Source organism: Panthera tigris, chromosome D2 (genome assembly GCF_018350195.1).
Source record: "Panthera tigris isolate Pti1 chromosome D2, P.tigris_Pti1_mat1.1, whole genome shotgun sequence".
NCBI classification, from domain to species: Eukaryota; Metazoa; Chordata; class Mammalia; order Carnivora; family Felidae; genus Panthera; species Panthera tigris.
Window position 1 is genome coordinate 21,065,735 of NC_056670.1, and position 144,179 is coordinate 21,209,913.

Sequence of the window (144,179 nt, forward strand, 5' to 3'; positions counted from 1 at the left end):
CAACAGGCTCACAAGAGCCGACTGTCACATTTCCAGGAATTCTGTCAGCTGGCTGTTAAACACAGACACTATTAAAAATTAAAGTATACAAATTTATAATTTAAAAGACTGTATTGAAGCAGTTAATAAATACTGAAAATACCTTTTATCCTAATTGTTTTGCTACATTTCACTATTAGTATGCTTTTAAGGTTATTTACAACTATCATGTCTCTGTGGTGAAAATACCACATAAATGGTGTGCTACTGCACGCTTCTCTCCAGTGATCTTCCCCTTGGTGGCATGAAAGCACATGGTGGGGAGTATTTACACCACAAAAATTGGCAAGCAATACAAAGAAGGGCTTAATTTTGAGACAGCAGAATGTTAAACACTTATAAATACAGGCCTGTCTGACTCATTGCTAGAATTCTAGACCCCTGGGCACACCCTCTTCTCAGCCTGCTAAGACCATGCTGTGTACTGAATTTAGAGAGAGCAAGGGACAATTCAGATAGTATCACAGCTAAGAGAATCCAGGAACACTTTAATCCTAGCTCCAATCTTGGCCAGCCTTCCCGATGGGCCTCACAAGAAGGATTGATTCACAGCCCATTGGGTGTCCTTAGACCACTTTATCATTATCCGTTGGACTTGTGCCAGGAACTTCCGGTGTGGGCCTCCTTCCAAACTGGGCTTCCGTGTCCACCTCCCACTCACCCACTCCTTGCCCTTCTTTCTTCTGCACAGACATAGCCTTTAGCCACATCAAACTTCAATTCTTCAAATACCTTATGCCAGGGGTGTACAAACTCAGAAGACTGTGGGGACCCCACAGTAATAACTTGTATGATGGGCAGAGGGACCCCCGAGGCTCTGAAGAGGGACTGGCATTCCCTGCTTTCTGGTACAGCTAATGCTCAGCCCAATCTGATTGTGCAATGGAGAGATGAGGCCCTGCTGTGATCTTATTTTTTCAAGAGAAATTAGGAATCTGGACTTTTAAATAAAACTTTTTAAACAAAAAGTTCCCTCATTTTAAGTTAAAAAGTATTTCCAGTTTTCATAAATTGTAACTATGTGAGGTGATGGATAGGCTAACTAGCCTTATTGAGGTAATCATTTTATAACATATACACATATCAAATCATTGCACTGTACTTCTTAAACTTACACAATGTTATATGTTGATTATTTCTCAATAAAGCTGGAGGGGAAAAAGTGGGAAATAAAACACATTGCATTTTCAACTCCTGGGGGGAAAATTTTTTTTTTCATCAATACTCCAGGCTAAATCAAATGCTTGTGTGAGGTATTGAGCTCTGAGGCCACCAATGCAAGACCTCATATCCTCTCAGCCCACCTGATTTCACCAAGAACACTTACTCACCTTGTCTTTCTTGCTTTGCTGCCTCAGGCTTTTGAGAAAGTCTCATGCACAACCTAGAAAGTTCAAATGTGGGCGTCATTCTCTCCAGGATGCCTTTAGTCAACAGGCAAAAGGAGTTGGTAACTTCAAGTCCCGACATTCCTGCTCTCTGGTGGGATAACTCTGAGGCACATTCTAAATTATGTCTCAGACCCCTGGGGTTGAACTCGTTTCCTATAAGGCCAACAGGCTCATCAACACACCCTTCGCTGGTCTTAACTTTCTCTGAACTCTCATTCCATGCCCTGGAATCATCCCCAAGCAAGCTTCCTACACCCAAGTCCTTGACTTAGTTTGTTTTCAAGGAACCCAAACCAACACCACGTGGATGGATGCTCTTACTCCAGGTTTTCCCACATGCTCTTTCCTCTATTCCAAACACTCCATTTCATTCCCACCTGTTCTTCAAGAATGTGCCTGAAGACCAGTTCCTCTGGAAGTCTTCTCTGACCCTCATCTCTTCAAATGCTGTGGGAGTCTGCTGCGCTGTTCCCCAAGAGCACAACACTCCCAGACTTGTAAACTGTCATGAAGTTGCGATACAAAGAACCTTGTACTCTCTAAAGTTTTAACATCTTCATTGGATCCTACTGACCCCATTCCCATTCCTCTTTTATAGGTGAGGAATCCAAAGCTGAGAAAACCAGAGTTGGGCCAGACTTGAACTCACAGGACACCTGCTAGTGTACTGGCTCCCTTAAACCTGAGGCTTGCTGCCCAGCACTGCAGTGACTAATAGGAACAGTCAGTTCCCAAAGTTGAAGATCCCCCAAGAGCGACTCACCACCACCCCAGCAACACACACACCAGGGAAGTGGGGAGGAAAAAGGTCAATTAGGCTGAACTTGAATTTTAGGAGTGGCCTTTTATTTTATTTTTTTGTTTATTTATTTTGAGAGAGAGAGACAGAGACTGAGAAAGAATCCCAAGCACTCTCCATGCTCAGCATGAAGCCCAACGCAGGGCTGGAACCCGTGAAGCATGAGATCACGGCCTGACCCGAAGTCAAGAGTTGGACGCTCAACCGACTGAGCCACCCAGGCACCCCTAGGAGTGGCCTTTTAAAGGAATAAAGAGCACAAACAGAAATCCACAAAAGATGTAAGTAGCAAGTTTGTCGTTGTTTTAAATTCCAGATATTGTATTTTTTTGTCTCTAGAAATTCAATTTGGTTATATATTTTTCATTTTTCTCATCATGCTCATGCTTTCTTCTGCCTTCCTAAACACATGGAGAAGGTTCTCATATTCCTGTCTACTAATTCTATTGTCCATTTCACTTCTGAGTCTGGCTTTTCCTTTTTAAGATGAAAAAAAAATTAAGTAATTACTAAGATCTCTTTGGGGGATAATTAGTTATCTTGAAAGTTGCACTAAACCATTTATAGAGTACCAGAAAATATGATCTTCAGAAAAAGGTCTAAATATATTTAGTTCAATAGCATTCAATGTACTATGGAATTAGGGATGATACCAGAAAACTTCAAAGGGCAAGAATTCAATCTCTCATGTCAACATAAACATTACACACAAAATACAATCTATCACACACTGACTTCTTCCTCTATTTCCAAAGAGAATATTAAAAACGTTTGGGCCTGGATTAGACATTAGTGACTGAATGCAATTGCATTTCCACAAAATTTTTAATACTCAAATGTTAAAAACAAAACCCCAGATTTATGTAGTTTTATTTACCTAAACACAAAGTTTCTATCAAAACTGTTTCAATTTCAGATGCACCAGGTGGGCATACCGCCTCTAAAAGATATCAGAAGAAAAAAAGCACACATGTAGCTTAAACTTTACTTACTTGTTGTTAAAGCACTTTGTTTAAATCCTGTTTTCATCAAACTCTACCTAAAATAAGAATGGCTATCCCCATTATACAGATTCAAAAAATGAAGCTTGCAAATGAAGCCAGGACTTGAATTCCAAGGTCCTGGGTAACTCCTCGGGTAACATTTTCTGCTAAGACCTAGCTGCCAGGAGTACAGAGGTCTTCATCAAAGGGCTAACCAAATTAAAAACTCTTTCATTAACTAATAGTTAACATGGAATCTGCCTTAAGCCAGAGTGAGTCAGAAATTACTCAATTCATTTAGCACTTTTATACAGAAAAAGGCCTAGATTCAAAGTCTGCCCTCAGAAGACTGTACAGCACCTGGGTTCTTGAAAACTAGACTCCTAATTAGGACTATGCTCCTAAGGCAGGATTCTGCTCAGTACTGCGCTTTCCCCCATTGGATGCTAGGGGCTCACAAAAATGCAACTGACAAATGATACTGCCCCCAAATGTGTGAAAAGTCAACCCCAAACACCCATTCTAAATTTCTTCCCAAATGAATGGCTGTGGGGCTAATCTGTATCTTATTGTGTGAAGGACAACACTAGAGGCTCCCATCTTCATCTTCTCATGTTAGTAAGGCAGATAATGGTATTTCACAGGTGAGGGACTGGAGTTCCAGAGTGGTTAAGTAACTGGTCCAGTTAAAGAGCTGGTACTCAAACCTGGAAGTGATTCTGGAGCCGTGCTTCCTAAAAAAGTAAAAGAGTAGAAGAGTAAATCACAAGAGACTTTAAGAATAAGCTCACAAATATACCAGATGTAATATCCAAAGCCTCAATGTGTGTGCATGTGGGTGTCTATATATGTATGAATCTACACACAATATAAACACACATATATATATTTGTGTAACATTTTGGGAATGAGTGTCACTTTTCATAATTTCCTAGGTTTATGGTTTTAAATTGAAATATAACAGTTATGGAGCAGTGCACACAAATCATAAGTATACAGCTCAGCGAATTTTCAGAAAAACTCAATACATCTAGGTAACCAGCACCCCATTTAAGAGACAAGAACAGTCCTAGCTCCTTTTGTGTCCTGTCCTTAAGTTTACTTTCTAGGGGTGCCTGGGTGGCTCAGTCAGTGTTGGACTCTTGGCTTTGGCTCAGGTCATGATCTCACGGTTCATGAGTGCATGCCTCCTGTTGGGCTCTGCGCTGACAGTGTGGAGCCTGCTTGGGATTCTCACTATCTTCTCCTCTCTCTGTCACTCCGCTGGTGGTGCACTCTCTCTCTCAAAATAAATAAACTTTAAAAAGAGTTTAAAAAAAAGTCTACTTTCCAAGGCAGCCTTTAGTATCTAGAATCAAAGTTAGATGTCCATCAGAATCAACACGGAAACAATGTTCATTTTCTGACTCAAAGACCAGAAACAAAGAGACAGGTTTTAAGGCTCAATAGTTACATTTTAAAAAATTATCTTTATTTAGGTTTCTGATTCAGCACATGTATCAAAGACTAATCAACATAAAGAAGTAAATAAGACATTAATTGGAAGTCTTACAGCTCTCTAAACTCTGACCAAGTATGTCAAGATTGCCACTATCACCAGAACTCCAACCTAGTCAAGTTGTAAACAAGCTATCATGAACAACATACAGTGTGCACGGAGATGCAGAGGCAAAAGACAATGCTAGCACTTGGCTCTCCTCTCTTCCTTGTTGATGTCTTTCTATTTGACAGTCCACTTTTGTTTTCCATGCTAAGTTCCAAATGAAGTCCAAAGGCTCAGGGTCAACCTGATCAAACACTCTTCTGGAGGAATGCACTCTCAAACTGTTGTGCCTGCAACTTTGTTTTTGCCAGGATGAAGTTCAGATCGAGATGTACAGTACAATCTCGATGACGGTGCAGACCAAGTCAAGAACTAAAGTTGAGCAGTAACTCGAGTTAAGGCATGAATGCACACACACACACACATGTGCACACACACAGCACCCACGCGATCATGAACGCAGGATTCCTTCCACTGCCTAATGAGAGACAACCAGAGCTTGGCAGTTAACCGTAACTGCTGAGCATTCTGGAAGATGCTCCTCATTTTATGCTAACAGGTGTGTGTGTATGTTTTTAAAAAAATAGAAAAAAGAAAACAAGAAAAAAACAAAAACAAACTAAAAACCCCTTAATCTCTTACAATGGCTCTTGAGCATGGAACTCATGTAGCAGCGTCAATGGCTGGTTCTTTAATAAAGTTGGAAATAAAAGGTTGTTTCACTATGTATTTCTTTGGTAGTTATCACTACAAAGTTTTCAGTGTTGGTTACCTATAAGACAAGTACTAGACAGAAGATCAAGTTACACAGAAATGACTCTTCTGTACTGGTAAGATAAAAATATTGCGCTCTCAAAGCACAGTTACTATGCTTTTTCTTGCCTTATTGAGCATCCTCTATAAGCAAGGCTTCGTGCAGGAAAAGTTCATGTCTACCTAACAAAGGGCGATACATACTCTATTTTCCTACAATTGAACAGTTAACAAAAATTCACATTATCAATTATCTCTGGTCAAATCAGTTAGAAGCCAATTACAAAGGGACAGCAGCACTTGGTGTCAAAGCCACATTCTGGTCACACATTCATTCCATGGTTGTGGTATCTCAGGAGCTCAGAATTTAAAACTCCTTTCAATTAACAAAGGAGCAAGTTAAATTAAACCTTAAATACTTCCACCCTCTGCCAAATTTCTAGAATTCTGCCCAGAATGCCAGCACGCTTGATGAGAGAAAGCAGTTCAGAGCCCAGAGAGGTGTCAGGTATTACAGAAGTTAATTTGGTTTTGTATAGAAGGCATGGTAGTCTGGCAACAGAGTACTTATCCTATTAGCAGCACAGTGGTAGCCAAGGGTCTCTGTCAGCAAGACAGGAAAAGGAAGTTACTGAAGCTACTGCTGTTCCCGCCTGCCTTCATGATGGCTACGGATTTTACAAAGGCCTTCGGGGCATCAGTCCAGGGTTACCCTGGGTGAGTGAGCAACAGGAATGGCAGGAACCATATTTAGCCCCAAAGAGAAGAGCCTGAGGTAAGGCAGCTTCCCATGGGTGAGGGGACTCCTGCCTCTACGGGCTTGGGGTCTGAATTTTATGGGTCCCTCATGGCTAAACAATCACTAAGAAATGGCCCTAGCATGTGTACTGCCCATGCGGGACAGGCTCTACGTGGGGTCAAAAACCCTTTAGAAGGACACAAAACAGCATAAATTCAAAATAGTAGTGTTTGTTCTCTCAATTCTGAATGTCTGCAGGGAGAGGCAACAAGATTTACGTTGAAAAGTGCTGTTTGAAGGAGCTGTGGTCTATATTGAAAGGAACTGACTAGTCCAGGGGCACCAGCACTACAGTTCTGCAAAGTCTGAATATCAAGAACCTGTTTCTAAAAGGCATTTGTCAGGAACGGTCTGCTCACGCCAAGTGCTTTCCGTTCACCACACGGCAATGTCTGGACTAGTATGCTTTCAGGAGGTAACTCAATGGACAGGAAGCAGAGGAAACTCGTTGCTTTATGGACGTTCCGATGAGAGTGCAAGCTGCTATTCAACAGCATTGAATTCTATCATCTCACGCAAGACTCTTGTAAACACAGACCACGCTTTTCCTAGGAGAAAAACCAAGAACTGTACCATGAAGGCAAACCTTGTTTGCCCCTTCTCAGAATTCCTCGGAATGGCAATGTACCGGGAGGGACAGCGGGCTGTTGGTGAGATCCCCGGGTTTGATATGACCTCGTCTGATCGAATTAAAAACCTAAAGCCTCAATAATTAAATGCCGAACTTCTTCCCCATATTTGAGAACTGCACTATGATTATGCATATTACGTACACATTATAAATAACATTTATATAGACCAACTGGGGAGAGAAGTTCTCAGTTCAGGGGTGGAAGCAGGAAGAGGTGAAAAATCCTACTGTTGCTTTTACTCTCAAGTTCTTAAAATGCTAGTCAAACACTATTATCCAACAAGACTTGTTTCATTCTGTAATTCTTAAATATGCATTCGAAGGCAAAAATGGAAGTTTCTATACTGTACACTATTAAATATCTACAATGTCATGGTTCCTTATTTTTAGGAGTGTGTTCAATAAAGAGCTAGCTATTAGAGATGGTTGTCACAAAACAGGGACTCTTAAAAATTACTGATAAATTAATTTTCAGTTCTCTGATTATATCCAACAGATACACATTCTCATCATAAAATATACATTCTCTAGTAAGTTATTTTCATCCACAGCATATATAAATATGCAAACACAAGTGGTAAAAATCACTTTACTACCAAAGTACAAAACAGTAACTGCTGAAAAGCAAAAAATAAAGATGTTGCAAGTATTAAGAAAAGAGTGACTCACAGTGTTCCACTTCAAAGTGAAACCAAACAATTTATTTGTGCTGAATGAATGGAAATAATGTATTCAGAGTATACTTCTTTGTACACTGCACTTGCTTATACTGGGCGACGTAAGCGGTCATCAATGCTAATGTGCTACTTTCTTCTACAACTCTTCTCTTTCCTGCCAAGCAATAAAGTATTCTGTGGCCATTATGCCAAGATATTCCTATAATGTTCATTTCAAATAGTATTTTCTAATATTTTGCACCTTTAAAATATTTGTTCAAACTCTATTTTAGGGGAACACAAAGAATGGAAAGGTAAATAGCTGTTTTTGTTACAACCACATTGCCCTTTGCAGCAGAAATCAAATAGCATGTTCTAACCAGCCATCAAAACCATTGGTTGGTAGGACAACATTTATCGACTCATGTTAGAGGGGCCCAGTCTGGGTAGATTAACACTAAAGATAAGGAAAGAATCACACCTTAATCTACAATAATTATCCATCCCACATGTGGAAAAGGTACAGCCACGTGATCCATCACTTCGGCCTGTTTTACAAGAGAACGGATGTTGACATATACTGAAAATAACCTATAAAAAGTGTATCTGTAAAAAGCTCTATTAAAGAGTTTATGGTCTTGGGCACTGATCCATCTAACTTTCCATTCTACACCAAAAGCTAGATTTTCAAAGGTCTGAATTGTAGTGCTGAATTACTGGGATGTTTGGTAAACACCATTATAATGGGGGTTGGGGGTGGGATTAACAGCTCAGTAATTTTCTGCAAATTTATGAAAACAAACATAAAAAAGATATCCCTTTTTATTTTACAAACCTAAAAGCCAGGAAAATGAAGCTCTGGGGCCAAGCAAAAATTGCACGCTGCTTCTGAATTACCAAATATTGACTAGCAGATGCTCCAGCCAGGGAATGGACGTACATGTAGATTCAAGTAAAACACTGATGGAAAAAGTCGTCTGTTTAGTGTTGTAGACCCACAACACTGGCTGCGTTTCCGACAAACACTTACAACACAATTAATAGTGAAGCCTAGATAACCTCAGTGCAAATAAGTCAGATCCAAATATGCCAGGGAAGGAAGCCTTTGGCGTCGAGGAGACGGCTCCACTGTACGAGTCCCAACGTGAGATGCAGACCAAGCACATGCATTAAGGCTGGGAGGAGGGGTGCCCCGGATGTTGCGAAGGGGCGGGTTGCGAGGTGGCTGCCGAGGGGGCCGCAGGCTGCATGGGCGGCGGAGGTGGAGGTGGAGGGGGCTGCACTGGGGTCTGTGTGTTGGGAGACGGAGGAGGCGTAGGCCGTTTGAATTTGTCAGGACTGTTGCTTCTCCGTGGTGAAGGCCTCTGTAGACAGGACAGAACAACAGGAGGTCAATCTGGGTCCAGACAGCTCATTTCTAACACAGCCTGACAAGCAGGAGCTAGTGAAAAAGGGGAGCAACAAAGACCAGAAACTAGGGATTTCCTAGTCTATCCCTACTGGTTTCTGAACTACTGATGAAAACAAGGTGGAGTTTGCACCTACACTCACGAAAAAGCTATACATAATTACTATGAAACTTGCATTGACCAAACAATTGGACTTGGGCCCTTCCAGGAGACAGCCCTAGAATTAAAAAACAGCTGTCTCATTCTCCACTTAAATCTTTTCTGTCCATTGTATGTCCCCAAGTTCCTTCCATCACTCAAAGTAAGTTTCCAACCTCCTATGAGCTACAGCTCAACCAAATGTTTCTGCTTTTACATAAAGCCATCAAACCAATAAAAACAACTTCAGAAATACCTTACTGCTTTTCCAGAATAAAAGTCTTCTTTTAAAGATTCCCTTACTGGACATACCCTCATGTCTCTCCTATTCTCAAACCCATTAGCTACATTTCCAACTGCTCTATTAGTCAACTAAATAACCAGGTCTAAAGAAAAAACTCCCGAGTGAAGTCCTAACCAAATGCACTTAAGTTTCCTTCTAATCCCAGGAGAGAAAATTCTGAGTGAAACAAGAAACAAGGCTAATTTCAGAAAGAATACTGGGGATCAGTGAACTGTGAAGATGCAGATATTGTGGCAACCAGCAATGATTCGTTATGGCAAAGAGCCGGCCAGAATCTAATCGAGGCATTGGCCAGAGTTCAAATAACATTTCACAAAGGGCAATTTTTCACAGAAAGTGAAGCTGAAATTTTTGTCTCCCAGGAAGGATGTTAGTTTCAACACCAGAACTTAGTAATAAACTGCTGGAAGTCTCTACAGTTTGAAGGTGAACTGATGGTGGGAGGGAGAAGAAAGGTAAATGTCTAAGGGCAGCGGGCCTGGTCTCCTGAGGAGGTCCTGTTGCTATCAGCAGCAGGAGTAAAGTGTGGCTTCCTGCCCTATGGCTACTTACTGTGATGCCATGGGATGCTCCCATGTGCTGCACATGAAGACCCGGGGAATTGTAGTAAGACATTCCGGCTCTAGTCAGTGAAGTTGGTGGCGTGAAGCCAACTGTGTGACTTGCATATGATAGACCTGAAATATGACAATAACAAGTATTATTTCAAACTCAATTATCTGCTGTCTTCAACCATCTAGAAGACCTTAAAATGCAAAAGTTCTCCATCACCAATAAAAATGAACACATATGAGAAGAGTGCTGGGTTCACTGAATGGCCTGCTGGGTCAAAGGGGAAATGATAGTCAAGTCCTGGAACAGAACACAGTGCCCAGAGATAGGTCCATGCATAAACGGTCAAATAATCTTCAACAAAGGGGCCAAGAATTCATAATGGGGAAAGCCTAGCTTCTTCACCAAATGGTACGGAGAAAATTGGATATCCACATGCAAAAGAACGAAACTAGACCTCTATCAAATACCATACACAAAAATCAACTCAAAATGGACCAAAGACTCAAACATAAAACCTGAAACTATAAAACCCTGAGAAGAAAACACAGAGGAAAAGCTTCATGACATTGGTCTTAGCAATGATTTCTCAGATGTGACACCAAAAGCACAGCCACAAAAGCAGAAAATAGACAAGTGGGACTATATCAAACTCAAAAGCTTCCAGAACGAAAGAAATAGTCAACAGAAAGGGAACCTATGGAATATGAGAAAATATTTACAAGCCATGTATCAGATAAGGGATTAGTATTCAAAATATATAAAGAACTCCTACAGTTCAATATCAAATAAATAATCCAATTAAAAAATGGGCAAAGGATTGGAGTAGACATTTTTCCAAAGACATACAAATAGTCAAAGGCATATGAAAAGATGCTCAACATCATGCAACATAATGTTGCAAGAGCAAAGATGTATAAACAACCTAAATGTCTATCAACAGATAAGTGAATAAAGAAAACATAGTATATACATACAATGGAATATTACTCAGCCTTTAAAATGAATGAAATTCTTTTTAAGGAGAACACGGATGAACTTGGAGGACATTATGCTAATATAAGCTAGTCACAGAAGGGCAAATACTGCATGATACCAATTATATGAGGCATTTAAGTCAACTCATAGAGGGAGAATACAGAGGTAGTTGTGAAGGGCTAAGAGTAGAAAGAGAATTATTGCTCAACAGGCATAAAGTTTCAATTATATAAGAAGAGTAAGTTCTGAAGATCTACTGTACAACACTGTGCCTATAGTTATAGTTAAATTTTTGTTAAAAGTAGATCTCATGGTAAGTGTTCTTATCCCAATTAAAAAAAAACAAAACAAAACCAGACCTTGTTAGGAGTCCAACTAAGATGTAGGGAAGTAGTGAAAAGACAGGAGAAGAAATAAAAATCAAGGAGAAACACAGAGCAAAGGGGTAAAAATCAGATGCAAGAAAACAGGAAGTGTCAAAAGAGACACCAACAATGAGACAAAACCACTGTGTGTGTGTGTGTGTGTGTGTGTGTGTGTGTGTGTGTAGCTGTTATAAAGGCAAACAAAAAAAACCAAAAAATCACCACGGAGAACTTCGCAACTTGAAGATACTCAACAAAGAAAACAGAAGCCCTATATATGTCACTGCTCCCCCAAAGCAGCTGATATTTAGGAAATAAACAACCCCCAGCCCACTATCATGTTCTACATAGTCTCCATCTAGGACCCCAGAATCATCTCCAAAGTGTTTTTAAAATACTCAAGCCCAGCCTTTTCCTTAGATAGGTTTGGGTTGGGGAGCAAACAGCTGTGTTTTTCAAATAATCCAAATGTTCAACCTAAGCAGCTCAGGAACTACTGGTCTAGTGGTCTGGGGCATTGCTTATTTATCAGTGAATAAATACAGCTATCTTTACATCTTTGAGTTCCCAGCATCTACCAGGGTTATCCAGCACAGAGTACATCCCATATGAATCAATGGAATGAAAATGGAAACAAAGGGGCAATTCGGGGAGTTTGGGCAGAACAACCTATTTTCAATCACTTTGGTTTTGTTGTTAACTCCCATATCGTTAACATACACTGGTATATTAGTTTCAGGTGTACACTATAGTGATTCAACAACTCCACACATCACCCTGTTCTCATCACAACAACTACACTCCTTAATCCCCCCATCACCTATTTCACCAATCTCCAACCAACTTCTCTTCTGATAGCCATCAGTTTGTTCTCTATAGTCTGTTTCTTGGTTTTTGTCTCTCTTTTTTCCTTTGCTCATTTGTTTTGTTTCTTAAATTCCACATATAAGTGAAATCATATGGTATTTGTCTTTCTCTGACTTATTTCACTTAGCATTATACTCTCTTAGAGCCATCCATATCATTGCAAATGGCAAGATTTCATTCCTTTTTATGGCTGAATAATATTACATTGTATGTATATATACCGATCTTCTTTATCCATTCATCAATCGATGGACACTTGGGATGTTTCCGTATCTTGGCCATGGTAAATAAGGCTGCTATCAACATAGAGGTGCATGTACACCTCCGAATTAGTGTTTTTGTATTTTTGGGGTACTCAGTAGTACAATTACTGGATCATAGGGTAGTTTTACTTTTAACTTTTTGAGGAACTTCCATACTGTTTTCCACAGAAGCTGCACCAGCTGCATTCCCACCAACAGTGAAAGAGGATTCCTTTTTCTCCACATCCTCTCACCTTTTATTTCTGGTGTTGTTGATTTTAGCCATTCTGATAGATTTGATATGATCTCTTATTGTAGTTTTTGATTTGCAATTATTGTGCATCTCTAATAATGAGTAATGTTGAGCATCTGTTCACATGTCTGTTGGCCATCTGTATGTCTTCTCTGGAGAAATGTCTGTTCATATCTTCTACCCATTTTAAATTGGATTATTTGTTTTTTGAGTGTTGAGGTTTTTTAATTAAAAAAATTTTTAATGTTTGTATTAATTTTTGAGAGAGAGACGGAGCAAGTGGGGGAGGGGCAGAGAGAGAGAGAGAGAGAGAGAGAGAGAGAGAGAGAGAGAGAGAGAGAGAGAATATGAAACAGGCTCCAGGCTCTGAGCTGTCAGCACAGAGCCTGACTCAGGGCTCAAACTCCCAAGCCATGAGATCATGACTTGAGCAGAAGTCAGATCCTCAACTGACTGAGCCACCCAGGTGCCCCTGGGTGTTCTTTTATAAGTTCTTTATATATTTTGGATATTGACCCTTTATCGGAAAGGTCATTTGCAAATATCTTCTCCCTTCCATAGGCTGCGTTTTAGTTTTGTTGTTTCCCTTGTGGTACAGAAGATTTTATTTTGAGGTAGTCCCCATAGTTTATTTTTGCTTTCATTTCACTTGCCTCAGGGGATATAGGATATATCTAGAAAGAAGTTGCTCTTGCCAATATCTGAGACATTGTTGCCTACTTTCTCTTCTAGGATTTCTATGGTCTCAGGTCTTACTATTAGGTTTTTAATCCATCTTGAATTTATTTTTGTGTATGGTGTAAGCAAATGGTCCAGTTTCATTCTTTGGCATGCAGCTGTCCAATTTTCCCAACACTGATTTGTTGAAGAGACTTTTTCCCATTGGATATTCTTTCCTGCTTTGTTGAAGATTAACTCACCATATCATCGTGGGTTTACTTCTTCTGGGTTTTCTAATCTGTTTCGTTGATCCATGTGTCTATTTTGGGGCCAGTTTTTGATTTTTTGATTACTATACTTTTTTGATTACTATGGCTTTATAATATAACTTGGAAGTCTGGAACTGTGATGCCTCCAGCTTTGCTTTTTCTTTCTCAGATTTGCTTTGGCTAAAAAATACGGGCACTCCATAAATTTGCATGTCATCCTTGTGCAGGGGGCATGCTAATCTCTGTATCATTCCAGTTTTAGTATATGTGCTGCTGAAATGAGTGCCATTTTCAATCACTTTGAATCTAAGATCAGCCAACGGATGTCAAGCAACATGAACTCCACTTAGCCTCTTTTCTGAATTACATAAAAACAAGAAGCTGTTAAGTATGTTTTGTTTTTTTTTTTTTTTTTTGGCTTCCATGGCTGAGACATGCAGCCACCAAGCCTACCTTTAGTTGTCTTTATTTATATAAAATAAAGGTTATTTCTTGGTTTGACCATCAACTAGTGCTATTTCACATGTTTCTATTCCATTTGTGGATCTTGAGTTGACATTTAAAAAATGGAGGGCTGGGGGTGCCTGGGTGGCTTAGTGGGTTGAGTGTCCGACTTCAGCTCAGGTCAAGATCTCACGGCTTGTGAGTTCGAGCCCCGCATCAGGCTCTGTGCTGACAGCTCAGAGCCTGGTGCCTGCTTTGGATTCTGTGTCTCCCTCTCTCTCTGCCCCTAACCCACTCACATTCTGTCTCTGTCTCTCTCAAAAATAAACACAAATAAATAAATAAACAAACAAACAATCTTAAAAAAAATGGAGGGCTAGAGTAAAGTATAAGTCTTTGGAAACTAAGTGATCATGTTTATTTTTAACCATAAGGGCTTTGTTCAGCTGGAGGAGGAAAGAAGAGGTTCTGTTTCTTATGCAAGTGATGAAATTTAAGAGATAAACTATGGATCCTTATCCCAAGACAGAGAAACTCATAATAATAATAATAGTAATAATAATAATAATAATAATAATAAATATCTAGCCTATTTTGTAGCATTACAAGGTTATTGGTATGTTAAACGCTAATCAAGAATCTTCAAAGACTCCCTGTTGCCTACCTAAATTGAAGAAAAAGAATGTCTTCTCTGGCTATTATAAAGGCCTCTGCACTTGGCTCCAAACTATCTCTTGAGTATCAAAGCCCTTGCCCAGCCCCATATCCAATGAAATCAGAATCCATGGGAGCAGGACCCAGAACAGCCTGTGGTAAGAACCACAGTGACCTTATCACTCTTGATTCTCACCTCTACTGCTCAGTTCACACCAGCCCTTTGCCTGGGATGTCTTCTCTGTACCTTCTCTCATGTCAGTCAGGACCTCGATCAGCCTCTGAAGAGGCAAACGGCCCAGACACTCTAGAGCCGACTGTCATATTAGCTCAGACTCTAGTTCTGCCTCTTGGCACCAAGTGACAGTGGACTTCAGATCCATCAACTGTAAAATGAGATTACTGTAGTGGCCTCATAAGGTTGCTGTGGGGATGAAATGAGTAAATATCACAAAGTGCTCAGAGTGCCTGGCCAACTATGGCCTCATTAAGCTTCAGCTCATTAAGCTCCTTTAAGGCCCATCTCTAAAGTGCTCTAAGCTGGTAGCTCTCTTTGTTTAATCTCTTCTTAAACTATATTTTTTTCAATTATAACTTTTTATTTTGAAACCATTTACCATCCACATGAAGTTGCACACACACTACATGGGTCCTGTGGACCCTGCAGCCAGCCTCCCCAGGAACATCTTCCATAAGCACAGCACAGTGTCAACCCAGAACACGAACACAGGTCCACCACTAGTGACCAAGGCAGAGACTTGAGTTGGATTTCATCAGGTTTTATTGTGCTCTTCCTGTGTGCATGTGTGTACACAACTCAAAGTAATTTTATCACATGTGTAGATCCAAGTAACTCACCACAACCAGATGCAAAACTGCTCCAACATCACAAAGAAAGCCGGTCATGCCCATCCTTTCCCTGGTCACACCCTCCCCCTCATCCTACACCCTGGTAATGACTGGTCTGTTCCCCTATCACAGTAATGGTGTCATTTTGAGAATGTTCTAGAAATGAAATCGTACAGCATATAACCCTTTGAGAATGGCTTTTTTCATCCATCATAACACTCCCCATGCTCCATCCAAGTTCTCACACGTTATCAGGTTGGTTCCTTTTTACTGCTGAGTAGTAAGTATTCCACAGAGTAGATGCACCACTGTTCAACTACTCAATTTTTACATAAATTCATTATGCTTGGCCTTATAAAGTTTCTTGCAAAGAATTTGTTTATTGTATTTCACCCCCTTCCCCAGGCCCTATTGTTTGTTGATGATAAGCTCTTAGAGGCCAGAGACCAGGTCTTAGTACTTTTTGTTTTCCCTTAAGTTCTAATCATCTTGCATCTGACCTGTGTGTGAACACAGCACAGGAGGAGATGGCGTGCCTGGGTGGCTCAGTCGGTTGGGTATCTGACTCTTCATTTTGCCTTAGGTCTGAGCCCCCTGTCAGGCTCCGTGCTAAGCATGGAGTTTGCTTGGGATTTTCTCTTTCTCTCTGTCCTTCTCCCATGCTTGCACAAAAAAACAAAAAATAAAAAACAAAAGAAAAAATACAGGATGAGAACACAAATACCTAGGTTGAAAATGCCAACCCCCAAATACCAGTCTACTAAATCGAATACTATGGCTTTTCAAAGTTATTGCTACGATAAATTTCTCTGGCTCTCATAGAAATGCATTAACTAAAAAGTAAAAATGTTAAGACTTATTTCACTGTCCACAAGCTCAAGGCTGCAAAATTAAAAGATGATTAATTAAAAGCAGTTCATGAGAAAAACTACTAAGCAAAATGAGGCAAACACAAAATATATATAATCTGTATGAAACCACCTCTCCAAAGGAACACTGTAAGAGGAGGGGGGTAGGGAAAGGACACACCCGGAAACACTAAAATATTAACTCCACCTTTGGATAGAGGGATTCTGGACTCTGGAAAGAGGGACTTTATTTCTGCTTATATCCTTCCGATTGTCCCCAAATTTTCTTTAGTATCTTTTTGCTAATGAAAAAAGAAATGTAAAACTGGACTAAAGGCAGATATACCTTTTCTTCCTTTTAAGATTATTTTAAATTACAATTTTAAGAGATTGTAGTTCTACAAATCACACGTAAAAACATTGTCTTTGCAAAAACACAGACAATATAGACAGGATTTCCTCTTTAAATCTCCCTAATGTGGCTCTGTCTCCATCCCTCCATCAAGACTGCTCCTGCAATGTCAGCAGTGTTTCTGCTCTGCCAGCTGCAAAAACCATTCTCCACTCCTCATTTTACCTGACCTTGGAGAACATCTGATGAAGCTGACCACTCTCTTCTTGTTGAAAGACTCTGTGAGATCGTATTCCTATTTTTCCCTTCCACTCCCCTGGTAGCCACTTCCCAATCTCCTTTGCCAGTTTTTCCTCCTGAACTTGACCTCTAAATATTGCAGTTGCTTCAGGATCAGACCGGAGGGTGTTTCTCTGCTCCTTTTATCTATTATGACTAGGTGAGATCTCATCTATTTCTGCAGTTGTTTGTTTTGTTTTCTAATTAACTTTTAGGGGCATATGGGTGGCTTAGGTCAGTTAAGTGCCTAACTTTTGATTTCAGTTCAGGTCATGATCTCACAGTTGCTGAGATTGAGCCCCATGTTGGGCTCTGCACTGACAGGGTAGAGCCTGCATAAGATTGTCTCTCTCACTCCCTCTACCCCTCTCCCACTCACACACTCTTTCTCCCTCTCAAAATAAACAAACATTTAAAATAAGTAAGTAAATGCGGCACCTGGGTTGGTCAGTCGGTTGGGCATCCAACTTCGGCTTAGGGCGTGATCTCACGGCTTGTGAGTTCGAGCCCCGCATCAGGCTCTGTGCTGACAGCTCAGAGCCTGGAGCCTGCTTTGGATTCTATGTCTCCCTCTCTCTGCCCCTCCCCCACTCGTGCTCTGTCTCTCAAAAATAACATAAACATTAAAAAAACTTTAAGTAAGCTTCTAATTTTAGAATAGTTTTAGGTTTACAGAAAAGTGGCAAAAACAGTACAGAGAATTCCTGTATAGACCACATTCTGATTTCCGTATTAACATCTTATGCCAATATGACACATTTTTCACAACTAGTAAACTATTACTGATACATTAGTAATTATTAATATTATTATTATTATTATTATTATTATTATTATTATTATTAGCTCAGGTCCATACTTTTCTGGACTTCCTGAGGTTTTACCTAATGTCCTTTTTTTTGTTCCAGGACCCCATTTAGGATGACACTTTATATTTAATTGCCACATCTCCTTAGGCGCCTCTTGGCTGAGACTGTTCCTCAATTTTCCCTGTTTTTGAGGAGCTTGTTAGATTTGGGGTATACTGATGAGGTATTTTATAGACAAACTATCCTTCAATCAGGATGTGTCTGATGTTTTCCACATGGCTCAGCTGGGGTTACGGGTGTTTACAGAGTAAGACCACAGAGGTGAAATGCCATTTTCACATCAAGGATACACACTCCCGACAAGGCTCCCCATTGTCGATGTGGACCCCGATGGCCTGGCTGAGGTCACATATATCAGGTTCCTCCATGGTAATGTTACTCTTTTTTTCCCCTTTCCATACTTATTCTTTGGAAGGAAGACCTTATGTGCAGCCCACGCTTAAAAGAGTGAAGAGTTATTTCCACTGCCTTGACAATAGAGTATCCAAAAATTATTTGGAATTCTTCTGTATGGGAGATTTGTCTCTTCTCCCTTATTTACTTATTCAGTCACTTATTTATATTAGTATGAACTCATGGATGTTTGTTTTATGTTTGGGTTACAACCCAGCATGACATTATTTCTTGTGTTGCTCCAACGGTTCCAGCTTTGGCCTCAGGGAGCTCTTTTGGTTGGCTCCTGGGTCTCTTTCACATACTTTCATCTTGTTTCTTGAGCACCTCCTTACTTGGCAGCATTATCAGATTTTTCAGGTTCATCCTGTATATCCCCTTCTCTAAGCCCTAGAAACATCCAGTTCTTTTCATTGGAGAATGGAATTAAAAACCAAGATCTGAGCAGTGAGTATGCTTGTTGCTACTGGGGTGTAGACCCTTTTTCAAACTTCCTTAGTCCCCATCTCTGATTTAGGCACATCAAAATATGCTAATTGGGAGTGTCTTTTGTCAGGCTGCATCAAATAATGGACAACCTGAAAGATAACTGTTGACAAGTAATACTTTGCTCATATATAATCCACATATGTAACACCACATATTATTAAAAGGATCTTTCATAAATTCTAGGAAATACACTTTTCAGTCAAACTGAAAGAGAACTTAAAACATTTCAACAGCTTGATGAAACCCGAGATTGCCAATGTTAATCAGAAATGGTAAAGGAAGAAACGAGCCAAAATGCTTAGCATGGAAATGGAAACTATTTTTATGAATAATATAATTCTACTAAGAAAGTGATTACAGATTCTTAATACAAAGAACCGCAACTTCTTCCAATAAAAACTAAATTGAAAAGCAAACTTGAAAATTCACGTTCTGCTGATGAACTATGTATGGGACAGCAAGGGACTAGATTAGGAGTAATTCTGCTGCCAAGTACGAGATAAAATCAACTTCGATGATATTATCGAGCTTAAAATAAGACACACATGTTCTTCTCACTTAGGCTGGCTGAAAGAAAAAAAAAATCTAGGTGTTACTTATTACTTAGTTTAAGGAAAGAGCAAATGGCTTATCTATACAGGCACGTCCCACACTACAAGGACAGGTGCAGTGACAGTCAAAATTATGTACACAGAGTAAGATCTTCCTATAGAAGATCTGTTACAATAAAAGTTAATATTCCCAGCCAAGGTCTGACTTTTGCTTTTTTTTTTTATTCAATGACCACATTAGGTTTAATGAATTGGAAAATACATGTCTCTAAGGATTTCTTCAGGTTTAAATAAATCAAACAGAAGGCTAAATTATACTTCATATGAATCAACATCACCATCAACTATAAAAGCTACCCCCATCTTGCTTCTTCCTAATGCATGCCTTCCTTTTATATCAATAAATCAGAAGGCAAAGACTTTTATCATGGTAATGAAACCCAAGCATTATTTGGGGAAAACTGAGAGGCAGCAAGGCAGAGGAGCTTTTGGAGAGATTTAAAGGCCACGAGAGAACAGGAGAAACAGATTCCAGAACATCCTTTTGGGCAAGAACAAGGGGGAGATGATCATGCATTGATCTATGATACGAAGTCCTTTTGGTTTGCAAACAGCTCCTCTTTACCCTGCCTGAACCAGACAAAAGTTGCCATGCTTTGTGCTGGACATGCTTTTGATTTCTCCTCTTAAAAAACAGACAAAAAAAGGTCACAGCAGTATAGCACAGGGCTGAGATCCTAACCTCACAGCATGTCCGTGGCAACGTGCATTACTGTAGCATTTCCCCTCATCCACCTGAAGGGCATTCCTCTTTGTCAGTGTTGCAACAGACAAGGTGAGGCTGTACCTAACATGTAGCTGTTTTACTTTCCAAAACCACAAAGCCTTTCCTGTGCCACTCTTCCAAGCAGACACCTCGCGTTATTCCGCTGTGAAACTCCTCCCCCCCCACACTCTTTTTCCCCAACTCTGTTTAAAATCTGTTTACCAGCAAGGACAAGAAACTCAGACTCGTCCCCTCAGTCACAAGACACAATCCTTTGGCTTGCTACCTTTTCTTTCCTCCCTCCGCTCCACTCACCCACCCCCGCCCCCGGCTTCCTCTTTCTTCCTTGCTGGATCATTTACTTGCCCTCCTGGCCCGAGAGCCCCACGCTGTGCTGGTTCTGAGCCAGAGACCCTGCGGGGAGAGAGTTTTCGGGGTCAGATGAAGACAAGCACGCCTTTGAGGGAAAGGCTTCTGAGGAGCAAAGCCAGATGCAGAAGCAAAGCCAAAAGCAAGGCCAGTTCCTTCTTGCATGGCCTGCCTACTAGGGCCCGGTCCCACTCACCCATCAGTGGGACTATCAGGAGGCAGCTTGTGCTCAAAAGAATACAACCTTTGGAAATAAGAGCCACCCTGCCTTGCCATTTCCTTGGATCTAAGACCAATAGCCAATGAATTTCTGAATCACTGCTTCCTCAATTTTAACATGAGAAAAATGATGCCTACATGAACTATTCTGAGGATAAAAATGAGATAACATACGTACAACAATAGAACCCACAGGAGATATGCTATGATCCATCTTAGAAAACATCTATCCAATGCTTTGTCAATCCACAGGCACTTAAAATCAGTCTAAGACTGTCTTTTTAAAAAGAATTTTTGGAGTTAAATTCTTTTTAAACAATAACAAACAATCTAAAAACACCAGCTGGCACAATAAAATTTATGCTTAAAAATTTCAGATTAAAACTCAGTCTTGATAGTGATTTGTTTTAGCTGTTTCTGAAAAACACAGGACCATTCTCCCTCTGTTTACAAGATTTTTATACGCTGGAGGGGAACATATTTGGAGATGCCTATTAGATGTCCCAGATATCAGTCACAGAAGTAGCTGAGGACGTGTACTTACCGGGTGATATAGGCCTGCTGGAACTTGGAGAAGGTGTGTAAGGGATCGGGCTTGACACAGTGCGAGGTCTTAATCCTTGTGCAGACATCTCATTGAAATACCTAAGAGGAGAGGGGGGAGATTATCAGAACAGTCTGCACTTCAGTAGTTCCTAAGAGAGCTCCTATGAGAAAATGTTGGGGGTTCATATTTTGAGGTCAAACTCTGGGTATTTAGAGAGTGATGTATAAAGCTAGGAGACATGTATAAAGTGGACTTGGGGGTCACACAGCTCCACCGCTTGGCAAAGTCCTCTCTCTAGGGGTATGGGCTAGGGAATTTGGAATGTTCTAGCTCCAGGTGGAGGCTTGCCAACAGAGCTGCTCCAGTCAACAGAGAGGACTGGGCTTTCCTTCCTCACACAACAGCTATGTAGAAGTCTACCTCTGCTATCCCAAGAATTACAGACACATCCATGCTTTAATGGCTACATTTAAATTATTATTTGAAACTCAAAACCAAACAAGCCCTCTAAGATTTATGTCATCAAATTAGAGCTTAAAGATAATGGTATTCCCATGAACTGGAAGTCAATCATTTACAAGACAAGCTTTGCTTAACAAACAGTCACACGCTAGAATGTAGTAACAGACACTAGCACAGCACATGTACCGCAGCCACACTTGGCCACGCCATTCCTCCTGGATGTGGAAGTCACATCAGACCTGAGAATACTCAGGCGTGATTGTTAGGGAAGTCAGCCTTTATGCTGTGAACAAGCACAGAATGCTGACAAGGAGACATTTCTGCTTGGGAGACCTCCCAGTAAGCTAACCTTCAGAGGCCATACAGCCAAAGGAAGAAATGGCCGTGTGTGCAGACATCTTTATGCCAGGGAAGATCTCAGCCCTGATTGTCAATCCGTTTATGAGAACATGAACACAGCCACTTCCATGCTGGTTTATTTGGCTTAAAGAAAACCAGGCTCCGAAATTTCACATGCATCTCTCAGCTACCCACTGTTGACTCTTCCTGTCCCTCCAGGGCAGCCCACCGTGGTGGCACCTACATCCTGCTCGGCAATGAAAAACACCTCTTCATCTCTAAGGAATAAACAACTTGGAGACATCTCAAGTTTCCAACTATTTTCTTTCTCTCAAATGTGACATTGTCATTCCTAGTTCAGTATAGAGTATAGCTGCTCAACTAAGACTACTACTACCAAGTAGTAACTTTGAAAAGACCTTTTTTTTTTTTTTTTCGGTCTGTGATTAAGGAAAATGGCCAATGCTCTTCACTTCCCCATCCTCAGCATCTGCTTGGATGCGGCGGTCACCGCGGCGAGCGCGAGCCATCTCCTTCCACATCCAGCGGGATGCGAAGGGAGACCTCTCGGGGCCTGGTTTCCTTTATTTTTCCACAAGGCTCAGAGGACGTGCACACCTTTCATCATCCATTTCCAGGCTGGACTCGCTCTCAGAGAGCTGCCGACAGAGGGCTTCCCTTCTCTCCATTTCCCTCTGCAGCTTCCTCTGCAGCCGTAAGTTCTCTTCCCGCATGTGGCGCTCCTCCTCCAGATACTGCGCCATCTTCTCGGAATCTGAAAGGCCAGAGCTCTCCCATTAGACCACGGCCAGAGCAGGCGCCGTCACACCCCGTGTACTGTGAAGGCCGCCCAGCAGCAATGCTGAGGCAGCGGCTCTCCCCCACCCCTACCCTCTTGCCCGGGGAGATCTGGATCTAAGGCTTCCCCTTCGTGTTGAAGTTTACCCACGGTTTGCATTTAGAAAAACACATGCATACAAAGCGGCACTCGGAGTAGTTAGGTACCTTCACTCCCACTTACTTGCCTTCTAAAGTGATGTTTGTGGAAGAGGAAATGGTGGAGCTGGAGCCAAGTAAGGGCGCCGCTGGAGCCGAGGGGGGAGGGGGCCAGCCAGGGAAACTGCGTCAGCCCTGGGCTCCCCTCGTGGAGGCACCAATTCTGCTGCCCCTCAGCTCCAGACACAGAGGGAGCCCATCAGCCTGTTAGCACACCAGTGAGAACCAGGCTACTAGAACACGCGGTAGGTTAGAATTCTCTTTATAAAAATAGAAATTGACGTAGTGAATAGCTTTAGATGAATAGGTCACGTCTAACTTTCCGGGTGTGTGTGACTCTACTTCCCTGACTCATGCACAGCCTGAGTCAGACTGTAGGTACAGACCCGTGTGCAGGTAGGCTCCAGGAACGGAGTCCTGCTTATGACAAATTCCCGTTCCTCAGGAGCTGCCCCACAGAGCGAGGCCTCTGCTACAGTACCCGTCTCCTGGACCAGGGTCAATTAGCCTCAGGGCTAGATGGACCCAAGCCAAGCCCATCAGATTCTCCATACAGAAATCTGAAATGTGGAACTGACATCTTCATGGGGCTCTACAATGTCCTTGTGCTGAATTCTCTGGAGCTTTCACAACCCCCGCCCTTCTGAGATCACTCTGTGCAGGACTGTGGGGTACTTTCTGGCACCATTCCAATTAACAGTAAAACGTGACCACCCCCAGCCCTTTGCTGGTTTACATCTGACAGAATGTGTTGTTACTAAGTCACCAAAATAATGTTAATACAAAATGTAGGGTCAACCCATCTTCTTGCTTCCATCCTTTTTCCCTCCCTCAGCCAATGAACATCCTGGGAAAAATAAAATCTCCACCTATTTCTCATTTCTAAAAAATAGCTACAAACTCAGAGCGGTCATGGTCATGCTGAGGAAACAGTCCTATAAACTATTGCTCCATATTACTAGCCCACTCCAAATTTAAGAAGGAAGGAAGGTGTGGAATGCCACACTGACCACCTCTTCCCCACAAAGTGACCCTACTTCAACTCTCCAGTCCAAATTACTTTCAGTTTTAAGCACTTCTATGAAGTTCTGATGTTTTAGCAAATAATGACTTTTGATGCTAAGTATTCAATGATTTCTAAGACCACATCATTACAGAACATATAAAAGTTCTTGAATACCCTTATTTTAGAAATACAAATAAAAATACCAAAATTATTAAACAGTTATGTGCACTAAACACTAAATCCCTCAGTTGTTTTCAATATAACCAGAAACCCTGCTGTCTAATCCAGATGCAAAAATCTCTTTAATTGAAGGCATGCTGGGAAAATATTTACAAAGTACACTTTTAATATAAATGATTTAAATTATTTCATCCCAAATATGCAAGCATGCAGAATTTTTCACTAGCTCTACAGGAAGCACTAGATTGGCCCCTTGGAGTATTATTGTTTCTAGAACAAGAGGGATGGCTGTTGGAGCAAGTTGCCTTTCTTTTCCATAAATAGGAAAGCTTCAGAGAACTGAGGATTTATGAGGCTTCAAGAACAATCATTTAAAGAAACACTGTCTTTCAGATGCAATCCTTTAGCATCCGAGGAAATCAGTAGGGGAATACTTAATAATCTATACACAAGAACATCAGTCAGCAGGAGTGATGGCTGGAGGACTTTCATGGCAGTTGGGCAATTAACCCAGAAGCTAGAGGACAGAGAAAGCACCAGGCCCAACACCTCTGAGTGTTACAGCGCTAGCAGCAGATGGCTGACACCACGGTATTCCTTGGGTGCCCTCTGCTGGCACACCACCACACTGGATTTCAAGAGACTGGATTTACTCCCATGAGTGAGTCACCACCCTCTCACGCTCTCTCACAGAGTTCCCAGGACTCAGGGGGCACAGTCGATGCTTCCCCCATTTTCAGCCATCTTGGAACACTTAGTCACAAAGTTAGCATCAATAGAGGATGACTTCCAGACAGACTCCAAAGAGGCAGTTCCCATATGATCCAAAGGTGGCCTGTACATTTTGCATCCCCTTTCAAGTTTACACTTTTAGAAAATGCTGATGCCCGGATCCTACCCCAAACAAATCTGAATCCTGAGGATAAAGCCTCTCCACTGGGATATTGAAAAGCCCCCAGGGGATTTTCATGTTTATCCAGAGCTGAAGAACTATTGGGAGAGAGGTTCAAGTTTTGATACCGCTGGCCTTGGAGCGTAAGGAGCCAACTGTCCCAGCAGCATGGCAGAGAGGTGGGGTATCTGACCTCTGGAGGATGAAGGAAAGTCACTAACTCATCTTCTCAACCAATCCAGACCAAATGTGAGCAGCAGGGAGCCACATGCCCCTTCTTCCATTCAGCTTTCTCTGCCCTCATGAAATTGAAATAGCACCTATGGATGCTCCTGTAGTCATTGCAGTCTCTTCAAAGACCAAATAGTGCCCTACGAAGAAAGTTATGGGAATGAAAAATTCTTCCCCAATTTCTTCTAAAAGTTTTGTCTGGGGCATAAGTATACATGAGAAAGAACTGTAAACTGACAGCACTGGAGGAAGTTCAGAAAGGGGCTAAAAGACATCTGTCTGACACACCAAAAACTCAAAAAATATCCTAACATAACTAGTATTTGAAAACTGATTTGTTTTCATGTAATATATGTAGTGGTTTTCAACCCGAGGTACACATCAGAATTCTTTGTATTAAAACAAATGGAGGACCAGGTTCTACTCCTAGAGTAAGCCCAGAATCCTGTATGAGGTTAGACAGAATAATGGACCCTCAAAAGATGTCCACATCCTAATCCCTGAAGCCTGGGATTATGTCACTTTACATGGCAAAAGGGACTTGGTAGCTGTGACGAAGTTAAGGACCTTGGGGTGGGAATTTATCGTGGATTATCTGGCTGGGCCCAAGGTAATCAAAGGGTCCTTGTAAGGAGGCAGGGGAGCAGGAGTGAAAAGATGCAATCCTAGATGCAGGTAGAAGTGATGCCAATGCAAGAAGGAACTATGACCCAAAAGTACAGGCAGCTTCTAGAAGCTGGAAAAAAACAAGGAAACAGAGTCTCTCTAGAGCCTTTTACCAGAAACCAGCCCTGCTGACAGCCTGAGTTTAGCCCAGTGAGAGATATCTTGGACTATAGACCTCCAGAACTGGAAGGTAATATATTTGTGTTGTTTTTAGCTACTAAATTTGCAGTCATTTGTTACAGCAACAAGAGGAAATGAACATTGTTTTTTAAAGGTTCCAAGGATGATCCTGAGTCACCATCCCAGATGCACTACTGGACTAGAATCTGCAGTGAACTTTAGAGAAGACAATGTTAAGGTATGAATCACCAAAATTTTAAATGCACATTCACGTGACTCAACAAATCCACTTCTGGAGTTTCTCCTGAAGATGCTCTTGCTCAGGTATCAAATGTGTGGACACAGATGTCCACTGTGGTTGCAGCATCACAACTGGTGTTAACTAAATTATGGTATAAGGTATCCAAGGGTGATGTACTCTAAGATCCCACAGTGGATGCCTGAAACCAAGGAGGGCACCAAACCCTACATATACTAGGTGTTTTCCTCAATATACACACCTATGATAAAGTTTAATTTCTAAATTAGGCACAGTAAGAGGTCAACAAAGTAAAAACAAAACAGAACAATTATAACAACAATTATAGCTACATGAAGTTGTCTCCATCTCTCTTGTAGGGAGGGCAGGCCACCCAAGATGGGCCACTTTGGCACGAACATTATTTTGAAGTAAAAGCAATCCAAACCCAGCAGATTTAGGAAAAGCTCTTTACCTTCCCCTCCAATGCCTGCTTGTACCACAAAGAGAGCTATAAACAGAGATTCCTCTTTACCTAAGAAACTTCTCTACATAATAGGGCTTTGTTTTCCAAACATCTCCTCTCACCTTCCTCCTGATGGTCTGTCTCTCCTTTGTATCTTCAGAACCCTCCTCCCTTTGTCCAAATAAGCTTCATGTTGCCTGTAGATTTCCCGTACGTATGCTATTAAATTTGATTTTCTCCTGTTAATCTGTCTCATGTCAATTTGATTCTTAGTCCGACTAGAAGGACCTTGAAGGGCAAGGGAAGGTCTTCGTCTCTCACACTCTCAAAATATCTTACTGTGCGTACTCACCCTTCTTGTGATGATGTGACATGATAAAATGCCTACATGAGGAGATGGAAGTGAGGTGAATGACACAGGCATGTGACATATCATCAGGCTACTACTGACCTTCTGACGCTAAGTCAGGAGGAGAACCATCTGCCTCTGGACTGCAGTTGACCACAGGTAATGGACACCACGGAAAGTGAAACTGGAGGTACGGGGACACTAGTATATCCACTTAACCAAATACCAAGCATCCTTTTAGAAAAGGAGTAAGACATCTCTATGTATTAGCAAGGAAAAAATTACAAGATACAGTAAGTAAAAAAAAGAAAAATACAAGAGTGTGTTCATTGTGCTACTTTTTGTATAAAATAAGTTTATCTGGAAGAAGAAATAAATAAAAACTGTGTAATTGTGAGACCTGGGTGGTTGGGGTCAGGGGTGAGAAGGACAGCTACTTTTCCCTGCATACCTTTCACTACAAGGTCTATTCAGACCCATATGAGCAACCCAACTGCATAAACAGGAGAAGCCCAAGCAAATACATAGTGCCCTAGGCAAGTGTTCAGAAATCTAGTTCCTTTGATTTCTAACTCAACATCTTGACCTTTTCCAAAATAATCAGTATAAATTTTTAAAGCATTTATTCCTCAAGTATGATGAACAGATGTTATCTGATGCTAAAGTTTAGTAGTAAGGAAAATAAATACTATATTCTCTGCCTTAATTCCCCAAAAGTACATTTGTTACTGCAATCTTAGAGATGAACATGGGGCAGAAGATTAATAATAGTGCCTGATTCTGGACTCTCCTCAAATTATTTGATTTTCTAGAAGTATTCTAAACTATTTGCCTTGTCCCACTATAATACTTTCAAAAATAATCTATTCCAGGATGATAGAAAGATTTCTAGACACATGTACTGGTAATGAAATACAGTATGGATTTGATTTATGCAAATTCAATGGTAAATACTGGTAAAATCCTGTAACTGGGAAATGGATTAATTCTGTACTCAGAAGACCAGTGAAATCAGAGGCTACATACGCTGTAACTGAGCGGCTCTCAGCTGCTTCTTCAGCCTCTCCACTTCATTCTTTAAAAACCTGATGTGGCGCATCATGTTTTCTGGAGAGTCTATCTCCATGGAGATGTCTCTAGGCGACGGGGGCGCAGAGACCGGCTGGTCTAATTTCTCCTGCAGGATTCTTCAGTGAAAAGAAAAATTCCAACAATGAAAAACAGTTTGCCTTAAAAGACAAAACAACCTACTAGCTGGAGGGTTTGTTTTAATAGCAAACTCCTGTAAATCACCGGAATTCACAGGGTTGCCAAACTCCTCTGCCCATTTTATATCTACTTCTGAGCTCCCTTACCTAGTAGGATCCAGTCAAGGTCAAAGGGCAGGGCTGTAGGATCCACCCTTTTTTTTCTTTTCAGGGACCACTGATAATTAAGCATTAGCGAGAAAGTCTGCAATGTCTGCGTCTGCTTATTATGCCTGGCATACAGTAGGCACTCAGAATTATCTGCTACCTAAACATTCATCATATTGATTTGTATGGTTGACTAAAGAAATCTCACTCAGTGCTGGTGAAACTTACAATCTCCATATTATGAACCCCCTTGGAAGGTGGCTTCACATAGACTCCACTTATAAAATTCCCTCCTGAAAAACCAATCCTAACGGCATGACAAACTGGGCTGAAGGCCCTTTGCTTTTGGCCATAGCAGAGGCAAAAAGATAAAGAACAAAATAAAACCAAAATCACTGGGTTAATAATTGGTGGTCCCACCTTCTCTACCAATTATCATTAGTTTGAAGCACATGGAATGTGAATATTCAACAACTTTTGACCTACAGATGATAATTTCATATTACTTAACACAATACTCTGGTACTTATCTATACAAAACCTCCAGCTGCATTCTGCAAAGGAAGGCAGACTGACAATGGACCTCCAAGTCCCCTTTTATAAGCTGCTAGGGTTTTGGTTTGGTTTTTAACTTTTCACCTTTAAATTTGCCCAAATGCAAACTGTGAATCACCTTCAGGCCTGCCCTTGTTGAGAAAACTGGTATGTTAAATACTGTAATGATCCCTGCATTTATTATATTAAGTAACTTTTAATAATTCAATTTATTAGTACCACTACAATAATGCAAAACAGCCAATTCACCTACAGCTTGAATATTTCCCCCAGGGATAGAGCTCTATTTTTCACTTAAAGACAGGACTATATTTTGCAAATTTAGAGATGAACTCAAAATAACTTATGGATGTTCATGCAGACCAAATAGTTACGGCAAAAGGACTCTGGTTAGCAAACAAAAGATCCTAGTGAAGTAGCTTAATGAACATTTTTAAAAAACTCCCTTTCCATACCCATGAACACATCCCACATACAGAACCTCCCTGCCATTCTTCAAGCCCTGCTCCATCACCCCCGCAAAGTACATAGTACTTAGAAATTAGGGCCTGACAGTGTTTTGCATAAAGCGGTTCAAGAAACATTTGCTGTTGAATGACATTTCACATCCATGTACCTACTTTTAGCACAATTCCTAACCTTAACTACATCAAGTTTTTCACAGTAAGTTTTAAAATCGATAATTTTCCTGTTAAAATCTCAGCCTTCCTCATGAAATACATTCTAGAGATGTGTAATCATTAACTGTACACAATATACATCCTAACCACTTTAGAAAACTGGGGAAGCCAGTTCAACAAGGTAAAAAGTTGAAATTGCAACCATCTTTCAAACAATTTAAAGGTGAAAAATAGCACCTTAGCTAATCTCTTCATAACCTTTAACCCCAAATGAAAGGAAATTTTACTGGGACGATAAGAGAGAAATATAAAGAGGTGACCAGCATGAGAAGAGTTCAGAAAGCTGTCAACACTTTTTTGGTTTGGCAAATTAATGAATGAGTGCATCACCCAGGGCATCACAATGCCCCTTCTGTTATCCTTGTCACACCCAGCTCAGCACCCCAGACATGCACACACACCGTACTGAACAGCAAGACTAAACAAACCGCTTTTCCGCTTCAAGTTTGTCCATCCTTTTCCAGAGACGATTAACTAGTGCTTCTTGTTCTTGTTCCAAAGTATTTTCAAGGTCGATCTTCTCTCGTCTCAACTAAAGGAAGGGAAAAAGTTTTACTGAGAATAGTAGGCCATTTAAACCTTGTTAATGAGGTTTTTTGATTGGACCATTAGGACTCCCTCGCTTGGAGAAATCTGCAAAGAAATGGCCAGTTTCCTGGCACAGACACATTAAGCGCATCTAGTTCTTAAATTTCAACTGGGAAAACTGAGACAGGTTCACTCTTTGATGTGAATGCTTCATTGCCCTCTGGTACATGAATCACACTGCTTGTTTCAGCATTTAGTCAAGACACACGAAAATCTTCTTTAAAGAGGGTCTGGGGGAGCTGTGCTTACCACTCACACCAGGATTTATCTGGGTCTGTCCCCCCCAGGTTCTGCATGTAGCTCAATGTTAAACCAGAAAGGTTATATTACCATGTATATAAAGAACTCAAACACCTCAAGACAATTCTACATACTGATTAAAGGATGCACAATACTAGTAACTTCTGAGGAGGTAGGGAAGAGAAAGATCTGATTTGGGGGAAAGTATGCAGCTGCAAAGGAAACCCCCAAATGCACTCTACTCCATGAAAAGAAGCAAACATGGAAAAATTCATTTAATCAATCAATACTGGACAATATGTGAATACTGTGAACAAGGCCACTGGCAGGGAACCAAAAAATCAGAATTTTCTGCCCTTCATGACACTTACATTTTAGTGGGGGCATAGATAGTAAGTGAAATAAGTTATATACTTTGGTGGAGAGCAAAAGAGAGATGAAGAAAAACAAGGCTGGCAAGAGGGATAGAGAGTGCAATGCTAAATTCCACAGCCACAGTAGAGGGAATGTGTTATATCATTCTTACACTTCTCTACATGTTTGAGATATTAAATAATTGTAACAGATTTTTTTTTTAAGAGAGAATGGCTATGGTACTGCCCCTGTGCTGTCTCTTCAACCAGTAGCAATTCACTTTTTCAATCACCGAGTCAACAAATTATTTCTGATTGCACAGCTGCAAAGATGTCCTTAGCAGGTCACAGAGACTCCTCACTGATCAGAGGTCCCTGTGTACACAGTAAAATGAGACCAGTACCATGTATAAACCGTAGGCTTTTAAAGCAACCAGAGCAGATCTTATTAACAGTGAATAAACCAAGATCACATGGTCAAATGAAAATACAGCTTAGAAATACCTTCCCTGCATGGGGGTGGGGAGGGTGGTGGGGACTCAGAACAAGTCAGAAGCATTCTGTGCAGTGAAGCTGGGAGCACGCGAATGCACAAATGCTCTTCGGAATGTCAGATACTTTCAACCTGCAGCAACCGGGAGAAACCCTGGAGCAGCTCATGGAACACCTATTAAACTGCGTGATTCTCTGCACTGACCACATATTTAGCCAAGCTTTGAAGTACAATTTACAGCCATTTTTTTAAAGAAACAAAATTCCAAGGCATTTACCCTGTAAGGATCCTGTTCCCATGTTTAACTAAAAGCATTATAGAGAGTACTTGGCAAGCAAGGAAAATTTCAAGCTAGGAATTGTTTTACCATAGGGATGCCTAGTAAACTTATACCAAATTGCTTTTAATTTTAGAGTAATCATGCATAATGCTAATCAATAATTCTGAAAAGCAAAATCAAGACAAAGCTGTCTCTACCCGTGTACAACTTACTAAGCATGTGGCTGTGAGCAGATCCTTATCCACTAAATGAGAAGCCTGGCCTACCTGACCTGTGTGGTTCCCTCCAGGACTAGCCACGATCATTCTCTGTGAGGCTTAAGATGGCAGCTGTCTTCAGTCTGAGCCAGTTCAGCTCCAGACCCTTAGAGATGGGGGGAGCAAGAGAACCATCTAAGGCCATCCTTTCATTTCAGCGCCAAGGGACCACTGCCCTGGGAGATCGTGTGACTCTGGCAAAGCGATATCACCAGGATAGGAGTGGGAGCAGTTACCACGGTGGCCAAAAGAACTGGGTCCTGTCCAACCCTCAACTATGGGGATCCTGAAGGGAAAGTAAGATTTAGGGTAAGTTATTCTGATTTGCGAGCCAACAATTCTTGGGAGCAGCAGAGCAGAGGATAGTTTAGGAGTCTGACACGATGCCGACACAGGTAAGAGAGCGGGAGAAACAAGCAGAAAAGGTACGTGAGTCTCAGGTTCTTTTCAGCACCTACTGGTTGAGCTACAAGTTATCAATTTACTGCCTTCAGTGAACCAAGGCTTCCTGTGAAAGCTGGGTTTGCTGTACCAATGCTCTATGAACTTACTTCCACGAAGCAGACGACACAGGAGGCCGCAGCTCAACGGCTCAGACGCAGGGGTTTCATTACACAGGCGGGCAGTGCTGTAGGAGTCCACATTATCTTTAAGCCTTAGAAAGGGTAGGGTCTTTCAGGGTTTTTTCAGTTTTAAAAAAATCTCAACTTTTCAATAAATGAATTATGAATGAATGAATGCTTTTAAAAAATTAAAAATCTCAACTTTTCTGCATTGCTGAGGAGCTCTGACACTAAAGGGCAAAGAAGTTAGAGGAAATGATATTATCATGATTAATTATGATTATGATTAATACTCTCTTAAGTTCTGGATCAGAGTTGCCCTTCCACCTCTTGTCTAATTCCACAACCTATACATCTGGAGCCAGAGCATACACACCAGCTCTGCCGATTCAGACAGAAGTAGATTTTTCCATGCTTGCACTGTCCTGATACCAGACAGTCCTCAAAACTGACAGTGTATGTTGAGTTTACAGAGTAGGAAGTCAGAGAGTCTTGCCTGAATGGAAACATCGGCCCAGTGACACACTGCTTTCCTTATGCTGGTCTCTAACTGTCATCCTCTCCCCAACTCCTTCCTAGTAATACCTGAGGGCTTTTTACATTCAGTGTTCGTACAACAGGCGCCCATTCATCTATCACCAACATCAAATTCTCGGGCAAACCCAAGCCACTCTGACTGCTGATTCTGCGAGCACTCAGCACCAATGGATATCATGGATTTGTATAATACTCATTTGAAAGCCTGCTTTATAATTAAGTCAGTTCAATGGACTGCCAAATTCTTTTCTTCTCTTCAGTAGCTCTCCTTTCCATTGCAAGTTAATTAATGTCAGACCAGGAGTTCTTATTATGTTCCCAAAATAAATATAGAAACTTTAGTGGATAAACTTTGAGTATAATAAATCTAGCTGGCTCATCTGAATTCACAGCCCATCCTATCTGTATCTTCTCAGTGGGCAGATACTGACCCATTACCAAAAAAGCAAAAGGTAGGGGGTGGCCGAGAGATGGCTCCAAACACCATCACACTTCTTTCTCACTGCAGCATTTTCTGATTTAAAGAGAACTGGGACACTGGGGGCAGAGGTATGAGAAAGAAATGGTTAGCCAAAAAGCCTCAGGAGAACTTCGGCCTAACAACCATCGTGTTCAATCCTAGAATCTTGGAAGGTCTTAGTGAACTTTGTTCAATCTATATTAAAAAGTTTTAGTCTAACAATATTATCCTTGTTTCCATGGGAAAATATATTTTGAGCCCCAAACCTATGGCTTAAAAAACAAATTTTGGAAGGCAGCCCATTACAACTAATCCAAGATAATAAAAGAGAGGGAAATGCCCATGAAATAAGAGCTATCATACAAACAGAACACAGACACACAGTTTGTTACAACATACAGGAGAGGGTAGTTTAGGTGGTGACAATGTAAGGAGAGTACCCCATGTTTAAAAAAGAAATCACAGGGGCGCCTGGGTGGCTCAGTCGGTTAAGTGGCCGACTTCGGCTCAGGTCATGATCTCACAGTCTGTGAGTTCGAGCCCCGCGTCGGGCTCTGTGCTGACAGCTCAGAACCTGGAGCCTGCTTCAGATTCTGTGTCTCCCTCTCTCTCTGACCCTCCCTTGTTCATGCTCTGTCTCTCTCTGTCTCAAAAATAAATAAACATTAAAAAAAATTTTTTTTAAATAAATAAATAAATAAATAAAATAAAAAAGAAATCACAGAGTCCTCGAAGACCTATATTAACCAAACTCTTAGTTGACTAGATTTTTTTTTCCTAAAAGAGAAAGATAAATCCTAAGAAAACAAGTGGGTACTATGGATTAGCACAACAATCCCCCCGAACTTTCCAAGTTAGGTAGTATCTGAAGGCTATTGATAATTTAGCCCAACTGCCAATCAATTTGTTATATAATACCATTATAGATGTTCAAAGTGGTGACCCTGGAGATACAACAGAACCACTTGGGAAAATAACAGTAAATATTCAGAAAATGACTAAATTACAGTAAAAAAAAAAAACAAAATGTATTTTTTCAATGGCTGAATGTTTGTGTCCCCCCCCCCCCTCCCAAATTCATATGGTAAAGCCTTAACCACCAATGTGATGGTATTTGGAGGTGGGGCCTTTAGGAGGTGATTAGGTTTAGTTGATGCCATGAGGTCATGACCCCCTTGATGATGGGATTCATGTCCTTTCTAGAAGTCAAGAGAGACCCTGAAGCTTGCTGCTGTCTGCTCTCCCCCACATGAGGATACAAGGGGAAGTGGGCAGACTGCAACTTGGAAGAAGGTCCTCATCGGGACTCCATCACACCAGGATCCAGATCCAACTTCCAGAACCATGAGAAATGAGAAACAAAGCCAGTCTATGTTGTTCTAGCAGCCCCAATGGGATAAGACCCTTTTGTTTCTACTACAAGGAGTAGAGCCAATAAAAGATCTCATCCCATCCTACTTTGCCAATACATTCGAGTTAATCAAGGTTTTACATAGACATAGGAAAGAACAGGATTCATGAGGGGGCTATTAAAACAGATCAGGGGCAACTCACATTAAAAGAGTTGAGTATAATAATACATCATGGTCCTTACTCTGTGGCAAAGCCTTGTTCGCAAATTAAAGCAACAGACATGGAGTAAAACTTAAAAACACTCTGTTAGTGCCTCTCTTGGTGTCTGTTCAGGCAACCATTGGAATTTTGCCCAGCCCTGACAATGCTCCTCCTAGGTGGAAGATATCTGACCCTTGCCTTCTGAAGAAAAAAAAAAATTTTTTTTTTTTTTTTAAGAAACCGAACTGCCAATTTTTATTACAGATTTTATTACAGATGAGTTAAGACAGGTGTTCATAAACCACCGAGCCCCCAGGTACCTATCTGATTAACCAAGCTGCAGGCTGGTTTCAAAATTAAAACCAAGTTCTAGGTCATCACCACTGCTAGTGTAATGCAAAGCCAAATAAGAACCGAGGGAAGCTGGTCAGTGAAGAGCAACAAAAAAGGAGAGAAAGGCTGCTCACTTTTAAGTCCAAGAAGTCAAAATCACAAGGGAAAAATCTATCTATGTACATCAGGAATATACTGATAGAGGAAAAAAAGGAAAAAGATGTTAAAAAAAAACATAAAGAACTATACAGCAAGATAATTAGGGCTGCCCCTTGGGTGAACAGAATATTGGTGATAATTTCTCTTCCTGCCTTTTCCTGCTCCCACCCAATTCTTTAATGAACACTTACTATTTTTGTAACAGAAGAAATTTAAAGATGTCTGATCTTAAAAGTGAAAGTTCCCAGTACAATTTAACAGTACATCCATTAACTGAAGATGATAATTTATAGATACAAAATCCAGAATAAGCCAATAAAATCTCAGAGGATAATAGTGAAGTGTCAGCTACTTGAAATACTCTGAGAATTTTCCAGATAACCCAGAGTCAACCTTCTATACTACAGCTTCCAAATATATTTTCTCAAAGACTTCTCCTATAAAAATTAGATTTGTTTTCTGATGAACTGAACTTCAGGACAATATTAATATCGCATCAATATTAACATGTAAAAATGACATTATTTCATCATTTAACAGTTTAATAAATTTTATTAAAGTTTAAAACTTTTATTCAGTGATGTTGAGAAATGAAGGCCTTTTATGAAAAAAAAAACACACACACACAGAATTATTCAGATTCATATGGTTTCTGGACTTAAGTTTTCATCACTTAACCGGGATAATATACAAATTTGCATAGTGGGTAAATAATTCTAGGGGACTTTTAACATAAGTACCATTGATGGAACAGGGTGTACATTCTTTTGCCACATCCAGACTGCAGTGGAGAAGACCTGGGAAAGAAGTCATAACACAGTGTATGTTGTAGATACAGTATCACATCAGTGGCAACCACCAGTCCATTATCTAAAATAAGCTTAAGAAAATAACATTAGGGAAACTTCTCTTGATATGCTTTATCCAAAATGGAAGTTGCCATGAAAAGTCATTACTGCATCCATCCCACTTCCTTACGCAGAGATGTTGGATTTACTTGGACATTCATTCATTAGCCATGCATGTTTAGCTAAGGAAAATGCCCTTTCTAAGTCATCAACCAAATTACTGCTCTGGTCATAAACAGATTTCATGCATCTCAAAATCACAAGCAACGAGAAAGTCTGAGTACAGTACTCTCTGGATGTTATTGCCCTTACTGTAACATACCAATGGACTTCAATTTAACTGGCGAGAGTTTTTACATACATACATGCATGACCAGAAATACACTGTTGGATCATGGGGAGGTATCTCTTTCCTTACACAGGAAACACATTTTGAATTTTTTCCCTGCCACCATGCAACATCATTTGCACCAACTGATCCACATAGCAGGTGTTATCTGATACTTCAAAATAAAGTCTAACAAGATGAAACACAGTGCGTTTTTCTACTTAATTGAAATGAGATCTAGCAAAGAAATTGAGGGATTTTTTCCCCCATATCCTGCAGAAAGACTTCCTTATCTGTGTCCCTGACAGAACTCAGAGTTTACTTTCCCAAGTCTGGAGTTGGGACCTCTCAGTTGGCTTCATGACATCCTTGGCTTCATGACATCCTGTTTTCTGGATTACAAATCAACTGAAAAGAGAGCCCACTGATGCTTCCTTTGACTACTGGAGGAGTGCCCCCAGCTTGCTTGCTTTCAAGGCACAAAATTCCACTAATTTTTCAGTTATGCTTTGAGGCTTTTTCCCAGATTTCCCAAATAAGCAGTAGGTAAGATGCTTGTACCCAGGCTTCTCAAGCAACCCAAACACCCTCAAGGATTTGCTACAATCAAATTGCCACCCAGCTAACTTCAGGATTTACTATGATTACGTCTGGCTGTACCCTAATGCATTTTGCCTAAATGTGCAGGCACAAGTTATGATGTTTTATTAAAAAATAAAATCAGGGTAGCAAATTGTAATACCCTACAGTTTTTTTTAAAAGAAGAACAAAGAAAAAAAGGGGGAAGATGAAGAAGAAATATGAATAGTAGTTATTTGAGGGGTGGATTGTAATCCAGGTAATGTTTTTATCATTTGTGTACTTCTGTGTCTTCCAATTTTTCTTGAAAGAGCAATAGATTATTTTCATATAAACATTTAATTAAAAACTCCCATGATTTCCATAATTTGAGATTAGCACTTGAAATCAAATTTCAAAGTATGCAGTGGTCACTAAATTTCATCTCTTTAATGGAAGTAAACCCCAAGTAACATGGTTGTTCTTTGGGGGGAAAAACGGCACACAGAAATCAGCAGGTACTACCCAGATTCCTCGCGCTGCCAGAATCTGCAAGGGCAGCAGTTAATGTGAATGGAATTCTAATAGAACCCAGTAGGGCCACATTCCCTGTGAATTTTAAAAATACCTTGGCTCCACAGCAACTAAAAAAAGATCAACCAAAGATGCAAAACTGGTTTGTATTTTGAATGAATTATTTTGTATACAAGTAAGTCAGAAAGGCCATCTTGTATCCTTGACTAAGAGCAACTATTCTAAGAGTTGGAAACCTAAAACTTTCCTTTCTTTCTTTAAATTTTTATTTGAGAGAGAGAGAGAGAGAGAGAGAGAGAGAGAGAGAGAGAGCGCGCGTGCACATGCTCAAGCAGGGGAAGGGGAGAGGGAGACAGAGAATCTTAAGCTGGATCCACATTCAGCATGGAGCCCAATGCAGGGCTCCATCCTATGACCCTGGGATCATGACCTGAACTGAAATCAAGAGTCAGATGCTCAACCCACTGAGCCACCCAGGTGCCCCTCCTTTCTTCCTAATAGAACTTAAAATACACTAAATGTGTCCTTGTTTCACTTAAAAAAAAAAAAAAAAAAAAAAAAGAACAAAATTAAATCTTGTCCTAAGGATTGAAATGCATCACTCTAAACCCCAGCCTCTGCATTTGCTGGTTACAGATGGTGAGAGACACCAGGATAAGTGGGTGTCACCTCTGCAATGATCCTGTAAGCTGGGGTCTTGTCAAGCCTCTGTAAGCACCTGATGCTGCCAGGCTGAAGGTAACCACTGAGGCCTACAGCTACGTGGTTGCCTCATGCAAAATGCTGACTCTAAAGATAAACTATGCCCTCAAAGACACCAAAGATGCAACTCCTTCTCTTTCCTTGCCCAGTAGCAAAGAGGAAGGATTCAATTTCACATCTTCTTCATGAGCTCTCTTCTCTGTCTCCAGTATCTCTACTCCACACAGTGCTGACACTCACTTTTTACTGCAAGTCTTCTCTCCCATTGTCTCCTCTCAGTCTCTCCTTCTCCGCAACAAGGCTGGATTTAGATCTATCCAACCACGTGTGTCCATTAACAAATAATTAAACCCGGTGCCAAGGAGCTTTGGGGTGTCTCCCATGGTTGTAGGGGAAAGGGGGTCGGGGCCACCACAGAGGCCTCACTGCTCCCCTCCACCACAGCCATGCATACAGCATCCCTCTTCACTGGCCTTCCTGGAACAGGAGATCAGACTGCATGAGGCTGGGACCTAACATCATCTTTGTTAGCAGAGTTTGTGCAGAGAGCAGGCACATAACAAAGAATGGGCACAAAAGAAAGCCAAAGGGGCTGGGTCACAAATGACACTTGAGCACATTCTGACTCATAAATTGAGGAGACAAGGTCAAGGAAGGTGGTGAGACATTTGTGGCTCAAATAATATGCATTCTCATTTTCCTGGAAAATGGGTAGGGTAAAGTACCATAGTAATTAGATGGAAACTTTCATTATTAACAGCAGCAGCTACCATTTTTGGAGAGCTTAATAGATGTGAGTCACCAGGATACGGTGGTGAGGTCAACATTGTGCTTTCCCTCCTTCAATTTATTAGAAAACTTATAGGGAAGAAACACTTCGTATAATTGTTTGCTAGTTGCTGTTTGTGTACCAAGTATTACAAGAGAAATAGTGATCATTATGTAAATACTTTTACAGCAAACGCCCCTAACTGCCTGGAGGAGGAAAGTCAGGTAAGATGAAGGACAATGGGGCAGGCGAGGGAGAAAAGCGGTCCAGGCAGAGGAAACAGATCCATGGAGATGTGGGGGCAAGAAAGCATGGCACACAGCAGAACATGATTTTCAAACTGCAGATCATGAACCATTATTGGATTGTGAAATTAGTCCACTGTGACCTACATTTTGCTAAAAATGAAATGGAATTCAATAGAGAATCAAAAGAAATGTTGTCTTATGGAACTTGTCCCAGTCATATATACGGGTACAAAAACATCAGTGTACTGGGTTGCCATGTTAACTTATCTCTTGCTGTGCAGTCCACACTGGAAGGATTCTGAGTGGAGGAATGAAGAACTTCAATATGCATGTAGTGTGAGGAAGGGCAGGATGCAACATTAATCCCCTCAACACACCTAGGAATTAGGTACTAATGTCTATTTCACAAAAGAGCTCAATTGCTTGCCTGAAGGCATACAGTTTATTCAGATGGAAGGAAGATTTGAACCAAGGTGAGAGTTTCCCTAAGAACTACATGGGATACGATGTTTATAAACGGATGCTAATGAGGGGTGCCTGGCTGGCTCAGTCAGAAGAGCAAGCAATTCTTCATCTCAAGGTCGTGAGTTCGAGCCCCATACCGGTTGAAGACATGACTTAAATAAACTTTAATACAGATAGATTAAAAAAATGGATCCTAATGAATGAAATTGCCATCCAATTCTGAATACAGTTTTAGACAAACAGTGTCTTTGCTTTGGGAACAGGATATAACTCAGATAAAAGATGATGGACTAAATTCCAGAAGTAACAGAGAAAACTATACTCACTATGCCAGCTAGAGAAAAGAAAAAGAGTAAGGCATCTGGTACCTGGCAGGCAATCCTGTTCACGATGTAAATGTTAGCTGAATTATGGGACTAATTCTCCACTAACTTATTCCACTTTTTTCTGTTGTACTACCTAACAATGATTAAGTATCTAGTGCACCTGCTTATGGCCACTATTTTCTTCTTTCCCATAGTTTTCCATGCCAAGTGCACAGAGGGCCCTCCAGAGCTGCTGAGTTGAACTTCACTTAATAAATAGGCTAATGTGGACTACCTTTTGATGCTAGTTATCTTTCTCCAGAGAAATAATAAAAACTCTTCCTGGTTGGCAGAAAACATTCAAGATTAAGATATCTTGACACTAAAAGAATATTCCAAGTTCTAGATATTCTTACTGTCTCCTAAGAAAATGTGAATTCCAAATAAGAGACAAACAATGACCATGTTTAAACAAAAATTCTCAAATAAGGGTTTGCAGGCAGTGACCACCAGTTAAAAAAACAAAACGAAACAAAACATAAAAGACTAAAGTCATGTTGACCAGACTAATCCTAGTCTACAGTGAGGGTCCCCTGGCATGTGAGTTGCAAATGATATATGTGATAAGGGAATTGTACCTAGAATATATAAGGAACTCTTAGAATTCAATAATAAAATGATCCTGAATGGGCATTTTTCTCAAAGATATAAAAAATAGCCAATTAGCACATGAAAAGATTCTCAAAATCATTAGTCACCAGGGAAATACAAAACCACAATGAGATACCAGTTCACATTTACCAGGATGCTATCATCAATATGGCACAGCCACTTTGAAAAACAGTCTAGCACTCTCCCCAAAAGGTAAACATGGAGTTACCATGTAATCCAGCAAGTCCACTCCTAGGTATATGCCCAAGAAAAATGAAAACATATATCCACATGAAAAACTGTACGTGAATGTTCACAGCCGCATTATTCCTAATAACCAAAAGATGGAAACAACCCAAAATGTCCATCAAATGATGAACACATACACAAAATAGGATATATCCACACAGTGAAACATTATTCAATCAGGAAAAGGAGTCAAGTACCGATACATGCTATAACATGGATACAAGCCTTTTATTAAATGAAAGAAGCCACTCACAAAAGATGACATACTATATATGATTTCATTTTTATTGAGTATCCAGCATGAGCAAATACAGAGTAGTGGCTGCTTAAAGGGAATGGGAAATTCAGAGTGACAGCTGAAGGGTACAGGGTTTCTTTTTGAGGTAATGAAAATGCTCTAAAATTGTTTGTGGTTTTGGCTACACAACTCTGAATATACTAAAAGCCAATGAGTTGTACATTTTAAATGGATGATTTTTATGGTATGTGAATCATATCTCAATAAAGCCACTACCACCACTACTACCCACCCCCGAAAAGTGAACTAAGATATTAAGCAGAAGAACCAGGTTCACATCCAGTTCCTCTTGAATCCAGTATCCAGGCCCTGAACACTATACTGTACCTCCTTCCAAAACACAAATGACAGTTACCTGGCCAAATCTACACTTAAAATCTTCCAGCAAAGCAGTGGTATACCATAAGACACATGGGATAATTGCCTTCAAATAGCTTACAGTTTAAAAACTATGTTTATTGTCAGAAGAGCAAAGCCATGTACTACATATAAATCTATATAATACATAATATAGTACATGCCTTTGCTCTTCTGATAACCTATGATACAGAATATATTCTATAACAGAGACTGTGACATATAGTATATCATATGGATGATAATCCTAAGAGAGGATCAGATCACATTCATAGAAACAGAGATTTATTTCTACTGGAGGGGAAAAAACTGCTCCCGCCTAAGCATTGACTAAAATTATTTGTAGCTAAACAAAATACAGCAAAAGATCCCCAACATTTAATCATCCTGGACATACTAAAACAAAGCAGGGGTCGGGGTGGGGGCAGTTTCTCATCTTAATTAAAACAGGACCTTGAGGGGCCCCTGGGTGGCTCCGTCGGTTAAGTGTCCGACTATGGCTCAGGTCATGATCTCATCCTTTGTGGGTTTGAACCCCGTGTGGGGCTCTGTGCTGAAAGCTCAGAGCCTGGAGCCTGCTTCTGATTCTGTGTCTCCCTCTCTCCCTGCCCCTTCCCACTCGTGTGCACGCATGTACGCACTCTCTCTCAAAAATAAGTAAACACTTAAAGATGTTAAATAGAAACTTTACATCCCAGATCTGAGGCTTATTTTCAGGATAGGGCTTTACAATGCATATATTCCATTGTGGAAATCCATTTCTTAATTGTTGAGGTCTGAAATAACCCTAAATGTGTATTAAGTCATTAACCTGGCAAGAATGTATGCCTTGGAATCATTTTAAAGGGTTTCCATTATGAAAGTCGCTGGAGCCTTTAGACAGTACAACAACTCGTTCTCTCTCTCCCATAGACTAGAAGACCAAACTGTCCTCTCTCTGATGCCAGACCACTACCTCCACCTTGTGGCCACACTAAACCCTGGATCACAGCCCCTGTCCCACAGACTCCTTAAGAACTTCTGCAAATACAAGAAAGAAGCCATTACACTCAGCCATCACCATGAACGCTGTGACCAAATGAAGTTCTCACAATACAAAGCACTGAGAATTTCACTTGGTCAGCTCTTGATGAACAAGTATCAGTAACAAGTATTTGGTGTGTCAGAGACCTTCAACAAGAATCTTCAAAGCTTTAACTTGAACGGAACTGGTTGTCCCCTATCCTAGGAATTAAACAGGTGAACTCTGGAACAAAATGTTTTCCAACAGCATGTGGATTTTTCCAAATTTAGATACTGCATCTGAATTCCAAAGATGAATGGTAAATATAGATTACTCTGGATGTATATCAAATAGCCAACCTTTGAAAATAGACCTTTTTTTTCTTTTACCTGGAAGGGATAGAAAAATGTTTTTAGGACCATTATTCACAATCTTAGAAAACCCAGTGACATCCCTTTCTTTTGATATAGGGAGATACAAGAATAACACAGAAAACAAAAGTCAGTTAGATGAGTTTAAAGCCAACCTGGACTTCTTCCCAAACCTGACATTCCCATCACCATTTCGTTCTCAGGTAAAATAATGGAACTAGAACGGCCCTGGGTAGATTTCACAATCAGTCAGCATGAACTAAGATACAGAGAAAGACCCTAAAGTCGGGATAAATCAGACAACTTTGCATGAAAGGCTTAGCCAAACCGTCAAACTGACAATCAGGATTGAAATTACAAAGAGCTAAAAGACCTTCGTCAATACACTGAATTTTACATGGAAACCACATCGCTGTACAGTATGGTCAGCTTCTTATAATTAGCTTAGGGAAAGTAAAATTTCAGGACATTCGATTGGGGCAAAAGCATTAGGGAGCATCTAGACTAGGGATAACAGGTACTTTTGTCAACATACTAACGCAGATGGGCTGACAATGGCTGCCCACAGTTCTGTGTGTTGAAGGAGCACAAGACCCAGTCTGGACTCCCAAGGCGAGGACCCGGCTCAAACACCAACATGTGCAGAGGGCAGTGGACAAAGGGATTATACACTATGACTTGCCACCTTTTGTACCTGGTTAAGCTCGCCATTCCTGATTTTAGTTTGCCCTTCTCTGTTTACAAATGGAAAAGCTGGGCCCAGAGAAGGTAATGCAAGGTCATACAACTAATGAGAGGCTGAGTCAGGATAAGCAACCAAATCTATGCCTCCATATCTGTACCAACAAATCACATTGGGAAAAGATAGCGTTCATATCATATTGCTAATAATTCAAAGAAGAAAAATGCTAATTGCCTCTTCTCAAGAATCCCTGAAAAAAAAGTTTTAGTTCCACAGCAACACTGTCTCAGGAACTTTCACACAACCTATCCTGTGGTTAAAAACACATTGTTCCCCCTTTGTAAAAGGAACCTAACATTTCCTACCTGTAAGTCAGTACATCACAGTATATCTCCAGAAACTTTATTAATTGCAGTTAAAAAAAGAGAAAGTGTGAGACAGAGAGAGCAGGTGCTCCACAGACTTGTCACTCTTACTACAAAAATGAAGTCTCCACTGTGGGAAGAAACAGCTGAAAAATATTTTTCACTCACATGCCCCAGGGTATCTGAGGCCAAAAAGAATAAGGTGAGGGAGAATAATATGAGGAAAAAAGTGTATTGAGAAAACTATAGATTCTTACCTGCTCTAATGTAAGCTGCTTCGAAATGGTATCATTCTCCAGTTTTTTAATTTTCTTCATCAGTTTGTTGACCTGGAATTCCTGCTCTTGTTCGAGATGCTGTTCTAGTTCGGCTTTCTCATGCTGCAACTGGAAAATGGAAAAATCACAGACATGGGAATTGAGACACTCAAAAGCCACGGAAACACCGGCTCCATAAGCTGATTACACCGAGTAAGAAGTATCATCACAGAAGCTACAATCCTCATTTCTGCTGACACCCAAGTGCACACCTAGTGTGTAACCTGCTCCGAGGGTCCTCTAATTCACAACCACAAGTTAGAGTCCACGTACATAAGCTCCTGGCCTGAGCCAAAAGGCCACAAGTGACAGGGCAAATACACCTGAGCATCAAACCATGATTAAATACAGATTGTTTAGTTTTTAAAAACATAGAAGTTGTTGCCTCTGTAGAGAGGAATTGGGAAGCTAGGGATGAGGTAAGGATGGAAACTTCAAATATAAAACTAACGTTTTCAAAAAATATCCCTATTCAAACACACACACACACACACACACACCCTTCAGTACTTTTCAAACTATATACCATAAAAATTATATTAAAAATAGAAATTTTACAGTCAGTTTTAATTAAATGAATTAGTTTACTCAGATTTATATGTGTGTAAAGAAGGAAGAGATGTCACAATCACAAAACATATTTAGTAAATTATTCTGAATGCTATGTCTCAATATACTAATAAGCATCCTTTGGCAAAAACCAGTAGAATTAATTATCTTTCTATAATGAGACTGTACATCACACCTCCTACGTCTTTCCTAAAAGCCCAGGAGGGAGGCTTCTTATTTATGCAGGTAAAACATAAGGTTAGGGTTGCCTGTGTGGCTCAGTCGGTTGAGTGTCCAACTCTTGATTTTGGTTCAGGTCATGATCCCAAGGTCATGGGATCAAATCCCATGCAGGGCTCTGCATTGAGACTGATTAAGATATTTTCTTTCTTTCTCTCTCTCTCTCTCTCTCTCTCTCTCTCTCTGCCCCTCTCCCCCTGCTCACGCTCTCTCTAAAAAAATAAAAGAAACAAAAGATAAGGTTATGGTGTCACTGAAAAGTATTTTTAAAAGGTCCCCCAACCATCAAAACCAAAGGGGAATTGAGGAAATGACAACTGGGGTTCTAATTTCTAACATTCTCAATTGGGAGTGTTCATTCACAGCAGGGGTTGGAGAGAATGACAGCAACAGGGCCCAAGAGAGATTAAGTAAAAGCCATTAAAAACAATGAAACACATATACTTTTATGTGGGGGTCTAAGAGGACACTGCTGCCTACTTTCACCCTCAAAATCACTTCTTCAGGCAGACACTGTGTACCAGGTTCTTCATATGCATTAGGCAGGCGTGATCACTCCCATTTCCTATGTGACAAAACAGGAGACTGGACCAAGATAATTCAGCTGAAGGCAGTGGAGGCTGGGACCCACATTCTGCTCTGAACCCCAAGCCAGTATTCTCCCACTGGATCCTGAGCAAACCTAGGAGGAATCAGCTTCAGACTCTGCTAGCATCTAGTGCATCTTTAGCGTTTAAAAAGTCAAACGACCCAGGGCGCCTGGGTGGCTTGGTCGGTTGAGCGTCCGACTTCGGCTCAGGTCACGATCTCGCAGTCCGTGAGTTCGAGCCCCGCGTCCGGCTCTGTGCTGACAGCTCAGAGCCTGGAGCGTGTTTCAGATTCTGTGTCTCCCTCTCTCTCTGCCCCTCCCCTGTTCATGCTCTGTCTCTCTCTGTCTCAAAAATAAATAAATGTTAAAAAAAAAATTTTTTTTTTTTTTTAAAAAGTCAAACGACCCAACAGAAAACAAGACGCCACAGACACTTGCCTGGAGGACGCTGTGTCTCTGGGTAAACCCTGCATATGGCATGACGGGCAACCCAAAAAGATTAGCCAGGCCTGAGCAACCTCTATACGGCTGCACCGAACCCTCACCACACCGACACAATTACCACTGCTCTGCAAGCACATACTTGGTTAAAAAAAAGGTTAAAGTCTGACAGTTTTCTAAGCTGGAAATGTTGACGAAACAGATGCCTCTTTCTCCAACTGTTTTTGATGTGCAACTTCAAGAAAAGCTGGTCAACCTTGCAGGAACCCAGGAAAAAAGCAGATGCAAGGAAGCACTTACAGTGACAAGTCTATTTTTAGCTCGTTCTTTAAAACTCAGGTTCTGCAGGATCAAGCAGTAATTACAAGAAACAAGAGAAACCAACAGAGAACAAGAAGAGCTCCTGGCACTTCAGACACAAAGACCCTGATGCAACAAGACCACTCACGAGGAAGAAACAGCAAAGCATGCCCATCCCCACCTAACACTTTTACTCTGTAACATACCTGTGTACCCTCCATCTGTAGGTACTACGTTAGACGCAGGGGACATCTTGAGTGAAGATGTCACCCTTGCCCTAGAACAGTTTATGACCACCAAGCTTAAATGGTGTCTACTGGTTTTAGAAAAATAAACTTTAGTCTTAAAACCTTTAAACATTCTGCATAGTAGTTTTTACACCAGGTATGTTTTCCTCCAATATGCTTTCAATTGCTGCCATTTTTATTTAAAAGAACCCCCCCTTTTTTTTAGCATTATTCTTCTGCCCTGAGGTAAATTAAAACAACCAAGGATGCAATCTAACATTGAAACATGTCTGGCCCACAAAGCCAGAATGTTAATCTGAGAAAAAGGTAAGGCTGTCATTGGCTTACAGAAAAATATTCCTATTTAGACAGATGGTCTATATTGTCAATATCTGATGAGGTATTTCCTTTAAGAATACAGATTAAACTAGTAATAAAATTCATAAAAGCTCTCCATTTTAAGAGGCTTTTCCCTCTCAAGAGATATCCCCTAAGGAAAATTTGATGGTAAAGCTGTTGTCACCAGAACTCAAGTGAGATCCCTGGGTTACACTAACCCATTTGGGAAAGATCAAGCCATCTTGAGATCTGTCTGCCAAAGATGCCCGTGTTCATCATCCCCCAAAAGATGCGCGTGTTCATCATTCCCCGAAAGTCAGGGCTGGAACAAACAGCTTTGCTGCTTGCTTTGTTCTGACATCTCTCAGGTGACAGCCAATTTCGGGGCAGAGCGTGGAGTTTCTGAACAGAGCATTAGAAACAGGAAATAGGTTCTTCCTTGGAACAAAGAAACCACCAATACAAAGAGAAACACACAGATACAGAGACACCCCCTTCAAAGTCATGAGAGTTCAGATGAGCAAGAAGGTGAGAGAGCAGAAAGGGATCTTGAGGAACTAACAACTGCAGAGTCCGCCTGAGGAACATTCAGAAATTGTTGGTTTTTTAACAGATACCATGTAAATCCAAGTCATTCGGCCCCAACGGGGCTTGAACCAACATCCCGAATCCACCTGCCTAGAAGCCACAGCTCATGACACCAAAAACCCTAAAAGGAGCCTCGTTCAGGCTGACACAAGCCAGCTCTCAGAAATAAATTTCCTACGTGTAGGCATAAAATTCAAGGCATGATTTTAAATTTCTAATCAAAGGTCTTAACATTTTATGAGCAACTTTAAATCTTCCAAGAAGGTCAGTGATCCTAAACTAGAGCACAAGTCATTCAAACTGAGAAGTAAACAGTCAAGCAAATTCTATTAATGTGTTTGAAATAAACTCACGTGTGTGCCTTAAATATATCTAAAGCAAAAGGCTTAGGCAGATTAATTTTTTAATCAGAATTTTCTATAAATACACTTTATAAAGTCAATCACAAAGATTATGCAAGGGTTTTATGACTATTTGTGCAATATAGTCAACATTAATTTAAAAAAGTGTAGAATGGAAATTATATTATGTAACAAATGATCCACTGGCAGCACATTTTCAATGGAATTAGGGCTATATGAATAAGTTTGCTACTTAGGTTTCACCATCAAAAACAAAACAAAACCAACATAACTGAAAGCCATAAGCAAAGATACAAACTATAAACCTATGAATTCCTAAGTATTAAAACTTGAGCATTTTGTTACCATATCAACTCATTATATATGAAGCCCTAAAGCAACCTTCCAGCCTGTTAAAAAAGACAAGTATAACATTAATTTGATCTCAAATAGGCTAGGCTTAAGCATCATTCGATCACTCACAACTGCTATCTTACAATTTATAAAGACTTTCTGGAGCCACTTCTGTGAACCAGGCCTCCCTCTTGTGTAAGAGACTCCAGAATTCTTCACTGCATGACCTTTATTCTGGGTCGAATTCTCACTAGCAAGTAGAAGCACTGCAAACTGTTCACCTAAGAGAACCATCACAGGTGCACATGTAGGTCGGCTGTCGAGCCAAGCCTCCCAGCCGGCATGCAGCAAGTTTGCCAAATCCCAGGCTGGGCGAAGCATGTTTGCGAGTCTGGGTTTGTTGTCCATCTAGCTACTGCCAAGTGAGGCAAGCCTCCAGCCACCAGCCCCAGGACCCAGCTTTCTCAGTGCAATTCAGAATAAACCCAAGATGCTCCCACCTTCTTTGTCACTAGTCCAGGCTAATACTTCTGTGTACTCAACACCCCCATCCCACAGCCAGCATCCTTGGTTTACCGACAACTACCAAAAGCTAGAACTAACTGCACTGGGCCAAGTAAAGGCCACCATAGGACAATAACTGCATGAAGTCATTGGGATGTCAAACACAATTATATTATTCATAGAAGCTTTGCAAAAAAAAGTTCAAAACTAGGTGAAAAGACATTGAGTCTTTTATGAACCAACTTTTTAGCCACTCTATTGAGGAGTGTGAGCAGAAAGCTTCCCGTTTCAAATTCATTATATCACCACTAAATGCCTCTTGGGCCCACACTTATTCCCACCTCCAAACCCCTTCTGTCACTGGTACAATTGTTCTCAATCAACACCTCATATCAGTTACCAGTTGGCATTTAGTCAGCCTCCAGAGCAGCTGTCAAACCACCCTCTTCTTTGTATGCTCATGGCCCCAATCTAGTTCAAGTCTTTTATTATTCTTCACTGGGCCACTGCCAAAGCCTCCTAATAAATCTCCCCAGATTCAGTGTAGATCATCCTGACAGACAAACCCTATTAATACATCAACATTCTGCTCAAAACCCTTCAATGGTTCCCTACTTACCTGCAAAGGTATAACATCATTGGCATGACATTCAAGTCCTTCCATGATCCAATCCTATCCAAGTTTCCCATGCTTTCCTCATGCTATTTCACATTCTGCCCAAGTGACAGTCTAAGGTTCATGAGTATAAATGCCTTCAGGGTCCAGACACCTAACAAAGAATGGATGTGCCAAAAAACAGCACATGGTTGTAACTGTGTTAAAGGCAAAGTTCATGTCTTTTACTCTTAAAAGAGTAAAGACTCTTTTACTAAAATAATAAATTTAAAAAACTGAAACCCATGATGCTGGGCAAACACTTCTGGAAACCACTCCAGTCCAGGGGTTGCACACCCCTGCCTCCACAACCCTGGTCGTGCTGTACCCTCTGGTAGAGTGCCTGAATCCCTCCCTTCAACCTATTCAAAGTGAGCGATGGCTCAGAAAACATCTTCCACAGTACAGTACCTTCCCACATGCCCCCAACATACTGTATCCTCCCTTTCTTTAAGCTGTGAGGAGCACATTGTACCTGTGTGCATGATAACGTCTAGTTCATGTTTCGTATCTTTCTATTAGCTACTTCTAAAAGCAGCTAATACTTTAAGGCACTAGTTACTATGTACCAAGCATTTTATATGGCCATAACTCTGTGGCAGATACTATCTTTTGCATTTTACCAAGAAGAAAACCACAGCTTAGGGAGGTCAAGTAACTTGCTCAAAATCACACAGCTGATGAGGAGTAGATCCAGGGTTGAAACACAGGTCTCTGACTTCACAGCCTTCGTCCTTATCCCTGATGTGTGCTGCCATCCTCGAGCTCCTGTATACATTCTCGATCACTCTTACAGGACTGCAAGCTCCATGAACAGCAGTGACCAGAACATAGTGAATTCCACTCCAGATCATGGACAAATCTCTTGTCCATGCAAACACTGACTCACTTCCTTTACACTGTTCCCTTAGAGTAAGCCTCAGGATGAACAAGACAACTAGGTAAATATAAAGGGTGCCATTACTACATATATAGTACTCTCAGGTGACCATCACCTAAGTCAACAAATGTTAACACTGCCCGCTCTCTCCCAGAGCCTAGTGTATCCTTCCGAATCACAGCTCTCCATCTCTGAGGGGTGATGGCTCTCCTGATTCTCACTCATAGTAAGAACTCCTTGCATTTTTTTCTTTAAAAGAAATTTTATTGCCTATGTATTTCTAAACATTAGTTTTGCTTGGTTTTGCATTCTTTTTTGTCTAGCTTCCTCTGCTAGATAAACTTAGGATTTCATTCACCTGCATTACTTAGTTGAACAGTATTTTTACTGCCCTATGATATCCCGCTGGATGAGCACAATTTGTCTACTCTATGGACAATGAGTATTTGGGTCATTTCTGGTTTTTTACTATTACGTGCAATGCCACAAAAAACATTCTTGTATACATCTGGTGTACATATGCAAACATCATGAATATATCCAGGACTGAAACTGCTGAGTCACACACCGTGAATATTTCCAGTATCATTAGGTAATGCCAAACTGCTCTAAAAGCAGCAACCATTTCCATTCCCTGAGAGCATACAGAAGACTTCTCTAGTAATATCTTCTTGTGTTTTATTTTGCCTTTCTTGATTACTAATGTGTACTTGTTCATTTGTTTCCTGCTCATATGCCTACCTGCTTGTGCAAAGAGTCTGTTCAAGTCTCTATCCATTTTCTTTGGAGCAGTCCATTTTTCACACTGATTTGTAGTCTCGTGTTAGTTATACAAGTTGCAAACACCTTCTCTCACACTGTGGCCTGTCTTTGCATTCTCTTTATGTGATTTCCAATGACATGTCTTTGTTCTTCTCTAGGCATTACTTAATGGCAATACTCCCAAATTTCTCTGTTAAAAGAAATCTACCCTGCTGCCTATCTGTAATCTCCATATGGATGTCTAGACCACTCGACTGAAGTTCTGACCTTCTCACTCCAAGTCTACTCCACTTAAAGTCTTTCCCATCTTAAATTATGGTTAACTATATTCTTCCAATCATGGAAGCCAAAATCTCCAAGTCTGTTTTGAGCCTGTCTTTTGCTCATGCCCACTTCTAATCCATCGTCAATCCAATAGGATATTCCTTCAAAATGTACCTAGAACCCAATGATCACCATCTTTACTACCACATCCTAGAACAATCAACCCTATCTCAGTGTGGATTATGGAATAGTCTTATAACAGACAGCCTAGCTCCCACCTTGCCTCCACTCCATAATTTCTTCTTGAGATAGCAATCAAGGCAAGATCATTTCACTACTTTGTTCAAACCCCTTTCCTGCCCCCCATGGCTCCCACTGCAGAGTGAATGCCAAACTCATGATTATGGCTCAATGGCTCTACGTGATCTGCATGCTGGCCACCAAACCCCCAGTACCCATTACCTCCTCAATCTCAACTCTTACTCCTCTCCCTCCAAGACTCCACTCCAACCACATTGGCCTCTCTGCTGCTCCTCCAACATGGCAGGCACGATCCCACCCAAGGCCTTAGCACTTTCCTGTCCCTTCCAGCTTCAATGCTCTTCTCTCTGAAATCCACTTATAGGCATAGGTTTTTTTTCCCCCCTAACAAATACAGTACCATACTATAAATGTATTTTCTTTTAAGTTTATTTTTCTTATTTTAAGAAAGAGAAAGAGAGCAAGCCCGAGTGGGGAAGGGGCAGAAAGAGAGGGAGAAGGAGAATCCCAAGCAGCCTCCAGGCTCTCAGCACAGATGGTGATATAGGGCGAATTCTCACAAACTGTGAGATCATGACCTGAGCCGAAATTAAGAGTCAGACACGTAACTGACTGAGCCACCCAAGTGTCCCTCTTATGATTTGTTTAAGAACATTTTTTCTCTAGCTTACTTTACTGTAGAAAGGATGGTATATAATACAAATAACATAAAAAATATGTGTTAATTGACCATTTATGTTATAGGTAAGACCTCCAGTCAATGGCACACTATTAGTGGTTAAGTTTTTCAGGGGAACTAAAAGTTATACACAGATTTTGATTGGGGGAGGAGAGAGAAGGATGGGGGGGAGGAGAGAGAAGGATGGGAAGGAGGAGGTGGCACCCCTTAGCCCTGTGCTGTGCAAAGATCACCTGCGTTTTTTTCCTTGAATGTTTGATACAACTTGCAGTAAAACCATTTGAGCCTGCAATTTTTCACTACAAAAGGTTGTTTCTCACCTACTCAATTTCTCTAATGGTTACAAAGCTCATGTTTTCTATTTCTTCCCCAGCCAGTTGTAGACAGTATGTTTTTCTATTAATTTGTCCATTCCATCTAAAATTTCAAATGTACTGGGCACCTGTGTTGCTCAGTTGATTAACCGCCCAACTTTGGCTCAAGTCATGATCTCACAGTTTATGAGTTCAAGTCCCACATGGGGCTTGCTGCTCTCAGTGCAGAGCCTACTTTGGATCCTCTGTCCCCTCTCTCTGCCCCTCCCCCACTTGGCACTCTCTCAAAAATAAACATTAAAAAAAGACTAAAAACAATTTAAAAATTTCAAACATATTGCCATATATGATTATTCATGAGTTATTCACTCTCCTTTTGAATAGCTACAAGAAAAACTGTGATATGTTTCCTATTTCCTAACAAAGATTTCAAGCTTGATCTTTGTTTCTTTGAATGTAGTAAGCATGGCTGCTCTGGAGTCTGTGTCTGATAATTCCAGTATCTAAAGTATTTGTGAAGTCCATTTCTGTTCTTTCATTTCTACTGGTTGACATCCATGAAATCTCATATCTCCATGTGCCTGGTTCTCCTTGAGTGCTGGGCAACATATTTGAAATTGTATTTGTAGGTGAAATTTGTGGTCTAGGATGATGGTATCTTCTTCCAGAAAATTCTGTTTTCTTCTGCCAGGCACCAGAAGACTGGGTCTACCTTAATCCAAAACAAAAGCTTCATGATTTACAGTTCACCAGGTGATACAAAACTAGTTTGTTCTTGGGGCACCTGGGTGGCTCAGTCAGTTGAGCGTCTGACTTCAGTTCCAGTCATGATCTTGCAGTCTGTGAGTTTGAGCCCCGCATGGGGCTCTGTGCTGACAGCTCAGAGCCTGGAGCGTGCTTCATATTCTGTGTCTCCCTCTCTCTCTGCCCCTCCCCTGCTCATGCTCTGTTTCTCTCTCAAAAATAAACATTAAAATTTTTTTTTTAAAAAAACCTGGTTTATTCTTATCCTAAGGTTCATGATTAAAGTGTAGGTCATTTATCGCTGTCTCCATCTTTGGCCAACGCTGAGCTTTAACTTCTGTAACCTCAGCTCTACACAACTACCATAGCACAGCTCAGTTTCTCTGCTGTTCCATAATAAGCAGCAAATGCTCAGGACAAAACCAGCCCTGGGAGTTTGGGTCTTCCTAATCCCCACCTCCCCCAGATCATAGCCCAGCAGGCCTTCTCCATCTTGCTAGTTCTTCATGCTTTAAAAAATATTTAAGAGCATTCTGTGTAGGTTTTATTGATCCTCGGTAAGGTTTGTCTGAATTACCTAATCTGTCATTTTCTAGAGGGGAAGGTATAAGCAATTTTTGCAAGGCAATAGCTAGGCTCTTCCAGAAAATTATTTTTTAAATGCTATTTTCTTGTCAACATTCTCAACATCAAGGACAAGCCCTCATATTTCCTTTTTTTTTTTTTTTTTTTTTTTTTTTTGAGAGAGAGAGAGAGGACACAAGCAGGGGAAAGGAGCAGAGGGAGAGAGAAGAAGAGAGAGAATCTTAAGCAGGCTCCATGTTCAGTGTGGAGCCCAATGCGGGGCTCGATCCCACAACCCTGGGATCATGACTTGACCCAAAATTGAGTCAGATGTTCAACCGACAGAGCCACCCAGGAGCCCTACAAGCCCTCATGTCTGAACAGATGGCTCCACTACAACATGGGGCTTCCCATCTACCCAGAATACCTAGTGGGCTAAGTTTGAGTTTGCCAGATTCCCCACAGCACAAAGCTGTTTAAAGCATTAACGCCTTTAGAGAAATCTGGTTAGGAGAAAATTAAAAAAAAAAATTTAACATTTTTTGTGAGAGACAGAGAGAGACAGAGCATGAGCAGGAAGGAAAGGGGCAGAGAAAGAGAGAGAGAGGGAGACACAGAATCCAAAGCAGGCTCTAGGCTCTGAGCCATCAGCACAGGACCCAATGTGGGGTTTGAACCCACGAACTATGAGATCATGACCTGAGCTGAAGTTGGACACTTAACCGACTGAGCCACCCAGGTCTCCTAGGAGATTTTTAAAAGATGCTCCACGAATAATATAAAGAAATCCTTTAGGGCCTGGAGTCGGCCTACTGCATTGAAAATGCAATTTGTAAAACCTAACACTTCCTTCTTCTGAGGAATAGAGTGTTCAGTACAAATAAAGAATTCATTCTAACTTGAGACATTACTGTGAACTAAAACAAGGCCACACCTTTATGAATAAAGAGGAAGAAAGTGAAGGTAGCTCCGTATTTTAAGGTAATTACTGACTGGGCTGACTGTAAACGGTTTTGAAATAGAAAACCTACCCAAGAGGTGCAAAACAGGGAACATTTATAACTGCAGTGTTTTAAAGTCATTTAAAAAATGTTTCCAATGATGGCTCAAGTCCATCTACAGTGGAGCCAGACTCATCTTTTCACCTAGAAATAACCATGCTTACTCCTACCCTGGAGAATAAAGTAAGCTCCCACTCCAGCTTCATCTCATTATTTTTAATTTCATTGTCTGTCTACTTTTGTTTTCTCTCTACCTGAGTTTTCCCACACTTTTCAAAGGAAGTCAGTATGGGAAGCCTGAAAGCCTCTACTCTTGCCCTTACATTTTTGGAGTCCACACTGGCACATCCAATCTAGACCTAATGTCAACACACATGCATACACTTGGAAAGAAACTCCATGATTTCTCAGAGTCTAAACAACTGTATCATGTTCATTTTATTTTCTAATCGTAATGCAAATTGTGTTGGACAGAGATTTCTGGCAGGCTACTAAACAGGAAAATTCTGGCTCATAATTTGGCCTCTGGAGGCTACATCATTTAAAATGCATTAAAAACATCCCGGGAGCCTTTGCAGATGTATTGGGAAACACAATGTACAAGCCCCTTGCTCCGTGAAAAGAAAAAAAGAACAGACAACGCTGAAGTTCAGAATTTTTGTAATGAAAAACAACACACACACACACACACTCTCTGACCCTACTGTTCTGTGAGCTATAGGTAACAGCAAATTTTTCAGATCAGCACTAATAGCCCTGAAAAAAGCCAGGAGGGCCACTGCTCTGGCCACCTTAATGAAGAACATATTTCACAGTCTCTTCTCCTCTTCCATGGGGAGGGCAGAAACAGTGTTCATCCGAACTGATGCGAAGGCCATCCCAGCCTAGGTGCCTTTAAAGCTAACTAGAGTATCTCATGTGTATTTATTGCCCTGACATGAGATTTTGCTGCCTGCCCAAACAAAATCACTACACTGCCATCCTAGTAACTAGGCAGACTCGGGGTGAGAGGCAGGCAGCCTCACATTCTGGTGCACATGCTTCACAAGAAGGGATCTGAGACGCTATGCTCACTGGTTGTGCCCGCGGGCATGCCTGCTACCCTGAGACACAGCCTGTCTGGGGCTGGGGAAGCACGCACTCCAGAGAGCACAACCAGTAAGATGGTACTTGAAGGAGAAACCGCTTCTCCAGAACTGAGGCGAGGAGAAGGAAAGGGTAAACCAAGTGGTAAGCCTTTGTCTAGATGAACAGGCAGGTTCAGGGACTTACTTGAAATCTTCCTGTCAGTTTTATTCCTGTGCAAAGAGACGGAGGAATAACGCTGTCGCCTGATGTCCCTCTGAGCTGCTTGGCTATCAGTCACTTGGTAGCGGCAGCTTCAGCAGTGGCTTTTGCCCTCAACTTCCTTCCTTTCCTGTCTCACCTTTCTATGGATGCTAGGAAACATTAACTACATGTGTTCCAGAAGGCATTCTAACCTCAAGGACCAAGTCAGTAATAATAAAGCCATGGCATTAAACAAGAGATCCAGAAAAGTGTTATTCTTAAGTACTTTGAATCATCAATAAGAATGTGCCCTTCCATAAGAATATAATACTCTCTACTGTAGCGACAGTGGCATTATTTTCTGAGGACCAGATCCGATTTCAAATATGAATCAAAAGTACGAAACTATTGGGGTGCCTGGGTGGCTCCATCGGTTGAGCGTCAGACTTCGGCTCAGGTCATGATCTCGCGGTTTATGGGTTTGAGCCCCACGTTGGGCTCTGTGCTGACAGCTTGGAGCCTGCTTCGGATTCTGTGTCTCCCCCTCTCTCGCCACCACCCCTGCTCATACTCTGTCTCTCTCTAGTCTCTCAATAATAAATAAATGTTAAAAAAAAATTTTTTTAAGTACAAAACTATTAACCTATTTGTTATTTTAAGGTCTAAAATTTAAAAGTTGGATTAGATTGAAAAAAGTCAGAGATATATATGTAATACCCAGTACCCTTCTTATCTTAGCCCTGCTCCAGGGCTTTAAAAAAAGAAAAAGTATTCATTAGCAATTGGCAGCAGTTGAGAAGATTGCAAACAAAAACAGGACTTCCTAAAGAGCAGAAGTAAACTTGATGCATCAGGCTTGCATCAAAGCAAGTGAAAAAAATCCAGGATTGCTAAAGCCATTATCAATCTCAGCAATGACAGGTCTTCCAATATGCATGATTGGTGATTGGTAGTTAACAGGGGAGTTAAGAATTATTTTAAAAAATAGTTTTAAGACTGAGGGCGTGTGTTATAAGTCATATTAGGACTGACAAGACAGTTAAGCTAGGTATTAAAGCAGTCTGATAATACTAGTTCTTAATGATTTGAGCATTTCAGAATCTTCTTTCACTTGCAAACGCACCCAAGACTGCAGCAGGCTTCACTGCACTATGATGCATGACAGTCACAGCTATGATAGAACTCTGAGCTCTCGGGGCGCCTGGGTGGCGCAGTCGGTTAAGCGTCCGACTTCAGCCAGGTCACGATCTCGCGGTCCGTGAGTTCGAGCCCCGCGTCAGGCTCTGGGCTGATGGCTCGGAGCCTGGAGCCTGTTTCCGATTCTGTGTCTCCCTCTCTCTCTGCCCCTCCCCCGTTCATGCTCTGTCTCTCTCTGTCCCAAAAATAAATAAAAAACGTTGAAAAAAAAAAATTTAAAAAAAGAACTCTGAGCTCTCAAAGCCAATGACACAGAAGGTTCCAAAAGGTAAGGACAAAACAGGCATCAGAATTTTTTAATTTCCTTTTTAGGAAATAAGACATTTTCTATTTACAAAAGTAATCCAGGTTGCTTTTACAAAATAAGAAGGAAAAGGATATAAGAAAACTAATATAACCCAAAGCTTAGCACCCAAGTATAATTACAACTAACATTTTGGAAAATAGTCTTTTAGATTCTTTTTCTAATGTACATGTTATATATCAAAATCTGATGAAGAGTTTGCTCACAAAACATTTCTTGTAAATTTTAATTATAAATTCTGGTTAAACTACAATTTCTGTTTGAGGCATTCCAGAGCTGAATCTGGTTCAGATGCAGGCTTGTGCTGAACTTAGCAAAAGTACCAGAAGGTTCTTTTAGGGACAGTTCTCAATCAGATAATCAATTCTATGGTCTGGGCTCAAAAGGATGCAGATTTTTCAAATAAGTTTTCATAAAATGAAAGTATAATTTTCTGGCCATCTAGGGGATATATACAAAAGCAAGAGAGAAAGCATGCTTTTTGTGTGTTTTTGTTTCAGTGATGCTTAACATATGTGAAAATATTTAGGCTATATCCCAAACTTGATCTTCTAGGACAAAAGGATTTCCTCTCATCCACACTTAAATAAACTTCCATTTGTAAAGGTATTAGATACCAGTTCTGTTATGGCAGATCGGGAGGGGAGGGGAGGGGAGGGGAGGGGAGGGGAGGGGAGGGGAGGGGAGGGGAGGGGAGGGGAGGGGAGGGGAGGGGAGGGAAGGGAAGTGTGTCCCCCACAGCAATGATCTCAGTTTGTTTTCAGATCCAAAGAATCCCTTTGAAATGCACATAAAAGCACTGTCCAATCACTATGAGAGACAACAGTCAAAGCATGGTGACAAAACCAAAATTGTTCCACAAATGGCCTCAGTGGCCTTGGGGTGAAAAAGGCAAAATACTTCCATGGTGAACAGGTCAATTCACTCTTTTGTCTATCAGGAACACCTGCATACAGTTTCTCTTCTCAGGCTTTTCAAAAAAAGGTCTATCTAGAAGCACCATCCTAGAGAGCCATGTTAAAGTAATTACAAAATTAGAAAAGTCTACTGGTACCAATTAGCCTAAAAAATCTCCAGATGGAGATCAGTTCTTCCACACTGTGTGGCAGATTATGTGAGCCTTCAACAAAGGGGCTGATATCCTGAGGCAAGCCTCAGGATGGGTAACAGAGGGTGGCAGACCCTCCCGCAGCCAAATGAGCTCTAACTGGCCAACAACAGAGGAGGGCCTTGGGGTTCTACCACAAAGGTATGCTGTGATAGCTGAAGTCTAAAGTGAGAGATCATCTGTCATGCCACAGAACACACATAGGTCTAGAACTTGCCAGAGACGTCAACCTCAACTCCCTGCCACCCATCTCCTTTCAAGGGCCTAAGAACCAGGAAGGGGGCATGAGGAGTATCTGTTTAATGGGTACAGAGAGTTTGGTTTTCAAGAAGTTCTGGGGATGAATAGTCGGAATGGGTGCACAACAGTGTACCTAATGCCACCACGTTATACACTCAAAAATGGCTGAAATGACAAATTTTATGTTATGTATATTTTGCTACAATGTATATATGTGTGTATATACATATATGTGTGTGTGTACACATACACATACGTATCGCCTAAGAACCAAGCTGGGATTCCTGAGAGATGGTCTTGAAGACATGCTAAGTATTCATTTGTCCAGATTCTTTAAGTTCGACCACAAACGAGCTACAGTCTTACTAAGAGCTCCCCCAGCAAAAGAATCATACCTTCATACTATATTCCTTGTTTTGACTTGGCCACATGAAGGCTAGTGCTACATGTTACATACTACTTTTGGTAAAAAAAAGTTTATTGCACTGTTCCATCTGCATATTATTCAATCTCTGTAGAAAGATCCATGCCTCTGGAAAATTTTAAGTTTTTAATATATGAAAATTATTTTTCTCCTGATCAAGTATAAAACTACTTAAAAAATTTTTTTTTAATTTTTTTTAATATTTATTTATTTTTGAGAGAGAGAGAGAGAACACGTGAGTGTGTCAGCGAGGAGGGGCAGAGAGGGAGGGAGACAGAATCTGAAGCAGGCTCCAGGCTCCAAGCCGTCAGCACAGAGCCTGATGCCTGGCTCAAACCCACAAACTGAGATGGTGACCTAAGCTGAAGTCCGACGCTTAACCTACTGAGCCACCAGGCGCCCCCCTCCCTTTTAAAAAAAAAAAAAATTTTTTTTCTTTTAATGTTTATTGATTTCTGAGACAGAGAGAGACAGAGCATGAGAGGGGGAGGAGCAGAGAGAGAGGGAGACACATACTCTGAAGCAGGCTCCAGGCTCTGAGCTGTCAGCACAGAGCCCGAAGCAGGGCTTGAACTCACAAACTGTGAGATCATGACCTGAGCCGAAGTCTGTCGCTCAACCGACTGAGCCACCCACGCAAGCCCGCCCCCCGCTTTTTTTTAATGTCTATTTATTTTTGAGAGTGAGAGCACAAGCAGGAAGGGGCAGACAAAGGGGCAGACACAAGAATCCAAAGCAGGCTCCAGGCTCCAAGCTGTCAGCACAGAGCCCAATGCAAGGCTTGAAACCATGGACCGGGAGATCATGACCCGAGTCAAAGTTGGATATTTAACTGACTGAGCCACCCAGGTGCTCCAAACAATTTTTTTTTTTTTAGATATAAGAATTATGAAAAATTACTGTATTTCTCCAGGTTATAGCTAGCTTTAAATTCACCTCCTTTTTCCGTTGCACATGGCTCTTCTGTTCTTTAAGTGCCTTATTTTAAGGGATATCAATGTCTTTGGGAAAAAGGTGGGTTATGATAATAAACTACACACTATAGAACCATTCACAGTGAAGATGAACCTTTATAGAGAACAGAAGCATGATCTGGCTAGGTTTTGGCTGCTTTATAAATAATTTGGTAAAAGACTCTAAATACGAATAGCCATTTAAGTTGAAAGCAAACACTGTTTCTTCCAGTGTTAAAAATTAGAGCACCTGATTACACGCTAAACTAAGAAAAACAAACTGTAATTGCATCCCTCTAGTTCTAGAAGCAATATGCAGAGTAAGTTGTCTGATGCTGCCAAGGTGAGAGAGAGCCAGAGGTCAAACTAACCTTGTCCCTCATTTTTTCCTCTAAATCTGAATGCACACGAATCAATAACGAGTTCCACACAGAAACTGTGCCATAAATCTCTGCAGGACAATAATGCCTGGCTACCTCTACACTTCACATTTCAACAGCGGCCATCGAAACCGAATTTTGTGTGAGACGGTAACAGTATCTTTGTTCAGTAATTAGGCAGAAAGATGGGGTCAAAGTTGACTGAAGCACTGTCCAGTCTTAACATTAAAGTTTCTTTACCAAAGCTTCTGGCTTTCTCTTACAGGACTGTCCATGTTGGAAGGTAAGAAAAGGATTTGGGAAGTTTTTTAAAAGCCTCAAATATCCTTTTATTATAACTTCACTAAAATACATACTTCAACCAAATCAATGAATGAAACAGTCAGCAATGCCCTTGCATGGAGGGTACAAGGGGTGCGTCTACCTAGCTTCCACACTCACCTGACAAAGTTCATCCTCCTGGAATAATTTTATATCTGCTAGTGATTTTGGACAATCTGTGCTCAGTAATGAAAACTTAATATCCTACTTATTCTTTTTAAAAAATTTTTAGTGTTTATTTTTGAGAGAGTGAGAGCGCAAAGAGGGGAGGGGCAGAGAGAGGGAGACACAGAATCCAAAGCAGCTCCAGGCTCTGAGCTGTCAGCAGAGCCCCCCGTGGGGCTCAAACCCATGAGCCATGAGACCATGACCTGAGCTGAAGTCGGTAGCTCAACCGACTGAGCCACCCAGGCACCCCTCCTACTTATTCTTAAGTTCATGGTAAGTAGCATACAAAATATTTGCCCTAAACAAATTTTACTTTTGTAATTTATAAGCTTTGAGGGGAAAAGAAAGGGGAAAAGAAAGGAGAAAAGGAAGGAGACTCTGGATGAGAAAAATCAAACCTTCCTGTATGTTTTGTGTTGTGTCTTCTATAACCTATCCGAGATTAATGCTGTTTTAATAGCTGTCTGATACTTATTTGCTCAGTAACATATTACTCACCCATTTGAACACACCTGATTGTATGTAATTTTAACTACCGATCACGGATATCTTGTATTTCCACCCCCCAAACTGACATTTCACTTTACAGCCTCATATTTTAATGCAGAAGACCCATTTCTGCTACACAAATGTTGATTTATTCCTTACAGAATCAACATAAAAGGAGAAAAAAATTCCACATTTACTGTTAATCCTCCTATTTCCAAAACACTAGTTACAGCAATTACTCCTGTGCTAAGGCTTCAGGCTCATCAGAAACTTCTTCAGGTGCCCACAGCATAAAATCCCTTACCCAAGCAGATGAGTCACAGAACCAGTCTGGAGTATTACACTGCTTCCATCTTTACCTGGTCTTTTTAATCTCCAAAAAACTTTGGCTATAAATGTTTCGAGCAAAGTACTCTATCAAAGTCATTTTTTCCTAGAGAGGAAAACAGGCAGAGAAGATGTAAGGCGAGAAAAGATAAATTTACCTGCATCAACTTTCTGGAGAGCTCATTAGTGAGGAACTCTTCTTCCTTCTCATAATTTACAGCAAGGGTTTCTTTCTCCTTCTGCAAAGCCTGAATTTTCTTGAATAAAGTGTTACTGATGAATTCTTCTTCTTGCTCAGCCCTGGCTTGCTGTTAAAAAAAAAAAAAAAAAAATTAAAACAGAGCAACAACAAAAAAATATGTTAAACAAACAGGAAATTTACAATGGAAATAATGTTCTTATTTGCAGAAAGGGCACTCATTTTAATTAGATCTCTATTTTTACCTGTGAACCAGTGCACCCCAAGACACATAAACCAGAGGGGCTGAGCGGCAACCCTAAAAGAAAATCTGGCTATTCCCCCAAAGAGCCTCCCTGAACTACAGATGGCCTTCTTCTTAAATTGACGTTTTGAAGAAATTCATAAAGACTGTTTTACTGTTTTTAGAATCAATCCCCAATCAGTAGAATACAGAGAGCTCATCAGATGGCACACAGGTCCAATTCTGTGCATCAATTCATGATAACTCTCTGCAAGTCACTACATCTCAAAGGTTTGTAATAAAGCTGAAATATCTAGGCAACATTTTTTTGCTGAAGCAGAGTTCACCTTTTGAGGATGTTACTGAAAGGATTTGGATAAGCAATTGTAAAAGCAATGCACACTGCATGCTCAACGAATAGTAATTGGAAGGAAATACACCAAATGGTGATAAAGTAGCTACTGAGGTAGGAATCCAAAGGGTGAAAAGTAAGGGTGGATGAGAGGAGTTTTATTTTTTACTTTATTAATTTCCCTACTGGGCATTTTTTGGAGGTGAGAGCAAGGACAGACATTACTGAATTTTAAGAACAGAAGAAAAGAGGGTCAGAATAATTCGAGAAGAAAATATTCTTCTGAACCACTTCCCCAAACCTATATTTTAACAGAATACACACCAAAAAACTAACCATCCTTGAAGGAAATTAATCTTTTCAGAAATAGGAAACTTGTTTCAAGTGAACTCAACTCTACTCAATGCACTTTTTAAACCCCATCATTTTGAGGCATTAATCCCAAACAATGTGTTCCTGTTTTATCAGCCAAGTCAAGGGAGAAAGAACTATATCAATTCCAAGTTGCCAGCACCTGTCACTTCAAGAATATGAAAGCCAGAGAGCAGGAGACAAAAGGGCACCAGCACTAAACAATTACCACCTTTATTGTACAGCCTCTGACAACCACTCCCAAAATCTGGTGGCTTAGATTTCTGGACATATTCTCTAGCTTCCCCAGCATCCAGCATCCAGCATCCGTGCCCAAACAGACTGGGTTTCTGAGTCTGTCCTCTGTGCTCTCCTGTCAGTGGCCGAAAGGAAGTCCTTCAGTCCCCAGAACTGCTTGTCAAACAATTCTACAAAAGAGAGTAGCATGTCGTATTTCAACTGAGAAACAGAGCTATAGAAAAAGTGAGAACTTTGGGACCAGGTCCAGCACTCAAGTTCTTTAAGAAACCATTTGGGATATGCCCGGAGAGCTGAACATAGCTAATAAATGTTTATTTCCATCCAAGAGCGCCCAGGGAGATATCCCTAGGTTCCCGAGGGCTCCCAGACACTTGATATTTTGTTAGCCCTTCCCAGGGCCCTACTCTCCTCTCCCCTCCACTCCACGGCCGAAGGTACTTACTCTCCCCCTTGAAATGAGTCCCCACTCCTCTTTACAAGTCACACACTTCCAGGTGGGCCAATGGGCAGGAATCCCAAGTATGTATGGAGGCACACTTAACTCACATATATAAGCCTGCAATCTGTTTAAGCTACTTGTTTTTCTGGTTTTGACGGACAACATCCTACACAATTTGATTTCTGATTATTCTAAAAGTTACAGAACAAAAAGGTAGAGGGGAACTGTAAGGCTTTTGCTAGTGATACCGCACTTACTATTTAAAAGGGTGTTTGCCATAAATTATTTTTCTTATCAGGTCAGACTCAACTTTCTTGCGTGTTGCCACACACTCGGTATTTTAGACAACTGGTGTATATGATCACAAGCAAGAAGAGCCAGACTCAGGCTCAGCAGACCACCCTCCCCTTCTGCACTTGAGGCCTGGAAGTAAGAAGCTGGAAATAAGAGGCTAAGCGCCAAGTGTGTGTTCTTGTAGCTTCCACCCCTGCCTCCCCCTCCATCTAACCATTAAGTTGCAGGGACAACAGATTTCAGTGTAATATAAAACAGTACTCTGCGATAAAAAGTAGATTAGTGGTTGCCAGGGGCTGGGGGAGGGGATGCGTGGGAGATGGGGAATGACTGCTAATGAGTGCAGAATTTCTCTTTGGGGTGATGAAAATGTTCTGAAATTAGTGCTAACAGTTTACACAACCTCGTGAATATACTAAAAATCAGTGAGGTGTACACTTTAAAAGGATGAATTTTATTGTATGTGAATTATATCTCGATTAAGAAAAAGCACTCTGATAATTAGCAGGGCCTGTATTTCCCGGGGCACCTGGTCTCCTTTGCAATTCTTCCCAGGGAAAGCAGCAAAATGTTAAAAGGATGGGGGCGGGGAAGTGTTGAGGAGCACTGGATCTGCTCTAAAGTGCCTTCCAAAGTAAGTGACACATCGCTGGTCATGAGAGGCTGAGGCTTTAGCTAACAAAATTATTCACCATTTAGAATAGCTGCTTAATTCTAGGCAAAGCCCATTAATGGAAAATGCGCGCTCAAGGAGCCCTGAATAACAGGAGGAACTGCTGGTGGAAGCTGGTTACAGCCTATCTAACTTCACAGGGGTTACCGGGGGTTACACAGATTCCATCAAAGGCCTCCTTTAGCGAAGTTTCTGGCACTTTTTGGTTCTGTGTGTTACCCTGCCTCCCACAGCATCTGACATCCAGAGGAGAAGATACGGGAGCACAGGAGTCCAGGTGCCCAAGCTGTAAAACCTCACTCACCCTTTTTCTGGTTGGTCACAGGTCACTTTAGGAAGGAACACATAAATGAGGACAAAAGATAAGATGCTGTATCCAATATAGCCTCAGAGGAAATTTCTGAAAGATCAGACAGAGTGTACTGACAACCAGGGGTAAAAAAAACTTGATTATCAGAGTATGAGCCGTGAGTCACACAGGCAGTCAGTAGCCACTGACTTCCCCACGCAGCTTTCTCCCATGCCACATGCATCAGGGGCCCAATTTCAGCCTTAGTCCTGGCTTTTTCTTCCCCTAATTCCAAAACAAGCCTTTTAAGCTGTAAATGAATTATCTTCCCAGTGTGTTCCCCCCACAGAAAAGCCAAGAGCTCAGTAAAGAGTGGCCCAGGTGCTAAGAAGCAAGCCCCAGGCACTAGCAGTCAGAAAAACAGGGGGACAGAGCAGAGATAAAACAGGCTACCTCAAAAAATCTCATCGGTTTTACCAATCTATCTCCCTTTTTATCTGAAATGCTTGACAATGTCAACATACTTAAAGACATCCAAATTCAAAAACAAAATTGTATTTCAAAAGCTAAATAAGTGAATCATGGTTCACCTATAACTCCATAAACTCTGAAAAGAAAATATGAAAACTTAGGAATGCTTTGAAGGAGGTTGTGTTCTGTATATGTCTGTAAAGTTGAGAACTGGGGAAATCTGGGGAAAAATTTTAAAATACCTGTAACCATATCTGCATGTTCAATATGGTTCTAGATGCTGTGTGTAGAAACTGGGCGACTCTGTATACTGTACTCACATATTTGCACCGGCTATTTTGACACTCTCCTAGCAGTAACCATTGGGATCTATAAATATGAGGACCAGAGCAGAAAGCAGGTCTCCACCATTCCTTCCCCATCCTACCAGAAGTCCAATGTTAAAAAAAAAAGGGGGGGGAGGTACAGAAGAGAAATAGGGAAGGGGGCAGGACAGGAGAAATTTACCAAGTACTGTGGGAAAAACAAACACCAAAATTCTTAGAAAAATTATCTTCTCCTGAGTCACCACATATTCAGGCAACCATACTCTAAGTAAGCACTTAGATTTTCTGTGAATAAGGAAAACACAGCTCATTCTGACCCACTGCTATTATGATCAGAGCACAAATTTCATAGGATATTTCAGGGTGATTGTTTAGTTCTTCTGTTCTTTATCAACAGTACTTTGGAGATCAAGGGTAGGCGGAGAAAGCAGAATTCAAAAACTCTCAGCAGCACCACTCACTGCTGACAAGAAAATCCAAGTGCCAAAACCAAAATCATGTGGGATGATGCAATTCATGATCTATCAAGCACAAGGAAGAGAACAGTTCTCCAAAGCAAGAAATGCAGGCAATATTTAATAGCAGCCATAGGTAAAAGATATAATCAAGAGAAGATACAAATGACTACCAAGATTACACATTAGTATTTGTGTTTTTTTTTAATGTTTTATTTATTTCTGAGAAAGAGAGACAGAGAGAGAGAGAGAGAGCAAGCACAAGTGGGGAATGGGCAGAGAAAGAGGGAGACACAACCCAAAGCAGGCTCCAGACTCTGAACCCTCAGCACAGAGCCCAACACAGGGCTCAAACTCACGAACCACAAGATCACGAACCACAAGACCTGAGCTGAAGTTGGATGCTCAACCCACTGAGCCACTCAGGAGCCCCAACATTAGCATTTGTTTTTAAAAATTACTTTTAAGTTGACTGCTTAATTGTTTTAATAACAAAAAGCCATAAAACTAAGATACCTTGAAGCTCTCACGCTTAAGAGCCCAGGCAGGCTCTATTTATTATTTTAATTATTTAAATTTAGGAATCTATTTAAATGTATTATTAATTTAAATTGACTATTCTGTTGCCTAGTCACATTTTAATGACCCACAATTTAATGATCTTAACATCTCAGTTTGAAAGGGCATTGGAAACCAAACTGTTACGATAGCAGGAACCAACCCAGCACAAAGCCAGGGAAGTGAATAAAACCCTGCGCTCCGTCCACTGTCCCTCCACTAGGTTCACCAGAGCACACGTGGCTTGCTCTGGATGACGCTCAGAGTTCAACAGAACTCATGACTGATGGCTGGTGCCTCTTCAGGGATCAGTCAAGTACCAGGCATGCCAGTGGGTTTGTCAACACCAAACACAGTCCTGCAGTGGTTCTGCACCAGCACCAGCAAGGGAGGGATGGGTGGCAGGTGACACAGTCCATGAAGTACGTTTGTTTCTTTGACTAGGAGAATGAGAGAGATGATTTCAATTACAGGTGTCAGAACTGGAATTTACCACCTAGTCTGTGGGAGCACAAGGTTACATACACACTGCACTCCAGGCCTATCGTAAAAACAATGAATAATCGGTAAATTAAAGAGCTTATCTGTTCCATTCCAGTATTGCCAGCCAATCAGTAAGCACACAGGCATCACAGCAGAATCTTTATTAGCCCTTGCAACTGTGCTACTGTAACCCAGATGCTTAGGTCACTTACAGGACTGCAGGCCGAGAGAGCAAAAAGCAACAAAGGGTGACCTGCAGGATAGAAGAACTCGAGGATCTCGAGGTTATGAAGGACTCTAATTGCTACCAAGTTTTTTTATCAATCAACCTACAGTGCCTCACAAACCAGCTGTAGTGGAAGACCAGTCCTCACCATTCTGGTGTCAGGCTGCTTGGTTTACAAGATGCCTTTGCCCACGTCCAGCTGTGTGACCCCCAGGAGAGCCATGTGACCTCTCTGGACCACTGCCTTCTCCTCTGTAAAGTGAAAATAACGGCACCTCCCTCTGGGTTGTCTGTAAAGATATATGCATATAACTCACAGAAAGAGTTTATTAGCACAGTATCTTGCATAAGAAAGCACTCAAAAGACACTTACAAAAAGGCTTGGGGAGAAGCATGGAAGGATTACATGGAGGATTGATGACAAAACAGTCAAGTCTTACAGAGTCTCTCTCCATTTAACTAAAAAGTTGAAATGGACATAATTATGGTACATCCATAGAAAAACACATAGTGGAACCATCAAAAATACATGGTCTGCACTTACTGTCATGAAAAGATGTCCAACCACAAAACGTTAAGTGAAATACCAAAGTTGAATGTTTGTATTGAAGGTGGAACAAAACTATGTTGAGTTCCCAAAGAAAAACCACATATCAAGGACACAGTGCATTATGAATAAGTAGAAACGATCTATTTACAGCTCTACACATTCGTACTAACCACCCTACCCTCAGATCAGCTAAGGTTTCAGATATTCAAATTCTCATAAAGTATAAAACAGTATTATCTGAAATGTTTCAAAGAGATAAAATATGAACAAGCAGCAAGAGAATAGATCAGGCAGATTTGAAAAAGAAAACAGAACTTCTTGAAATCAATGTTTAAATTCATCTTGCATTTTGTATTTCAATAGCAAATTTGACACAGTTGAATCACAAAGACTGAAAGAAAGACTTAAGAATCAATCCAGAATGTAACACAAAGAAACAAGAAAATGGAAAATGTGAAGGATAGCAATAGATACAGGAAGGAAATGAGAAGATTTAACACACATCTTACTAAAGATCAAGAAGGAAAGAATATTGGAAGAGATGATGGCTTCAGATGGTATATCTCAGAAATACTACCTGAGAATCTCCCAGAACTAATGAAAAACATGGACCTATAGATACAGAGAGCACCAAGAATTGGTGCCTAGACACATTTTAATCAAACTGTACAGCATTAAGACAAAATCCTAAAAAGAGTCTAAAGAAATGACAGATGATCCATAAATAATCAAGTAGACTGGCCATCACTCCTCAACATCAATAGAGAAAGGAGACAATGGAGAATTCTCAAAATGCTAAAACTGGCAAACTATATACAAGGTTATCAAGAAAAACTATCTTCCAAGAAAGAAACAAAACCCGTATTTCTCATATAAACCATAACTGGGTTTATCACCGACAGACCTACACTAATAAGGCTTCTACAGGATGGACTTACCCCAGAAGAAAGGTCTGTAGTGCACAAAAAACTGGAGAGCAAACAAATCAGTAAAAATGAAGGACAATCTCAACAAAAACAGTGTCTAGTCTGTGAGGTGAAAATGTCAGTGACCCCTTTTGCTCACCTACAGACCCCAATAGTTAACACCAGAAATAGACAAGCCCGCCTAACTCATGCTCTAACTATATAACCCATGGTGTTCATTTCTTACTGCACTTTCTTGCGGCATTGACAAAGCCATTCTACAAGGACCACAGCATTCCGACCACCAGGCTAGGAGAGAGTGCCCAGAAGACCACACCCCACCAAATCACCTTCCCTGCCCCTAATCATGGCTGAACACAGACCAACCCCCACCCATGACCATGTGCTCCCTGCCTACCTTCTTGAAGGACCCTCCTATGGAAACTACAGCTATCACCTCACACAGTGCTGGAGAGGAGGCAGAATGCTGCTACCACTTTGCAAAAACAGTCGGGACGTTTCTCCAAGTTAAACCTAGAGTCACCAATACAACTCAACCTCCTAGGTATACACTCAAGAACACCGAAAACTTTTTTTCCTGCAGAAACTCGTATACAAGTGTTCCCAGAAGCACTGTTCATGATAGCCAAAAAATGGGAACCCAAATGTCTATCAAGTGACGAACAGACAAAATGTGGTACGGCCATAAAAAAAATAATAAAATAATGTCCTGACAGTACAACATGGATGAACCTTGAAAATATTATTTTTACTAAAAGAAACCAGATGAAAAAGGCTACAGAATGTATGATTCCATTTACAACAAATGTCCAGGACAGGCAAATCCAAAGGGACAGAAAGTACATTAGTCGTTTGACTAGGGATAAACGTAGGGGGAAATGAGAAACGTCCACGAAATAGTATAAGCTTCAGTTCTGGGGTGATAAAAATGTAATTAAACACTGGTGATGGTTACGTATGTTAGTAAAAACAACTGAATTGTACATTTTAAAAGGGTGACAGTTATGGTATGTGAATTAGATTAAAAGGGGGTGTGGGGGGCATGCTTAAGCCACTCTGGGAGACACAGCAAACTCTTCGGTCCCCAGGGCCAAGCCCAAGAGCCCCTGCTTCAGGAGAAGAGGTAGAAGCAAAACCAGTCAGCATGTGGAGCAGGAGGCGGAGTCCTCCCTCCAGGACTCAGGCAAAGATCCACTGCCTCTGGAGAATGGGTGGGAGACTGTCTTGAAGACCCACAGTAGATTCAAGTCAGAGACTGGCTACCGAAAAGACGGGCTGAAAAAAACGGTATCTCCAGGCACACAAACCTAAGACTAGCCCTGAGGAACTGAGAACCACCCCTTCCTCTACAAGGAGCCTAGAGAGGAGAAACCACCACAGTGTTGCTGAACAAGGGGCAAAGGCATGCAGATTATACCGTAGCCCAGGCATTCAGGCACTTCTGAAAGATGAGAAGGCAGAGCAAGAACACTGAGGAAAACGGGGTGCCCCAGGCCCCACTCTACGTGTAACGTACTGGAGGAATTTAAAGCCTGTGGTAGGGGCGCCTGCGTGGCTCAGTGGGTTAAGCGGCCGACTTCGGCTCAGGTCACGATCTCGCGGTCCGTGAGTTCGAGCCCCACGTCAGGCTCTGTGCTGACAGCTCAGAGCCTGGAGCCTGTTTCAGATTCTGTGTTTCCCTCTCTCTGACCCTCCCCCATTCATGCTCTGTCTCTCTCTGTCTCAAAAAAATAAATAAACGTTAAAAAAAAAAATTAAAAAAAAAAATAAATAAATAAAGCCTGTGGTAAAAGGACAGAAATACAACCACCAAGAAAACTCAAACCCAGTTCAATTACTGATTAGACTGACTCAATCGCACACTGATGGGCTAACAAAGAGACATGCTCATTTCTGGGCATAAATAATTTTTCTCAGTCTTTTACAGACAATGTCTGTAGTCAATCAAAAATTACAAAAAAAATTAGGGGTGCTGGGCTGGCTCAGTCAGAAGAACGTACGACTCTTGATCTCAGGGCTCAAGCCCCACGTTGGGTGTAGAGATTACTTTAAAAAAAGTAAAAAGATCCTATACAAGTAGGATAAAGGTTTTTTTCCCCCCTCTTTACGTATGGAACCAATTCAAGGCACAGTTTTCAAAAGTATCTTGTATTTTCTCATTTTCTCTCCTATTGATCCATATTGGTAGTACATTCAAAGTGCTCTCAAGGCCCCGCCCTGGTACAGCACAATTCCCAAACAGTACTTTCCCCCAAATGAAATCAGGACACCAAATCAGCTGCCTTCCTTTCCTTATAAAACAAAGCTCTGAGCACTTAGCAGCCCTTTCAACTGACAACTGAGAAGCAATCGGACTGACCTAAATTATACTAAAATATGAAAGACTGTTTTCCTTACCCTGAGGATTTCCTATGAAAGGAAAGGAGAATATAATACAATCCCTGGCTGAGTACTTTCACTGAGAAATTCATTCCATCAATTATCTTGCTACACTATGTAACAAACCATCACAAAACACAATACTCATAAAGAACAATATATTATTTGTCATCATTCTATAGGTGTTCCCTTGGCTGGTTTCAGTGAGCTTGGTCATGCTGCTGCATTCAGCCAGAAGTTCAGCTGAGCTAGTATGATCCAAGATCAAGGGAGTAGAAAAAGATTTCATCTTTTTTTTTTTTTTAATGTTTATTTATTTTTGAGACAGAGAGAGAGCATGAACAGGGGAGGAGCAGACAGAGAGAGAGGGAGACACAGAATCCGAAGCAGGCTCCAGGCTCTGAGCTGTCAGCACAGAGCCCGACGCAGGGCTCGAACTCATGGACCATGAGACTGTGACCTGAGCCGAAGTCGGACGCCCAACCGACTGAGCCACCCAGGCGCCCCAGATTTCATCTCTTAATGAGAGAAGCAGTAAAATATTACTCAATCAGGATACTTCCCTTTTTTCAAAGCTTCTTCCCTTCTTTTGAAGACACAGATTTCCTAAAATCTCTCGAAGTTTTTCTGTAAATGATTGGCATGAGAGAGAAAACAACTCTAGAATTTGGTTAGTACTTTAGGTCAGTGTTAAGTTGGACCACCTGGATTGTCAATGACCTAACTAAATATAGTCAGAGCCTTTTTTTTTTTTTTTGGATCATACACGATCAATTCTTCCTGCTAAGACTCATTTCCTTGCTTGTTGACAGCACTAGAGGATATAGAGTCTCACACTGGAATAACAACATATTTTCCCAATTATAAACACAGGAACTGGTCCTGCAATAGCATGATGGGTAATGTCCTCAGATCCTTAAGGAATATATAGAAAGAGATCAGACCAAAAAAAGTCCATGCCTGAGTCTCAAGGCACACACATCTGTAAGAACTGTCATAAACTAGACAGAACAGAAATACAAGAGAGAAATGACCACATCAGTGTTCTGTTGTGACTCCCATCACTCATCAACTTACACCCATTGTCTTCTTCACCTTGAAGATATTACTACCACCAGGGTACATCGTGGCTCAGAAGTCAAGGGGAAAGTTATCCACCACTCTTGGGAGACATGTTCTTAAAACTGAGCCTCTAGGGGCACTGGCTGGCTTAGTCTGTATGGCATGTGACTCCTGATTTCAGGCTTGTAAGCTCGAGCCACACATTGGTTGTAGAAATTACTCAAAAACCTAACTAAAGAACTAAATAAATAAATAAATAAAATCTTAAAAATAAAAACCAACTGAGGCCTCTGTCATTTTTTTCCCAAGAAAACCACTAATGCCACACCCTTTATACCTCTACTGATCTCCAAACACCTCGAGGTTTCCAAATTTAGTGCTGGGGCAGTAACTGAGACCTGGAGAACAGGAATTTGAAATATACACAGCTCGACATGCTCAGAAAAGGAGCATTACTACTCAGTTGCCAACCGAGAGAAAAGGTGAGCAGCAAGCACGTCCTACTCCAAAGGATCCACAGGGGGAGCTATGGTACAGTGGTCTCAATGGAACAGGATGGCAGGCCCACTACAGACAGACAGACAGACAGGTATCCTTCCTCCCAAAGGTAAATTCCCAAAGACAGAGGCATAATGAAGAAAATTAAAAATGATAAAACAAGTTGTTCTTCGAGCAAAGACTAAGGTCACTGGTAGTCAATTTCACAATACAGGTAAAGTTCACTGCAGATGATTATTATCCCAGATTGAATGCTGGACATGCACCATTCACTGTGTGCCTAAACTCACAGTTTCCTTGTACCAGGAACCCTGCATGATTAAACATGTCCCCACTATTTCTGACATGGGCAGGGGTGAGCCTCAACACTACTCCTAGAAGTCATCCCTTGTCAGTAATAGGCTTCCCCCTCAATACTAAAGTTCCCAACCAGAATACCTGACAAGTAGAAGCAGAAACTAGTGATTCAAGTTTTTAAACTTAATTCAATACATATGACAGAAAATCCTACATGGCAAGCACTCTATGGATATGGCAGTGAATACCACTGACCTTGTCCCTAGCCTGAAGGGGTACATAATCCTCCTAGCAATTAAAGGAAAGTAACATCATTAATCTATACATTTAGCAGTTGGCCTTGGAGTGATCTTGGCTGCATAAAATAGCCTAAAGAATCAAGGGATTTAAAAGGAGATTAAGCTGCACAGAAGAAAAAGGTTAAGTATTTTATCCACTACAGTAACAGAAGAAATGGCCAGCACATAAGCACTCAAACACGTGCTAAGGGGTATAAATGTACACAAATATACAAACTTTATATTATATACATATATACGTATGTACATAAATATACGTATATGTGTATTTATAATGAGGAATTAACTCTACGGCAGGAATTAACTCCTATACTATATGGTAACGTCAGTCAATATTTAAGTATCGATTATATTTCTGGCACTGTAAGAGACCCCTTCCAGAATTATCTCATTTGATCCATACATGGGCTTCACACATTTCAGCCCCACATAAAAACAAGAGCTGAGAGAGGTCAAGCAACTTGCCCAAGGATCCAAGCTACTAAGTATCAGGAATACAATTTAACCTAAACCCTGGACTGGCTCCAAAGCTCCTGGTCCTTTTACAGCCTGCTCCACCTTTCCAGTGACAATGTCTTCCCCTGGTGCAAGGGATGTAGCATCACGATCCAGAAAGAAGTCAAAACTCTCCAGCTCACTATTAAAGCCAACACGTGTCATTCACAGAGCCCGAGAACCACAAAGCAACTCCTCTTTGGGAGGAGATACCCTGTAATTTCCTTCCCCAAACAAAGTAACTGAATGTTGGGTGACTAACAGGTAATCTTTAAGAAAGGCACAAGAGCCACTGTTTGCTACAGCTACCCACCACTGCTCCAAGTGGGAGACCACACATTTCCTGATGGTACACACACTGTTGTTCCCGCGCATGTCACGCTCACAGCACGCTCTGGCAATTTAGCTTTACTCCATCCACATGTGTTCTCCCCTAATCTTTCAGGGTGAATAAGGGTGTATGTGTCAGGGTGAGGGAAAACAGGTCAAAGAAATCATGGGAGCAGTTCGGCCATAAGCAGGCCAGTGAGGATATAGATTCAAGTTTATTGGGAAACTGCAAGATAAGAAGAGTCACCCTCTCTATGTGTAGAAAAGAGCTAACGTAGCAGCAGCCCTAACCACTATCCTTTTAAAGGCTGTTTACAAGCTCAGCCCTTGACTGGTGACGGAAAACTTGAATTTGGAAAGGATCCCCACCACCCCGATAAAAGGGGCTCATTGTGTCAAAACTTTACAAACAATATCGTTTGTGATGAGCACCTGCTTTCCTCTGGGAGACTGGCATTTTGGTACATGCTAAGCGGAGGGTACCTATGTGATCAGTCCCAGTGAAACCCTGGGTGCTGAGTCTCTGTTGAGCTTCCCCGATAGAAAACATTCCACGTGTGTTCTCACCTGTCACTGGGGGAAAGGAAGTACATCATGTAGGACTACTGGGAGAAAACTCTTGGAAGCTCATGCTGGTTTCCTGCAGACTTCACCCCTGTACCTTCTCCCTTGTGCTGATTTTGCTTTGTAGCCTCTCACTTAGGCATCAAGACTGAATACTGAATCCTGTGAGTTCTCCTAGCAAATTATCAAACCTGGGGGGTAGTCTTGGCAACCAATGACTTACCCTGCATCTAAAAATAATCTTTCATCTGTCTTTCAAAAACCATGGGAGCCACAGAAAGGGACACACCTCACACCCGTCACACCCTAATGATTTTGGTGTAGTGGTATAAGCTATAACCCAAAGTCTGAATTTAAGTGCACCCTAAGAGAGCCATGACACTACTTAGCCAGAAAAATCTCCCCCAGATCTCCAGACTCTTAACCAACTGCCTACTTACCAGCTTCAACTGGAGATCATGTAACTGTTACCTCAAACATAACCAACACCAACCAAACACATCTTGAGTAAACCTTGGTTCTTCTTTCCCTCGCTGCCTTGTGCCCATTCAATCCATCAGAACACCTTGTTTCTAGAATGTTTTTCTATTCTTGCAGTTGCCTTTGTTGCAGCCACCATCTTTTACCCAACTGACAGACAACAGCCAGCTAGCCAGCCCTGTTGATTCTTCCCCTCTTGCTCTCGAACAATCTATGCTCTCTGCATCCAAAGTGATTTTAGAGGCAGAAAACTGAGCACGTCACTGTCTTGGTTCAGGCCCTCCAGGGGCTTCCCAGGATACTCAGAAATAGTGATTCCTTCCCGTAATCTACCAACCCTCCATGATGGGAGTCCCCACCTGCCTCTCCCACCATGCTCATGACATTACCGCCACCCAGCACATCTACTCCCACACATGCCCAGCTCATGATTCCTGAGTGGGACCCCTCTACCACATGGCGGACCGGCTATCTGTCATTTCACCTCCCCCCCAAAGAGGCTGCCCCTGTCACCGAACCTAAAGTCAGCCCTCAGTCACCCAGCCCATCACATGGCTTCCTTTTCATCAGAGTATCCACTGCCACTCGAATGTTTTTCCTTCTCTGTCTCCCTGTCACTGCTCACCAGAATGTGGGCTTATGAAGCACAGCGGATCTGCTGGTGACTGCTGCAGCTTCAGAGTCTAGATCCGTGCCTGGCATATGGCAAGCACTCAAATGCTGGACACATGGGCACCTTCTAAAACGCAGGAAAAGCCTTCTCTGAATCTCTGAACCTTCTCACTCTTCTCTTGGCTAGCTGATGGCCACCGCAGCGAGTCAAGTTCTTGTGACCAAAAAATGAATACGGTACTATTACTGCCTTTGGAGCAGCTGGTCTAGTAATTCTATATCCTTCACAGCCTTCCACACCCCACATCAGCTTCCACAGATGCCAGTGATACCAAAACACAGCCCTGTACTTGGCAGCTCTGACTTCCATTCTCCCCTCCTAGCCCCACTGCTACACACTGCTCGGGATGGCTGGCCGTAGGGGACTGTCCCCCCAGCCTGAACTTTCTTCTTCCTCCTTTCCACAGCAGGACCTCCTCACACTCTAGTTTGACCCGTGACTATCCGGCCAGACTGAATTTCCCTGCCTCTCTGTGAGTGAGGTGAGCCTGAGCCCTGAGACCAATTTCTGGTCTAGAGGAGGTGAATGGAAGTAGCATGCGACTCTGGAGTCACATCTTCAAAAAGGAAGTGTTGTCATCCACATTCCTCCTTCCCTCAAGTTGGACTCAGACCTGGTGGTTATGAGGCAGCTCCTGCCCCAGAGGCAGGCGAACCCCACACAAGATGGTGGAGCAGTAACACGGGACACACAGGCTGGTGAACACTGTGGAGCCCGGGGCTGGTGAGTGACACTGCCTCCATATTCTGGGTCTCCCTTTCAGCAATTTAGATGCTGCCCCAGTACAATTCCTGAGATGCAAACTCATTGGCATGAGAGAAGCAGATCTAAGTTTAGAAATTAAAAGCTCCCACAAGATACAGTAAATTAAAATGGCAAAAGGCAAGAGGATGTATATTATGATCCCATGAGTAAAGCTTTATTTAATAAGGATACATAAAATGCATTCATCTAATAATAAATAAAAATTGTAACTTTATTATACTATATAAATGCATATAAACATCTTGCATATAAATCATTGTAAATATTTTAAAAATTAATAGAATTGCACCCAAGAAATGTTAACAGAGCCTCTGGAATTAAGAGGCTAATTTGTCACACAACATCCACAGGGCTGAGAACACTGCTTTGTGCATACTAAGCACTAAGTTCTGTAAATATGACTATTCACTTTGCATTTGTATGTGTAGACACACACACACACTGGGAGGGGCTGCCCTGCCTACAAGCCCAGTACCAACATTACATTAACATCACCTATTATTAAAAAAAAAAAAAAAAAAGATGGGGCACCTGGGTGGCTCAGTCAGTTGAGCAACCAACTTCAGCTCAGGTCACAGTCTCACGGTTTGTGAGTTCAAGCCCCACGTTGGACTCGGTGCTGACAGCTCAGAGCCTGGAGCCTGCTTCGGAGTCTGTGTCTCCCTCTCTCTCTGCCCCTCCCCCACTCATGCTCTGTCTTTGTGTGTCTCAGAAATAAACAAACATTAAAAAAAAAAAGAAAAGAAAAGAAAAGAAAAGATAAACTACCCCTCTCCTGACACAGTGGGCCAGCTCTGAGCAGGGGGGCCCTGGGGTTCTGAGCAGAGGAAAGGACACTGCACTAGCAGTTGGGAAACTTTGGCTCTGGTCCTGGCTTTGCTGTTAACTCCTAATTAACCTTGGCAAGCTTCCTTCTTCCCTAAGCCTGCATTTCTTTCTCTATAAAACGTGAGAGAATCGTAAGTCCCTTATGACACAGTAACTGACAAAAATCAGTCACATTCTCCAGAAGAACTCTAGGGAAAACCTTTTGTCATCAGAGGACACTAAGGACAAGAAAGACAGCCAGTCAGTGGGGAATGAGAACCAAATTATTCCCCCATTCAGTGCTCTTCCCACATCCTCCTCGTCCTGCCCTGGCCCTTACTCTGCTTTGAACAGCAACTCTTACAAAGTATCCTCCAAACTCAGTGGACAATTGGCAGCAAAAGAGTAGCACTCTGATTAAACCCTAAGTAAACATAGTACTCTGATTAAACCATAAGGGAATACAATTCTCCCCCAAAAGTAAAAGGCTCCTGGATCAAGGGACTTAGAGGGGAGAAGGGGGGGGAGGGGGGTTGAGATAGAGAAAGAAAATAGATTTCTTACAAAATAGAAAATACTTCCAAGAAAATTAGTCCATTATGAAAAGTGCTGTTAACATGGTTATCCATTCCTTCTAAACTCCATGCCTATACAATTTGATAAAATCAGTTCACATTATAGGCACACCACATCACTTCACCCTGCTTACTATGTTGTAAGTATTCTCTGTGATTAAATGTTCCTCCAATGATTTTTGATGTTGGAAATATACTAGCTCACTGATGTGCCCAAACAATCTCCCTGACATTCCAGATGTTTCCAATGCTTCTACCCTAAGAACCGTTACAGTGAACATGCTTGGACAGTATCCAATACTGTACTAAGCTGGATGCTCCTTCCAGCAGATTCCCCAGAGCTGGATTTCAATACAGAGTTAAGATATGGGGATTTAAAGCAAACTGCTTCCGACATTCTTCGCAGCTACAAAGCTGTGTCTGCTTCCTGCGCAGTTGCAGGTGAGAGAGGGGTAGCCAATTTACTCCCCCGTTTGTCATTTGCTTGCTCCTTCAAATGTGTCTGGGGGTTTGGTTTCTACGCTGACTTTCTACAGAAGCCAATTCCTCTTAAGAGGGGAAAGGCATGATGCTTTGGTTAAACTGAAGAATGGCTTTGGATTTGGGGGTTGATATATGAAGGGTCTCTATTTTTCTGTGAGGGAGGAGAGAGAGCTGGTTTAGCTTCTAACAAGGGTTTACCGTGCAGCATAAAATTTCTAATCTGGTTGCACATGAAGATACAGTGGTCAAACTACATTACCTCCTTGATACCCAGGCCTAAGTCTGTTGTGTCTGGTCAAAGAGTATAACCCTTAAGTAATACACGAGTAGTCACTTCCCCTGATAACATCTTCCAAGAAAGCTCACTAACCTGCTGTCAGCAATTAAGGTGAAAACCTAGCACAGGTCCCCAATCTTTTAAACGCGACTCCAAATCCAAAACACTCTGCAAACCGAAAGCTGCAACCATTGGGCAGGAAGCCAAGTAGCCTGAACTGCATTTGCTTGGGGGCAAAGACTGATCTAAAACGACATGAGGCAGCATGCAGCTTTATCACTTAGTGTGGCTCGTCGCATGTTCCGCTGATGTGTTTGCTGATGGACTGTGATGCCAACCCATTCAGAGGGGTCATATACGGCAGGTACCCAACACTACCTTTCCACACCCCACCTGTTAGGAGCTGAACTGTCTCCCTGCCCCCCTGACAAAAGATATGCCGAAATCCTTTCTCCAATTACCTGTGAATGTGACCTTATTTGGAAATAGGGTCTCTGCAGATACAATCAGATGAAGAGGAGGTCATTAGGGTGGGCCCTAATCCAGTATGACTGGCATCGTTATAAGAAGGGAAAACGCACCGAACAAGGATGTGCCATGTGACTGTGGAGCAGAGACTGAAGCGTTGCGGCCGCAGCCAGGAGCGCCCAGAACTACCAGAAGCTGGCAGAGGCATGGAACTGTCCTCTCCTAAAGGTTCTGAGGGAGCCCAACCCTACAACATCTTGGTTTCAGACTTGCAACCTCTAGAATCCTGTGAGAGAATAAATTTCTGTTGTTTTAAGCCACGAAGCTTGTGGTGCTTTGTTACGCCAGCCGTAGGAAACTAACGCACCCCCATCCTTGCCACCAAAAATCCTGAACTCTAAAACACATCTGGCCGCATGGACAAGAGACGGTAGGACTGTACTTTCATGTGCCATTTTATTCTGCCCACTTCAAAGTAACTCTAGGTTCCATTCACGGTTTCTGGCAACTGGTATTTATAAAATCTTCACAAATTTATATAGAAACTGTTTTTGTATTAAGGGGGGGGGGGAGCAGGAAGAGAATATACAGGACACATAGTTAACCTTCAAAATTAGCAAGACACGGGGCGCCTGGGTGGCGCAGTCGGTTAAGCGTCCGGCTTCAGCCAGGTCACGATCTCGCGGTCCGTGAGTTCGAGCCCCGCGTCAGGCTCTGGGCTGATGGCTCGGAGCCTGGAGCCTGTTTCCGATTCTGTGTCTCCTTCTCTCTCTGCCCCTCCCCCGTTCATGCTCTGTCTCTCTCTGTCCCAAAAATAAATAAAAAACGTTGAAAAAAAAAAATTAAAAAAAAAAAAACAAAATTAGCAAGACAGAACAGCTAAAACCATCCAGATACATCTTAACTGCTTTTCACAAGAATAAATGTCCCCCATTTCAGTGATATGGAGGCAGTATTATACTTAAACACAAACAGCTGCCAACATCCAAAATGCTGCAAAATTAACTGAGGTTAGTCTTTCAGAGTCCTTATTGACATGTAATACCGGAAAGGAAACAAGGTGAAAGAAGGGAGTTTAATAATGAAGTGTATGCATATGTAATCAGTGTATATACTCATTTCCTTACTAATAAACGTGTACACAAGTGCCAAAGATATAGGGAATATAACAAAGCTATAATGAGAGACAGAACCTTAAACTCTAGCAGGAATGCAACAAAGGAACAAATTGGTCTCCTCCCAGTTCTGAAAACTTCTCTTTGCCTTCTGTTTTCCTACCACTCAAGACTGGAATTCTAGTAATTTGATAATTTCTGTCAAACATATTACAATAATCACACTGAAATATTCCATTTATAGAAAGGTGGTCCATGTGTCAACCAGAGAGATACACAGAGACTGATGTATGAAGGTGTTCACTGAATTGTCATCCACACAAATGCAAAGAACCAATTCATCTAGGAACAAGAGATTAACATGGGCAGAATAATGCCTTCCTCTACCAAAAAAAAAAAAAAAAAGATGTCCTTATCCCAAATCTGAGAACCTGTGTCCATATTACTTACATGACCAATTGGAATTAAGGGAAGAGATGGAATTCAGGTTGCTAATCAACTGACTTAAAACAAGGAAATTATCCTGAGATATCTGGGTGGGCTCAGTGTCATCACAGCAGTCCTTGCACAGTGGTCAGAGTGACACCACATGAGAAGGGCTCCTCCTGCCATTGTTGGCCTTAAAGATGGAAGAAGGGACCAGCAGCCAAGAAATACAAGTGACCTCTAGAAATTGGACAAGGCAAGGGAATGGTTTCTCCTCTACAGCCTCCAGAATGGAAGGCAGCTTTGCCACATCTTGATTTCAGTCCAGTGAGACCCATGTTGGACTTCTAACCTAACTAGAAGAAAATAAATTTGTGTGGTTTCAAGTCTCTTAGTAATCTGTGGTCATTTGTTACAGCAGAAACAGGAAATACAGGCACTGATAAATGGTCATTTATCCTAACAATGGAATAATTATGCTGCCATAATTAAGAACAAGGGACAATTGTGATGATACACCTTCAACAAGAAAGAACAGGCTGGGAGCCACACCGTGACCCCAATTTTGCTTAAAAACTTCACCCCAGCCCTCAAATGAGTTAGAAAGAACCAGAAGCTCAAGCAATTGAGGTGGTTCTGAGGCATGGCACTGATGACAGTCTTTGTAGAGTGAAGCCGGTTTTCAAAGTTGCTGCAATAAATAGTTATTTGTCATCAGAAAAAAATATTTAGAGTCTGGCAGAGATCTGCTCAACCAAGGCAGCTGTGACAGGCTCCTTGGTGACTGAACCAGGGAAGGCCTGGGATGGACAAACTCTGAGGGATGAGGAAGAACATGCAGAGGAAAAAGGAGGTTCAAAGAGCACAAAGCTGAAAGATTCTCGTCCAGGTGAACTTCAAGAACAAAGACCTTTACTGAATCTTTCCGAGTCTCGGGTACACAGCAGGTGCCCCAAGCACTGGCAGATCATCTGGAAGTTGCTGACATGCCGAACTCTACTCCCCACATCCAACTGAGGCTCTCCAAGGCACAAAAACGGTCTGCTTAGTTCTCCAGTGACAACGTCGCACAGTTTGAGGGGTCTGCCCCAACGCTATTGTTCCCTCAAGCCCTAATATTTTTAGTGATTTTGCAGAATGCAAAGTCTTTCAGGAACACATATATCATGTCAGGGCAGAAACCCCTATATTCCATTTGATGTTTTAAGACCTATGTAGGCACCAAACTGGCTGAAACAGACCCAGCCCAAACCTCTGGCCACTCCATGCCTGCCACAGGGCATTCTGAATGTGTTTGATGATACTATGCAAAGAACATTGATATTTGGGCATAATTTCGTACTCTGTACTTCTACCAGAATACTCAAATAAGTTCTGCAGTCCTGAAAAAATAGTGGTTACTACAAAATCCTGAAGAGCAGTTTCACCATCACAAGCACGTACGTGAGCAGTGTGCACGTACAGACACAGATGTGTGCAGACCTGTTGTTTCTTTCAAAGCAGCACCACTCATGTGTGACATGCCAGCTGCCTCACTGAATGGGCTACTTGCCACCACTATTCTCCCAATATGGCATTTTTTTTTAAAGCCTCTCCTCTACCTAGGAAGGATACCAGCCCCACATGTTTTTGACAGGAAGCGCTGTGTTATACAAACTATACCTATTAAAAACAAACAAAAAAATCTAAGAAAGCTACCCAAAAGTGACCCCGCTTCCAAAACTGTACAAGAAAAAGCTAAAGGCCACCTATACGTAATACACGTGCAGATATCTTGAATATATTAGCAGAATGCATATGAATACAGTAATGTATTAAAATTTAAAAATTACCTAGAAGGGCTTATCCCAGGAGTAAGAGGCTAGTTCAACATTAGATGATGTATTATTGTATTTCATTACATTAAGGTTTTGTAAATATCATCTCAACAGATGCAAAACATTTGACAAAACTCCACTAGCTCGTGAGAACAGACAAAACAAAGCCAACATCCTATGTCCAAGCTTCCACCAAAAGCTTTCATCAGACACCATATTTAAGAATAAAGTACTGGGGCGCCTGGGTGGCGCAGTCGGTTAAGCGTCCGACTTCAGCCAGGTCACGATCTCGCGGTCCGTGAGTTCGAGCCCCGCGTCAGGCTCTGGGCTGATGGCTCGGAGCCTGGAGCCTGTTTCCGATTCTGTGTCTCCCTCTCTCTCTCTGACCCTCCCCCGTTCATGCTCTGTCTCTCTCTGTCCCAAATATAAATAAAAAATGTTGAAAAAAAAAATTAAAAAAAAAAAAAAAAAAGAATAAAGTACTAGGGCGCCTGGGTGGCTCAGTCGGTTAAGTGTCCGACTTCAACTCAGGTCACGATCTCGCAGTCCGTGAGTTCGAGACCCGCGTCGGGCTCTGGGCTGATGGCTCAGAGCCTGGAGCCTGCTTCAGATTCTGTGTCTCCCTCTCTCTCTGCCCCTCCCCCGTTCATGCTCTGTCTCTGTCTCAAAAATAAATAAACGTTAAAAAAAAAATTTTTTTTTTAAAAGAATAAAGTACTAGAAGCACTCCCATTAAAGCTGGGAACAAGAGAAGGATGCCTGCTATCATCAATATTATTCAAGGTTGTACAGAACGTCCTAGCTAATGCAATAAACAGAAAGGAAATACGGCCGAGATGCTTCTTATGTTAGGGTTAGCTCCCAAGGCCAGCATGCAAGTGGGAAATGGCATAAAGTCAGTTTTCCTTTGATTACGATATGGTCAGGGTGGGGCTAGGGAACCCTGTTCTATTATTAAAAAAAAAAAAATGCAGCAGTGGAAAGGTACAAGAAAATATGCATAGCCAACTGGCAAGAGGAGAGACAGACCAGGGCCACAAGGCTCATGGAGTAAGAATGAAGAAGCCAACACTGTTTAAATTAGTAGTCTCTTCTGTTTACTAGGTATAAATAGCCAAACATGTCAAGTTAAAAATGAGTATGACCTGGGGCACTTGGGTGGTTCAGTTGGTTAAGAGTCCAACTTCATCTCAGGTCATGATCTCATGGTCCGTGAGTTCGAGCCCTGCATCGGGCTCTGTGCTGACAGCTCAGAGCCTGGAGCCTGCTTCAGATTCTGTGACTCCTCTCTGCCCCTTCCCCACTCGCACTCTGTGTCTCTCTCAAAAATAAATAAAACATTAAAAAAAAAATGAGTATGATCTAATTCTATGGTAAGACACTGTGAGATGCTAGAAAAGGAGGGACTAGAAATCTGTCATTCCAGATGACATCCACCTAGAAGGTGCTAAAGAACCAACCAGTAACTAACTGTTTAGCAGGTAACTAGAGGTCAAGCAACACATTAAAAACACAAAACAAAATCATTCATAAATATGAGAATGTAAAATAGAAAAAATCCTGCTCACATTGGCAAGAACAAGGTACCTAAGAAAAAAGACTGAAGCCTGCACATGCTAAACCAAGTATTTTTAAAAGCGTCACCAGAGGGTTAAAATAAAGAAACACAAACCTTAACAAATGGATATATAGGAGATTTAGAAGATAAAAATTCTCCCCAACCTAAAATCCCCACAGGATTTAAGGGGTGTGACATGTGGGAGGGAAATCATAACAGCCAGACAGTACTGAAAACAAAAGGTCAGAACTTGCCATATAGTGAAACCTACTATAAGGTTGTAATAATCTGAACAGAGTTATTAACACAGGAATAGAGATTAAGGAATCAGAAAAGAGTGTTCATAACTAAATCTGGATACTTACGTGATTTAGATGCTATTTCAAAGCATTTCAATAGGATAAATGACCATATATTTAAACAAAAACAAAACTAGACAGCATCCCAAAACATGCACAAGAAGTGCCACACCTGGCAGAAGTGTCTACTTCCTAGCTCCTCTTTTTTTTTTCACCCACTTGCATTGGTTTGAAGCTCTTGGACAACTGATCCAAGCACGCCTCATCTTTTTCCCGTCCTTTTCTTTATTGTCAGGGGGACGCTGCAAGGTAAAACTCACCATTCTCACTAGCCAGTTTCACATTCTGTTCCATTCATACACAGCTGCAGCTCACAGATAAGGCTACGTTTATAAGCATTCAAGAAGCAAAACAGAAGGTGCCAGAAATCAGAAGGTTAAACGCTGTGTTAGACAAGAAAATGAGAAAAGCATGTGCTAGTTAAGTCCCATTCCTAGTCCTTGTGACAGGGTCAGGAGTCTAAGGTGACCCAAAATGTGACATCCAAGCCCCTAACTCTTCCTAACCAGAATGCTGGGCTCACCAAAGTGCAAGTCTTGTGCTCACCCTCCTTTAAAAAGCAATCACATGAGATATTTCAGTACCTCCACCGGGCATCCCCGGATGAAGTTTTCTTAGATGAAGACCACCCCTTTCCAGAAAATGTTTCTCTTTGTGGGAAAGAAAAGGAAAAGATGTGGCTACAGTGCTCAGAGAAAGTTTTGCACATCATCTTGGCCACCGCAAATCTCTTTCAGAAGCAGGTACGGTACAAATTAGCAGATACCTTCTCATTGTGAGATCAAACCATTACATCACAAGGGGTCATTAATAAATTTGGGACCCTGTTATAATTACCCTCACTCAACAGGTAAGGAGAGAAGGGTCAAGTGTGATTAAGCAATTGCCAAAGGGCCATGTGACTGCACAAAGATTACCTAAAACCCCTAAAAACCAGTCCACACAGGGCAACCCCAGTCACCTAAGCAGCTTGAAAACAGGGATCTAAAGGGTAACGTTCTAAATACACTTTCTGTTCAGAATTCTTATTTAGTATTTTAAGGAATAAGTTATCTGCTGAAAGTCAATCCTATTTTTTTTTTTTTACATTTATTTATTTTTGAGAGACAGAGACAGAGCGTGAGCAGGAGAGGGGCAGAGAGAGAGGGAGACACAGAATCAGAAAAAGGCTCCAGGCTCCAAGCTGTCAGCATAGAGCCCGATGCAGGGCTCGAACCCACAAGCTGTTAGATCATGACCTAAGCCAAAGTCAGACACTTAACCAACTGAGCCACCCAGGCACCCCAAGTCAATCCTATTTTAAAAACACCCCTATTATAAGTGCAGATTTCTGAAAAACAAAACCTACAAACTTTCCTTGAGAAAGAAAGAAAGAAAAAAAAAAAAAAGCATCAGTCTCTGATATCCAGGAGCTGGTGTGTGACACTCATAGCTAAATCTCTGTATTACTACAAACTCATCTGACACAGTGAGGTCATGTTGTTCTCCTGGAGGATAAACAATCCCACAGAACATCCACATCAAACAAGGCCACTCTGGGACCATGACAAAATGAGACAAAACAAGATCCCAGTGAAGCCCACAAGATGCCAAACATCCCCCTCTCTCAGCTAAAATGAGTGACTGCAGGGGCACCTGGGTGGCTCCGTCGGTTGAGCATCCGACTTTGGCTCATGATCTCACGGCCTGTGAGTTCAAGGCCTACATTGAGCTCTGTGCTGACAGCTCAGAGCCTGCAGCCTGCTTCACAGTCTGGGTCTCCCTCTCTCTCTGCCCCTCCCTTGCTCATGCTGCCCCTCTCTGTCTCTCAAAAATAAATAAACATTAAAAAAATTAAAAATAAATAAATAAAATGAGTGACTGCAGCTTCTTTACCAATTACAGCTGTCATCGACTCTAAACTGCCCTCTCCACTGGTAATATTTCCTGACACAGCCAATCAGAAAAGTGCCCCCGCGTTTTGAAAACACCCGATCTAGAGAGAACCTGTGCTTTTGCAGACCCTCCCAAGATTACCCAACCAAAACCCAAATCTTATAGTAGGGTCTAACACCCTCTCACTCCCAGGCAATGTTCTCTCTCACCACCAGGGGTAATATACTCACCTGTTCCTTGACAGGTGTGTTCCTGCTGGTCTTTGGCTAAAGGGCACAAATTCCATTTTGCAAAATTTCTAATTTCTTTTCCCACCTACGCTTACATCTTGGTAACACCAAATTTAACTTCATTAACAAACTTTTCAGAATCCTAGCTACTGCATAAAAGCACATTATATCCACAAGACAAAATGTGTCTGGCAGAAACATTAATCCCATCAAGAGTTTTACTCCATTCTTTTAAAAATACAGAAATGCATTTCGTTATTAATAACAGAATCTTTCCTACCAAGGACTCTGAAAATTCAGACAGCTTTTTCTTCTCAAGTTCAAGGCAAAGCAAACTGGGACGACACCTCACAGACTACATTTTCCAAATCTTCAAGTTTTGAAACTACATACACACGGGATTGTATAGCCCTGTAGCATAAATGGTTTTTCTAGACACTCTAGATCCTGAGACCTCATTTCAGAAAAGAAGATATCAACAGCATAGATGAATCTCACAGACATTAATGCTGGGGGAAAGGACTCAAACACTAAGGAACACATACTGTAGGAGTCCAGCTAAACAGAATTCAAACTCAGGACAGGGGTTAGTCTTGTAGGGATGGTGACTGCAGGGAGCAAAGCAGGGTCCTGGGTGTTAGTTATGTTGTTTCTTGATCTGGGCACAAGTTATACAAGTGCCTTCAACCTGTGGAAATTTACCAAGCTTACATTTAGCACACACGCATACTAAACAAGTTAGGATTCAAAAAGAGTTTCAAAAAAAAAGCAGGGGGGGCGGGGGAAGGATGAAGTGTCAGCATATCAGAGAGCAGCATCCACTTAACTGAGACTCTAGAGGTAGCACATGCCCACCATTCGGGCCAGGTTCTCAACCTCTCCAAGCCTCTTTGTCCAGCTGTAAATGAGGAGAACTGATTACACTCCATAGGGTTCTTCTGAGGGCACAGGAGAGGATGCCACACCTGGTGCACAGTACATGGTAATTCAACCAGGCGGATGTCCTGCCTACCAGGCTTTGCCCAGCATCATCTCTGTACAGCTTGGGGAGGAGGGGTCATCTCTGACATGACCAGAGGGGATGGAACAGAGCAGATCAACGTCCGGATGACCGCTTCTGCCCTCCCTTTAACTATCCCCTCCTTGCCCATTCTCGCCTTCTAGGCCCATTCGGGTCTCATGAGGCTCTTCCAGTCACCCGTGCCTTCTCTCCTCACTACTTCTCACAACATCTACCATTTCAGAGAGCACGAATTCTGTCCTCAACACTCCAACTGTGCTGTACCATTCAAGCAATACCTTTCTGTGGTCTTCCCTTTGTTCTCACAGACACAACCGTTTAAGGGGTGCTTGCCTCCCAGCAATGTCCATGACCCCTGGTACCGAGGGTCACATTGGGTCAGAGAGGCAGAGCTGCCCTTAAGAGAATGTGAGGCCAGGGCCCTCTGTGAGGGGTAGGCGTGCACCCAAGTGCAGCACGGCCTGGAAGACTACAGATGAAATGCTTTTAAAATGAACATCAAGGCAGCATATTCAAAAGAAAAAGGAAAGTATTGGGGCTTCACGTGGGGGAAATTCCGCCTGCTCTGTCTGGGTGTCCCAGAAGGGCAAAACGAGGTCAGACAACTCTGACCCACTCCTCTCTTCGGGGCCAGCTGAGGTCTACTGCAACTGCAGAGTCACTCTGAGCTTCTTTTTATACACTGATTTACTCCAAAATTTACTGGGGTTCTTCGCATAAATATGTAAGATTTTAAAAGGGAAGGAAGCATGGATGGCCGGAGGGGAAAAAGAGAAAGTCTAACAGCCAAATAAAACTAAAAGTTACACAGGTGCTCATCAACAGGTCTTTTTACATTTTGAAATTTTAGCTCTGAGTGTCCTAGATGCCTAGTAGTTTTTGCTGCCCCAAAACTGAAGAACTTTACTTGGTAATAAGACATGAGAAAATAGTTTCTTACGTGAGTCCTCATAAAAGCAACACTGTGACAGGGCAGATAGCACTCAAAAATATGTGCCCTCCCATGTCCCTGTTCCTGAGATACACACTGAATACTCAGGAATGGAGTGACCTGATATCTGAAACCTCCTCTCAGATGGTTGGGCAAAAGGGGGTGGGGGGAGGAGGGGCAGGGAGAGGTTTGTGTGACGTGGGAGTTGTAGGACACCAAAAACTGGTGAATTTAAGTTAAGTGAGGAGTATAAGGGTACTCATTGATCTGTCTACATTTTAACTGAAAAAAAAAAAATTTTTTTTAATTCAGAAGGAAAAAGAAAAAAAGAGGATATATTGTTACTCCCAAAGCACAGTAACAGGGATTCTAAAGGGTCCCATCAACTTTTAAGTAAGCAGTTGAGTTCACTGCCCACTCTCTCATCTCCTTACTCTGTATTAACAACTCCCCTCAGCACCCTAGTCTTTGAGTTAAACACCACGTGTCTTTGCAACAGCCACACAGCATTATCAGTCCTGCAAAAGACTAAACGTACAACAAGTCCAAAGTGATACTGGAAGGTGGCGACAAGGAACTAGGAAAGGAAATAAACTCCCCTTTTGTGACTTCCAGGTGAGACAATGGCATCAATACCCTGCAGAGGATGAAAGGGTCAAACACTAAGATGCACTCAGGTGTAGCAGATGACACAAGTACCAGGAGTGAAACTGGAAACAGCACCAGCCTTGGTGGGAGCCATCACCTCCTTCCCGAGGCTCTGTATTTAGAAACCCGGCTCCCCTTTTCTTCCCTTCACTCTTCCCTATTCTATCAACTGAACTCATGGAAGCACGGGTGAATGATAGGAAAAATCTAACTAATCAGTACATTCCATTGCAAGGTTGCTCAAATTATAAATCTTGTCCAACGAGACTGTATTAAAAGCCTGTGTTCCTTTTATTGGTTCTACTTACAGAAAGTGGAGTGAACTCAATTGATTGTGTGTTTCATGGGGAAATCCATTTTATTCTTAAACTTCTAAAACAGATTTGAGAACGTGGGCTAGGACCTATCATGTGAACTGATGGTGACTGGAATGGAAAGCCTGTCTTAAGAAAACGGATCTATAGACTCTGAACACAGTACATGCCAGAAAGTGTCATGTACTGTTGTTAGAGTTCAAAACCCTCAACAGAGAGCCCCAAACTTTGAACAATCATAATACTTCCCACCATTTTACAAAGACTGTCACCTTCTTATATGACCCAAGGGAGTGATCTATGCTAGCCAAAGATAGGTCTTTAGTGCTACTCCAAAAACAGTTTGAAAGAATGAGAGGTATGTCATTAGGTGAAAAAGCAAGATAGAGAAGAACACATGCAATGTGTTCCCACCGCTGTATGTTTTCTTACGGGCTCAGCCAATATAGCCCCACATAAACTATGTGCATAAACGATATCCAGAAAAACACTTAACAACTAAGAAAAGATTAACAGTAGTTACATCTATGAAGACAAACCAGGGTCAAGGATAAGAAACTACCTACTCTGGGGCGCCTGGGTGGCTCAGTCAGTTAAGCATCCGACTTCAGCTTAGGTCATGATCTCACGGTTCGCGAGTTCAAGCCCGGGGTCCGGCTCTGTGCTGACAGCCTGGAGCTTGCTTCAGACTGTGTGTCTCCCTCTCTCTCTGCCCCTCCCCAGCTCATGCTCTGTGTCTCTCTCTCAAAAAATGAATAAAACATTTAAAAAATTTTTTTTAATTTTTTTTTAAAGAAACTACCTTTCATTTTAATATGGCTTGAATTCCACACGCACCAATTACATGTTTTAAACCTACCTTTCCAAAAAACATAAAACTAGGTCTTTCAGTTTTAACATGGATCAACGTATGCATTTTATGTTGGAGGAACAGAAGTCTCAGGTGATCTCCACAAAGAGTAACAGCAAGCAGGCTCAGTGGTTGGGGACAAGTGATGAGCAGTTAGTATTATTTAATGACTGAATAAAGAAAGAACACAGGACGCATTTTGGGGAAAATGCCAGTAGGATGTTCCTGCTTATCGTCATCTACAGACTTAAACCCACCAAGTGCAAAGAGACAGAACAGCCGTGAGCAGGAAACACAGAAGAGCTCTCTACCTTACAAACTTGCTATATAAGCAAGCCCTGTGGGGTGGGGTTCCTGGTGCCCTCTGCAGACCCAGACCACACCCTAGATAACCCAATTCTTCTCCATTCCTCTCCCCAGGCACTAATCCTTGCATAAGGAAGGGAATTTTCCTACATCTGACCCTTACTGAGGCCCAGTCCAAGACTCTAATATTAACTGATCCTTCCCACTCACCTTTAACCTCCACTCTGGCCCCAGCCTCTAGCCTACCTCACTGGTAGTACGAGCGAATCCACCTTTTCATCCAGGCTCTCTTTCCATCCCCAACATAAGCAGTCAAAGTCTGAAATATGCACAGGAGACATTTCAGAGACAGTTACAACACAAAAATGCACAGGCTCCAATAAGGAATGTCTAAAGTCTCTGACTCCTTCAGTGTACAGATTAAAGGGATCCTCGACACATTTCTAAGATTCTAAGAAATACCACTGAGGACATGTGAAGAGTCTACCACCTAAGGATCTAAGATTCTAACAGATGTGAGAACATACCCTCTGCCATCTCCGCCTTTTTTTCTTCCCTTGTACAACGAAAGCACAAAACAGGCTACTCACCTTTCATCTAGAATGAGCACAGAATAAAATGTGACCCGGGGCAGAAGGGAAAAATCCATTTTGGATACATTTAGTCCTGTATCTACAGATTCTCCACCTTCATTCCTTCTCTAATCCTCCAACCAAGTCAGAAAGTTTGCTGAACAAGCAGTAAATCTTTTTGCCATATTTGGATATTAAAACATGAAGACTACTGGCAAAAACACATCCTAATGAAAAACTAAAAAGGAATGGATTAAAATGGTATTTTTGCAAACCAAATTAATTCATCTGAAGAAAGTTCTAGAATGGCATAGTCACTGGAATAAAGACTACTCCTAACTTAAAAGCACCTATGCCAGCACTGCTCCTTGAAGTAGAAGCTCTAGATACTAAATGTTGTCCTGAAGCTGCAGGATGAGAAGCATGGACGTGGCCTCGGCAGAGCCCACATTCTAGAAGACAGTCTCCTCTTTTGTGTGACATTTTTAATACATGTTATTCAACAAAATTCTCAACTGATTTAATTTGTATATCCTCATAAGATTTGTCATACAAATCAGAATAAAACCACCCATCACAACACATTTCAGTTTTTAGTCAGAACATGTGTTTTCTGAAAGAAGAGGAAGTGTAGAGTACAAAGAACAGTTTACAAACCAAGAGACCTGGGTTGAAGTTCTGACAGACACTACTACTGGCTTCCATTGTGGACTTGGATAAGTCATTTCCCTGGTCTATCATTTGTAAAAAATAAGCATTAGACTAGCAGTAAATGGCATTTAAGGTATTCTCAGCTCCAAAATTTGAAGACGGCAAGAGCTAAAGCTAAGGAAGTCTCTTCCCTTCAAATGGATACCTTACATATTTCACCACTGGTTCAGGTTTTATTCACAGTAGCATCAGAAGACAGACTATGAACCCTGTCAAAATCTGCCCCACCTACTTCCAGATCCTTCCTCAGGCCACATCCAGATCGCACCCTGACCACAATCTCTCAGTTCCTCAAACTTACCATGCTTCTGTGGCCATCAGGATTTTTGCATGGCCTGTTCCCTTGGCCCAGAACATGTTTTTACCAATCCTCTCCATGGTTGACTTTTATTTATCATTCATATAATAGCAGCCCAAATGTCACCACAGAAAAGGTCTCCCTGGCTGCCCTAAACTAGTCGAGTTCCTGATTGTATCCTCTGAAAACCATATGCATGTTTCTTTTTTTGTTGTTTTTAAGTTTATTCATTTATTTTTGACAGAGAGCAAGAGAAGAGAGCACGTGTGCGAGCAGGGGAAAGACAGAGCAAGGGAAAGAGAAAATCCCAAGTAGGCTCTGCACGGTCTTCACAGAGCCTGATGTGGGGTTCGAACTCACAAACTGCGAGATCATGACTTGAGTCCAAGTCAGGAGTCAGACAGATACTCGACCAACTTAAGCCACCCAAGTGCCCCTGCATTATCTTTCAAGGCATCTATCACAGTCTTAACTGTGCAATGTGAAATTAGTTGTCTGATGTCTATCCCCTTCTGCCTCACCCCCACCCCACACCCAGCTAGAACACAAGCCCCAAGAGGCAGGGAATGTCCCCTAGACCCTATCACAGTACCTGGCACACAAAATATCCTCAGAATTACTTATGAGATGAACAAAAATGACTGGCTAAATGTGAAAGAAGGTTAAATTCAATTTAAGGTCCAGAGCTTTCAACCTATCTTTAAGTAGGGGTAATGGAAAATACTGCAAAGTAAAATAAAACCACCAGATAAAGAGTCTGAAACTAACCAGGAGAGAGAAATAATGACAATTAAACAAGTCCATTTAAGAAGGTTCTGGAGAGAGGAAAGGCTACCCTCATAATACCCAAAATGCAAACAACTCAGTAACTGATCAATTCATCACAGGAGACTTATCGTAATTCAAGATCGTAGACAACAAATGAAGTGATAGTATAAAGACAGACAAGGGAGAAAAAGGATACCAGGAGATGTGCCCCTAATATTCAGCCATGAATTCAAGTCATTGAATGCAATCTGAAAGAATACCTAGCATTGTTACCTCTAGGATTTCTTCTGAATCTCTCTTTAAGATTTTAATTTTTTAAGTAATCTCTACACCACGTGGGGCTCTAACTTACAACTCTGAGATCAAAAGTTACACACTCTCCTGACTGAGCCAGCCAGGCGCCCATGAATCTCTCTTAAATGCACTATGTTACCATTTCAATAAAAACACAGTAGTAGCCACCCTACGCTTTTTTCCAAAGGAGTAAATACACAGCAAAGTTTTACCTAATATGGTAATAATATTTCCTGTAGATTATAACATTAAGAAAGCATAAAGGTAATATTTCCTGTACATTATGACATTAAGAAAGCGTAAAGAAACTTCACTGTGGCAAACAAAAACAAAAACAAAAAAAGACCCAATGCCAAAAGCCAAGTCAAAAGATAAATGAAAATGGGGAATTTTTTTCCTACTCAAAACTAGAAAAAAGGTCAAGTCCCTGTAATATATGGAGTGCTAAGAAAATGGCCAAGGGAAAGACCAACACCCCAGTAGACAATTAAAAACTGTGAAGTGGGCATTTGCAGAAAAAGAAACGCATATGCTTACCCATCCCCTTGAGAGAAATGCAGACTACGCCAAGATGCTATTTTTCCCCAGACCAGCAAAATCCAGGTTTGATAAAAGCATGGTATGGGGCCACCATTATCTCACTCATATCCTACTAATGGAAGTGTAAATGAGTACAGGCGCTATCAAGGGCGATTTGGCTACATCTGTTCTATTACACATCGACAGTACATCTGAAGCAGCAACATCACTTCTGGGAATTTACCCAGGAATTCAGTACTGTAAAGTGGAGTCATTTTGCACAGGTGTGATTTCTGGCTCTGCCCCTCTCTGGTTTAGGACTTTATACAAGTTACCTAATCCTTGGTGAGCCTCAGTTTCCTCATCTGTAAAATGGAGACAATACTGGCTACTTCACAGGCCTAATTTGAGGACTGAGCCAATTTAAGGAAAAGGTTTAAGAGAGTGGCTGGTACGTAAGATGCACTAGATAAGCATTAGCAAATGCAGTGTATCCTCTTAGATACATTCACCCATATGCAAAATGATCCATGTTCAAGGTTACTGTAACAACATGAGACCAAAGACTGAAAACAAACTGGATGCCCAATGGTAAGAGACAGCCAGACAATGAATGACAATGCAACTGTAAGAAAGAATGAAGAAGTTAATGAATGTACTGTTATGGAAAATTCTCCAACATATAGTTAGGTAGAACAGAGAAAAGGCACAGAACAAAAAATCATCTGTACCACCTTTTGTGTAAAAGGGAAGGGGAGCGCATATCATGAGATGCCTTTCTATTAAAAAAAAAAATGCCAATTAAAAAATTAGAATTTTTTAGGTAATTATGTGACGTGATACAGACATTAGCTAATGCCATGGTGGTAATCATTTCACGATTTAGAAGTCTACCAAATCAACAGGTACACCTTAAACTTACACAATGCTTTCTGTCAATTAGGTCTCAAGAAAGCCGAAAAAAAGAACAGGGAAGGGGCACCTGGGTGGCTCAGTCGGTTGAGCAACCAACTTCAGCTCAGGTCATGATCTCACAGCTCGTGAGTTTGAGCCCCGCGTCGGGCTCTGTGCTGACAGCTCAGAGCCTGGAGCCTGCTTTGGATTCTGTGTCTCCCTCTCTCTCTGCCCCTAACCCACTAGCATTCTGTCTGTCTCTCTCAAAAATAAATAAGCACTAAAAAAAAAAAAAAAAAAAAAAAAAGAACAGGGGGAGAAAAAGAACATTTTTAATGGCAGCATCTTTTTCAAACCTTAGGTGAAATTAATATCTACTCACAATTGTATACACCAACGATTCCCAAACTTTGTTGCTGGTAATTTTGGAATTACCTGGGAATCTTTAAAATTACTAATGCCTGGCTCCTATCCTCAGACACTGAAGTATGGGACCCTGGGTATCACGACTTTTAAAATTCTCCAGGTGATTTGGAGAGGAAAGTCTGGAATCCACAGACTGGAAGGTGAGAGGCTACTAGTTAGAGAGGTCAGATGAGCGTCCCAACAGAGAGCCACTGCTCTGAAAATAAACGAAGTCCCAAGCCCCCAGGTCAGCAGCCCACTTCAAACACTAGCTGACTTAAGCAAATTAAGAGCAAGGTAAAATTGTCTAGACCATCCCATGGAGGTGATTTCAACAGCCAGGACTCCACACACTTCTTTTTCTATGCCCAGGGCTTGGCCACCCTGCACCAGCCCCCACTGAGGCCTCTTATCACATGGAGTGGCCCTCCTGCAGAGCCCAGCACACATTTGGATAACTTCTGGTAAAAGGAGACTCACTCCCTTCACCAAACTTCAGCCAAGGAGCTAACAACCCAGGCCACCTACCCTGCTATCTGCCCATCCCATTTGTCAGCACTGCTGCACGGCCAATAATTTAATCACATTTCACCTGATTCTTTATTTTTAAGTTGAGACTCCCACTACCCCACCACCACCACCCTCTTACACACACAGACTTCCTGTGAGGCTCAAATGAAATAACCGTGTTAACACCATTCTGTATCTGCTGCACAAGCTGCAGATTTCAGAGCTGCAGACTCTGGGCAAAGATGCTCATTTTTCTACCTGTCCAGAAGACATCTGTCTGCACACACTGCCCACAGCTTCCTGTCTGGTGCTCTCCAGCCCTGCATGGCTTCACATAAGACACTACACCAGACTTTCTAGAAGCCCTAGATGCCAGCCCATCTTCCTAAGGCATGATTTCTCCAGAAAGCTCATCAGACACTTCCTAGCGAAAAACCAGGGAAGACTGCAAAGGACGCCTCACTTCATACCTCCTTGCAGCAGACCTGCAAAAGCTGTGATTCTTGCCGCACACACACCAGACAGTGACCAGAAGTCCACACCACTGGGCAACATGAGGGCTGGGAAGCCAGACTGCATACCTTCCTGAGAGCAGAACACATGATTGGGATGCTTGGGGACTAAGCACCAAGAAGCAGAGCAGCAGGTAAAAGGTCCCAATACCAGCTGCCAGCACACTTAGCAGGAAGAGATTTAGATCTAGGGCTAGCAGGCTCAAGGCACAGGGGTAAAGGCTTAAAGCAGAGAAGCAAGGATAACACATTTGATTCCAGAAAAGTCTCTCCTGTTTACCTTTCAAACACAAATTTACTACAGGAAATACTTTTTTTTCTTAGATGTGATACATAATGGTATGTGGTTATAAATCCTTATCAGCGATGCAAACTCAACTATTTATAGGTGAAACAATCTCAAGACTGACCACATGTTGATAATTGGTCAAGCTGGATGGTTTGCAAATTCATTTTCCTTTTGTGTATGCTTAAAATTTTCCATAATAAAAGTTTAAACAAAATCCTCTAACATCATAAAAACAAATTTCACAGCAGGAGAATGTGAGAAATGTATTCTAACAGCATGATCAAGTGCCAGACATTCAGCAGGGAGACAAGGCCACTAAGCCACTAACTTGAGCAGCTATTTTTCCTCCCAAGGCATCAGCCTCCTCATCAGAGCCCTGGGGCCCGTGACAGGACTGCCACTGGCCATGAACTCCTTTCTGGTGCTGGCCAGGCATCCCGAGCTGTTTCCCACTGTTGAATGCCGCATGCTCTATCAGAAGCGGCTGGTCTTGAGGATATTCAAGGTGTCAGCTCCCCACCTGTCTCTCCTCTGTGAGAAAATTCATGTCAGCCATAAAGGACGACATGGACACACAAGAAAGCATTCTAGGAGAGGGGCTTCTGAGGCTCAAGAAAGACACACAGGAAAGGCCGCAAGTGTCGATTCAGCCATTCAGAGCTGCAGGAGCTGCTGCAAGCGGAGCCTGTGGTTTGCAGCGGCCATGCCTCCGTCCATGCAGATCTCCCTGGCATGTCCTTCACTCACATCCTCCTGGGGAAATAAAAACCTACAAGTCCGCCAACACTCTGTCATCTGTGAAGTGTTCGACAACAGCCCAGGCCAAACATAGCCATTCCATTTTCATTTCTTCCTGAGCCAGTCCCAGGTCTGACTGGCCCCAGATCCCCACTGCCCTCCTCCCACTCTGCACGGGGTGACCTCTGAAGGCTGAAACTCCCAGTCCCCTGAAGCCAGCTAACTGCCCCTGGGTGCAGCCAGGCAGAGGTACTGGCAAGAGACCGGAGGCTGGGAGAAGGGAGAATCGGGGTGTTCTTCCCCTTCTTATCCACCCTAGGCAGCATTCCTGTCTCAAGGCCCAGCTGGCTCCAGCTTTCTCTTGGTGCCCCCTGCCCCTGGGTTGATAACACTTCCTCCTCCCTCTGTCCTCCAGAGGAGGATGGGAGTGATATCCTGCTGTTCCAAACTCTCTGCACCCCCAAGGAGTGGTCTTCTCTACAGCTCCCCTACTGGGGCAACCAGGCCCTGGATTACATCCGCTTCCTCTCATTCCACTCGGTTTCCTCTTTACTGTGTGAGCCCTGCATGGGTGACTCGCCATCTTCCTTCGACTGTGCCATGGTCGCTGCTTTCTCACCAGTCCCTCCTACCAGCCTCTCAGCCTCTTCACAGCAGGCCCCTTCGGTGCCCTTAGCTCAGGGCCAGGCACTCAGTTATTCATCATACCCCGCCGTGCTCCTAAAAGGACATCTCAAGCGTAGAGCCAGCACTTGGTAGATATCCAAAATCAGCTGAGTTAAATAAACACCAAGGATACCTCATAATCTTTTAAAAGTTAGAAGAAGGTCACAAGAAAACTCTCAGAAACATCTTTAAGGGACAGAAAGAAGGATGCTTTTGAGAGGAAACTGATTCTACGGATTCACCACCCATGAATTACAGCAACTTCCCAGACAACAGGCCAAGGACTAAGGTTATGAATTTAAAAAACAAAACTCTGCTATGTTCCCAGCTCCTACAAGAACTTTCACAGACCCTTATAGCTGCAGGAATACAACCCAGTGGCTAAGAGCAGGGGCTCTAGGGGCAGGCTGCCAAGTCCTGGCCCCACCACCTATGAGCTGACTGACCCCAGACCTCAGCTCCCTCAGCCTGTAAAGTGGCACGATTGTGCCCTGTGGCTTTGTTTCTGGAGCTAACTCAATTAAACAGGGCGCACAGTGCCATCAGTCACTATCCACAGCATAGCTCCAGGGTCTCCAATCCAAGTACCTTCGGAACAGGAAGGAAATAAGCAAGTGCAGCTGCTGTAGGCGTGAGAAGCAGCAGAAGTGATGCCCAAGACAACCAGAGCATCTGTGCCTGTCCCACCACATTCTCTTTCATAAGTCTTCTAAATCTCCAAAGCTAAACCACTTGCTGTGGGCCACACGCAGGCTGCCAGTGAGTCATCCCTGAATCCTAAACAAGACTTCCCAGGGAACAGGAGAAGACTGAGGCCCCAAAATAATACGCGATCATCGCCTGGCCCCAGGAACTGTGAGAAGCCAAGAGGCCCCATTCTTCCCATGCCATCTCAGGTTGAGAAGGAAAGGAAAAATGAAATGAGAGGATTGGTAACACGTGGCCAAAGAGAAGGGACACCTGATGCACACAAAGGTGGCTTCCAGACAGGAACAAATAAATACGTGGGTGGTGGAAGGGCAGAAAAAGTGAAAGCAAACAGAGTAGTTGAGGAAGAAGAAGGGCTGAGGTCCTGAAAACCCCGACAAGCCACACTAAGGAAAGGGCACTGGGTTGGCTTTGTGAAAGAAAAAGAAGATGGGCCAATCCATAATAACTGGACAAAGAGGGAAAAGGAAGTCACGTGGTGCCTGTGTCCTGAGGGCTTTCAGAAGTCACCTCATTCATGAGGCAAACCTGAGAGCTAAGATAATATGATCTGTTTTTAAAGAAGGCATGTTGTCTTTGGGGTCAGGTAAAAGGCCAAATGATCACAGAACCAGGAAGAAGCAAAATGGAGATATTTTTAAGTCCTATGGGTTTTAAGACTGCTGGATAAAATACAGGATGCGTCATTAAATCTGCATTTCATATAATTTCTTAGTATACCTCGTTCCATGCAACACTTGGAACATACATATACTAAAAAAGTATTCATTGTTTATCTGAAATTCAAATATGGTTCCTCATCCTGTTTTTATTTGCCAAATCTGGCCACCCTATCTGGTTTCCAAATCTCTCTCCATTATATCAAGTTCACTCAAAGAACCTTGGGGTGGAAAAACAAAGGAGCTTATGAATAAAACTGAAAGGAGGGATAATCCACACAGATGGCCTAGCGGAGAATGCTGTTCTGCAACACATAAAATTGAGAGCATAAAAACGAAAAAGGTGAGCAGTGGGACCCACAGGAAAGTAAGAATAGAGAAAGAATACACTGTGGCAGTGCTGTGTGGCAAAGCCTAAATGGTTTTCATCTGTGGGCTAACAAGTGCATTCCAATTGCCTTTTCACATCACCCAACAGAAATTCCAATGACCCAGAGCTACAAGGCTCTGGGCCGAGCAAGAGCGAACCAAATAAAGGATTAAAGTCATTAGTGCTAATCTCCCTTACCTGAAAAAGAATGGGAAGGCATTCAAAGTACTTTGGGAGGGGGACTGAGACAGACCAAAAGACTCCAACAGTCTTGGCTTATGGCCACACCTCCTCAGCAAAAGTAGTAAGGGCTTTCCTGGGTTCAAGAAGGCTTACTTTAACTTATTTACAATGCTGGCTGAGTCCCTGAATTATACCAACTGTCCTCCTTGCCCCCCTTCCATTATACCAAAAGCCTTCACACTGGGACAATAAAACCACAACCGTGCCCTGGTGAAAAGCATGTTCCTTCATCCTTCAAAAAGTCCCATTTCTATTGCTAGAGAGAGAGATCCAGAGGCAACAGAAAGAGTACAGGTCACTTGAGGAGTCCCCTGCAGACAGAAAACTACCGGCCTCCCACAGACTGGTCCTGGCTCACAAGCTGGAGCTGTCCTTCATCATTCAGGAACCGCAAACCTGCAAAGTCAGTCAATTTCAAAGACATTCATGTTTTGGCTTCTGTTCTTTAGACCAGCAGCTAAACAGGAGTGGCACTGGTGTCTCAGCCATCAAAGCCCACCCTCTGGAATCCACACTCCCTTGAAACAGGGTCAGAAGTCACAAAACAGAGAAGCAAGCTTTGACTGTCTGCTGCCCACAGTGCTAAAGACAGAAAACTAGGAAAAGGCACACGTCGGCTCCTATTTCAAGAAATGACGGAAAGAGCCCTACAACCGACCTACAAGGAAAAATGCATCTCTTTTAGGAAACATGTTTGCCTCTTGCTCTCCTTTTATTTTTACGCCACCACACAGGCTGGCTTACTCCTGACTCACCAAACCCTAGGAAACCGGCCAGGTTCCCAGGCATCCCAAACTGCCAGAGAAACACAGGCCCTAAAAAGCCAGGATGCAGAGCTCCCCAACTTAAGGCCTCCAGACAGCTCAGGGCGTGGGGCCTCAATCGCCTCCCCCCTCAGCTTTCCAAATGTTATTTTGATAACACCATCTTACGAAGAAAAGTTTTGATTCTGAAATATATTTTGGAAAACAATAGGAAGTATGGGGGTACTAATAATCTACCATATTCCACAGCAATATTAGGTCACAAATTATCAAAACACTCTGATGTGCATGCTCTCATTTCACACCTACAACAGCAGTAGGATAGAGGTATGCTAAAGAAGGTAGTAAGCCCACCAAGGTTCACAGGCTCTGAACGCAATGTAACTTAGCTAGTAAGGTGGCCGGAGCCTCCAACGACTGGGAGCCATGTCCCGCAGGGCCTCGCATCCTCTGGTGTGCCACCCTCCTTTCCCACTGCCCAGTGAGCACTGCTGAGGGAAGGGGTGGGGTGACCCAGAGGGCACACGCCAGAACAGTTCCACAGACACACAAAATGGGGATACTGCACAGCTTTAAAAAACCCTACCTCTATATGCAACAGAGATACTGTTTAATATCAGTAAATATACAAACTAGGATATCAAAGCAAAGAATCCAGACACACAATAAAAACCTTCCATATAAAACCACTTATGGGAAGTTTAAAAATAAGCAAAACAAATCTACAGTGACAGAAGTCAGTGCAAGGTTATTTTTTGGGGTGTGATGACTAGAACAGAGGACAGGGGAGGATGGTGAAGGAAATGATGATAATAGCATGTAGCTTGAGCAGGGTGATGATGACACTGGTGAATTCATTTGTAAGTTCATAGAGCATAAATTTGTGCATTCAAACCTTGTGCACTTCACTGTAAGCATGTCATACTCCATTAGAGTTTATGAAAACCTGGGCACCCCCAAAACAAATCCCACAAAGTTTACGGAGCATCTCCTACAGCGTCAAGGCTGTGGGAAAAATGATCCTTCAAATGGCAGAACTTTTCTGCACCAGTCGCATGTGAGGTACCCTCAGATCGCCTATGTTCAAATCCCTGTTCTACCACTTACTGTGACCCTCAAGGTGTCACTGACACCTACACCTCATTTCTTCCTCCGAGACGTGGAGATGGCAAAGGGTTGCTAGGAGTTCCCACAAAAAGTGTTTTGAAATGTACCAGGCACACAGTAAAAGACAGTACCATGTAGCTACTACCATGGAATAAGACAGATCATCTCACAGGTGATAAATGACAAAGTACGTGCCTTCAAATAGCTTAGGAGGAAAACACGAAGAAATGTCGGCACTAAGCAGCCAGAGCAGATTATGAAAATACAGAACTGTTCCTATTGTTCCCCTGCCCCCTCCCCACCCCCCTTCTGCAGTCAGCTCCTGGATGGGAGCCAGAAATGGCACCCACCAGGCTTGCCTAGCAGGGTCCTGCTCTCCTCCCCAGTTTGCCTCCTTTCCCCAACACTCAGGTTCTGAGTCAGGGAGGAATGCCCGTCTTGCCACGCCTCTGCCCCCATCTTCCTCTAGATTAACTTCCATTTATCCTTCAGGCTGTAGCTTAAAAGTCACAACCTGGACTACGGTCCCCACTTGCAGATTGAGTCAGGGGCCCTTCACCAACTTCCCAAGTGCTGTCTCATCCCACTGATATATATGGCACATTGCCTAGTATACAGCAGGTGATCAATACGTTTGTTTAAAAAAGAAAAAAAATCCACTATGACTGCGCTTGTCAGACTATTTTTAAGTAGAGGTTATAAAAGAAGTACAAAGAGACTGATTCCAGACTGGGACAGGAGCAAAGGGAGGGAGGAGAGGGGAGCCCAGATGGCTGTGCTATAAGCACAGGGGCAACCTACCAGGGTTCCCTGGATAGGCCACAGGCTGCCCCCTCCCATCACCATTTCTCTTCCAAGGCTGCTACCCTGGAAACACTCCCTTAGGCCTGGCATCCCGGGAATTTGCCGTGGTGACAGGGCAGCCGTGACTGCTCTCACTGAAGGAACAGGAGTGCAGAAAACAAGGAGGAAAACGCCCACAACAAAATAAAGACAAAACTGATCATAAATTGACTTGTACCCCACCCTCCCCAGGCTGTGCAGCCTGCACTTATGCTCTGAGGACAGGCCTGCATTCAAATTCCGCCCCCCGCTCCACCCGCGGCCTGCATTGGAAAGCTGGCAAGTTATATAACCTGTCTGAGCCTAAACCTGCATAGCGATGCATTACAGCAGTACTGACCCCACAGGATGGTGCTAAGGGTTAAATAAGAAAATACAAGCAGATCCCTCCCAACAGTACCTAACCCCACAGTAAGTGTTGCATGAATATTAGCTGTTATCACAGCAACACAATCTGCTTTGGAAATAGAGCAATGCTGGTAAATAAGAATTGTTAATTAATTTTTTCAATCTTTTGGGTTTTTTCAACCTTTCTTAAATCGTGATCTATTCAAAATGCCATCAAGGAAATTAAATGCTTGCAACACACACACACACACAAAGAGGGGCGCCTGGGTAGTTCAGTAGGTGGAGCATGCGACTTGATCTCAGGGTTGAGTCCCACGCTGGGTGTAGACATCACTTAAAAATAAAATCTTTTTAAAAGTTAATTAATTTTAAAAAATACAAAATTTAAATTTAAAAAAAAAAAAAAAAAAAAAGCACCCATGATTGATGAGGAGTCAGGGCAAAGTCCTGTCCCCTGACAGTGGGTTACTCCCTCCCAAGGTTCTTCTTGAGAGGGTGCCTCCTCTAAATGCAAAGTAGGACAAAAAGTGCTGAGCCCAGGGCTGGGGTACCATCCATGTTTGCTGAATGACAGAAAACCCGATGAGGGAAAAGCCCCAATAACAATAAAAACTGGAGATGGAGAAAGATAACAGCACTTTAAAATCTTTTCAGTCCCAATTCATAACTTTAACACCAGGATAATAAAAAACAGCTAGCTGCTTCTGTAGATCACTATAAACTTTTCCTTTAAAACATTTTTAAAAGTAATTTTTAAGTCACTAAGAATAGAGGTTATTAGGGCCTAGAGGTAAAGGGAAATGAGGAGGTATTATTTAATAGAGACAGTTTCTGTTTGGGATAGTAAGTTCTGGAAATGGATAATGGTAATGGTTGCACAACACTGTGAATGCACTTAATGCCACTGGATTGTACACTTATGGTTAAACTGGTAACTTAATGTTGTGTATATTTTACTGTATTTTGTTAATGTTTGTTTATTTATTTTGAAAAGTGTATGGGGGTGAGGGGCAAAGAGAGAGAGGGAGAGAGAACCCCAAGCAAGCTCCCTGCTGTCAGCACTGATCCTGAGTGGGCTCAAACTCACAAACTGCAAGATCATGACCTGAGCTGAAGTCAGACGATTACCCGACTGCGCCACCCAGGCGCCACTATGGTGTATATGTTTAAATTGTACTCTGGTTAGCAAAGATGTTAAAAGCATCTAGCCAATTTTTTTCTCCTCAAATTTTAGTGTTTCTATAATCAGAAGCTCCTAAATGAAGCAGAGACACAATGTTTTGACTCTCAGCAAATGTCTTTGTTTAGATAAATTAAGGCCTGTCTAGTGAAGACCAAAAAAAAAAAAAAAAAAAAAAAAAAAAGGAAAAAAAAAACCACCAAAAACAAAAATCTCAATAGAATAAAAGTTATTATTTGAGTTGGTATATTAGGATAACAGAAAAACAATCACCACTTACATGAAAATAATGTCACAAGTTGAGAAGCTCTTTCTATAATTAAACACCAAATAAATTATTTTTCTCAAGACTATTTTAACCTTTCTAATTCAGTCACAAAAAGCCAACTGCACAAAAAAGACTCTTTGCTTAGGAAAGCAACACATGAAGTGTTTCATCTACTGCAGGTACTAGATTTCGAAGAACTTTCTTTAGCTCATACAGACTTCCATGTTGTTTTCACTCTGTCACTTTCCTCTTTCCTTCTATGGAAAACTTTTTTGAATCATGACCAATGTCTGGCTAAATATCCTAACTCTGCTCCTCAGTACCAAATGGCCTCATTTGATCCGAAGTGCCCTGAGATGCCCTGGAGGGTATTAGCCAGATCACCCTGGACACACACCTGGCACCCACAGGAGGCTGGTCTGATCTGGAACAGATGCATGGAAGATTATCCCGTCAATCAACACTGCTTAAAAAAAAAAAAAAAAAACAACTGGAATTTGGAATTGCCCATAAACTAGTATCTCTAATTAACTTTACTGTATGAAGTCTTTACTTTCACATGGTTTGGGATTAAAGACTTAGGAAATTCGATCCATCCAACAATATTCCATGAAAGGAATGTGGGTGGGCCTCAGGGAATAACAGGAATAGAGGAAAAACCACCTAGATCATTTCAATCTACCGGCAGATGCAAATTATAAAATTAAGACATCAGTGGCATTTCTTTTCAATCACCACAAAAAAAAAAAAAAATTAAAAACAAACAAAAACCTCCCAGTACCACCTCAACATAGACAAACTGAGCAACCCGTTCTCCCCATCTTGGCCTTATAAAACCAACTACAAGCTAATTAAACTGTGAGTGAAGAGGGCACATCATTTCCCTTGAAGGGACTCAACAAGACAAAGAGGGTGACATAGCCCTCCCTGGAACCCCTACAAGAGTCTGCTGAACCTCCTTTCTTGCTTGCACCTGCACTTCACCACTCTCTGGACTGGAAAGTGCTGGAGAGGGAATGGCTGTTCCTCTGCTGAGTTCGCTACATCAGCAAGCCAGGGCCAAGCTGACGGCAAGTCTAGTGTAATGCTTGGGAAGCTGCTAGAGAAGCCCTTACACTGCTTCTGAGTGCTTCAGAGCACTGGCACCCAGGAGGCCAGTACTCCGAGAAGTACTGGGAGGTTGAATCGTGCCTATTTTTCAGGCTGTACTCCTCACATACCATTTTGTGCCTTACTGACAAGGCAAAGGGAGAAAGAAATCACAGAAAATTTCCCATCATTAAATAAGTATTATAAAGAATTTTAATCACTAAACTGTACCCCATACATTAGAGCTAGGGACCAATAATAAGGGGGTGGTTATTTCTAAATAAACCATAAATCAAACAATTAGTCTTTTTTGAACATTCTTCTCACCTAAACGAGAACACCTCTGCAAAGTAAGGTTTGTAATTTACTGGAATGAACACTGAAATAAAACTCACAGCTGTGAGTTTCACACCCATGAAAGATAAGAAAATTTGACAATATTGGGGAAGGAAGAGTTTGCAAGTTAACACCACTCTGAGATCCTGATGATTAGAAACATTTTCCAGAGCATTAGTTTCCCTGTCAAAAAATTTGAACCACCACCAAGCAAGAACACACTGAACCTGTGAACACTGACTTCACCAGCTTTGACAATAATTCAATCTATCTAAAAGCAGCTGCATTGTGATTGAAAACAAAAAGCAACACCTACCCACTGAGGGAAGAAGTATGGGAGGGAAAGAGGAAGAGGAAGGTTACTCCTGGTTCAGCCTGGCTGTAGTTGAAAAGGTCAGATGAGCATTTCTAGGTGTAAATGCAACGATCGCTGCAAAGCATTTAAGAAGAAATGCAAGCACACTGTGTGTGACACCATTACCAAGCCCCTGCAACTCCACCCTGCAAGCCTCCCATGGACATCTACAAGGATTCAGCCAAGTCTCCCAATCTCCTTTGCAGATACTTCCCCAAATAGAGCTTCAGGTCACGGGTACTTGCAGAGATGCACGATAGCACACTGTTTCCCAGAGGCAGCTGTGGGGCATTTCAAAACTAACGAAAGTCATGAGAAAACACTGAAATGATCGGTCACCATTACCAAAACTGAAGTGGTAAATCTGAACATGCCAACAGAACCACATTTTCCCCCTAAAAGCCTGGCTCAAAAATCCTTGGAAAGGTGAAACTGAAGACACTTTGTCCCCCTTTCAGAGGTGAAGTGTATCTTGAACATCTAGATATAGCTACAAGGTAACCTATAACCTCACCCACCCTTAGAAAACAAGAGCTTGGGTTGCATTGATTGTAATGGTCCCCCAAAGTATACACTGTATTCATTCATCCATCTAGCCTCTTTAACCAACCCCTGCGAAGACCATATGTGCTGTTGTTCAGAACACATGCAGCAGGAGAGTGACCCTATTAGTACAAGGTCAAGACAGAATGGGCACAAAACAACAACCACTGCACTACCCAGGGCCTCCTGAGTCAACTCAACATACCCTTGAGTATCTACCACATGCCAGGCACTGAGAAATGGGAGTGAACAAAGCAAAATCTGCCCCTGGAAGAATGTATACCCCTGCTGAGGGGCACCTATGTGATGGGGTGGTAGAGGGAGTGACAGATGGGTCCTGTGGGAGCACATGAATGGGCACAAAGCCCACTGTGTGGCTGGTACAGAGGCAGTGGCAATGCGCACTGGGGTGGGGGTGGAAAAGGTAGTATAGTCTACTAGGATCTACGAGGTAGAAGGGAAGGGAGGAGTCAGGGATAGGATTAAGGGCAGGAAGTCTATCCCAGAGGAGTCAGAGAGACCTATTGAAATTCCAGCAACTAGCAGTTCAACCAAGTGAGAGCTTCTAGACGTTGAGGGGTAGGTGTGTGAAGCAAGCAGGGGCCAGAGCAAGAAGGGCCTGGTAAACCACAGAAAGTTTACCTGGATCCAGAGGGTAATGGAGAGCCACTGAATGTTTTTAAACAGGCAATGACTAGTTTCACATTTTTGCTGTAGGCCAGTGTCTCTGGTCTTGAACAAGAGTCACTGCAAACCAGGTACTGGTGATTCTCCCACCCCAGCAAAACAAAAGGAACACTGCAAAAGACTGTCACAATCTCCTCTAACATTCTGGGTTTTTTTAATCAAATACAATTACATTATGAAACAGAAGAGACATCAACATGAAGAATTTCAACTGCAGAAGAAAACTAACCATACAGCCTTTGTAACAAAACTGAACCATGTACAATTAGACCTAACTGTGAGGTCAGATGTTCTCAAAGTTCTGTCTAAAGCTGGGTGTTTTCCATTAAGAATCTAAGGGGGGAAAAAAATTTTAACAACAACAAAAAAAGACATACACCACACCTCTTTACAAGGGCAATGTCAATCTGACAGCTTCAGAGTCTGCCAAAATGAAGTCTTAAAAATGGAAAATAGTGTATTAAGCTTCCAGAGTAAATAACCCCAAATCCACAACATTTACTATATGGAAGATTTTATTGGTTAATGAAACGATTACACTGTTGATGTTTAAAATAGCCAGGCTTTCTAATCATGCCATACAAACCTGTTTTTCTACTGTAACTTCAAAATTCCTTTGTATTTCTGTATTTCCCTAAAGTTCTATAATAAAGAACTAACTTTATAGTTAGAGAAAGATACTCAAATACTAGGCCTTTATTTTCAAACCAGACACATGCTATTAGGTCTGAACCAGTCTAGAAAAGGCATACGCCTTAGAGACCAGCCACGCCAGGTGAAAGCTCCACTATACTGAGAATACTAGCAGCTCATCTAGAACTGTAAAACCATCCAACTAACGCCCATTATAGCACTTCCTCATCTCAGAGACCACCACCGCTGGATACCTCTTACTACAATGAATCAGATCATCTCCAATTACATTTTCACCCACAATAAAAGCAGGATAAATCTAGCTTAACATATAAAAGCTATTCAACAGACTGACTGAGCATTTGCTTTTTGTGTATTTTCTCCACGCCAAAGAAGAAATTATGAGCTATAATCAGCATCCTGGTTCCACTGCTGATTTACTGGGAGAAATTGGATAATCACTCAAAACATTCCACTCTTCGGGTAAGCCCCAAGTGAAACATACTAGGGGCAAGCTCGTGACTCCCAGATGCACCAGGCACTTGGACACACGGATGAAAGGCCTCATCCAGTTGATTCTTCCCTAGAGATAATGTTTAACTTTATCATACAGATGCTGAGAACAGGGACCCATGAAACCAGTCCTTTATTAAATAGGTAGCTTGATCCAAGTAAGCATTTATATACCAAAATACACAGAAATGATCACTAGTTAAGATTTCTACTAGACTTTGGACTGGTTTTTAAAAGAGGGCACAACAATGAGGTACCTACACACCTATCAGAATGGCCAAAATCCAAAACAATGACAACAGCAAAAGCTGACAAGTATGTGGATCAACAGGAATGCTCACTCACTCCTGGTAGGAATGCAACATGGTACAGCCACTTTGGAAAGACAATTGAGCCGCTGCTTAACAAAAATACTCTAACCATACAATCCAGTAATTGCACTCTTTGGTATTTACTCAAAACAGCTGAAATCTTTTGTCCACACAATGCCCTGCACACAGATGTCTGGTGCAGCTCTACTCTTAATTGCCAAAACTTGGAAACAACTAAGTCCTTCACAGGTTAATGGATTACTATGAAGACAGTAAAAAAAAGATCAATGGGTGCTAGGTTAGGGAGGGATGAGAAGGCAAAGCACAGAGGAGTTTTAAAGTACTTGGTCTACTCTGCAGGATACTACAATAGTAGATATGTGTCATTATACATTTGTCCAAACCCACAGAATGTACAAACACCAAGATGAACCCTAATGTAAACTAAGGACTTTGGGTGATTATGATGGGTCAAAGTTGGTTCATCAGTTGGAACAAATGCACCACTCTGGTGGAGAGTGTTGATAATGGGGGAGGGGAAGGACAAGGAATATGTGAGAAATCTCTGTACTTTCCCCTCAATTTTGCTGCAAACCTAAAACTACTCTAAAAAAATAAGCTGCTAAAAAAAAAAAAAAAAAAAAAAAAAAAAAAAAGAGCCACACTCTTCCACAGTGTGGCTGATTAGCAGTGTACCTTCCTGGACATATGCAGGGAAAAGGAAAGACACTCACAATCACCTTTAGTGCTCAAGAATATTAAAGTTAATATTGTAAGTAAAGGAACTAATAAGCACCAGGAGAGCAAGTAATAGGATTAGGACACCATCTTCCCTTTAACTTAACTAAAATATGAAAAATCTAGCAAGGCCTTCATTGAATTGAATATAGGCCTTATCACAAACTTTCTAGGCAACTACTAATAAGGGCTATGTTTAACTTAGAGTTGTTAGGAGTGTCCAGCTTAACCTTGACAGAAATTACGACACAGTATTGTTCAATGGGCTCCTTACACCCACAGACCCATTTCACATAGTCACACACATCTCTCCTCCCATATTGCATACATGAGAGGTCAAGCCCACTTCAACACAACCTGGGTCCAAAATTCTCAAAAGCTTAAAAGAACTCTTCTCTGCATTTGCCTTAATAACACCTGTCAAATACTAAGGAACCAGGTAAACCACAAGCATTTTTGTTTCCTTGAAAGTATGAATTAGAGATCAAAGAAGAACTGAGTACCAAAAGGTACTTGTAGGCTGTCATCTAAAACAATATTAAAACTCTACTCAGTACGGCCACATTTCACAAAGTATATCTGGTGGGGTGTCAGTTTTAGCTGAGGGTAAGTGCTAAGAAATAAAGCTACCACCTCACACACTCTTCAAACCAAGTGTTCAGAAGGCCTCCGATCTTATGCACCAGGAATGAACACATTTGTCCATGTGAAGCCAACGTGTTTGTGTATAATTTACAGACCTACTTATAATACGGTCAACTGTCAAACAGATACCCTTTCACAGTATCTCCACCCCTAATCCTCTCTCCCAAACAAACAAAAACAGCCTGAATTGCTCACTGTATACAAGAGGCTAGAGATTCTGTTTCATATAAGTTTTACTACTTTCTATGGTTCACATTCTCCAAGAGACTAACCCTCTCATTTACTAACTCAAACCTTAAATAAACTGCTTCCACCAACTTCCCCCTCTTCTCAAACCCCCACTCAGCAGAGACCTCTCTCTTGGCCAAGAAAGCTAGAGAAGGCTTGGAAGTGGCTGCCTCTGCAAATTCCTCCCTCTTCCTACCAAAAGGGCACTTCAAGAACTTGACAGTCTGGAAACGCGTGAATGTTGTTCCCATTCCATTCACCAGGACTGGATTTGAGCATGCAAAGTGTCTTTCTATAATCAATTTCTATTTAGGCTGCCAATCACACTGAAACTTTGGTGGAAATCTGCTTCTAAAGCAAATTCAGAATGCCATCCAGGTCCCATGTATGAGCTAGCACTGGGGGAGCATACACACCCACTCACACATACACACTCACTTCTCTGCTGAAGACTTTTTCTGGCACAGGGGCATCCTAAACTTGCCCCGTTTCATTTCCAGACTGTCATCTTTGATCCATTCCCAAATTCATGCTTTTTTCTCCATCTGAAGGTTCAGTCTCATCAGCTATGGTGCAGCAACTATGGTAATTTATGCCCTTGATTTCTTGACATTTTCTTCTCAGCTCCTGGCTGGGAAACTGTTTTGATCTGAATAGAGTTGTCTGTATGGGGATTCTGCATGTTAATGATGTGGCTAGCTGGCAGGGATATTAGGTGAGAGCACACGGTGTACTTTTTCCAGTTATGTTTCGCCTCATCACGGCTATAGTGGCCTTTCTAACCGCCTGCTTCGCTAGGAGGGAGACTACACACCTAATCTTACCCTCTTCGGGTGAGCCTCGAGCGCCAGGTGGAAACAGAACAGACAGTCTGTTCTCTCATCAAGTATCTGGACTCAGAGGCTAAATATCCTTAGACACTCCACCACCAATGAAGCAAACACACGTACATCCTCCTCCGCAAGGGAAAAGGAGTCAGTCGATACCCTTCACGGTTTCAGCCTGTCCAAGGTGCACACCCTTCACTCTGTCCAGGTTTAGTGTAAGATGCTGCATTCTCCAGGCTGTGCACTGCCGCTGGCACCCCCTACACTCAACCCGAACCAAGGAAAGGACTTCCAACGGAGGTGGGAGCATCAGCTCCGGTACCCGCCCTTCCCTCTCAATCCTGGCCAGAAAACTCCACTTCCCGGATTCCCAGCCACTCTCTCCCGCCCCCTCCCCGGGCGATCAAGCTAGCGCCGTACAGATGCCAGCGAAGTGCCCAGCCCAGCTACGCAACCCCCGCACCCTAAGGCAGGCCCCCGGAACCTAATCCGGCTTCCTCCCTCTCCCACAGACTAGGGGTCCCCAGATTCTGGACGTACACCTCAGGCACGCTGTGACTGAAAAAAAAAAAAAAAAAAAAAAAAAAAAGTCCCACCCCGCCCCCCAGCCACGCCACCAGTCTCCAGCACTGCCCGGGAGGGGCCTCCTCCCCAGTGGCGAAAAGAAAATGTGGGTGGTTGTCCCAGCAGCTTTCTCCCGCACCCCGCGAGGGGCCTGACCCCTGAGGGAGGCCAGACTCGCGTGGCCCCAAAGGGACACCTCCCTCTCCCCGACCCTCCAGGGGCCAGCAGTTCTTGGCAGAGTGTGCTCGCTGCAGGTCCCCGGAAGGCTCGGGGAGTTCGGGGGCTGCCCGGTCCAGGTGCAACCTCTCCCGGAGGCGGGCGGAGGTCGGCGCCGCGGCGCGCCCCCCGGGGGAGCAACTCACGATGGTCACGCTGGCTTTGCGCAGGTCGCGGTTTTCCTCCTGCAGCGCCTTGCACTTGAGTTTGTAGGTCTCCAGCTCGATCTTCAGCACCTTGTTCTCCTGCTGCAGCGAGGCCAGGCGGTTGGTGAGCTCCTCCAGGCGGAACGGCGAGATGACAATGCCCCCCGACTTCCCACCGCCGCCGCCTCCCCCGCCGCCACCGCCACCGCCGCCGCCCGAGGTCGATGAGCAGGACGACTGCATGGCGGCCGAGCTGCTGCTGTTGCCCCCCGCCCCGTCCGTGTCGCTCTCGCTGGCGCTGTCCGCCATGGCCGCGGCGGGCTGGGGAAAGGAGGAGGAGGAGGAGGAGGAGGAGGAGGAGGAGGAGGAGGAGGAGCAGGGAGGCGGCGGCGACGAAGGCCGGGCTGCGAATGAGTGGGCGCCGGGCGAGCACAGGGGAGCGCCGAGCTGGGCGCCTGGCAGCAGGGCGCAGACTCCGAGCGGCGGCGAGAGAAAGAGAGGGAGCTTCCCGCTGCCAAGGGACCTCCTCTGCCAGAGAACAGAGACCCCGCCCGGGCTCGGGCAGTACTGCACTGGGGCTCGCTCCAGCCGGGCCTGGCGCGCTCGCTAGGCCGCCCTAAAGAGCTGGCCGAAAGCTCCGGGACCCGCCCGCCGCCACCGCCGCGGCCCGCCTCCCGGCGCCTGCCGGCGGGCCAGGGACTCGCGGGCCCAGCCGGGGCGGGAAGGCCAGGTCAGCCCTCGCACCAGCTGCGCGCTGGCCGCACGTGTTCCGAAGGAGGGCCTCCCGGCCCCCCGACCTAAGCCCCCAGACGCCCAGGCTCTTCCGGGCTCGCGCCGGCTCCCGGGAAAAGGAAACCCGGTGCCCCGCTAGCCTCGCAGGTGTCGAGGACACGTGGAAAGGTCACGCCGGCTCCCGCATTAAGCCGTGGCCGGGCCGTGGTGGGGCCGTGGCCCCGTCTTCCGCCGACTGCGTGTGCTCCTGTCTCCCTCTGTCTGTTTGAAACATACACGCAGCCCTTTGAGTTTTATCTTCTCGGAGAGCTCAACTGGGAAGCCTAGGATAGCGCTAAGAGAACAGAAAGTTCCCCTGCCAGGAGCCCGAGTGGGGTGAAACAACAGCAGCCACAGGTTAACCTCGTTAAGAATTTGCGGAAGAGACATGCCACTCTCTTTGCTCCTCCTCCTAATAATCTCATAAACCACACTGCGCTCAATCTTTAAACAAGGTGCAACTTTCTTTTCTTTTTCTCTTCACATCTTGAGAACAGTGCCAGGACGTGTCACGCAATAGGATTAAGAGACTAGCGTTTATCTAATCCAAAAAGAAAAAAGAAACACTTTCTGTGGATTAAAACCCATCTCTTTAAGTGCCAGTTTTCTAAGGTAACTGCAGACAAAGCATTATGCTGTACAAATAATGATGATTAAGTGGGAATACAGCATAACCATCACCCTCTTGCCCACTTCCAGAAAACTTTAATAGGTTAAAAATAAAGCATTAATTACTCTGATGTGATCTAATTCAGGGTTCTAGTTTTGAAGCATAAGAAATTCTAAATAACCTTTTATTCCCCCTTTTCTCTCCCAAAGAAAGGCTTGCAGGAAATCCGCCCAGCAGGTGAGACGATTCTAAACATCTTTAAACTGTTGACACAAAACAGCTTTCACTTATGTATAAAAATTGGAAAGTGAAACTGACCAGACTAGTTATTACCAAGCTTAGTCAAGGGAAGAACAAACACTTGGAAACAGAAAACAGGAAAGAAAAAAAAAAGGTGTGAAAATTTTCTATTGCTTTGAACTTTTGGAAAAGTTTATAATGTGCTATGAAGGATTAAGAGGTGGAATTTAATGATTTTTATTCCTACTCCTCTGTTATCTTTAAACCTAAATTTGATCTAATGATTAAGCTGTTATTCTGTGGCTAATGGAAACTGGTACCTCGGAATAAACTAAAACCCCAAGTGTTCCAAATGACATCATCTTTTACCAAAATGGCTGCTTCTGGCAGAGAGCTGAGAAATGCCAACTGCAATTAACCCCCAGATTTCTCCTAGTTATTTTTTAGTGCTAAAGGACTTCTGAACTTAGTCGTTGTTGGTGTGGCAGGAGAAAAGAAGAAAAAGAATTGGCTTTGCTCTTAAGAAATATAGCCAATGTAAATTGTTAGAAGTGATCCAGTGTAATTTTCATTGAAACTTATTTCTCTCCCTCACTTTTCTTTTTGGGGATCTGGTACATGAGACCAGCAGCTCATTAAATTAGAAACGGCTTCTGGAAAACTCACTTGCTGGGTGAAATGGAAGAGTAAAGCTCGCAGGGAGCAGCACCACAGGGAGAAACTCAGATTTAACAGCATTCTTTCCGCTTTATTCAGCAGCGTGATAGAATCTTAGAGCAGGTCTGGCTTCCATACTTCACAAGTTCCTATTGTTTCCTATCCCATACTATCTTAAAACTTCCACTTTTAGAGCTTATTGCAACAGAAACATTCCTTCCAGGCAGAGCAAGGGGCAAGTCGGCTCTCTTAGTTTTATCACCAACTAACTGCTTCAGAAAGACCGACGGACTCCTTCAAGTCAGCATAGGGGTGGGGTTTAAAGTGCCTGACTTTCTTAAAGGGCCCACATTATGATAAGCTTAAAAATGTATTGGTCTTGAATAGGATGTGGAGGAAAACTGCATTTTGACATGGTATTTGTAGGCAGTAATTGTGTTTAGAAGACTTTGGGGGAAAGCCATCTTCTAAAGCTTCCCTGCTGATACAGATGGGAATAAACTGGGGAATATTTTTTCACTGTGGTTTTTATTGTTATTGCAAAGCAGAAGCGTGTCTAATTTTCTACTTCTTGTAAAAGTGATTCCCCTTATAAACAGACCATTTATCACAACATTGGTTCAGTAATAGCATTACAATGGAAACACTAGTTACAAAACCAATAATATCATTATAAAACTCCTTCTCAGCTATCTAGGGGAAATGAATCAGAAGAATAGATGGCAGTGTGTGCTGCCTGGAGGAAGAAGAGACAAATTTAGATAATCACTTCCATTGGAGAAATAATGAAATTTACCTTTGCCCTAAAGTCAAGCTGCAAAATGTAACAACAAAGGAAAAAATACCTTATAGTCTAACTGCAAGGCACAATGTCAAAATCTTTCTTTGTCTAATGCTATTTGTGCAGTTGATCTACCCTATGGCCTTGAACTTTCAAATAGTAAAACTAAAATAATGCCATAAATCATAGGGAAAATTTTGTTTAATTTTTTATTGCTATAAATAAATTGCTGTACATATCTAGTTACATTACTGTCACATACTAGTAATTTCATTCAAACTCTGAATGGATTTGGTGGTTGCAGTCTCCATTGTTACAGTTTTGAAAAGAATTGGAATGAGCCAGGCATAAGATGGCTATTACGGAGTGCCAGAATTTGGATAGAATCATAGAATAATGAGCCACTGTGGTGTTATCATTTCTTGAAATGTAGTTGATATTGAAATATAGCTTGTTTATTGAAATATAGCTTTGATTTAGAGGCTATCTATGGTCTCAGTCTAGCTCAGGGCTTCATAACCTTGGCACTACTGACACGTGGATCTGGAAAATCCTTTGTTCGGGTTGGGATTCAGAGGGGGTTGTCCTGTGCACTGCAGGATGTTTAGCAGCATCCCTGGCCTCCACCCACTAGATTCCAATAGCATGCTAACCAAAAGTGTCTTCAGACATTACCAAATATCCCCTGGAGACAAAAGTGAGAACCACTAATCTAGCAGAACAATTACTTTTGCAGGGCAAAAGCAGATCCACTTTGGACTGGCTTTTCTAGCAACATGTTGATTACATACCACAGAGCCATGAAGAGAGCCTTCTTCTCAACTCATATTTCCAGTGTCAACCAACCAGGAGATCTTGGACCCAAAGAACCACATCCACACTTAATACTAATGGCTTTTTCAATATTTTACACTAATTGATGTCAAACTAGTCTTGCTATCCAGCATCCCACCCTGGCAAGAGACCATGACTACAAGATTAATTATATATATGATCTCTAGCCTCCTGTTTGTGTTCAGTCATTATTGGTTCAAAGGAAACAAACCGCTTATACAAATGGCAGACAAAAGAAATATGTCATCAGCTAAAGTAAATTACATGAGAATCAAGTAAGAATTTCAACAAAAAATGAAACATGATTTACATGTCTGGAGATTTGACAACCTACAAAACCTAAAATTTGTCTTGACACAGATCATATTGAATTGCTGACCTAGAAATGCTTCTTAAATGGTACTAAATACAGAACTAGAAAAAAAGTAAAGGGAAATCCCAGGCTCCAAAGCAAAGAGGAAAACTAGAAATAACCCAAATGTCCACCTACAATATAAATCCTGTTATATTCATGCAATGGAATAATATACAGCAATGTGAATGAGCAAACTATAGCTACATGAATGAAGCAACATGAGTTGCTTGGTGAAGGAAGCCAGACACAAAAGAGTATATGCTGTATGATTGCAATTGTATAAAGTTCAAAAATGTACAAACTTAATCTGTGAGGTTAGATGGCAGAATAAGGATACTCTTTGGGAGGAGATAGTGTTTGGAAAGGATACTAAAAGATTTCTAGCAATGTTCTTTTTCTTTTTCTGGGTACTTGTTACATAGGTATGTTCTCTTGTGAAAAGGTATTGAGCTATTTATGATCTATGTACTTTACCATATGTAACTTGCACTTCAACAAAATGTATTAATCAAAAAAGGGGAAGAGTGAGGCACTATAAATCAGAGTAGTAAACTGGCAGCTGAAACTGGGACAGCAGCATCGTAGGTCTTGTTAATCACAATGTTCGAGTTTAATACCCATCAGAGACAGAATATGAGGACATGTGGCCATACCAGGAAGGAAGATGTAACTAAGATGCCTACAAAATGCCAGATAGTCAAAAAGCTACACTGCACTGAAAGTCTTCCTACCAGCAAACAGGAAGACAAATAGGAAGATACAGAGTTTAAAAAAAAAAAATCTCTTCGGAAACGTTATCTCTAAACCTAAGCCTCATGAAGTTAGGGACTTCACATGTATACTTATACTACCTACATGGTCCAAAAATCCCCAAACTGACATAGTATCTTAAAAGTTGGGTTTGCTTGGGAAGTTTTTGGGTGATGGAAATGTTCTATAGTTTCACTGTGGTAGTGGTTACACAAATGTATGCATTTGTCAAATATCATCAAAGATACTTAAAAAGGGAGTTTGTACTCTATGTAAAATCCAACCAAGAAAATAAACTGATAAAAAAAATTGGCATAAAAATGGTAGCATTTCCAGTGTACCTGACAGAAACAACAAAAATTTACTCTGGAAAGAGACTCAAAATGAAGATGGAGTTACAACTGGAAATCATAAAACACACAGAGAAATAATCCCTCTCAAATAAAAATTAGCAAAAATAAGGGCATCTGAGTGGCTCAGTAGGTTGACCAGGAACACACCTACAGCCAAAAAAGCTAGCTTTATCTAGCTTGCTGCAATAAAGGAGAATGTACATCACAGAAATTATGGGAGGGATTTATTACAGGATTTGTCCTTGAACTGGGTGATTCTAAGCAAGGTTTAAGAAGGCAAGTGTCAGTTCTGAATTAGATACTGTCAAAAAGTGGATGAAATTTGGTGCTTGAGTATCTTGGTAATTTTTATCTAAGAAACAGGAGTGTGAAAGTTGGGCTAGAGTTATCATTTGGAAAAAAGCAGTAGTCACTCATATTCATCAAGAGTAGGATGTTTACCCCAACTCTTATTGTATCACTATCAATTTCTTCCTTTATGTTTGTTAACAGTTGCTTTATGTATTTGGGTGCTTCCATGTTGGGTGAATAAATATTTACAATTGTTAAAAAAAATAGTAGGATGTTTAGTTATTTTTATGGCTGCAGAGTATCTTTCTTTCTGTCTTGTTCCAAACACCAACACGGAATGGCCTTATCTGATCATTGCTTTTATTCTGTTAACATTGTCTTCTTTCAATTAGGAACACCTGAACTGCCATGTGAGCAGTTTTTCATTTCATTAAGTGATTAATTTTAAAAACCCTCAAGGAGTAAATTAATTAGCAGATTGGACACAGCTGAAGAAAGAATTGGCAAAGTAGAAGATAGATCTGAGGAAATTAGAATGCAGCACAGAGATATAAGAGCAGAAGTTAGAAGAGCAAGGTGCAATACACATCTAATGGGTATTCAGAAATTAGAAAACAAAGCAAAAGAATAGAAAAGCAATATTTAAAGTGATAATGGCTAAGAACTTTCCATAATTGATAGCAAATATGAATGGTCATATTCAGGAGGTAAGATAAGAATGGAATAGGATAGGGGCCCCTGGCTGCCTCAGTTGGTAGAGTGTGCAAATCTTCATCTCAGAGTCATGAGTTTAAGTCCCACATTGGGCATGGAGCCTACTTAAAAAAAAAAAAAAAAAAAAAAAAAAAAAAAAAAAAAAAAGAATGGAATAGGATAAATAAAAATAGAGCTATAGCAAGAGAAATTCAAACATATGCTGGTAAAAACTCTGAAGAATAAGTGCAAAAAAATTAAAACAATTCTATGTAAAACCAGAGAGAAAAGAGAAAACAAGAACTATCTAGAAAGGACAATTATCTACAATTAGAGTGTCAGCAGATTTCTTAATACCAATAATAGAAGCCAGAAGGCAATACAGTAATAACATCAAAGGGCTAAGAGAAAATAGCTGTACTAGAAATGTATTCACAGCTGTAATACTTATTCAAGAATAAGAGTAAATTAAAGACATTTTAAGACAAATGTATTACCACTAACGAAGAGAATTTCTAGATGTTCTTCTAGAAGTAGCAAGATACAAGAAAGAACCATGAGCAAAGAAACTTGGAAGAAAGTGGATAAATTTAAACAAATACTGACTATATAAATATAAAAAATAATGATGATAAATAATGGGAGTTTAAAAACCAACAATAATCATAATAATTACTATTTTAAGGAGAACTAAAATATTAGAAAACAACAACAAATGGGTAGAGAGGAATTGGAGTTAAGGCATTCTAAAGACTGTAATGTTCAAAGGAGAACAGCAAATACTTCTTCAATCCACAAGGAGATTTTAAAAATAAATAAAAGGTGAAAAGAACCAGAGAAAATCAGTATAAATAGAAATCACACACATACACACAAAGATGGTAGAAATTTATCAGGAAACATAATAACTGTAATTGAACTTACCTATAGAAACACAGAGATAATCAGAATAAAAAAAACAAATCCAATCATATTTTTATAAGCCTGTAAGACATTAAAGCCAACAACTTAAAAAAATTGAAAATAAAAGAATGAAGATATATTCTACAAATACCTATTAAAAGAAAACTGAAGAAGCCATATTAAAATAGGCCCCTCAAAGAAATCAAGTGTTACAAGATATAAAAGGAAGTAGGCATCCCATAATTAAAGGAACAAATAACCACAAAAATAAAACAATTAAAAAAAATTTTTTTTGAATGTTTATTTTTCAGAAAGAGAGAGAGAGCATGAATTGGAGAGGGGCAGAGAGCGAGGGAGACAGAGAACCCCAAGCCGACAAGAGAATCTGTCAGCGCAGAGCCTGATGCAGGGCTCGAACCTAAGAACTGTGAAATCATGACCTGAGCTGAAATCAAGAGCCAGATTAACCAACTGAGCCACTCGGTGCCCCAAAACAATTACAATTTTCATGCGCCCAGTAATATAGCCTCAAATGTATGTATTAAAAACTAACAGAATTATGTGGATAAATTGACAAATCCATCATAGGTGACCATAGCACATCTCTCTATTGAAAGATTAAGCAAATGAAAAATTACAAAGAATGTGAAAGATCTGAACATAATTAACAAGCTCAGTCAAATGTGTGTGTATACCTGTTCCCAATAATTATAAAGCAAGCATTTTATTCAGGCACACAGTTTACCAAAACTGATAAGGAACTAAGCCACAAAGCAGGTCTCAACACACAGTATCTCATATTTACTAGCTGCTTACCTCATGCCAGGTGCTGGCTGAATACTTCAGTGCTTCACATGTATTAATTTGTTTAATCCTCACAACAACCCTACTCAAATAGGTACTATGATTAGCCCTGTTTTTAAGATGAAGAAACTTAGGCTCAAAGAAATTAAGAAAATTGTCCCAGATCATCAAATGATAAATTGGAAGACTGGGGTTCAAACTAATGCAGTCTGCAGACATTCACTTTCCTTCTCTTAGGGAGAAAATGTTATAAGATACACACAAGAATGAATTCTCAACACCATAAATTAATAAATTTTGCTCTTTGGTCATATTTCTTTTACCATTTTTCTTTTTCCTAAAAGACAGAGAACACTTATAGTTAGCCCTCTTAACAACTCAGTTTGATTCCCTGGCTCTTCTCCATGATAGATATGTTTCCTTCCAGTTTATATTTTACACATTTATAATGGCCAATACTTGGGTTAAAAATGTCTTACATTGGTTTTGGTGAGCATGCATATGCAAATGTGCACATACACGTGGGAATCAACTTTTTCAGTTATTTGGGAAAGGAAGGAAAGGACATTTTGATGAGGAAAAAATAGCTAATGGTATAAAACAAAAACATTTAGTGAGGCCAGAACATGAGCTGTATGAGAACAAGTGACTAAAGATGTAAATTGTGACCAGATTTGAAGCATTATTTTTTTCATGTCACAAGAATAAATTTGGATTTTATCCTGTAGGAAATAAATCAGAACAGTTGTCTTTTTCTTTGCTAAGGAAGAGAATGGTAGGTTTAGATATTTTGAAGTAAAATAGAGACATTACAATGTTTCACTCCAAATAATTTTCCTGCATGACCACAATACAATCATTATTACCAATAAAATTAACAGTAATTCCCTTACTAGTATACAGTACCTTATTATTTCCAGGTAAGCTCTACTCCCATTGTGGGGCTTGAACTCATGACCCCAAGATCAAGAGTCACATCTCTGCTGCCTGAGCCAGCCAGATGCTCCTGGTACCCAGTTGATATCATAATTTTCCTGACTGTCACCAGCACATCTTTTACAATTGTGTTATTCAGACCAATATCTAATCAAAGACCACACACCATTGCATTGCATTTTTCTGTCTCTTTAGTGTCTCATTTTAATAAAGCCCTTCCATTACTTTTCTCATGTCATTAAAATGCTGAAGACTTGAATATCCCACTTCTAGATTTGCCTAATTCTTTCTTTTGATATTGTTTTAATTTTTCCCTCTGCCCTTTGTGTTTCCTAAATACCAAAATTTAGCTCTAAAACTTGTTTAGGTGCAGGTTAAATATTCTTAGCAAGAATACATCATTGGCGATGCTGTGTGTTTCCCACTGCAACATATACAGGAAGCACATAATGTCTGGCTGTTGACTAAAAATGGATGCTAAGATTAGTCCCTGAGTTAAAGTGGTGATATCCAGTTTGCTATTGCAATGCTATGGTTTATCTTTTCCTCCCAACAAATAACAGGCAGAGCATCTTGGCAATGGATTCATTGTCATCTTGTCTCCTATCATCACAACCTAATAGTTTCAACATCCGTGGATGATCCTAGTTTCAATCAGTAATTTCTATAAGGGTTGCAAAATGGCAATTGTCTAGTTTTGCCATTTTTTCTATATCAGTATCAGCTGTCATTCTTTTGTAAAGAAGAGTCTTTTTCCATTAGCTAAGATTATTTGGTTGTCCTGATACACAATTCCTACTAGACATATACTCCTAACAGCCATGATTTCTTGCCTTGCCAAAGAATCAGTATCAAGCTTTCCAATCATAATGCAATTAAATGATAAATTATTAATAAAATACAACTAAAATAACATATATATTAAGAAATTTAAAATAGTTTCTAAGTTAATTGTGGGTCAGAAGTGAATTAAATACGAAAATTAACAGACATTTGTAACAATGATCATTTAAAATCTACTTACAAAAATGTAGGATGCTGCTAAAGTAGCAAAACACCAGATAAACAAATAGTAAGATTCAGCAAGGAAAAAAGATAAGGGGCAAACACCTAAAAGCAATTGTAAGTCAAGAAGTAAAAAATTTAGGCAAAATATACAATTTTTGTATGAAAAAAATGACTTGCCAAGAACAAATAGAAAACCTGAAATATAACCATTGAGCAAATTGAATCAGAAGTTTAAAATGTTCCTCCAAAAAATACTCTTCTCTGAGGTCTGAAAGATTTATAAGAAAGTGCTACCAAACAATCAGAGAACAAATAATTCTTGTCTTACACAAACTGTTCCAGAGAATAAAAAAACAAGGAAATAACTCACAACTATTTTATGAGGACAATAAACCTGATGCTAAAACCATAAAGGGCCATGTAAAAAGAAAAAGAAAAAAGAAAAAAAACAGTTAAAGGCTATTAGACTGCTAACTATTCACCAAAACTATTCTCTCCTTTTTTAAGTACTCAATCAATGTCTGCCAACCTCCCTGGCCCCTGGGTGTGAGCATAGGTCAGTGTTCCTCAGAGTGGAATACAAATGGAAGTGACATATGCCACTGCCATACATGAAAAATAAAAAATTTAAGCACCATCCTCCTTGCTTTTCTGTTTTATGACTAACCATAGTGGTAATCCCCAGGGCTACCATAAAGAACATGAATTCAAGGTGGCTGATCCCCTGTCAGCCTGGATCCCTAAAAGACTACATGTAGCAGGAAAGATACCTGCATCTCATATAACTAACAAAGTATTATTATCCATTATATAAACAAGTCCTATATGTGAATAAGAAAAAAACCAGTCCATTAAAAGGCGGCGGGGGGGGGGGGGGCCGGGGGGGGGCGGCGCCTAGGTAGCTCAGTCGATTAGGTGTCCAACTTCTGCTCAGGCCATGATCCTGCCGTTCATGAGGTTCATGAGTTCGAGCCCCGCCTTGGTCTCTGTGCTGACCTCGAGTCCCGTGTTGGGCTCTGTACTCATAGCTCAGAGCCTGGATTCTGCTTCAGATTCTGTGTCTCCTTCTCTCTCTGCTCCTCCCCAGCTCGTGCTCTGTCTCTCTGTCTCACTCTCTCAAAAATAAATAAACATTGCACACACACAAAAAAAAAGAAAAAAAGGCAAACCATATTAATCAGACAATTCAACAGAAGTAGAAAATCAAATTGTCAATAAACAACTGACAAAATGATCACTTTTACTACTGAAATACAAAATGATACCACTATGAAGTACCCTCGCATAGGTTTCAAATTGGCAACAAAATTTAAATCTAACAGTAGTGGGGCACCTGCATGTCTCAGTTGGTTGAGCATCCAGCTCTTGATTTTGGCTCAGATCATGATCCTAGGGGTTGTGGGATCGAGCCCTGCATCAGGCTCTGCACTGAGTGTGGAGCCTGCTTAAGATTCTCTCTCTCTTTCCCTCTGCCTCTCTCCCCCACTCACACTCTGTTTTTCTCTAAAATAATAATTTAGGGGAGCCCGGGTGGCTCAGTGGTTAAGCGTCCAACTTCAGTTCAGGTTGTGATCTTGCAGTTTGTGGGTTCAAGCCCCGCATTGGGCTCTGTGCTGACAGCTCAGAGCCTGGAGCCTGCTTAGGATTCTTGTCCCTCTCTTACCCTCCATGGCTCCCCACTCTGTCTCTCTCTCAAAAAAAATTAAAAGTTAAAGAAATAATAATTTAAAAATCTAACAATAGCATATGTAGGCAAAAAATTAAGCAATGAGAACGCTCTTCTCTTATTCATTGTTGATAGAATGGTAAACTGAAGAACAATCTAGTAATATCAATAAAACTGAAAATGCATATTTCTTATAATCCACCAATTCTTTAGTATGCATTCTGGAAAACAACCACACATGTACACTAAGTACATGAAAGTAACAAGAATATTTGCAGAATCGTATGAAACAGCAAAATATAGGAACAAATAAATGTTCATCAATAGGACAGTGGACAGATAAACTAATTCTATACAGCTAGAAAAATAAATTCTCTAGAACAATATGTATCAACACAGATAATTCTAAAAAACCTGTAAAGAGGAAACAAAACAAACAGCAGAAACATAGTACATATAATACAATTTAAAAGTAGGCAAAACAATGATCATTTGTGAGTACTTGCACATATACTAAATATATAAAGACATGTATATTGATAAACACCAATTTCAAGATAAACACCAATTTCAAGATTGCCTCTAGAAAGGGAGAGAAGATAAAAAAGGGCTTCAACTTTGTAAAGTTTTATTTCTTTTTTTTAAAAAGTTTATAAATTTATTTTGAGAGAGAGAAAGCATGACCACGAGCGGGGGAGAGGCAAAGAGAGAGGAAAAGAGAGAACCCTAAGTGGGCTCCATGCTGTAAGTACAGAGCCTGATGCAGGGCTTGATCCCACAACCCCTGGGATCATGACCTGAGCCGAACTCAAGAGCTGGATGTTCAACCAACTGAGCCACCCAGGTACCCCTATAATGTTTTATTTCTTTAAAACCTAAGTATATAGTGCTTGCTTCAGTAGCACATATACTAAAAAACTAAGTGTATAAAAATATATATACTGAGCCTGGGTGCCTCAGTTGGTTAAGCATCTGACTTTGGTTCAGATCATGATTTTGATGTTCATGAGCTCAAGCCCCACATTGGGCTTTCTGCTGTCAGCACAGAGCCCACTACAGATCCTCTGTCTCCCTCTCTCCCTGTCCCTCTTGAACCTCTCACACACTCTCTCTCCCAAAACTAAATAAACATTATTTTTTTTTAATTGGATGCCAATGTAACAAAATGTTGAGATGTGACAAGGCTGGATTGTGCATGGCAGGCTGTTTTAATACTTTTCTGTGTGTTTCAAATACAATTGATCATTATTATTTGTGGATTCCATATTTGTCTATTTGTCTACTCCCTAAAATTTATTTGTAACCCTCAAATCAATACATGTAGTACAGTTGAGGTACATTGCAGAAGTGGAAAATTTGAGTCACCTGGTACACATGTTCTCAGCTATGGTAGAACAAGACAACACCCCACCTTTCTGTCTCAGCTTGTATACTATAAAGTGTCCCTCTCATGGTCTGTCTAGTGCCTCATGTTTTGCATTTTTGTGCTTTCCACTGAAAATTTCACTATTTAAATGGCCCTCAAGTGTAGTGCTGAGGTACTGTTTAGTGTTCCTAAGCTCAATAAGGCTGTGATGTGCTTTAGGGAGAAAATAACATGTTACATAAACTGCTTTTGGGTATGAGTTACAGGGCTGTTGGCCGTGAGTTCAGTGTTAATGAATGAACAAGATATATTAAATAAGGTGTCATTATAGAGATACGTACATAAAATAAGATTACATACTGATAGGTTGATGAAAACTTTGTGACAAAAAGCTCACAGGAACCTAAATCTGTATTTCTCCTAGAAGCAATGGCTCCTACTTTAGTGTTTACTAATTCAATAATTCAGTGTATACAGAGACAGTATAGATAATAACTACCATGAACAATAACAATTAACTGTATTTAATTAAAAATATTATAGTATCTATTTCCAAGAAAGATGCAGGCTGTGGTATCTCCCTGATAAATTTGAAAAAAAAAAAATGAAAAAGAATGCCAATGTAAGAAAGAAGATAGTTTACAGGATGGATCTAATTTAACTATGGAATGATTTGGACTATATTTCCTGGTTCTAAGGTGTGTTTTTATATCCACTCTTTACACTTTTGAAACTGGGATGCACCCTATAATCTATGTGTTTGTTTCATGTGGAATTGTTCTTTTTATTTCCCTCAAAATGTCATTAAACTGACGGTAGGTTGTACTATTGATGAAATTTCATAGTATAGTAAATATGGTGCATTTAAGTAATTCTGATCAGTTTTATTGATATCCAATGATTTCAAGGAGGGACACGTGAGTGGTTGGTGATTAGGGACACACCCTGTATGTATGTTCCATCTGAAGCCTCTGCCAAACTCTGCCCTATGTGGGCAGTAGATGTAACTAAGCTTCATCATTACATTTTCCCATCTCCTGATGGAAGACTTAGGAGTAAAGAGGGAAGAGCCTCTGAAGAATAACTCAGGTAAGAAAGACTGAGAGATGTGACAGCAATGCAGAGTATTACCAGATTAGAGACAGGAGGCGTTCTTTAATTTTTTTTTTTTTTTTTTTTGAGAGAGAATGAAAATGAGGGAGGGGCAGAGGGACTAGGAGGGACTGAATCCCCAAGGCTCATGCGGGGCTCCATCTCACCACCATGAGATCATGACGTGAACTGAAATCAAGAGTTGGATGCTTAACCAACTGAGCCACCCAGGCGCCCCAGGGGAGGAGATCTTAAAGGGAAGAAAAAACACGGGAAGATGAGATGGTATTAAAACCACATCTTGTAATGTACCTGGTTATATCATTTTGACTTTGGAAACATGTAAATGCTTTGTATAACTAACAAAACAAAATGTTTTAATTTTTTAAAAAAGAATTGCTAAAAATCAAAAACTAATTCACACAAAGGAATACAGAAACCCTCTAGACTCTCCCTACAACACTTCTGTAAGTCTAAAATTATTTTGAAACCAAAAGTTTAAAAAAAAACTAAGTAAAAAAATAACCTTTTTTAAAATGTTTATTTCTCTTGAGAGTGAGAGAAAGCACAAGCAGGGAAGTGGCAGAGAGAGAGGGAGAGAGAGAATCCTAAGCAGGCTCTGTGCTGTCAGTGCAGAGCCCGATGCAGGGCTTGATCTCTCAGACCATGAAATCACTACGTGAGCCAAATCAAGAGTCAGATGCTTAACCAGTTGAGCCACACAGGTGGCCCCCAAAATAAATAATCTTAATTATATATCAAACTGGTGGCACAACAAGAGAACCTTTAAATGTCTATATATGGAAGGCAGAACAACAGCCCCTTGAAGATGTCCTCACTTTAATATCTGAAGCCTGTGAAGAGGTTACACTATAATGGCTAAAGAGACTGTAGGTGTGATGAACATTATGGACTTTATAATAGGGAAATTATCCTGGATTATCTGGGTCCAGTATAATCACACAACCCCCTAAACTGAAGAACTTTGTCTGGGTGGAAACAGAAGAGCTGAAAGGGATGTCAGAGAGATTCCAAGAATGACAAGGATTCAGCATATTTTTGCTGGCACTGAGATAGACACAGGCACACAAAGTAAATAGAGGCTTCAGGAAGCTAAAAGCGGCCTAACGCCCACAGCCAGCAAAAGAATGGGTACCTCAATTCTACAGTCACAAGGAACTGATTTGTGCAACAACTGGATGAGGTTAGAAGTGGATCTTCTTCTCCAGAGCCCCCAGATAGGAATCCAAGCTGGCCAACATCTTGATTTTGGACTTGTGAAACCTGGAGCGGAGAAACCAGCTAAACCAAATTGGACTTGTGACCTACAGAACTGTGAGATGAGAAATTTGTGTTATTTTAAGCTGCTATATTTGTGGCAATATATTATGGCAGCAATAGAAAGGGATACACTATATTTTGGGGTCATCTGGGTAGCACAGTTAAGCATCTGTCTCTTGATTTGGACTGTGGTCATGGTCTCACAGTCCTGAGATCGAGCCCCACATCAGGCTTCAAGCTGAGCGGGGAACCTGCTTAGGATTCTCTTTCTCCCTCTGCCCCTACCCAACCTATGTGCATACTCTCTCTCTCAAAAATATTAAAAGATTTAAAAAATTAAGCACTATATTTTGGCTATATACCTGGAGGAATATATTGTTAGGACAAAAAGAAGTAAAATAATTGTGAAACTTCATATGAAGTAGTCTTATTATTAGTAACTACATTGGCATTATTTTTCTTTATTAATTTAATTTTATTTTTTAATTTACATCCGAATTAGTTAGCATATAATGCAACAATGATTTTAGGAGTAGATTCCTTAGTGCCTCTTACCCATTTAGCCCACCCTTCCTCCCGCAACCCCTCCAGTAACCCTCTGTTTGTTCTCCATATTTAACAGTCCCTTATGTTTTGTCCTCCTCCCAGTTTTTATATTATTTTTGCTTCCCGTCCTTTATGTTCATCTGTATTGTCTCTTAAAGTCCTCATATGAGTGAAGTCATATGATATTTGTCTTTCTCTGACTAATTTCACTTAGCATAATACTCTCCAGTTCTATCCACATAGTTGCAAATGGCCAGATTTCATTCTTTTTCATATATACTCAATTGTGTGTGTGTGTGTGTGTGTGTGTGTGTGTGTGTGTGTGTGTCACATCTTCTTTATCCATTCATCCATCGATGGACATTTGGGCTCTTTCCATACTTTGGCTATTATTGATAGTGCTGCTGTAAACATGGGGGTGCATGTGTCCCTTAGAAACAGCATACCTGTATCCTGTTGATAAATGCCTAATAGTGCAATTGCTGAGTCATAGGGTAGTTCTATTTTTAGTTTTTTGAGGAACCTCCATACTGTTTTCCAGAGTGGCTGGAGGAGCTTGCATTCCCACCAACAATGCAAAAGGGATCCTCTTTCTCCGCATCCTTGCCAACATCTGTTGTTGCCTGAGTTGTTAATGTTAGCCATTCTGACAGGTACGAGGTGGTATCTCATTGTGGTTTTGATTTGTGTTTCCCTGATGATGAGTGATGTTGAGCATATTTTCATGTGTCAGTTGGCCATCTGACAAAGAAGACAGTTGGATGTCTTCTTTGGAGAAGTGTCTATTCATGCCTTTTGCCCTTTCTTCACTGGATTATTTATTTTTTGGGTGTTGAGTTTGAGAAGTTCTTTATAGATTTTGGATAGTAACCCTTTTCTGATACATCGTTTGCAAATATCTTCTCCCATTCTGTCGGTTGCCTTTTAGTTTTGCTGATTGTTTACTTCGCTGTGCAAAAGCTTTTTATCTTGATGAGGTCCCAGTAGTTCATTTTAGCTTTTGTTTCCCTTGCCTCTGGAGACGTGTTGAGTAAGAAGATGCAGCGGCCAACGTCAAAGAGGTTTTTGCCTGCTTTCTCCTCGAGGATTTTGATGGTTTCCTGTCTTACATTTAGGTCTTTCATCCATTTTTAGTTTATTTTTGTGTATGGTGTAAGAAAGTGGTCCAGGTTCATTCTTCTGCATGTCGCTGTCCAGTTTTCCCAGCACCACTTGCTGAAGAGACTGTCTCTATTCCATTGGGTATTCTTTTCTGCTTTATCAAAGATGAGTTGGCCATACGTTTGTGGGTCCATTTGTGGGTTCTCTATTCGGTTCCATTGATCTGAGTGTCTGTTCTTGTGCCAGTACCATACTGTCTTGATGGATACAGCTTTGTAGTATAGCTTGAAGTCCGGGATTGTGATGCCTCCTGCTTTGTTTTTGTTTTTGTTTTTTTTTACAAGATCGCTTTGGCTATTTGGGGTCTTTTCTGGTTCTATACAAATTTTAGGATTATTTGTTCTAGCTCTGTGAAGAATACTAGTTATTTCGATAGGGATTGCACTGAATATGTAGATTGCTTTGAGTAGTATTGACATTTTAACAATATTTGTTCTTCCTATCCAGGAGCATAGGATCTTTTTCCATTTTTTTGTCTTGTTCAGTTTCTTTCATAAGCTTTCTATAGTTTTCAGTGTATAGATTTTTCACCCCTTTGGTTAGATTTATTCCTAGGTATTTTATGATTTTTGGTGCAACCGTAAATGGGATCGATTTCTTGATTTCTCTTTCTGTCACTTCATTGTTGGTGTATAGGAATGCAACCAATTTCTGTGCATTGATTTTATATCCTGCAACTTTGCTGAATTCATGAATCAGTTCTAGCAGTGTTTTGGTGGGATCTTTTGGGTTTCCCATATAGAGTATCATGTCATCTGCGAAGAGTGAAAGTTTGACCTCCTCCTGGCTGATTTGGATGCCTTTTATTTCTTTGTGTTGTCTGATTGCAGAGGCTAAGACTTCCAATCCTATGTTGAATAACAGTGGTGAGAGTGGATATCCCTGTCTTGTTCCTGACCTTAGGGGGAAAGCTCTCAGTTTTTCCCCATTGAGTATGATATTAACGTTGGGTCGCTCGTATATGGCTTTTATCATCTCGAGGTATGATCCCTCTATGACTACTTTCTTGAGGGTTTTTACCAAGAAAGATGCTGTATTTTGTCAAATGCTTTCTCTGCATCTATTGAGAGGATCATATGGTTCTTGTCCTTTCTTTTATTGATGTGATGAATCACGTTAATTGTTTTACGGATATTGAACCAGCCCTGCATCCCAGGGATGAATCCCACTTGGTCGTGGTAAATAATTTTTTTAATGTATTGCTGGATCCGGTTGGCTAATATCTTGTTGAGGATTTTTGCATCCATGTTCATCAGGGAAATTGGTCTATAGTTCTCCTTTTTGGGGGTGTCTCTGTCTGGTTTTGGAATCAGGGTAATGCTGGCTTCATGGAAAGAGTTTGGAAGTTTTCCTTCCATTTCTATTTTTTGGAACAACTTCAAGAGAATAGGTGTTAACTCTTCCTTAAATGTTTGATAGAATTCCCCTGGAAAGTCGTCTGGCCCTGGACTCTTGTTTTTTTTGGCAGATTTTTTATTACTAATTCGATTTCCTTACTGATTATGGGTCTGTTCAAATTTTGTATTTCTTCCTGTTTCAGTTTTGGTAGTGTATATGTTTCTAGGAATTTGTCCATTTCTTCCAGATTGCCCATTTTATTGGCATATAATTACTCATAATATTCTCTTATTATTGTTTTTATTTCTGTTGTGTTGGTTGTGATTTCTCCTCTTTCATTCTTGATTTTACTTATTTGGGTCCTTTCCTTTTTCTTCTTGATCAAACTGGCTAGTGGTTTATCAATTTTGTTAATTCTTTCAAAGAACCAGCTTCTGGTTTCATTGATCTGTTCTACTGTTTTTTGGTTTGATAGCATTAATTTCTGCTCTAATCTTTTTTATTCCCTGTCTTCTGCTGGTTTGGGGTTTTATTTGCTGTTCTTTTTCCAGCTCTTTAAGGCGTAAGGTTAGGTTGTATATCTGAGATCTTTCTTCCTTCTTTTTTTTTTTAATTTTTTTTAACGTTTATTTATTTTTGAGACAGAGAGAGACAGAGCATGAACGGGGGAGGGTCAGAGAGAGAGGGAGACACAGAATCTGAAACAGGCTCCAGGCTCTGACCGTCAGCACAGAGCCCGACGCAGGGCTCGAACTCACGGACCGCAAGATCGTGACCTGAGCCGAAGTCGGCCGCTTAACCAACTGAGCCACCCAGGCGCCCCTCTTTCTTCCTTCTTTAGGAAGGCCTGGAATGCCATATACTTTCCTCTTATGACCACCTTTGCTGCATCCCAGAGGTTTGGGTTGTAGTGTTATCATTTTCATTGGCTTCCATATACTTTTTAATTTCCTCTTTAACTTCTTGGTTAGCCCATTCATTTTTAGTGGGATCTTCTTCAGTCTCCAAGTATTTGTTACCTTCCCAAATTTTTTCTTGTTGTTGATTTTTAGTTTGATAGTATTGTGGTCTGAAAATATGCACAGTATGATCTCATTCTTTTTGTACTTGCTGAGGGCTGATTTGTGTCCCAGTATGTGGTTTATTCTGGAGAATGTTCCATGTACACTGGAGAAGAATGTATATTCTGCTGCTTTAGGATGAAATGTTCTGAATATATCTGTTAAGTCCATCTGGTCCAGTGTGTCATTCAAAGCCATTGTTTCCTTGTTGGTTTTTTGATTTGATGATCTGTCCATTGTTGTGAGTGGGGTGTGGAAGTCTCTTACTATTATGGTATTACTATCAATGAGTTTCTTTATGTTTGTGATTAATTGATTTATATATTTGGGTGCTCTCACATTTGGCGCATACATGTTTACAATTGTTAGGTCTTCTTGGTGGTCAGACCCCTTGATTATGATATAATGCCCTTCTGCATCTCTTGATACAGTCTTTATTTCAAAGTCTAGATTGTCTGCTATAAGTATGGCTACTCTGGCTTTCTTTTGTTGACCATTAGCATGATAGATGGTTCTCCATCCCTTTACTTCCAATCTGAAGGTGTCTTTAGGTCTAAAGTGGGTCCCTTATAAACAGCATATCGATGGATCTTGTTTTCTGTTACCCTATGTCTTTTGATTGGAGCATTGAGTCCATTGATGTTTAGAGTGAGTACTGAAAGATATAAATTTATTGCCATTATGATGCTTGTAGAGTTGGGAGTTTCTGGTGGTATTCTCTGGTCCTTTGTAATCTTTGTTGCTTTTGGTCTTCATTTATTTATTTTTTTTTAATATTTTCATCTTTTCTCCCCTCAGAGAGTCCTTGTAAAATTTCTCTTAGGGCTGGTTTAGTGGTCACAAACTCCTTTAATTTTTGTTTGTCTGGAAAACTTTTTATCTCTCCTTCTTTTTGAATGACAACCTCATTGGATAAAGAATTCTTGGCTGCATATTTTTCTGATCAGCACATTGAATATATCCCGCCACTCCTTTCTGGCCTGCCAAGTTTCTGTGGATAGGTCTGCTGCAAACCTGATCTGTCTTCCTTTGTATGTTAAGGACTTTTTTTTCCCTTGCTGCTTTCATGATTCTCTCCTTGCCTGAGTATTTTGTGAATTTGACTATGATATGCCTGTTGATGGTCGGTTTTTGTTGAATCTAATGGGAGTCCTCTGTGCTTCCTGGATTTTGTTGTCTGTGTCTTTCCCCAGGTTAGGAAAGTTTCCTGCTATGATTTGCTCACATAACCCTTCTACCCTTATTTCTCTTTCTTCCTCTGCTGGGACCGCTATGATTCTGACATTCTTTTTTAATGAGTCACTGATTTCTCTAATTCTTAAATCGTGCTCTTTTGCCTTAATCTCCCTCTTTTTTTCTGCTTCATTATTCTCCATAAGTTTGTCCTCTATATAGCTGATTCTCTGTTCTGCCTCATCCATCCTTGCTGCCGTGGCATCCATCCGTGATTGCAGCTCAGTTATAGCATTTTTTATTTCATCCTGACTAACTTTTACTTCTTTTATCTCCACAGAAAGGGATTATAATCTATTTTTTACTCCAGCCAGTATTCTTATTATCATGATTCTAAATTCTGGCTCAGAAATCTTGCTTGTATCTGTGTTGGTTAAGTTCCTGGCTGTCGTTTCTTCCTGCTCCTTCTTTTGGGGTGAATTCATTTGTTGTTTCTTTGAGACTTTCAATTTTCTTTCTCTGTTCATCATCTTTGCAGTTTTGAATTTTGTCATCAAAAAGCTTTAGTTGTTCTATCAAGATTTGTAGGTAAGCATTGACCTCTGTAAGTTTCTTATCAAAGTCTTGGACACTAGGAACAAATCCTGAATCCAAACCTCCACAAGTGGCCAGCAAGAAAACCATTTGCCAAGGCCTCTTCCCTCAGTGCTTCCAGGGGAGGGAACCAAGGGCCACTTCCAAGCACCCCTTTTTTTCTCCCCCAGTCCATATCCCCCAGAATGCAGTGAAGTCTGTCCCACTACCTTGACATTATTAATTGGAAACTATTAGCAGATATATTAGTCATGGTTCTGGCAAAAAACAATCTTAAATTAGGATAATCTGAGGAGAGTTTAATAAAAACACTACAGAGATGTGGGCAGAGTGTAAGGCAGTGCACAAAGTCTTGTGCAGGAACCTATCACCCCTATATGTGAAGAGGCAGGAAAGTCATTCCCAGAACCTGTGAGGAGAGAGCTGTGAAGGAAGCCACCTGAGAGAAGCAGTAAATATTTGTTGAATGAATGAATGAACTAATTTGATTAAATAGCAGATCTGAAAAAAACTTCCCATGTAAAATACATAAGGAGAAAAATAGAATTCTATGGATCTAATAAGTTTTCTCTAACCTGTCCCTGACTCCATCTTTATGCCCAGATTTAAAAAAAAATTTTTTTAATGTTTCTTTATTTCTGAGAGAGAGAGAGACAGAGCATGAGTGGGGGAGGGACAGAGAAAGGGAGACAGAACTGGGAGCAGGCTCCAGGCTCTGAGCTATCAGCACAGAGCCTGATGTGGGGCTCGAACTCGGGAACTGTGAGATCATGACCTGAGCTAAAGTTGGATGCTTAACCGACAGAGCCACCCAGGTGCCCCTGCCCAGATTTTTTAAAATTGGGCCTACTGTTCCAGTTATTTATTCCTCTCTAATAAAAATATACATTCACCCCTTTTTCCACTCACCTTTACAATGTCCTCTCCCCATGAGCAGAATGTACTTCCTGTCCCAACAATATGAGCAGAGGCTTTAAAGGTGTTTTCATAGTATGGGCTTGGTCTCTTGCACACTTGTGATTCACCAATCATTGGTAGCTGCAAGTTCAAACAGAATGTGGAAACATGTGGAGTGGGCCTAAATTCAACTTGCAATCAATCTGGAGTCTGGAGCATCTCTACAGTGCTAAGAGATACCCAATCCAGTTGAGCCCAGACAAACACAACTAAACTAAAGGCTAAAGCAGAGCCTCCCAGTCCACACAGGTTCATTCACACTGACTCAGAAACATCATACCAGAGGCACTAGCCAGAGCAATCAGGTAAGAACAAGCAATAAAATGCATCTGGATTGGAAAGAAAGAAGTAAAAACATGTCTATTCACAGGTGACATGCTCTTATATAGAAAAGTGTCCACTAATAAATTATCAGAACTAATAAGTTCAGTACATTTGCAGAATTCTACATCAATATATAAAAATCAATTGTGGGACACCTAGGTGGCTCAGTCAGTTGAGCGTCCAACTCTTGGTTTCAGCTCAGGTCATGATCTCATGGTTTGTGGGTTCGAGCCTCACACTGGGGTCTGTGCCAATAGCATGGAGCCTGCTTCAGAGTCTCTGTCTCCCTCTCTCTCTGTCCCACCCCATGCTGTCTCTCTTTGTCTCTCCCTGTCTCTATCTCTCAAAAATAAATAAACATTAAAAAAATCAATCGTATTTCTATATAGTAATGAACAATCTAGTAATGAACAATCCAAAAATGAAACTAATAAAATTTCCAATAGCATCAAAAAGAATAAATAATCAGGAATAAATTTAACAAAAGAAGAACAAAACTTATACACTAAAACTATAAGACATTATTGAAAGAACTTAAAGAAGACCTATGTAAATGGAAAGATATCATTCTATTAGAAGACAATATTGGGCAATATTCCCCAAATTGATCTACATATTCAATGTGATGCCGAACATAATCCCAGCTCTCTCTTCCATAGAAATTGTCCAGGTAACCATAAAATTAATGTGGAAATGCAAGGGATCCAGAATACCAAAGCAATATTGAAAAGAAAAACAAATTCGGAGCAGTTACATTTCCCAATTTCAAACTTACTGCAAAATTATATTAATCAAGACAATATGAGGGATGCCTGGGTGGCTCAGTCAGTTGAGCGGCTGACTTTGGCTCAGGTCATGATCTCGCAGTTCACGAGTTTGAGTCCCACCTTGGACTCTGTGCTGACAGCTTGGAGCCTGTGTTTCCACCTCTTCAGATTCTGTGTTTCCATCTCTCTCTCTCTGCCCCTCCCCTTCTCATGCTCTGTCTCTCTCTTTGTCAAAAAAAAAAAAAAAAAAGACAATATGATACTGCCATAAAAATAGATGTATAGCTTAACAGTACAGATTTATGAGTCCAGAAATAAACACTTATATTTACACATAGCTGGTTTTCAACAAGGATGCTAAGACAATTCAATGTGGAAAAAATTGTGTTTTCTACAACTGGTGCTAAAACAACTGGATATCCATAGGTAAAAGAATGAAGCTGGACCCCTACTTCACACCGTATAGAAAAATTGACTCAAAATGGGCCACAGACCTAAATATAAGGGCTAAAACTATAACGCTCCTTGAAGACAACATCTTCATGAATTTGGATTAGGCATTGGTTTCTTAGACACGGCAACAAATACACAAGTGACATAAAAAAAAGTAGAAAAGCTGAAATTCATTAAAATTAGAAAGTTTCATGCCTTAAAAAATACCATCAAAAAATACAAGTTCCCACATAAGGAGAGAAAATATTTGCAAATCATGTATCTGATAATGGAATGTATCTAGAATGTGCAAAGAACTCTTACTATCAATAATAAAAGGGGATTACTCAACTTAAAAAATGAGCAAAAGGAAGAAGGGCAGAGTGGCAATGTGGCGGTGCTGGTTGCTGGTGACCCTCTGGAAATGTAGAGTTGGAAGGCTTCTCCAGTTCAGCATGTCATATGACTTGGGAGAAGCTGATTCAGCTGTAATTCAGGTAGCAAGTGCAGCTCGCCAGTGGCAGAAGACTAGAATATCATGACTGATGTGGTTACCAGGGACCTGGTATTAGCTATTTGTGGTTATACCTTCTACTCCATGTCCCAGGAGCATTTGCTAGGTAAGCTGGAGGACAAGGCCAAAGCTGCTGAAGCCAAGCCCTGGTGAGGGCATCAAGACCCTGAACCAGATGGGCCCTCTGCCTCTCCAACCTGGTAGAGCCCATCACATAGTGGATGATGCCCCATGACCCTATAGAAATCCAAGCCTGCCCACGGCACTGCTGGCCTCAAACCTGGACAGTGATTGAGACCAAGAAGCCAGGTATTTATACATTTGGCCATGTCAAGGGAATGTTGCCCACCTCACACTCACTGTGTCCATCACTGTGCCCTTCTTACAGTTTCCTTGTTTGAGAGTTGTACAACCTTGGCTTTTCTCAGGCTTTCTAACTTTGTGGTTTATTACCCTCTTCACCTTCCAGGTGCTTAGGTATTGTGGGAGTGGGGTGGCAGCTCTGTGTAGTGTTGGAACCTAAAGTGGGAAAGATGGGGCCAGGCTGAGGGTAATATGAGCAAAGGATTTGAACAGATATATCTCTAAAGAACATATAAAAATGTCTAATAGCACATGAAAAATGCTCACTATCATTAGTCATTAGGGAATTGCAAATCAAAATTGTGACATAGTATTTTACACTACTAAGAAAGAAATAAACAAAAACAGACATATCAAGTGTTGTTGAGGGAGTGCAGAAATTGGAACTTCATACATCACTGGTTGGATTGTAAAATTGGCAGCCACTTTGGAAAACAGGTTGGAAGTTTCTCAAAATGTTAAACATAGAGTTACTATGTCACCCAGCAATTTCATTTCTAGGTATATATCCAAGAGAATTGAAAACATCTGTCCATATAGAAAATTGGATGCAGACGTTCATAGCAGTATTACTTATAATAGTCAAAAAGTTGAAAACAACCCAAATGTCAATGAACTGATGAATGAATAAATAAATGTGGTATATCCATACATTGACTATTATTCAGCCATTAAAAGGAATAAAATACTGAGACATGCTATGACACGGATGAACCTTGAAAATATTTTGCTAACTGAAAGAAGTCAGATAATAAAAGGCACACATGATTCCAATTCTATAAAATGTCCAGAATAAGGATAACCATAGAGATAGAAAGTAGATTCATGGTTTCTAAGAACTTGGGGGAGGGAGAAATAAAGGATGACTGTAATGAGTATTAAGGCCACATACACAAAAATGAAAGCTTCACAGTTCATATTTTAAATGCATATTCTCATAGGATAAGCCAAGAATCACAAAGCAGGGTCTGGTGAGTTTGAGTGGCATCTTATCCAGGTTCGTTACTCTACTCCCTCCTCCTTTCTCTCCCTCCCTCCCCTCTCACCTTCCTCCCATCCTTCCTTCCCTCATTTTACTTTGAACTTTTCACAATGGAGGTTTTGAAAGATTTAAAATAGGTAGTATAATGGACTTCCTATTTGTTTGAGAGTATAGTGGATAGTCAGATATACCCATCACTTACCTTCAACAATTATCAATACGTGGGCAATTTTTTTCTTCATCAATAGCCCCATTGATCACCGTGTTAGGTTTGGTACCCTGAGAAGGAAATGTGAAGACAGGATTAGATGGACAACAGGTTTATTGGGGAAAATAGCTCTGAGGGAAGGGAGCCAGAGGAGGCTAGGGGAACTGTTAGACTGTGCAATACAAAGTTCAAACTTTGTGGAGTAGAGAAAGAAGGAAGGAAATTTCAGTAGGAAAAGTTTTAGACATCAGTACAGTTTTAAGAAACTTCCAGCAAAGCCAATGGAGAATCCTTGAGCCAATGTAACATGTCAAAGGAATCCCTGGTCTCCTAGGAATGGGCCTGCCTTAGATCTCTGCTGCACTTAGTCATTGGCTGGCAATACTCTGTGAGAATCATGGCCTCTGTAGAAACTGGTGATGAGTCAGTTTCAGAGTGCATGTCAGCTGGATACAGTTTTCTACATTCACCTAGTGTTTTCACAGACAAAATTACACATAAGCAAACGCAAAATTTGCATTATGGTTGAATTATTCCCTTATCGGTTGCACTGGAATAAATTCTTAGTTTCAAAACAAGCATAACAGAAGAACAGACAGAATAGCAAAGTTCCACCTCCATTTCAAGTAGCATTGAAAAATTACATTGTAAAACTATGGAAGCCTGGTAGGTCATTAGACTCAGAAAGATTATGTGTCATGGATGTTCCTGGCTGGAGTTCAATCTCATTTCCTTGATATGCATGAATTGATCAATTTCTACATGTTTGAAAGAATGATGTAGAATCAAACATGTCTTTAATATTAAGCTTATAAGGTCAAAACTGAAAGGGAATTCTCTAGAGAAGTTTACGCCATTTGAAGAATGGCTTTTTCCTTTGATTTTTCAGGTTGTTTGCTGTAAGCACTTTATATATTTTTCTTGCTCTTTCGCCCATCCATTCCTAATGGAATTTGAAAGAATTCCATTAGGTTCCTCAGGAATGGCTAACCACTTGGGAATACATTTCTTTTGTCCTTGAAGGCCTTGAGTTCCCCATTCCCCACAGGAAAATAAAAAATGATAAAGCAATGTGTAGTGTTGGCAATATCAGTGCAGTGTTTCCTTAGTGTAGCAAATTTATGAAGAAAGTTTCTTCATATTTCTGTAATTTGGGAAGGAATGGGGCAGTACAGGAAAAGGTGCCAAACGGACATAGGATATTGGGTTATACAGGTTTTGTTTTTAGTTTATTGTGATAGTTTTATAAATTTAGGCCCTATAAATTTCCCTGGAATGAATACTTATTGGAGTCAATTCCAAAATTAATTTTAGAGACTATAGAGTCTTCTGCACTAAAATTTTCATTTTTTTTAATTCTGTGATCAATTATTTAAGAAATATTAGTTTACTTTTTAACCTTCACATATGTATTTTATTTTCCTTCACAACTATTAGTGATTTGGCTTATTAAAGTATGACTCTACTGGACTATAAAAGGCCAATAAATATAATTTTATGGGTAATAATTTCACATTTTTGCAAATAAAACTTCACTTTTTACGATTGGTTATTCATTCCTTTAATGAAGGATATTCTAATATGTTTCTTAAAGTAATGTTTGCAGCAGTAATATATGATAATTAGTTATTAGTCAGTTAATTACTGCTTTTTGAAACTCTGTTCTTGAAGATGGTGGATTTTCAGTTTAATTCTTATGTAATGACATGATAATTACAGAAATAAATTGCATTTTTTAGATGGTAATTAAAATTCTGTTTTCCTCTTCTTTTACTGAGAAGATTAGAAACATTTTCTTGCTTTTGGTTTTGAGAATTTTTACTTTATTTCAAAGAGTAGAAACTGTCTTCTTAATAAAAACCATTAAAAAAAATCCTCATTTTTTTAATTAAAGTGAAAGAAGGAAACATTTACTCTGCCTAATTTTTTAGAAGGAAATATAGTTCAGCCCTAGTTAATGATGATGAATGCTCCTTTACAAAAGAATATCAGATAATAAATGTAGAAGAGACAATCTAATTAGAAAGTCAGAATTCTGCATCCCCCTGTTCCATTGAGATAATTGATGTAGGCAGGGGTCATCAATAGTTACTAAATAATTGAGTGAAAGTTTGTTGAAAAACAGAATACTCTCACGATTCCAAAGCTATCTTTACTATGAAGCAATCTGACAGTCACCACCTTAACCCAGTCATCAAATTTAGAAATATTAATAGTAGGATGGCTGTACATCTATTGTTAGATGCAATATGACATACACAGAGCCATCTATGAAAGATACATGCCACAAATGTTTAACCCAAATTGAATTAAGTCTTTGGATTTAATTTCCAGTTTAAAATACAAGTGATAGACGATCAAGTTGAACATACTGTAAGAAAACAATAAATCAAATCCAGAAGGTAGGGCATTCTACAGCACAACTGCCTGCTCTCAGAAAATACTCAACATCATCAAAGATGAGTTGAAACAATGTTCTATATCAAAAATATGTAAGAGACATAACAGCCAAATGTAATGGATGGACTTGATTGGATCTAGTTTGAAAGAAAAAATACAGCTATGGAAGATTTTTTAGAATTGTTAGAGAAATTTGGGTGCCTGGGTAGCTCAGTAGGTTAAGCATCTGAGTTCAAGCCCCACATCTGGCTCGCTGCCATCAGCACGGAGCCCACAGTGTCCCCCTCTGTCTCCCTCTCTCTGTCCCTTCTCTCTCTGCCCCTTCCCTGCTTTCACTTCCAAAAATAAACATTAAATTTAAAAAAATTGTTAGAGAAATTTGAATTTTGATTGGGTGTTGGTTGATCTTAGAGAATTGGAGTTAATTTTTTACATATGGTAATAGCATTGTGATTATGTTGGATTTTTTTTTTAATTTTTAGGAGATGCACACTGACATAATTAAAGGTAAACGGATCAGTTGTCTGCAACTTCTTTTCAAATGGTTTAGCAAAATGAAATACATATATATATATATATATATTTACAGATGTACATGTAAAATATATTTTTATAGGGTAAAGTGCTTAAAAATTGTTTGAATACAAATGGTTGATATATGGGTGATTATTGTACAATTCTTTCAACCTTCTGCATTTAAAATTTTGTTCCTAATAAAAGTCGAAGTGAGATGCCTAAAGCTTCAATTTTTATTTGTTAGCTGGCCATTATTTCCCACAACTTATAAAACTTAAGAATATGTAGAAACTCTTGGGAATGCAAGCTGGTGCAGCCCTCTGGAAAACAGTGTGGAGGTTCCTCAAAAAACTAAAAATAGAACTACCCTATGACCCAGCAATTGCACTACTAGGCATTTATCCACGGGATACAGGAGTGCTGTTTCGAAGGGACACATGCACCCCAATGTTTATAGCAGCACTATCAACCATAGCCAAAGTATGGAAAGAGCCCAAATGTCCATTGATGGATGAATGGATAAAGAAGATGTGGTGTATATATATATATATATATATATATATATATATACACAATGGAGTATTACTTGGCAATCAAAAAGAATGAAATCTTGCCATTTGCAACTACATGGATGGAACTGGAGGGTATTATGCTAAGTGAAATTAGAGAAAGACAAAAATCATATGACTTCACTCATATGAGGACTTTAAGAGACAAAACAGATGAACATACGGGAAGGGAAGCAAAAATAATATAAAACAGGGAGGGGGACAAAACAGAAGAAACTCATAAATATGGACAACAAACTGAGGGTTACTTGAGGGGTTGTGGGAAGGAGGATGGGCTAAATGGGTAAGGGGCACTAAGGAATCTACTCCTGAAATCATTGTTGCACTATATGCTAACTAATTTGGATATAAATTAAAAAAAAAAACAAAAAATAAAATTAAAAAAAAAAAAAGAACATGTAGGAACTCAGCAACCCAGAGAAAAAGTGGAAAGAAGGTAAAAGCTTTAGTCTCTTAGCATCATACATGCTATGGACCAAGTTCCTTGCATAGAAGCAGAAGTGTTATCTGAACTGAGATAATTTGTGTAGTGTTACCTCAGGACAGTTTCCTATGGGAGGAAAATAATTCTCCACCACACTAAAATTATCCAAGAATATAAATATATATAGACAAGGAAAGACAGGCTCAAGACTGAGATGCCACCCTCAAAGGATTCTATTGTCATGACTCTTACTCAGGTAAATACTGAGAATCCTGGCTTATAGATATCATTGTAGCTTACTGAATCCTCGAGTGAAGAGATCTTAAAACATTAGTTTGAGTTCTATGAAATTGCCAAATGTGACCATTTCTGACCAACAAAAATAGAAATTTGATATGGTTCGACTTATTACCTGACTCTCCTCTATGTACTTGACAAAGGGTCACCCAGTCTTTTCACACACAATGGAAAGATTAGGGAGGCCCATTTCATTTTCAGACAGCTTTCTTGGGATGGTCTTTCTTTTATTCACATAAAATTTGCCACTCTGTAAATACCACCTTCTCTCCATGACCCAGCTTGGTCTTTGACTCTCTTCAGATTTTCAAAAGCAGTTCTCATGTTCTCCTAAGTTTTCTCCCTTTCCATGTTAAACAGCTGTGGTTTCAGCCATTCCACAGGTGGTACAATTTCAAGTTTTTAAATTTTATGTATGTATGTATGTATTTATTTATTTATTTATTTTGAAGAGAGGAGGTAAGGAGCAGAGGGAAAACAAAAGAAAGAGAAATGGAGAATCTTAAGCAGGCGCCACACTCAGCACAGAGCTTGACACAGGACTGGATCCCATGACTCTGGGATCATGACCTGAGCCAAAATAAAAAGTCAGTCGCTCAACCGACTGAGCTATCCAGTTGCCCCCTCAAGTTTTTTTTTATTATCTTCTTTGCATTTCCTCTGGAGTAGCTTCTGTTCTTCAGTGGCCCAGAGTTCATCAATCTTGGAACCATTGACGTTTGGAATCAGATAATTCTTTGTTGTGGGGGCTGTCCTTTCCACTGTAGGTAGTTTAGCAGCATCCCTGGCCTTCATGAACTAGATTACAGTTACAACCCTCACCCCCACTCCCATCACCAGTTTTGACAAACAAAATTATTTAAAAATATCCCTGGGGGACAAAATTGCCTTTGCCTGAGAACTACTGGTCTAGCCACCAAAGCAACAAATGAGAAATTCCAAATATAACAAAGACTAAAACTTTCTATTTGAAAAACAAAAGATCCTTGTGCCTTGGGAAGAGCAGATTGCTCACCATAATAAAGGAAGAATTATTTGTAGTTCAGAAGGGAGAAGATGAGGATGAGAGCAGAGAGAGGAAGGTCAAAAAAAATTCAACTACTGAGGAAATGTGAAGATCTTACTGGTTTTATTCACCGAGTCGGGAATTAGGCAGCATTCCATCTAACAAGTAGAAAGGAGGAGCTGTACAAAATGGAAGACTTTTATAGGCAGAAACTGGGTGGGACAAGGAAGTTATTAGTAAAAG

At 41.2% G+C, this 144,179-nt stretch overlaps 1 protein-coding gene and 1 non-coding gene across 4 annotated transcripts; both read right to left on the minus strand.

The window, feature by feature from the left end:
• Window positions 1-5,342: 5,342 nt before the first annotated feature.
• Window positions 5,343-113,434, minus strand: CCDC6 (coiled-coil domain containing 6). 3 transcript variants are annotated; one of them, XM_007095832.3, is made up of 9 exons: window positions 112,914-113,431; window positions 62,597-62,746; window positions 44,603-44,731; window positions 30,224-30,327; window positions 28,232-28,392; window positions 22,680-22,836; window positions 21,258-21,358; window positions 9,998-10,122; window positions 5,343-8,958 (listed from the first exon to the last, which is right to left on the minus strand). In XM_007095832.3, exons 1-9 carry the CDS (start codon window positions 113,220-113,222, stop codon window positions 8,764-8,766), a joined length of 1,431 nt encoding a protein of 476 aa, XP_007095894.2. In that variant the 5' UTR covers window positions 113,223-113,431; the 3' UTR covers window positions 5,343-8,763. The 3 variants fall into 3 exon arrangements, with proteins under 3 accessions (XP_007095894.2, XP_042815787.1, XP_042815788.1); XM_042959853.1 differs by lacking the exon at window positions 112,914-113,431 and adding an exon at window positions 63,796-64,024; XM_042959854.1 differs by lacking the exons at window positions 5,343-8,958; window positions 9,998-10,122 and adding an exon at window positions 19,092-19,375 and having other exon boundaries at window positions 112,914-113,434.
• LOC122232207 lies at window positions 13,814-13,917 on the minus strand. The gene has a single exon (XR_006209552.1). It is a non-coding gene; the product is annotated as a U6 spliceosomal RNA (small nuclear RNA).
• Window positions 113,435-144,179: the final 30,745 nt, after the last annotated feature.

What these genes read in the sequence shown, in the direction of transcription:
- CCDC6 (XM_007095832.3), bottom strand. Translation starts at nt 113,222, where the DNA reads ATGGCGGACAGCGCCAGCGAGAGCGACACGGACGGGGCGGGGGGCAAC. An exon ending in AGCAGCTTACATTAGAGCAG is followed by an intron (nt 30,328 to 44,602) that starts GTAAGAATCTAT and finishes CCCTTCCTTTAG; the next exon opens with TTGAGACGAGAGAAGATCGA. An exon ending in GAGAGCCGCTCAGTTACAGC is followed by an intron (nt 22,837 to 28,231) that starts GTATGTAGCCTC and finishes CTGGCCTTTCAG; the next exon opens with ATTCCGAGAAGATGGCGCAG.